At 37.6% G+C, this 144179-nt stretch overlaps 1 protein-coding gene across 2 annotated transcripts; it reads right to left on the bottom strand.

The window, feature by feature from the left end:
- Nucleotides 1–23290: 23290 nt before the first annotated feature.
- Nucleotides 23291–134439, bottom strand: lingo4b (leucine rich repeat and Ig domain containing 4b). 2 transcript variants are annotated; one of them, XM_039750897.1, is made up of 3 exons: nucleotides 134129–134439; nucleotides 55341–55439; nucleotides 23291–26365 (listed from the first exon to the last, which is right to left on the bottom strand). In XM_039750897.1, the coding sequence occupies exon 3, from the start codon at nucleotides 26351–26353 to the stop codon at nucleotides 24551–24553; it is 1803 nt and encodes a 600-aa protein (XP_039606831.1). In that variant the 5' UTR covers nucleotides 26354–26365; nucleotides 55341–55439; nucleotides 134129–134439; the 3' UTR covers nucleotides 23291–24550. The 2 variants fall into 2 exon arrangements, with proteins under 2 accessions (XP_039606831.1, XP_039606822.1); XM_039750888.1 differs by lacking the exons at nucleotides 55341–55439; nucleotides 134129–134439 and adding an exon at nucleotides 30500–30538.
- Between the last annotated feature and the right edge of the window lie 9740 nt (nucleotides 134440–144179).

Genomic DNA, 144179 nt, shown 5'->3' with positions numbered 1-144179 from the left:
GATTTACTGGTGTTTGAACATTGCTCTTAAACAGCATGAAACATGTGAGTATCTCCCATTTAGAGTATTATATACGGACTGAGTGAGGAGATAATAAATTGGAAGAATGATATTCTGAAATCCACTTTATCTATTTCCAGATTTTTCAGGGCTGAAGCATTGGAAACAAGACAGGATGAAGCCTCAACACACTCAAGCATACACCTATTCTCATTCAAACAGTGACTATTTAGAGTTTGATAATTAATAGCTTTTAACCATTTCCGAGAGCAGGTAACGCTTACCATTAACACATGTGCTAGATTACCTGGATTCACAGACACAGCTGGATTTCATATGCACTGTATGAGTCGTTATTGACAATCTGGTCCATTGGCACAGAGGATGGGCCATAGGTAGGCACTGAGAGAGAGTGCAACATTAAGAAAGTACATTATCTATGGACTCCTGCTGCATGACCACCAATGGTATGGATAATCAGCACCAGAACATCAGTCGGTGTCCGTAAAAACAGGAATTGTGACAGAGATGCAGTGTCCTTTGGCCAGAATCTGATATCCATAACAATAAACGTGTGATACCTTCTGTCTACCCTTTGATGTTATTTATCCATTTTGAACACTAAAGACCTCATTTTAACCTTCAGATCACATCTCTTTGTTTGTAAGCCAATCATGCAAAAAACAAAATTTTGCATGTAGGTTGCATGTCTGACGTAAATGACATTTCAAACATGACATCAGGGAGGGACGCTCTAATGAAAGGGGACCCAAAAATTGTATATTACTCCAAAATGGCTGAGTAACTCTTAATGAGATTTTCAGTGTTTAGTATAATAAAACTGAACCAACTAAAAACCCAGGCTATATAGTGTTTTAAAAAAAATAATCAGGAATTGTATTTGTTTTGGGTAGAGGTCTTTGGGATGTGGATAAAAAACATGCATCAGTCCAAAATGTCTGAGTTGAAGTCAAATCAAATTTTCATATACATTGCTGTTGATACAACTTCAAATCTAGGCTTTTACACGTTTTTAAAGTTGTAAGGGAGGGGGGCAAATCATAAACTGTGCTATCATACCAAAATGGTTCAGCTGATGGTAGGGAATTTGGTATATTTGTTAGGTTTAGCTTTACTTACAGTGACAGAGTATATTCCACACGAATGATTCAATGGAAACAATGGCGGCAGGGTGGTTGAGTGTGGTGTGAAAGGGGACCAACACAAAAATTGTCCATCACTCAAAAACAATGATGTCTGCTTTTAGGAAACTTTGTATTTATATTATTGTTCATCCAATTTAAACTATGGACTTCAAGAAGTTTAAAAAATTTGAGTGTGTAGTCATAATGGGAGGGACAACACCATAAAAAGAACTCATTACTCCAAAATATTTGAGTCATCTCCAAGAACTTTTGCCTGTATATTACACTCGACTCAACATAGCATACATACATGGAGCAGCACAAAACAACACAAAACCTAATCATTTAGCTCAGCTTACATCCCATATTCAGTGATTCAATTATTCAGTAAGGCTTTCATTTTATTAATGCGTCCTTAAACAGCTATTTGTGCAACCACAACAAACTATGAAATATAAAGAATTAGAAATTCATGGTTCCATCACAGCAAAGAGCTATCTCAATTACGGAATTCAATGTTGCACAAAACCAAAAAACAAATTCTCAACTCCTGTGAGCAGGGAAATTAATAGCTAACAAAAAAGTATTGTAGATAATAGATGGGACGCTTGCATTCCAGGCAGCGGTGATACACGGGTCAGCATTAAAAAAAAATGAATATTTGCTTTCTTACCTTAACCCACTATACAAATATAATCAGGCAATGCCAAGTACTTTGGCTAGCGTGTAATATAACTCTGGGAGTTTGCTTGGTGCACAGTGAATATCTTGCTGTTTTGATAAATGAACCCTACGTTTCCCGTCTGTGTGTTCTCCTTCCCCGCTTATTTCTTGTCTGTGTGACTGACTTAGAAAAGATGTGCCGTCTCTGACATGCTTTACACAAGAGGGGTGTGCCAGTAGATCAAGTGCAGTGCTGATTTTTGGAGAAAAAGCTGCATGCCTTCATTTCCACAGACTCCAGACTTGTTCCTCATTCCTCATGTTCATTGACAACACTGTTTATTCATTCATTTTCAGAACCAGCTTATAGCACTACATGTAAAGGAAAGATTGAACTTTTCATGGCAGCATTCTCTGCAAGGCATAAACCAACCCTGGATGGGACACCAGCAGCACATTGTAGATTATGTTCAGCCTTAAGCCACCTATCTTGCATATTTTTTGGGATGTGAGAAGAAAACATGAGTATCCTTATAAAAACATGCATAGTAATGGGGATACCATACAAACTTCACACAGACAAAGCCCAGGAAAGGTTTGGAACCAGAGCTGTGGGGCAGCAGCACTTAACAAAAGCACAACTGCAAAGTTTTTTAATCACAAGACTCTTGATTTCTTTCCACATTTTTGCACATACGTAATTCAATACAGATGCCTCTAAGTTATGAGTGTAAATCAAAAAGTACAAACTGATGCAGTACAACACATTTGCAATGACTTATGGGGAATTTGAACACCCACAGCACTGAGTTCTGCTGTTAGTCTAGTTGAAGCAAAAGCACCAAAGTGAAATTTGTTTGGACAGAGTGAGTGAAATCTGCTTAAATGCACTGAAGAATGTTACCTGAGTATGGAAGTGAAAACAGCATGACTCAACGAAAAGCTTATGAATGGGCAGAAAGGTTTAAAGCGGGAAGAACAAGTGCAACCTATGAAGTTAGATCTGGTCAACCATCAACATCATCCACACAAGCCCACATTGACACGGCAAATGCCTTTAACACCAATGGATTGCATCATTTGCTGTTTCTGTAGATTTGGATATCATCTATGGATGTTCACAAGCTCTAGTGCATAATGAGTTGGGGTACTGTAAACGTTGTGCATGATGGGTGCCCAAACAATTTACTAATCCTTTGGTGAATTTCAGCAGGTTTCCCTCCCTCTGCTCAAAGAAATCTCACAACGGCACGTTGCTCAACAATGGTGCAATCCTGCAGCAGAACGTATATGTTCATTTCACTTTAGCTTCAACTAGGCTAATGGCAAAATGATTTGTTGTGTGTGTAAAAATCTACCCATAGGCCATCATGAACATGTTGTCTTGCATCAGCTTATATCCTTTGTAGTTACTACCTTAAGGTTTTGATTTATCATTGTACTTCTAAGTCCATCCATCCATCCCGCCATTAACCAACCCGCTATATCCTAACTACAGGGTCATGGGGTGTACTTTTAAGTGAGTAAGTAAAAAAGGAATGGCTTTAGTAATACCGTGGTTTCCCACTGCCAGCTCCCAGTTCTTTTCCTGCCCCTTTCATTGTCATATTTAATAGTGAATGTCTAAGGTAATGGCAGAAAATGATAAAACACCACAATCTTAAGATATAAGGTCCAGAAAAGAAATGCATTCTACATTTGAAAATACCACGATGTTGTTAAATTTACTTGAAAAGTTGTTTGGCATTTCTGAACTACTACAGTAAATAAAGAAATATAAAATGGAAACAGCAACTAAAATAAATGTAATAAAGTGCAATACAATACAGAGTAAGAGCTTTAGAAATTCATACCATTCTCAAACACATCTAATCCAATCCAGGGTTGTGTGGGATGAAGCCTATCCCAACAGCACTGGGAGTAAAGCAGGAAACGGTTCTGGACAGGGCACCAGTCCATTGGAATCTCAGTGAAGAAAAGAAAAAATAATGACAACAGCAATAAGTAAGTGCAATTCATACAGAATTCCAAATATAGGTGATGAGTGAAGACTGTAAAAATGGTATCTAGTTTGATGAATCTTAATATCTACTATAACAGCCAAGTGTTAGGGTCCACATTTAGTACAAGTAACACAAATCAAAAAATCAAACTTTAGGCTTCTTAGTACCAACTGAGCATCCTTTGAGTGACACAGAGTATCTAAGCATGGTTCCTGACCATGTGCATTTCTTTATGGTAACATTATTTCCTTAAACAAATACCTCCAGCAAAGAATTCATAATCTCAAGCTGGTTCCATAAAAAAATGATAAGAACTTCACTCTACTACGCTGGCTTGCTTAGCCCCAGTTCTCAAACCAAGAGAGTACATGTGTGTTGAGGTGAAATGGGGGACTGGCAGCATGAATACGTGGATGAAAAATCTGCAGGAACTGTGTGGTGCTTGGAGTTCTAAAGAAACAAAACTCCTAAGGAATGTTTCTAATACCTTGAAGAACTCAGGCTGCTCTGGAGGTTAAATGGAGGCTTACTGGGTACTAGAGAGGTGGACCCAATGAGGTATACAGTATACTGAATATTGTTAATACTGTATATTGTATAATACATGTTCCAAGTCAATAACAAAAGTTAAGATAGCCCCGTGACTCTAACCTGGATTCAACAGTATTGGAAACTAGGGATTCTTCATTTTACCTCTTTTCATGGTAAGATTTATAGATGAAAATGTAAACCGCAATATTAGTTAACAGAAAGGTGTGATTTTACTTGCAAGGGTTTAAATCTCTAAGCAGAGTGAGCAAACTTATGAAATATACATGGCACTTTATTGAAGTGTTGCACACCCATTCATGTTTCTATTCCAGCATGCATGATAGTGCTGAATACACATATCATGTTTTAACATTCTTTTAAACAGTGTCTGTCATTTTAAATATTATCAGATGAGAACATATGAAGTTGTTTTTCGCCTTTTTCATAGTTCTAGCTGAACAGAGTACCCAAATTAAAAGTCTGCATTTAATAAAAAGTAAAACAAAAAGTGTATGCACTTAACTTCCACAAGTCTGTATACTCACTAGCCATGGCAACATGTTACATGTTGATTAGCACGTTCAGGTAAGAATGTCACTGTACCTTGTTCAAGTGACAGTAATGACTATACATCTGCTGAAGATGACTGGGAAATTAAAAAAGATGTTTGTAGTTGAAAAGCCACTAGATGGCAGCACATCCTCACTGTCGTCTCCATAAACGACTTTAAAAAATGGAACTCAAAACCTTATATGACAAAAGATTAGATTAAGCAATGTCATTTATGGCAATATTCCACATTACACTTTAAACAATCCCAAATAATAGTTTTTTAAACTTTTAGGAATAAGAATTCTATTTCAGTTCTCATGGAAAAAAATCAGGTGTTGCTTGAATATTTACTTATTAAGACAAAAAAGCAAAAAACTGTTAACAGAGGAAACAATAAATATGGCTCACAAATATTTTTGAGTAGTTTATATTTAAATTAAAGTGAACTGCTGACAATGTAATAGGCAAGTCATTTATATGTGAAGGAAACCCATATACATAACTTTGCAGTGTACAGCACACTAGGCATTTGCTTATACATGCATTTTTCAGTGCATTATCCATTATACAACTTTCATAGACCAACGACCTTCTTTCAAATATGGTAGATGCATTCATCCACTGATTAAGTGTGAGCTTGAGACTTCCTATGCTAGCTCCTGCTATGTCGCTATTGGCCCTTTTGGCTTTGGCTATCCCATAACCATGGTGCTTAATGAAGTCGTTGGAGCATCAGTTTCCCTAGCCACTTTCTCTGTGAAATTTGAATTTTTTTCCATGTCTACTTTTGTTTTCTCTGTATACTCTACTCTCAGGAGACCTAAAGATGTGATTTCATTTAATTTCTGTCTCTAAATTATTGTACTATTAGTGCATATGTCCTACTAAAAACTGGCATCTTGTCAAGTGCTGTTTGTTGATTTGCATCCGATTCTGAAAGGATCCATTCCAGCTTCCCACTACCCTCAATTGTTGTATGCAGTGTAGTAGCCGGCCCGGACTCAGACAGGTGGACACATTGACATCACCCAACACACGTTTATTAACAACGATATTTACAAGTGCACAACCCCAAAAGTCTCCAATGTCGTGGCAAACACAAAATGGCTCACTTTCTCTTCAGGCTGCCTCCTTGCCTCCTCCAAGACCTCATCTCCTTCTTCCACCCAACTCTAGCCCTTGTATGAAGGGAGGCGGCCCCTTTTATGCTCCCCCGGATGTGCTCCAGCAATCTTCCACTGACATGCCCCAGTGTGGCGGAAGTGCCGGCTGCATCCCCAGAAGCACTCCAGGTGTCCCTGCTCCTCTTCACCCCCGCTTCAAAGCTCTGTACCCGTGGCCCCAAAAGTACAAGGCCGGTCACCCCCACATGGTCTCCTCCGTTCCTCCTGGGCGTCCCGGCCGGGTTGCCACCACAGCCATTTCTGACAGCAGATTCAGACAATGATTATGTACTGTGCAACCTTTGAAGATAGTGTCACAGATGTGTTACGGAACAAGGTAAATGCCTGATCAGATCTAACAAAAATAGCAGTGCCCAAACTGGTGACTAAAGAACACTTCTAAAAACCATCCTGATTATTTATGGTTAGGTTTTAGGGTTAGGGGAACAACATGCTGGAGAGTGTGGCCTTGGTTCACTAACCCACAATTTAATTGTTAAATACATTTAAAGTTGGACATCTCTGATTAGTAATGAAAAAACTAATAATAATTCATAAATAATAAATAAAACCTACTTAACTAAGGTACACCACCAGGAAAAGTTATGAAAAAAAATCCCACAGGCAGGCAACCAAAAATTTAAAGTTTAAAAATTAAAATGAGAGTAACAACAAAGGATAATGATACTAATTTTTTTCTCCTGGCCCTAAAATATGAAAATTAATAAATAATAAAATATCTAAAAAGTTATATTTAATCCCAAAAGTACAATCTTAACATCATGGCCCAAAATTGTAAGGGTTAGGATGAGGGTAAGGGGAAGGATTAGGAATATCTATTAAAATCTTTTTAGGGTTAGGACGCCAGCATTAAAATTTAACCTCAGGGCCCCAACCCCATAGGGCTTAAGGTCAGGGTTAGCGCGAAGGGTAGGACTATACTAAATTTCAATTAAACTATTAACCTTAGGGCCTTGGGTTTGACTCTTAACATCAGGGAACTAAAATATATTTTAAATAATTAAAATTTAAAAATGAATCTTATTTTAAACTGTGAGCCAGAAAAAAACCCTACATATTGAGAGCCAAGTATTATGAGACACTTGCAAAATGGCCTTTATGGAATTTTGGAGAAGGGATTCATTCATTTTCTGTGTCTTCAGAAAATGTTTCATTTGATTCAGAGCTGAGGAACGGCAGAGCTGCACCTTTGCTTTTATACTCATCTTCTAACAAACAGTTTTCAGAGAGGGTACGATTTTTAGCATCTTTGGAGTTGGCCTCCATGACAACAGTAGTAAGCAACCACAAGGATATAAAATGAGCTTTCATTTTTGACCTTCAGTGGAAGGAATATTTACTTTGGAATGGAATTTGGACTGGTACCCCATCAACAGTTGCTGCTCCAAAAGCCTAAATTGGAATACGTGTGTTATAAAAATGATGATTAATTTCATGGCATAGATTAATATAACCACTAAAGCACTGGATAAATCTGGACTATAATTTTGAGTAACAATATGTGCAAGTAAAAGATTCAAGAAAGTATTATGTGACTAATTTTATATTTACATTTAAAAAAGTCTTGTTAGCTAAGATGTTCATGAAGAAGCAGGTTGGAAACATAGACCAGAATCAGAAAGCAGATTGAATGATTGTGTTGTAGTTGAGAGAGAGCAAAGATCAGAAGCATGAAATTTATGACTCCTAATTAAGAATTATTGAATATTTGCAAGTCTTTCCTTTATTTTGATTTAGAGTTCAGATTCTATATCTGTAAGCTCTTACCATTAAATATAATGGTGACTGCTATATTACAAATTGGCAAATGTTCAGCAGCATCTTTACAGAAGGAAAGTGTCCTTGGAAGCCAGCCCAGAGGAAACATAAATTATGTTATTAAGCATGAAAAAAAGAATGTGAAACATAAACAACAAATAATTTCAAGCAATCTAGCATAGAAACAATATTCCAAATGTACAAAGATGTTTTCTGTAGATCCTGACACTGCACCTACTGACCCACTCAATTCTATGGAGGCTTACTGTGCTTACTATCTATATATGTTCAGCAGGAAGATAACATATAAAAGAAGTTATGTATTGTGACAACTCTTCCCTTACAGCCTCATTTTCTTGTTGTCACTCAACATTCTCAAAAAGGTTACCTAGGAAATTCAACAGATGTGCTTTGTTTAAAGACCCTAAATGACATGGGGCCTGGAGAACTCCATATTCACTCATGGCTACATACATGGTCACATTGACTCCCCACTGCCCAGGAATGGCAAGCTGCCCAATAATGTTGCGGCTGCTTCTCCTTTATTTAGTAAAGTTAAATCCAGCCTCATCAACAAATATGAGTTCATGTGGTGTCTCCCTGGCATCAAGCTCAAAAATTCTCTACAATGAAAGGACAGAGATAAGTACACTTTACAATAAAATGTTTGAACTTTGTATGTGTACTAAATCTGTATTGTTCTTTTTACTATATCATGAGCTGGTATTACATACTGCATGAGGTTCAAATAGTTTTACCTCTACATATTGGCAGGCATTGGGTCTTGATTTGGTTTGAATTTCTTTCAAAAGGAACTTTTTACTCCTGCTTCATGTTCAGGTTGTTATTATGTAGTAAGTGTCAATAGTAGAAGTGCTGATTTGATTTATACTCTAGACTGTGCTGATCTTCTATGACTCTGCTCTGAATTTTCCTGTTAGCGAATAATACTGTTGGCCACAACCATATTCACTATTCTTTGTCTCCATTATGAGGTTGTCTTTCAGTTCTACACACACAAAAAACATACATACACAATGCATCTTTGGGAGCTGCACCCAATGTCCAGTACACACAAAACACAGTGCAAGATCTAAGTACAGTGTCATTTTTGTGTAGGATTCATCCAGTACTGGCAATATGAACATTTTTCTACCTCTCCAGAGAGACTGTCCCTGTAATTATTCAATGTAAGTCTGCTAAATGCCATAAAGGTAAAGTTCTTTACCGAATCTTACAGTAATTCTGAAGGTACAGACTATGGAAGTGACTTGTAGTGACTGCAATTTGGATGCCCGGCTTCTCTCGTTGTCTATGGACAAGCATGTGGTCAACCAAGGTATCATGATATTACAGTTCTTTGCTTTCCTCTTCCTTGTTCTTGTATGGCTCACTGTCTATTATCCATTGTATATTCATTGCAAAAACAACCACAGTAAAGACACACATAGCTTCATTTATAAGCAGTCAGACGTTTAGCATCAAGTGTGAAGCAATTTGACACACAGTGTTTTCAGCTGGAGAGCTGAGTGCTAATTGCATTTAAGTTTTGACACCTTGTGTTTGATTAGAAAGAGGAGTGTTTTAAGATTGGTTGTTTGGAGATAAGTGTGCTTTACCGATGGGAATTGTGTTTGAAGACCTGCTCAAATGGTACAATCAATCTGTGATATGATGCTAACAAAAGGAATACAGTTTGTAATTCTGGGAATATTGTGATCATTTTCAGGACCGAATAAAAACAAATGGTTATCTAGCTGACTGTTCAAGATATAGCATGTAAGCAATTGGGAAAAACTGTAATTTAAGTAGAGTTTTTAAAATATTTGCAAGTGGGCTGGTGCCCCAGTGACCCTTCATTACATCTCGCCACTGGTAAGGCCTATAAAAATAAAGTAAATGAAAGTGGAAAACATCTTGACAATGCACTAGCCTAGTACAAAAACTGTAGATATTATATAGTATGTAAAAACGCCAGGCTCCTAGAAATCATGGATTCTGGCACTTCAATCAATCAACCACATCGGTTATCTATTAGTGGCTAAGTGAGGTTCTCTCTCCTTGGAGGTTTCATTTTGTCGATGTGCTTGCCTCGCTTATGTATTAGCGGCTAAGTGAGTTTCTCTTTTGTCAGAGGTTTCATTTTGGCAACAGAGTCGATTTCTTTGAGCTTCATGCTATAGCCTCACACTTCTGGGCTGCCTCGCACTTCCAGGCCAGACAGACAGACATACAAACTCCCACGCGTAGACGTTTATATATAAGATGTTTACATGACCTATAGAATGAAGGAAAACTTGAATACTGTATAAGTTTCAAGCCAATATTTATACTTATTTCAATTTAATGGCCACTAATTCTCAGTTACCCAAGTCACAATTCCATTCAAGAAAAATATGCATGAGGATATATTTTTTTTATTTTATATTAGTAGAAGACTGGGAAAAACACATGTATGTGGATTTCACTAGACTCAATAAAATGTGATGAAGCATTCTCTGGATCCATGGTGAATCGGAGCGAGCGCAGGATATTTTAAAAAATAATGCAACTCAGATGTCATGAGTGTTGGCGAATGCAAGAACAGTAGATGATATCACATAATAAGATTTGGATATTTTTAGAGTCCTGGAGACCTCATCCATCAAGCTGCCTCCCCATTTGGCCATTCCACGGCTGAAATGTTGCTCAGCCAGCCAATCCGATGAAAGGACCCCTTTTCCCATGATTCCTGTGATCCTCCATCAGGGATGACTTTACTATCTATTACTATCTATTATTTTATTATATAATAAATGATATTATTATTATATACTATATATTTACTATCTATTATTTAACAAAACTTAAAAGAAGTGGTGAGGCGGCCTTCTGCTGCTATGCACCTAAAATCTGGAATAGCCTGCCAATAGGAATTCGCCAGGCTGATACAGTAGAGCACTTTAAAACACTGCTGAAAACACATTACTTTAACATGGCCTTTTTATAACTTCATTTTAATCGCAATTTAACTTAATCCTGATACTCTATATGTTCAATCTCCTCAAAATAACTATTCAGGGTGGCTCTAAAATCGGTACTGACCCCTACTCTCTTTTCTGTTTCTTTTTCCGGTTTCTTTGTGGTGGCGCAGGCCACCACCACCTACTCAAAGCTTCATGATGCTCCAACAATGATGGACGGATTAAAAGGCAGAAGTCTACGTGACCATCATCATCATCATCAAGCCCTTCCGTGAGAATCCTAAATCCAAAGAGGACTGTTTCATTTATATTAGGTAGAATGCCCAGAGGGGACTGGGCGGTCTCATGGTCTGGAATCCCTACAGATTTTATTTTTTTCTCCAGCCGTCTGGAGTTTTTTGTTTTTTCTGTCCCCCCTGGCCATTGAACCTTACTCTTATTCGATGTTAATGTTGATTCATTTTGTTTTATAATTGTGTCTTTCATTTTTCTATTCTTTAATATGTAAAGCACTTTGAGCTACTGTTTGTATGAAAATGTGCTATATAAATAAATGTTGTTGTTGTTGTTGTTTATAGGCAGACAAACAACTTGGCAGGTGGGCCATGGCACCAATTGCCACATTTGAGTACCGAGAACAGAAACAGAATAGGTGAGGGTTAGTATTCAATTATAGCTATCATGTTACTTACGTTTTAGTGCTAATGACTAACAACAGAGATGCAGTCTGTACAGTTAATCAGCAGCTCTAGTCAGGATATGCTAAACTGAAGTAGTGAGTCTTCAGCTGAGATTTAAAGGCTGGGACCGAAGGGACATCTCTTATAGAAGCAGGAAGACCATTCCACAGTTTAGGGGTCCTGTAACTAAAAGCTCGACCTCCCACTGTTATTTTATTAATCCTTGGAATCATAAGCAGACCGGCATCTTGAGATCTTAATGTGCGCTCAGGTTTGTAAGTCATGATAAGTTCAGACAAATATGCCAGACCTTGGCCATTTAATGCTTTATATGTTAAAAGGAGGATTTTGAAATCTGCCCTAAACTTAACTGGGAGCCAGTGTAAGGATTTAAGAACTGGAGTTATGTGTTCATATTTTCTTGTTCTTGTAATAATTCTTGCAGCCACATTTTGGATTAACTGGAGGCTGTATAAAGAACAGTTTGAACAGCCAGAGAACACCTTATTGCAGTAGTCAATTCTACTAGGGATAAATGCATGAATTAATTTCTCAGAATCCTGTTTATTTAGAAAGCGCCTTAATTTCCTAACATTTTTAAGATGGAAGAAACATGTTTTGGACAACTTTGTAATATGGGCTTTAAATGACATGCTAGAATCAAAGATAACTCCTAGATTGCGGGCTGATTCAGTAAAATTAATTGGGATTCCAACTGAGTTAAATGATGACAAAATATTGCTGTGATCAGCGTCATTCCCTCCAACAATTAACATCTCTGTTTTATTTGTATTTAAAGACAAGTAGTTCTCATTCATCCATTCCTTTAATTCACTAACACAACTAATTAAAGACAATATCGGAGAAACTTCATTTGATTTAAATGAAAGGTATAACTGGGTGTCATCTGCATACGAGTGAAAATTAACATTATGTTTCCTAATGAGAGATCCCAGTGGAAGCATGTAAAGTGAAAACAGTAAAGGTCCCAGTACTGAGCCCTGCGGGACACCATATTGAACTTCTGTGTATAATGATGGAGTACTGTCAGCACATTTCTGTACATATTGGAATCGATTTGATAAATAAGAACTAAATCAAGCAAGCATGGAAAAGAGTATAAGAGGTCTCAGTAGGAGAGAAAGAGGAAGAAGAGAAAAATCAAGGAGATTCAAGGAAAGAAGAATAGAATTGGGCAGCAGAAGCCAGCGCAGTTGTGAGGAGGTGAGCTAGTCTGGGATGCTTCACAATGGACTGAGGTGCTCCAGGGGTAGATCTATCCTGTTCAGCTGAGGTGCAGGTGCAGTCTGAATGCTCATGATCTCCTGTGGGTACCACCAGTGGTGGCAGGATGAGGGTTCCAGCAGGCAATAACGGAAGGTGGTTGGGATGGGAACCACTTTCAGGAATGAATTCACTGGTGTCTCAGCCTTGCTCAGCATGCATGTCAGGAGAGCACTGGAGAAAGCAATGAAAGGAATGATTCAGGCTGATTTTATCCTTCATTTGAACTATTTATTGCATTTATATATTAATTGATTTTAACTTCCTGTCCTGTACTGTTTTTAAGAATTATTTATTGAAGGCATTTTTACATCTCACTTTGTTTTGGACACTTTTGGTTTTTAATAAAAGTATCATGTACTTTTACACCTTACTTGTTGTTCTGTGCCCTCATTCTCCCGATAGATTAAGGCTAATATGAATATACCTTAACAGCAGACCATGGATGGAGTGGTGGACAAGTGAGATTGTTCATAGGAATGGTGAATTAAGTTGATAATGTTTCCCTTCATTTGTTTTCTATCACAAAGTCATTGAGAGATCTATTGAAAGACTTCAGTCAACGGACATGTGTACAACAAAAGAAAGCCTTTGAAGATGTTAAAAAATAGCTCAGGTCATCAGGAACCCTGGTTCAGGACATCCTCAAAAGAGAGACCGTCATTTCAGCAAATGTGTCCTTTTATGGCCTTGGGAAAATGCAGATACAGCAACACAGTGGTAGGCAAGGAATAGCCGTACAGTACATATCTTGGGGTCTAATATCCACACAAACAAAAACTGAAAAATACAGTATGCTCTTGCAGTGGCATGAGCCTGTGAAGCTTGTGCATATATGCTTGAGCACATCTACAGACCATAAATTGTTGATCTCATTGCTTCAGACAAACCCACCAATTGATGAAGGTCCCCCAAGCACTCTCAGATACAGACTGAGGTTCATTTACAAGATTGTACATGTTTCTGAAAAACAATTGGTGTTACTTAATACATTATCATGAGCAGCAATTGGACTTGAAGACAAGCAAGAAAATAAGACATTTTGTAACATATACAGGCAACAAAAACAAGAGTTTTGAAATGTAAGTCAGACTTGAAGACAAATAAGAACATACACAGATAAAGGCTGGCCTGAACACCAGAAATCAATTCCAGAGTATCCCCTGGTATAATAGTCTGAAAAATCTGACATCCACATAGTAAGTGGAATCCTCATTCCTGATCTCATGCACAAAACAACCCATCTGGTGGCTTGGGCTGTCGAGGGACATCAAGGAGTTGTTGGAGAGAAGTGACATCTGCTGTCAGTGGTCACATAAGAGTATATAACCTTTACTGACAAACCCAAGCCATGGCACAGAGTTGCAGCTGCTCTCTTTATCTATATTGTAATGCTAGACTATTACTCAAGATGCAGTTATAAATATGACAATACTGACAACTGGGGCCCTGGAAACATTCATGACTGATAATGGTCCACAGCTTGCTTAATCAGAGTCTGTTCAAGCATAAAAGTTCAGTTAAAGGGTGCAGTATGTGCAGTAAAGCAAATACAAGACAAAAATAAAGACAAGAGAGAAAGTAATTTTGTCCTACAGATTAACTCCTTTGGTTTACCTCCTGCAGAATTCCTGGGAGAAGAATAAGATTATTGATTCTGGTTTCTCCTACAACACATAGGCTGGTATGACCAGATCTTTAAAGTAAAAACAGAATTTTAAAGAAGGATGAGGACAGAAAGCATGGATCACTACAGAACAAAACATTAACAGTCCAAAACTGAGATTGAATATTGTGTACACTGAACAGAGAAGGTAAAAAACAAAACAAAACATAGCTTTTATGTTCTTCCAGATCAAGATTAAACAGAACAAGTGTGTGTTGACGACCATCTCCTGCTTCACTCCTTGCAAGAAAGCAAAATAGCTTGAATAAAATTAGCCACTTTTCCTTAAGCAGACTTAAAAGCTGCAGGTAAGCCCATTTTCCCAATTTAAACAAGATGATGATTTCAAAAATTGACAAATATTTTTAATGGGAGTTCTTCCAAAGTTCTAAAGGGTGCACAGTATGCTTTATCTGTGGTAGCTTGGAGGCATAACGTGAGCTACCACAGCTATGCTGATGACACACAACTGTATTTATTATTAGTACCTGATGACCCCGACTCTCTTGATTCACTGATACAATGTTTCACTTGTGTTTCTAAATGGATGAATAGTAGGTTTCTCAAACTAAATAAGGAGAAAACAGAAATTTTAGTGATTGGCAAAAATGGATAGAATGAGTTTATTAGAAATAACCCTGATGCATTAGGTTTAAAAGTCAAGACGGAGGTAAAGAATTTAGGGGTAACTATTGACTCTGACCTGAATTTTAAATCACATTATTAATCAGGTTACTAGGACAGCATTTTTTCACTTAAGAAATATGGCAAAAGTTAGACCTCTTATAACATTGCAAGATGCTGAGGAATTAGTTCAGGCTTTTGTTTTCAGTCGACTAGATTACTGTAACGCACTCCTCTCAGGGCTACCCAAAAAAGACATAAATCGATTGTAACGAGTGCAGAATGCAGCTACTAGAATCTTAACTAGGAAAAGAAAATCCGAACACATCTCCCCAGTTTTGATGTCACTATATTGGTTACCTGTGTCATTTAGAATTGACATTAAAATACTGCTTATGGTTTACAAAGCCTTAAATAATCTCGCTCCATCTTATATTTCGGAATGTCTTACACCTTACACTCCAAATCGTAACCTTAGATATTCAAATGCGTGTCTACTTAGAATTCCAAGAGATAAACTTAAACGAAGTGGTGAGGCGGCCTTCTGCTGTTATGCACCTAAAATCTGGAATAGCCTGCCAATAGGAATTCATCAAACTAATACAGTGGATCACTTTAAAACACTGCTGAAAACACATTACTTTAACATGGCTTTCTCATAGCTTCATCTTAGTTTAATCCTGATGCTCTGTATATTCAATTAGTCATTATTAGTCACTACACAGTGGCTCCGAAATCAGTACTAACCCCTACTTTCTCTTCTGTTCTTTTTCCGGTTTTCTGTGGTGGCGATCTACGCCACCACCAGCTGAACAACGCACCATGATGTCCCTACATTGACGGTTAAAGGCCAGAAGTCCACATGACCATCATCATCAAGTTATTCCATGAGAACCCTGAATACAATCAAGACTGATTGAGGTCATTCATGTTAGGTAGAATGCCTAGAGGGGGCTGGGAGTTCTTGTGGCCTCAGAACCCCTGCAGATTTTTTTTTTCTCCAGCCATCTTGAGTTTTTTTTTTTTTGTTTTTTTCTGTCATCTCTGGTCATCAGACCCTACTTGTATTCTATGTTAATTAGTGTTCCCTAATTCTATTTTCTTATTTATTTTGTCTTTTATCTTTATCATGTAAAGCACTTTGAGCTACATTATTTGTATGAAAATGTGTTATATAAATAAATGTTGTTGTTATTTGAGATACCTGAGAAAAAACTGGCCTATCCTGAGAAATTTCTGTACTACAGCAGACTATAATGAAATTGGTCCACTGAGAGTAAAGTTGCTGTATGTGGACAGACAGACATGACAACGTCAGGAGATACTTTTGCATTTTTTATGAACGCACATAAAAAGGATACAGGTGGCTGCTCTATATATTGTCACATAATCATTCCTGTGAGAGAACAAGGCTTGTCTCTCAGTAATTACATTCCAAATCGAGGGTTGGCACTGTCACCTTAAGCCTCTCCTTTCGTTTTCCCTCCAAGCCCAAAGAATGATGGGAAGAAGATCTGTGATGTCACTCTCAGTTCTGGAAATCTGAACTCATCACCTCTTCCGGACTTAAATAAGCCACCACCAAAAACTTAGGCAGTCTCGACAAAAACATGTGCTTCTGAAGACTTTTCTTCACAACAGCTGTCATTATAATGCAAAACTTTTTTTTTTCAAAAATCTTCAGTAATACAGGGACCACTATTGGCGACCCAACCCTCTTTTTATTACTAGTTAAGGTTCTGAAAACATTAACATTACAGAGGTGTAAAAATTAAGTGCTTGTCCTATGCATCAGGCAGCAAATGTTAAAGACATGGGTGGAATGTGATGAAGGTCTTATGCTGGCTCTATCATTGTCAAGGAGACATAATGTCCTCAGCTAACCCATTTATTTGTTTTATGAAAGTCTGATACTCCCTGGATAGTTCAACATACACTTTTCCCTGTGGAATCTGTTTTCTATTGTATTGTGTTCTACTTTTTCTATGACACGTTGTTCTTTAGTTAAGAACTTCTATTTCAGGTAAATCAGAACTATTTTAGCTCTGTGCTTCCATGTTCAAGTCAATCTCCATTCACTATTTGTAAGATGGCTTCATTTCCCATATACAGTACCCTTGTCCTAGTCAGCCCATATTAATCACTGAGCTTGCTTGGGGCTGATCTCATGTGATCTTTGTCTGCTGCTCTTTCACATTACTGATCAAGGTCAGGGCATCAGTCTAAGCCCTGTCTCCGACTTTTAGTGATTATAATTTAACACCTTGTTGGCAGATAAAATGATGAAATTCATTGAACAGCAGATTGCAGGCAATCCATGACTGCTTAATTCTGCAGTCAGACAGGTTGTGCTTTCCAGACAGAACATCTGCAGTTAACCTCATTATTTCCGAACAGGTTTACATCCCAAACATGCATCTCTATTCAGAGTAAAAATGAACAAGATATCTACAAAAGGTTTACCTAAGATTTATTTTGAATATATTATAGGGTAAAATGGACTTATTGCTGCTATTCATAATAAAAAGCAGGATGCGTACAGATGAGAGCGAGACCTATATTACCGCTTCAGACACAAAGCTAATCCAAATGCTTTTAAATCCCAAGCAAAGACATTCATTTTTTTTTCTAGGTTACTCTGGGCTGTATGATATTGTGTATTAGTCTACAATATCCCACAACAGAGACTGTCTACTCTAAATGAAGCTGATATTTCTCTCACGTTATCTATGTGTGGGTGTCTTTAATGTGAGTCAAGTGACATTTTACAGTAAAACTACTTCTTGGTTAGACTTAATTATTCAGAAAAAGCTTTTTTAAAAACAATTAAAAATGCAATTCTCACTTAGAGGATCTGTGCAGAACTTTTTTTAAAACCTGGCAGGATCTAATCAATAACATTTTAGATTAAGCTTTTAAAGCACTGAGGAAGCAGATTCTCTCCCCTTTTCTTTTTCTTCTCCATTTATCTTTATTCGCTTATTAATTCATCGATTTACTTATTTTTACTAGCTTTAAGTTTTACTCTGTTGGCAATGCTCTCTTTCTCAGGGGTAGGGGTTGATTTGTTTTCAATCCTATTTTTGTAAAAATGTATCTATTTGTATTGAATGTTACTGTATGTGATTACAATAAAATCAATACAATTAAGAAAATAAAAATGTATTAAATATTAAATATCAGCTATTAATGTTTGAGTCTCTAAACAATCATTTTTTGTAATTATCTTTGAAGCTAATAATAAATCTCAGTGGCAAATAATATTTTTTTTTAATTATCTTAAATGCAGCACCAGTCCATCCTCTGACCTGTCCAGTTTAGTGTTGTAGCATGCCAGTCTCAGCAGCTGGTGGTTACAAAGTGGTAATGAACACTGGATGGGGTGCCAGTCCATCACACTGCAACATATAATTCAAATGCCTCTAGAAACATTTCATCAAACATAATTTACTGAAGTCAATTGCATTGATTACTTGGGAAAGATCAATATAATATATAGGCCCTTATTTTTTTTTTTTCTGTTGGACTGTCGAAGATTTTGCTTATAAAATGTGAAGAAAGCCTTGTCTGTGAAAAATTGAAAGTTACCAAGAGAAACAAAAAAATAGACTTAACTTTTGAATTAAATGTTGATTTACATTAAAATGACTATTTCCAAATGCTAGATATGTCACATATATACAGGTTTTTATCAGTACCATGCATTGTTCAGCTTGCACCGTTACAGAAGTGTTTGAAGTGACCGTAAATGGCTTAATTTCCATCTTCTTTAAGAAGAATGGCAAATAGCGGACAGCAAAGGGAGAAATTGCCATAAAATAAAAAAAAAGTATGAATTAGCGTAAGCTGCTCTAATTTGGGGTGTTCATAAGAAAGGTAACGATTTACCTCATGATGTAGAAGTACATAATAAACAAGAATGGTTACATTGGGTGTGACGAGGATGGATAGGATTAGAAATGAGTACATTAGAGGGTCAGCTCAGGTTGGAGGGTTGGGAGACAAAGTCATAGAGGCAAGATTGCGTTGGTTTGGACATGTGCAGAGGAGAGATGCAGGGTAAATTGGGAAAGGGATGCTAAGGATAGAGCTGCCAGGGAAGAGGAAAAGAGGAAGGCCTAAGCGAAGGTTTATGGATGTGGTGAGAGAGGACATGCAGGTGATGGGTGTAACAGAACAAGATGCAGAGGACAGAAAGATATGGAAGAAGATGATCCGCTGTGGCGACCCCTAACTGGAGCAGCCAAAAGAAGAAGAAGAAGGAGATTATATCACATATTTGAAATATTAAAATGTGTTCTTCTATTTTAATGTTTAAAGTCAAAATATTTTCAATTGTAACAGAATGTTGTCATTTTCCACCCACTGGTAGAGGTCAGTTGTGGGCTAGATAGCTACTAAAGGATAACAAAATAACACATTTGTTAGTACTCACCTTGAATTTGTCTAAAATGATGCCCCACTCACTCATGCTTGAAATTTATCATTTTTAACTTTGTGACAGTTGCTCTCACAGGGTTAGTACGACCAGTAAAGAAACATAAATTTACAAAAATGTGTGATCTTCATGTTCAGCAAACTCAAAATAGCACAAAATAACACTCCACATTTCTATATTACCATTTTGTTTAAGTTTTGTGAAGAGGATTAACTTTGGATAGTCATTTTCATTAGGGAGTGAACCCCTGGGATCAGTTAGCGTGGAACGCACAACTCCAAGTCCTTCTGATCATTTTTGCTGTAGACACCTATTGGCTTACTCTGTGATTTCCTGCACAAAATATGGTCCAAAAATAGGATTTTTTAGGGTGTAGACCCAGGTAAAAATAAAATATACTTACTTGTACTAAAAATATGCTTTAATATCAGAAAGTGCATTTCTAACACATTATAGTTTTTGTGTGCTAAAAATAAGTGCAACGAAAATACAATACAAATGTACTAATTAAAAATACATTGAGTACTTCAGTGTACGTAATCTAAATATGCTAATTTGCACTAATACTTGTACTGAGACAAAGTGTACTACCCCTAAAATATATAAAAATGTGTTATTAGTGTATTACTTAATACTGTGCTATGCATGCTTTAAATAAAAGTTCAATTTTGGTGTACTTTCATACACTATTATTACGTTCATTTTAAGTATATTTTACTGCACTTCTGAGATATAATATACAAAAGCAATGCTATATTTGAGTTGTAAATACATTTGAAATGTATCACAAATATGTTTTCAATGTATTATCCTTGCATTTTGATTGAAATATAAATATATTTCCTATATATTATAAGTGTATTCACAAGTGGATTCAAATATACTTCAAGTAGAAACAAAGTTCATTTATGAAAGTACAGAAATAATAAAAAAGGCATATTTAAGCAAATCTTAATGGTGTCTCAAAATAGCACATTCAAGTACACTTAGTTGTATTTAAGTATATATTTAGTTAAACTAATGATATTACATTAGCACACTTAGTACAAAATTAGTGCTTGAAAATAGCACACTTTTAACACAATAAGTGCACTTTTTTTTTTATTAACCTGGGGAGGGCTAAAATTGGGCCAGACAAATAGCTTGAAGCCTTGCATAACTAGACATCAAGACATCTGCACATCTTGTGCAGGTTAGAAGGTGCCAGCCACTGAAGTGATTTCAAAGCATTCATATGCAGCAAAAGTGAGAGCTTGGCTGTGGAGCAAGAGATACGGCTAATTCGAATTAGGTTCACTTAGGTTAAAGTGCTAGATCTCTCCTAGCCTAACAAACAAAATGTCTGTCCTTTATTGGTTCAAGGCAGGAACATGCCAAGAAGGTTAGCTGCTTGCACTCTGTTGTTCACATGTGCCTTCATTTACGTATACGGCAGAGGGTCTCAGCACTTATTTTTAAAGGGTTCTTCCTTACACATATAAAATTAAGTGAACACTAGCCTGCTTTCTGCATAGGAAAAAGAAACCATCAAGACAAACTGTCCCTTGATGATGCACTCTTCTATCATGTGTAAGATATACTGCCCACATTTCTTATGCTGCCTCTTTTACTGACCTCCTTTATTTAGGGACGACAAATCACCTTACAATTTACTACTGATTAGTGATTAAGCCAGATACAAATACAGTAATGAAAAGAAGTGGCCTTTCCTGGCCTACCACAAACCATGACAGAGTAATTCTGCATGTCCTGCACCCCTTGTCTTGGTCCAACCTTTCTTTACTGTCCTATTTTGGACTTATGACTTTTCTCCTTGCGTTTTCACTATAAACACATCCTCTGAGCTCCAGTCAAATGGCAAAGGAAGATTATCCAATGACAGCAGTAAAACATGTCCAATTTTAAGATAATAATTAATAATAAAAAAAGCCAAGTTTGAATTGAGCTTTTTAATTAACACATATTTACATTTATTGTAGCAAAAACAAAATATGTTTAGTGAATGCATGAAAAATATTTTTGCCTTTTAATAAAAATCAAGCAAAATCTTTTGTTTATAAAAAAAACAATACAGTCATGAAGGAAGCCCAATGTTTAATGGTATAGAAAAATAAAAATGAAATAACTGATACTTCCTTAGGAGAAAAGAACAAAGCTTGGAATTTTGCCTTGAAACATCTTGACAGATGGTGAATAGGACCATTCAGTTTTATATGGTAAGTCTCTTGAAAGAATATTCATTCATCTGATTACTTTGAATCTCAGAAGAAGCACCAATACAAGTCTCTGTAGGAAATCAGTCATATCTCATTAGGTGACTGCAGAAGTTGCACTTCTGGTGAAGAACAACTTGAGTGCTCTCATGTCTACCTCCTCTGAAACCCTCTGTTGTGTGGAAACATAAGCACACTGACCTCAGGCAGGATGAGAAAGAAGGTGTGGTGTGATTCAGTCAGTCAGTCATTTTCCAACCCGCTATATCCTAACACAGGGTCACGGGGGTCTGCTGGAGCCAATCCCAGCCAGCACAGGGCACAAGGCAGGAACAAATCCCAGGCAGAGCGCCAGCCCACCGCAGGACACACACACCAAGCACACACTAGGGACAATTTAGGATCGCCAGTGCACCTAACCTGCATGTCTTTGGACTGTGGGAGGAAACCGGAGCAGCCAGAGGAAACCCACGCAGACACAGGGAGAACATACAAACTCCATGCAGGGGGGACCCGGGAAGCAAACACGTGCCGCCCCAGGTGTGATTCAGTGGTGTATAAAGATTCCTTTAGCCATTATCATCCTATTATCTAACTTGTTTAATTTCATCCAGTGCCATAGGAGCCTGAGACTACCTGGCACAAAGAACTCACTAAACCTGTGGGTACGTGGATCCATTTTATATTCTGAGCCAATCTAGATAAATAACATAGCAGACTTTGCTATGTCCTGGTGCTATATCTATCCATACTCTTTAAAAGCCACTGAATCTAAATTTTTGGCCTCAATGGTACAGGGCCTAACCCACCACCATTGGGTATAATTTAGAGTCACCAATAATCTGGGGAAAACCACCATGCACACAGAACATGCAGACTCCACACTGACAACGATCGGGCTGGGATTTGGAGCTCACACTCTTGGGCCAAGGCACACTGCCTCCCATGTATCACCTGGGATTCCTTCATAGTAGCTTCATTTCTCTTTATCATCTCACCCATTTCATGCCTTTTTATTTCTTGTTGAGAAGATTCTCCATATTCTCTTATCGTTCCTGTCTATTAACCTTTACTAGTCCTTGAAATCTTAACATTTCAAACCAGGTTAAAATTGTTTTAGGAACTGATGGAGTAACATGCTGCTGTAAATATGTTTGGTGTTATTATGTTTAAAAACAACCTAAATAACCATGACTTATTTTATACTAAAAAACTTTATTAGCCTTTTCAAATACCAAGTAAAAAATCTGCTGCTTTGTCAGATTTTCTAAATGCATGCTCATTTTACTAAACTTTCATATGTTGAATACATGAATGAGATTTGATAAATATTTCATCAGACATGCCCAATATATACTCAAATATTTCATACTATATAAAATACAGTTTTTATAATGTCCAAAAGTGTTTGATGTGAACATATTTTTTATGAAACATTCATGATATCTAGATTCTGTTTGTATACTTTGTCTTCATAACATCATGCTAGAAACATGAAAATTATGTCTTACACTTCATTCATTTTTATTTTACGTAAATTAATAAAGGACAAAAAAATGTTTTCTTTGTTTGACACACAGCTGGAATTAAAATCTAACTTTTAAAAAAATTAATCTTGCTCTGTAGATTATTTGTTGTTTTGGTCTTTGCTAGTACCTTACAAAATCAACCAGGCAGGAGATAAAATTAAAAAGATGTTCCTGTAGGAAAAACGAGATAAGGTCTCAACATAATTGCTTTTCTTTCACTTGGTCCTATAATGGATTTGTTGACATTTTCACGTCTAAAATGCCACATTTAAATTTGAATCTTGTGTAGTATAGCGGCACTAAACAAATCATGCAGGCTACGGTCTTGACCGGTTACCTCAGCTTCATACAGTCCAGATACCTATCCACTTTGTAAACTAATCTTTTTTGTTGCAGGTCTATTGCTTCAGCATGAATCAAAATGTAGGAATTAACTATGGAAAGGACATCAGCTAATTTTAATGCAGGTAAGCATTAAGCTCAAGGGAAGCTGCTGATTCACACTATTTTTTAAATAAACATTGTGATGATATCTTTACTAGTTCCAATATGAGCATATTCAATATATGTGAAGTTCAAATTTTTATGGGGCTCATTTAGAAACACCAAACAACCAGACACCTTTTGGATGTGGAAACCAACAAGAGAACTCAGAAAAAACGCAAACTGTCCCAAGGAGAATGTGGAAACTTACATAGCACTGATAGTGAAGGGGCTGGGAATCAAACCCAAATCCCTGGAGCTGTAAGGCTGCTGTTCTAACCATTTTACAACTTTGGCCTGAACATATGTTTTATATCTGATGCCACCCCACCAACTAATGAAAGGAGTTCATGCCATCTGAAATATTCATCCACAAGGTCACATTGTCAACATGTCGCACCTTATTTAATTCTAGAAGTTTCAAGTCATTCTTCAATATCTGTATTTCTGTGTATAAAATTTAAGCATATGAAGTATTTTGTAATTTTAAAATGTGCATGCTTCAACATTTTTAAATAAACAATATCAATATCCCTCTACAATTATTACTTAGATAAAAATATTAAAAAATGTAAATTGAGTGTTTGTAGCTGTTACAATATTTTCATTACTGTGTGACAGAAGAGGGCACTTTGAAACTGCATTTGCATTATTTTATGCATAGGTAGATATGGAGGTATTTATGTCTTTCCGAAATACCTTCATGAAAGAGTTATTAGAATTTTTTCATTGGATTTACTTTGGTAGATCCCAGTAACAATGCTTCATGAGATCTGTGTCACTTAAGCCCAACATAAAGCATCACGTTCTCCCATATTGTCTTTGTTTCATACTTCAGATCAGTTTCATGGTGAACTTCCCTCCTTCAGCCCCATCTCCACCACCTCCACCTCCTCCCCCACTCCCTCCTGAAATGTGGGGCACAAAGTCTATTGTGGCATTGTGTTTAATCTGGCCTTTGCCCCGACTCCAGAAAAACATGAAGACAAAGCAGATTGCCACTGAGCTGAGGAAGGAGAGGAAACCCATGGTCATGGCAATAATGAGAGTTTTGGCATCAAAAGGGAATGGACGTGAGGCTTGGGCAGAAGCATTGTGGTTTGGAAAACCAGGCTGAGGAATTGAAAACCCTTGTACTAGCAACAGGACCGAAAGGGTATCATTTCCAGCAGCATTGCTGGCCACACAAATGTAGTTTCCTCCATCTTGAACTTGGGCATATCGTACTTCTAGACTGCCATTAGATAGAACTCTGATTCTACCACTGCTAGAAAGACGTGCCCTTTGAGGTGATATCCAAGAAATATTTGGAATCGGATCCCCTTCGGCCTTGCAAGAAAAGACAACTGTACTTCCTTCCTCCACCGTGAACTCCTGGAGCTTTAAATCTACTATTTTAGCTTTTGTACAAGTGAAATATCCTGGAAGGACAACATCTGTAAAGTCCTTAAATTCCCGACCTTGGGCTGTCTCTGGAGAGGAACATGTGGGCTGATGATTATCAAAATTCAAACGGAGTCGCCTGCGAATGATCCAGAGAAGACGGCAGTCACAAGCTAAGGGATTTCCATCGAGACGAAGTGTCTCCAGGTTACCAACAGAGTGGAAAACATTCTCCTCAAGTGTAGGCAGGAGGTTAGTGGAAACATTGAGAAGTCTGAAATAAGAAAGGCCACGGAAAGCTCCAGGCTCAATATTCACCAGGCTCCCCCCTGAAAGATGTAATTCCTGAAGTCTAAGGAGATCGCTTAAAAGGCTTCCCTTGATGACTGAAATTGGATTATATGAGAGGTCAAGAAAACGAAGGTAGACTAAGTGCCGGAGAGCCATATATGGAACAGAACTCAGGTTGCAGCTTGTTATGGATAAAAAGGTCAAGTTAAGACCTATGAGGCTGTTGCGGCCAAAAGTATCCAAATATGGACATTGTGCAATCTCCAGAGTCCTCAAACGATGAAGCCTACGAAATGAATGGTTCAATACAATATTGAGTTGAATCCTCTTAAATCGCAGTATGGAAAGACTTGGCAAACGTGCAAGGGCTTCAGTTGGGACTGAAGTCAAATTGCACCTGTCCAGAGTTAGCTCTTGAAGGTTGTGCAATCCACTGAATGCCTGATGGGAAAGAAAAACCAAATCATTTTCCCCAGCTTCTAACTGCCTTAGGTTAGAAAGCTCTTTGAATGTGTAATCCAACAAAACAAGTATCTCATTCTCACTGATGTCCAGGAATCTAAGGTTTGTGAGGCCAGCAAAGACCCCAACTGGGAGAATCTTAAGCCGGTTATTCCTTAAATGTAGAGTCCTGAGGCTAAGTAAGTTCCTGAAGACCCCTGGTTCAATTGTGGAAATGTAATTTTCACTTAGATATAGATCTTTAAGTTGTGACAATTCTGAAAATTCATCCAGGCCCAGGGTTTTCAGTCGATTTTTGCTAAGGTCTAAGACCTCAGTGTTCATGGGGATCTTCATGGGTACTGTTGTCAGGCGTTTCCGTGCACACTGAACAGTCCTCTGTTCAGATACGCATTCACATCTTGAGGGACATGGCAGTGATGATTCAGCCAATGCCATTGCCAGACTTGCCAAGAACAGCAGGAAGCAGATCATTTTTCTGCAACCATCTCCAGAGATCATCTTGTTTTCTGCCTGTATGAGATATAAAGTTTTTTATTACTCAACATACAAAAAAACACATACATATATGTATTAACATTATCAGTAGGATATTCATTTATTTTGTTTAACCAATATTACAATGCAAATTGATTATATATGTTCCATTTATCCCAAATGAAATACTAAACAGAAAGGGTGAGCACTTCTGCATTTAAGGCTAGAAGAAAGGAGTTATCCTTTTCAGAACAAGTAGATGGAGCCAAACACCAAAGACAGAACAATTATAAATCATTCCAACCAAATTTTAAACAGCAGTATTGTACATCTCACAAATTTTGAATATGTGTTATTTAGGTTCAGACTTACATACTTCAGTGTACTAAAGCTAATGTGCACACCTCATGTCTGGCTTTCTCTTTTACAGACTCTGCTCAGTCATAGTCACCTAGACAATTCAACTGGTAAACATTGTGAGTAGTCACATTCTAAACATGGACTCCTTCTTCTATAAACCTAAAAGACATTAAGGTTATTGGTTCTAATACATTCAATGCAGTTTCTTTTTCTGATTTGATTAGGTAGCCATTCTTGATCTTGTACATAAATGTACTGCATGAGTTATGTAAGAGAGATGTAGTCAATCAAGTAGGATCCCTACTGAAGATTATTGTTATTATTATGGGGTGAAAAGGAGAGAGAGAGAGAGAGAGTCAGCACTGAGCATACTTGTTTCTAGAATAAGATTGTAGGGTGCCTGATATGTGGCCAAATGTACCAACCTGCAAACTACTTTTTAAAAAATTGGTTTAATAGTAAGTTACTGATCTTTAGTTAGAAAATATGTTGTTTCCATATACAGTACCTCTTCTATTTATAATATTTGTGAAAAATAAGTATGGCTTCATTCTAAAGGTAGAGTATCTAATAGTGAATACTCAGCATCCTGTTTATATCACTTCTTTGTATGAAGATCTCTTTGAACTGTTAAATGTTGTTTAACAAATACTGTAATATTTAATTCCTAGATGTTCATAAAACAGAATAAACAAAACATCTGACATCTGTGTTATTATTATATTACCAACACTCTGGAGTAAATGTTACCTAGCTGGAACTCTTCTAAGTCCAGGTTGTCAGCATAAATCCTCCTCCTTGACTTTTCTCCACCCTCAGTCAATCAATTACCGGTAATTAAGTTTTATTTTCATGTAGCGTTATGCATAGAATACCCATTCAAAAGTTGCTATGCACACAGATCAATTACAAATACTGTACAAATGAAACAACTTTTAATTGCAATTAAATATAGGGGTTGGTGATACAAGCTAAATTATACATCAAATATTTACATATTTTTCAAAGGTAGTGGTAAATATCACAGCATAGACCTAAAAGTCTAAAAATGTCTAAAAAAAGTCCTTCTGACTTAAGTTATATCAAAATGATTGTTTTTTTTAAACTTGATATCAAGCAATATTTATATTTATTGTATATGAACAGTCATTTAAACTCCAATTTAAAAAAATCAAACAGAGAACACATTTACCAAACAATAAATACCATTTAAAAATTAAACCTGTCTTTCAGCAGTTCAAAAGATCTCCTAAATAAAAAGTCCACAATGTGCCACCAGGCATGTAATGTTTGAGCACAACTTGGAATACAAAGTACGCCAGAATTAAAGTGTGTCACATGTCTGAGACCAGAAAAATTGTCAATTTATGAAGAATATCGTTGGCACCAGTTTGACATGGGAAAGGGAGAACACATAAGGTGCCATATTATGGATGGAATAAAATAAAGAGTACTGCATGTACAGAGCGCTGCACATGTCAGATTGATGATGGCTGCATACTTTTTAAAGGTTGCGACATTACAATGCTAAAGCACTGCATACCCAGCAAAGTCTGCAAAAGCAAGAATAAACAGTCTGCCTTTAAACTGTGTGTATTCAATACATGAGTGGGTGTGAATGTAATTCGATATGCACACCAGCATTTTGACAGTTCTCAAATCATATTTTCCTTTTTTAAAAGGCAGCTCATTTGTGGCTAAGTAGCATGCTACATCTGTCCTTCCATATTCACAAAGAAAGCCCACTATTTATTCTTGCATTTGCATACAATGTCAGGTCTGCAGAAGCATTGCGAGTGAGCCAATTCAGTGTTTTTTACATGCAGCTCACTCTGTCCATAATGTGCCACCTCGTGTGTTCTCCTTTCTCCATATCAAACTAATGCTGGTGTTATACTATGTATTCCTAATGTACGGAAACATTGCAATGCAGTTTCAAGTAAATATATATTTCTTTAGCTAATTGAAATAAAAGGAGCACCAACAGTTTCCAGAATATATCTCCAAATATATGATTATTGTAAGTATTTTTTTTTTTTGGTTAATGGAGAAGAGAACCAAATGCTAACATTTGGTTAGCAACATTCAATATGTGCAAGTGTGTGTATGTGATTCAGTACATGCGCCACATTTTCATATACAGTAGCTGTACTCAAATATTTTTTTTTGTGGACAAAGTTCCAAGTTTCTTTGGTCCTTCCATTTTCACAAAGAAGCCCACTATTCATTCTTTGGCTTATTATCAATCTGCACTGTTGTACCGACATGCCATATTATGTCAAAGGCAGCTTACTGATGTTATGAACCACGGTAGAAATTATATTTTAAAATTTCTTTGACAAATTTGTACTGATATCCCATTTCTTCCATGCAGCACTAACTCAAGATTAATGTATGCATAAGCAACACACAATGAATAGTAGACTGGAGCAGATGAAAAGCCTGCTAAAACATCGTGATGAGTCAGGATTGATGGAAGTGGGGATGGAAGAATACACTAAGAATACAGTTATTTTAAAGTAGATTTCATATTGGCAGTAAATAACAAGAAAATATCTGGAACAACAATTAGTTAAAAACAATTAAAACAATCAAAAACAAGAGCTACTGTGAAGTGGATTTAAATCTAATCTCCTTTTCTCTTCTGCCTGCCTGTGTTTAGCAACATAACATTTCAACTCAGACAAATCATATTCCATTTGGACATCACTACTGTGTGAAGGTAGGTGAATGTCCAGCACTGCAGAATGTTCCTTTAGATATAATATTACATGTAAGGTGATTATTTATCACCAAATAACACTGAAAGTTTAGATTATATTTGTAATTCCAGATAAAATGCAAGGATATTTCATTTACATTTTCAGAAAAAAAGAAGCACAATGCTTGTTGTTGAACTGAAAGTTCAACCTTTATTGCTGGAATGAATAGAAAAGCAAAACAGTACATCTTAAACAACAGGAAACAATCTGTGAATGTGAGCAGAAGCCTTCTTGCAGTCCTTCCATATTTTATATGTTATACTTGAAAAGACAGTGTTATGTGGGACCTAGAGTTTATATTTAGGCTAACTGTTCTGAAGTAATGATAACTAAAATTGTATTTCCAATAAGCAATCAAAGGTGTATTTACTTTCTGATATTATGTCTATTTGCTTAAAGCATACTTGAGTAGATAAATTAAATCAAATATCAAAACCTACAGCACAATTGTATTTCCATGCTCAAAATGTCAAATAATATTTCCAGTACCAAAACAGAAATGCATGATTTATATCTTTGTTTTCATTTTTTGAAGGTTTTGCTTGGCTGATCATGGATGTGAGAAAGCGCCCCTGTAACTTTGAGAATGTGTTTTTATCCTGCTACATGGACATTGTGCCAAAGTTAGACTGGCACTACCTTCCTGCGTACTTGCATACTTTACACCTGAAAAATTCAAGACTTTGTAAAAGGAAAATGTTGCTCCTACACTCAAAAAGCTTTTAGTTTAAGGACATTTATAAATCATTTGTATTATAACTTATTGCATCTTTGAAATAAGATGTGACAGAGGTTATCTCTTAAATCTTGTTTATTTCTAAAAGCAGAAACAAACTGAAAGCCAAACAAAGCCATCATTAATTCATGTGTTCTTTACACACAATTCAATTTATTGTCACTATATCTTACAGTTTTATTAATTATTTAAATTCAAAAGTAATAGATAATCATAAAACTTTCTACAGGTTATCTACTCCCTACATACTTGTGTGTGTATATACCTAACCTGATTGCTGAAATCACAGCACCAATCAATAGTTTCTCTTACCTCAAACATGTAGTGGTATTTATCCCTTTGGCCAGTAAGTTGTTTTTTCTTCTTTTAGACCCTAATATTAAACTTATTCCCGAAGTATTGAGGCCCAGGTGTACACTGCTTCAAGGGATGTCTTTCTCCTGTCCTCCCATATGCCATAAAGAGCAGATAAGGTTTGTACCTCCAAGTCAAGTACACCCTGTGCCTTTATTTCACTTCTCATTTTTTGCAGAGTGGTATAAAGTCTGTATCAGCAGTACTCTGCTTGTCAGACACTATTTAAATGTAGCCTCCCTTTGTTTTCTGTGCACCTGCGTCTAATAACATGAATAGTACTGCTTTACCATTGAAGGAGATATCCTGGGGTTTGTCTAAAAAGAGTAGACCTGTGAAATACCTGGGTCGATGCCTCTTTTTACTGTAAAGATAAAAAATATGAAGCAACGTTTCTGTTTTACTGCAGTGTCTCTTGCCACAATACACAGTCACATCCACATAAAACCACCTGACAGAGAGCTTTTAAAAATGAAGCGGAGCCTTTGTGCCAGTCACAATGTCAGACTTCAAACTAGAGATCTTCTTCCCCTGCTGTAATGACATATTCCTTCTGTCGCATCACTCTGTTGGGAACCCAGACCTCTTTCATGGATTAATGCCCATTAATCTTGCAGCAATGATTTTTTGGATTTTATTGTTAAATCCATGCTGAATCAATTGAACATAACAGTTAGACAAATTACAGCTTCACCACCCAGCCAGGATGGAAGGGCTGATTTTCTTGAGTGTGACTAATCCAAATTGAAGATGCACAGCTTTGTAAGTGTTACAACACATACAAAATCAAAAAAGGAGAAAATCTGGAAATGCAAGAGCTTTTTCATTTCAACACCTTTCAACAGCTTTCAAACAAAACAAGTCTGGGGATAAACTCTGTACTTTAAAAATGTAGCAGTGCAATGAAATGTAACTTATTGCAGTGTTTTCAAGTGACATGAAGTAATTTCTGAACAGCACAGAGTTGAACTTCCCTACACTTTACATAGCATTTTAAAATGGCTACTTGCTGCTTTTCATTATGATTTTTTTTTGCAAAAAACGCCTTAGAAATTGATTGTCAGAGAACCTGGTTTCATTTAAGAACATTATTATTTTAAAGCAGGGGCGATTTCATGATGGACATTATCTTTTTATTTTTATTTTTAATATTATTGTAATCACACAACATTCCATACAAATAGATACATTTTTAATCAAACAATGCTAGACATTATCTAATCTTCTCCCTGGAGACTTATGGTCAGAAATTTGGAGATGGGGGATTCTTCTGTTTCAAAAGTGTGATTCAGATGCAGAGTTTAAAAAATGCAAATTTTAAGGCTTTTTTTAACATATATAAATGATTTAGCTAGGAATATAAGTAACAAGAAGGTTAAGTTTGCAGATGATACAAAGATAGGTGGATTGGCAGATAACTTGGAATCCATTAAAACTTGTGACAGAAGGGCTTGGACAGCATAAAGGCTTGGGCAGATTTGTGGTAGATGAAATGCAGTCCGTAAATGTTAAGTATTAAACATGGGAAGTAAAAATGCTAGATTTGAATACACAATGAGAGGTCTGCAATTTGAGAGTACACCTTATGAGAAGGATTTAGGAGTCATAATGGACTTGACACTATCAACTTCCTGACAGTGTTCAGAAGGCTTTAAGAATGCAAACAGAATGTTTTTTTTGTTGTCCTTTATTTCTCTTCATACAATTTCTTGTATTAGGTTTTTGTTAGTTTTCACATACCCCATGGGGTCAGAGATTGTACAGCGCCCCTGGACCAATTGCAGATTAAGGGCCTTGCTCAAGGGGCCAGCAGAGTAGGACTTCTTTTGGCAGTGATGGGGATTCGAACCGGCAATCTTTGGGATACCAGCACAGATCCTTAGCCTCAGATCCACCACTCCGCCCTAAATGTTAGGTTATATAGCATGAGGTGTGGAGTACAAGTCACAGGAGGTTATGCTCAAGGTTTATAATGCACTACTGAGGCCTCATCTGGAGTATTGTGTGCAGTTTTGGTCTTCAGGCTACAAAAAGGACATAGCAGTGCTAGAAAAGGTCCAGAGAAGAGCGACTAGGCTGATTCCAGGTCTACAGGGGATGAATTACAAAGAATGATTTAAAGAACTGAGCCTTTTCAGTTTAAGCAAAAGAAAATTAAGAGGTGACATCATTGAAGTGTTTAAAATTATGAATGGAATTAGTAGAGTGAATTGAGACTGTTATTTTAAAATGAGTTCATCAGGAACGTGGGGACATAGTTGGAAACTTGTTAAAGGTAAATTTCGCACAAACATTAGGACTTTTTTCTTTACACTGAGAACCATAGAAAGTTGGAATAAGCCATTCCTCCCAACAAAGCTCGCCAGTCCTATCCACTTATTTCTTCAAAAAAAAAATCAAGTCGAGTTTTGAAAGTCACTAAAGTTTTACTGTCTACCACACTACTTGGTAGCTTACTCCAAGTGTCTATTCTGTTCTTGTCTAGATTGTTCCAATGTGCTAATGTTCTAGTAGACACATGGAATAAGTTTCCAAGCAATATTTCTCAGCTTCTCCTGCAGTATTTGACCTTACAAGACACACACTTTTAACAAGTGCATAAAGAGCACCAACAGAACAGACAGCATCTACAGTACTAGGCAACCAATAGTTAATGCATATGTGGAAAACCCTGTAGTTAACCACAGTACTACTGATCAATGTCCCATGGAGCATTCCAATAGACTACACCACATCATCTATTAACATTCAGTGTAATTTTGTTTTGAAAGAATTGTGCAGGATTAATTAGAAACTTGCCTTATCTTGGTTTTAATTGCCAACTAAACTATTACACAATTATTTCCTAAATTAAAGTAACAATTGCTTTTAGTGGGATGTTTAAATAGTTGCTCATATGAAAACAACATCTCATTTTCAAAGTTAATTGAAGTGACTTAATCTTTAATATTTAACCCTTATATACTCTTTATATTTCATGCCTTCACAGTAGGGTCTGGGTCAGTTTTGACCCAGACCAAGAATTCTCTCATAATAAGTGTCTATACCAAATTTTCAACTACCGATCTATTTAGAATGTATAAATAGCCTATCTAACATTAATAAATGGATGGTTAATCTTAAAGTGATGCTTCAGAGAGCAGGGAGAGTGTATTTTTAAGGTTTTACAACACTCATTTTTGGAGAAAAACACCTACTATCACACAATATCATATCCTGTTTTACCTAAGACATGAAGATGTAACAGCCATAGTGATTTAAAGATATTTTATTGAAAGTGAAAATGGCAAGAACATTCTGGAACAGTTTTGTGATTTATTATATAACCACGTATAACCATTACAACACTTAAACAGAGTCCTCACTGCTATATCATAAAAAAGCTAAACTTATCAATATTTATTCAGTATTAATTAACACGTAGATCACAAAACATAACAAATTGCTTATTGCAAACTAGTGTGTACATTCAAAGCAGTAGCAGAAAACCATTGTGTGTGGGATTTGCACATGTGTTTCCCACATTTGCAGCAGGTTTCCCCTGTTTTGTAGTCCTTTTTTGCAGAGCAGAAGTTGCATCTCCTTCTCTTCTGTCCCCTTGTGTTAGATTCTTCTTTGACTTGTTGATCAGGGCCAGAATATTGCTAGCAGGTAATGTTAGATGCATAAGAAGTAGTCAGTCTTCATTTGAATGACATTGTCTATTGCCATCCTGCCTGCAACTTGATGTAGAAATGAGGACCGACTGATATAATTTTTTTCTACATAAATGCCTCCCTTGTTGCCTCAAAGCATTCTTCATCAGAGTGGCTGTAAATCAGAGTTATTCTTCATGTTGTCTATCTGCTCTGAAGTATCATCCTCTAAATCACTATCTGCTTCCTTATCTTGGAAGATCAGATCAAGAGCTTCTTGCAAAATAAGTCTTGCTGCCATAACCTCAGTCACTAAAATGGCAGGTCAGGTGCGTTTATGATCTTATGACCTTTCCAACACCTCTTGTGATCTCAGTTAGGTCAGAATAAATTAATTCTAATGTCTTTATTTTTAAATTATTTTGTTACATTGCAGCTGCTTGTGCTTGCATATATGCAGTAGATCTTGTGTCTGTGTCAAGGCACCCTCTGACCTCTGTATGACCTCTGCTACTAATGTGTACTATATATGATCTCTCCGATGCTGTTTTACTATTTCAGTATTTCAAGATTCTCCCAAGACCCTTTAAAGACCAGCAGGTGCCTGTCTCTGTGGGAACCTGGGCAAATGTGGTGGGAACACAGACAGTTCTTGTGACAGTGTCTTCCTTGAACTCTGTCACCACTGTCCTATAAAAAATACGCACAAACATAGCACGTACTGTTTCACAGTTTCAAGATTCTCTGAAAACCACCATTTTCCTTGATTTGACCCACTCTGGTGGATCTAAAATCCATCTCAATAGGTATGGGTCAAATTTGACATGGAACAGCCTTAATATACAAAAGGTTTTAGCACCTGTACAACAGAGTATACAATTTTAAAATATATTCATTTTTGTGTGTTTTGGTCACTTTAGGAAAAGTCATCAAATTACAGGCTAAAGTAATGATGTTTAGGGTATTTTTATTGCTGTAAAATATCAAAATGGGTCAAATTTGGCCCAAACAGTATGTAAGGGTTAACATGAAACATGCAACCTAATCTGAGAAGAAAAATCTAGTAGAAAGTATAACTAACAAAAAACGTGATATATCTGCACATCCCTAATGGCTATTTAAAAGCAGACTATCAGACTAAGACTACACAAGTCTTTGAAATCTCAGCAGACATTTTTATTCTGTCACAGATTGACATGCAACTGTCATCACACCTTTCAGAAATGGAGAACCCAGATGATATTTGTTCATACTGTATATTTTTTAAGTTTTTGAACATCATCACATAACTATCTGTCCCATCTGGAATTGACATATAAGAGTTCTTTTTTCTGTCAAGGAGAGGTGGATTTCCATACTTTCCACTTTCAAGGCTCCCAATTGTCTTTACAGCAAAACCTCTTTTTGTAAAGACTGGCTGAACCACTGCTTATATGCTGGAGTGCATCCATTAATTTGACTTCATGTTACTTAAGAGTGAAAGGATGCAATAACTACTCGTTAGAATTTTATCTAAAAATAAAGGAAACACTCTCTTTCAAAACATATTAAAAAATTTTACTTGATTCAGAATTTAGGTTCCTGCCAGGGGTTTGTTTCCTGCCTTGCGCTGGCTGGGATTGGCTCCGGTAGACCCCCGTGACCCTGTAGTTAGGATATAGTGGTTTGGATGGATAGAGGTTCCTGGGTGGATTTAGGTTCCTCATTAAAGCACTCTCTTAACTATGATTCTTCCTGTGCCGATCTTAAGGTTTTTGTGTCTAGTTTGCACATCTAACCTTTCAGAAAAGTAAACCAGCAATATACATTTTTTATAATATTCAATATATCTTTAGTTAAAACATTCTTAATGGCTCAGTGGGTAGAAAACTTTGCAGACTTGGCAAAAGAATGTTGTAAATTTGCTAACCTAAGTTAATGATTTAACATCAAATGTACAGCAGCTGATAATGGAAAGAAGAATGGCAAGTGTTGATAGGGTGACAGTGTCAGTGCAAATATTTAATGAATCACAGATTCCCCATGCAGAGCCCTTCCTCATTAGATAGCAATAGTTAGAGGAGATTCTCAGTGTCAGTGTCATGTAATTTTCAACTTGCAGCTAAATACTTACAATACTGACACATCCATGACAGTTTTTATTGTCCCACTGCTTTTCCGGAATGTCTTTAGAATGGTCTACTATGACATTAGATAATAAACATCCTAGATGTGCTTGCTAACAAATGTTTTTGCATGAATTCAAGGCTGCATCTGATATGCCTGAAAGGAATGCTGAAGCCAAAGATTGATTAATAAACTTAAGTCAGGGCAACAAGACCTTTAGAAACTATATTATTCCTTTTATCAATGTCAGCAGACACTGCCTTGAATGACATGGCATCAACATTGAAATTGAAAGATGAATTTAGTCATGATGTTAGAGATTCACTTGAGTAAGTTATGAGCTTGGGCATTAAAGATAAGAACTTCCTTAACAGAAACTAAAAAAGTAAAAACACTAAAGTCTGGTATTTTACAAACTGAAGTCACTTTTTCCACAATCAGGATTTATATTAATTTGCTGCAGAATATTGTGTTCTTAGGTGCCAATTTTTTTCTGAATTTAAAAAAAAAATGTGCCTATTCTTATGGTTTAAAATAGCATTTATGATGCACTGGTACAAACAAAACTATTAAAATTTACCAGATATATCAATTTTGAAGCCAAGAATTTTCTCGAGTATTTTTTAGTATTGATCCATGTCTTGAGGTTATGTGCATATTTTGAGAAAAAGTATATTAACAAATTTCTGCCATTTTAAAAGAAGTCTGTCTGCAGTCTTCCCCTCATAGCCTGTTTCCTTCTATGACAACCTGTCACCTTCAGGGGTGTGGCTTTTTGTAGTTCAGATCATGAACTTACAGCTGCCATGCTCTTTGTGAATGATCTGACTGGTAGAACACTGCTCATGCAATGGGGTGTGGGGCAACCAGGTCACTCCATCTAGATATGTTTGCTCCAACACAATTTCTTAAAAAAACACATTTTAGATATGTATGTATGTTTTTAAAGCAAATGTTTTGTATAATAAAAATGAACTAAATTAAATTTACTAGTTGCTGAACAATTGTAAAATTTTGCAGTTTTCTTGGACAGCAATTTTGATCACATGAGTGCTGCAGCAATTGAGTTGCCAGACTTGACAAGTTCATCTTTCCTACTGGTGAGTTCAGTTGTTATACATCTGCTTTTATAATGTTGTGTTTTAATCTAGCAAAATCATGCATCAGCCTTGGTGCACTTTTAATTTATCTACAGTTTTGCAAACTACATTTTAGGCTGGCAGTACATCTATAGCATTATTTTAATAGTTGTGTTTCCTGATTGCAGTGTTAAGCTAATCTAAGAAGAAGTCATTCTTGAATTTGTATGAGTACAGTATGCTTATATTGTTTTTATTTCCCATTGCACTGAATGATATATTCAGTGCTGTGTGTTCAGTTTTCCATATGTATGAACCTCTGCACTTATGGATGCAACCTTGCACGTGTTTAACTGACACCACTTCTGTTTGGCTTTGGGCTTATTGATCCACAGTGCTAACCTACAGCATTACATTGTGGAGTTCTGTTTTTTCTAGTCTGTTCAGGTATATTTCTAGTAAACTGAAAATATTGTGTGTTTTTTTTTTGTTTTAAACTTGTATCACCTTCACCATGTAACAAAAGCAAATGCCCTGTTTCTAACTATGTTATGAAGCAGAACCTATACAGTATTTGGGCAACATTTTTCTCAGGATTTAAACAAATAAAGTTCCATTTTATGATCTCTGGTACACATTGACATTAACACTAACCCCACTCCCACTAACACTAATCTGGAATTCACCTAATCTCTTTATGGGATGAGAGTAAAGACCATGGATAGTCTTTAAACTCAATATGGACAATGACTGGGCACGAGGTTCAAAACTAGGACACTAGATCTGTGAAGCAGCAGTGCCACCATGCCACCCTTCATAAAAGCTACTCATCAATGGAGAATTCAGTTTGCCAGTAAATAACACTTGTGGAGGACTGCCGGCTTTCTGTTCCCGCCCTCACCCCCAGCCCGCCAGGAGGAGCTCTCCCGACAGCATGATCGTGCACCGAGTTCCAGCAGGGCCTCATGGACTATGTAGTTTTTTTTTTACACAGTCCTGCTGGATACCTTGGGTGCCACCGGGAGTCGCTGTAGGGGGGCTCGTGGGCTCTTGTGTGCCCTATAACCCGGGAGTACGTCATGGTCACGTGACAGGAAGGAACGACGTGCTCCCGGGTTGAAGAAAAGGACTGTTTACCCTGACCCAGAAGTAATAAGGAACTGTGGACTAATTGGGCAGGAACACCTCCGGGTCAGGGGCTATAATAGGACTACGGGCCAGTCCAGACACTGAGCTGAGCTGGGAGGTAGAGGGGCGAAGTATCTGGGCGAGGAGGAGAGAAAATAGTGTTGTTGTTAATTGAATATATGAGTAGTGTGGAGGGTGCTTTGTGCACGTTAGTGATAATTAATAAAGAGTATTGAACTTTTATCCAGTGTCCAGCATGGTACATGAGGGTTCAAGGGAGCACTAGCGCCCCCTACTGCCACACTGACATGGCCAACGGGGGAGTGTCGGAAACACCTGGAGCTCATTGGGGACATGTATAAAAGGGGCCGTCTCCCTTCATTCAGAGCGGAAGTCGGGTGGAAGAAGGACGGAGCTGGAGAGAGGACTGGAGGCGGCCAGAAAGCCACTTGTGACTGTAGGCCTGGACTTTGGGAGATCGGTGCTGGAGGCACTGGGTTTGTGCACTGAACTGTTTATTGTAAATAATTTGCAAATAAACGAGTGTGTTGGGTGAAATAACGATGTCTGGCTGTCTGTGTCCGGGCCAATTTCCACACACTTTATAACTAATACTAAGCAGTTCTATTTCTCACTGTGCTGAACAGATTCAGATGTGGTTTTGTGCTATTTTATTTCCTTATTTACATGAAAAGTCTTCCCATGATGCTCACTGTGACCAATCCTTACTTCAGAAAAAAATGGCAAGGAATGGTCCATACAATATGCCCATTCAAATTACACTACCATAAGAAATCACTCAAAGGAACATTTTTCAATACAATACAACTGATTGCACTGTTTAACCCATTTGGCCCAGTGTGTTTAGTTTCAAATTTGGAACTAAACACATTAGATCAAATGAAGTAAACAAGCTGCATAGATAGAACAAATTCTACAGTGATGTTTTAATGCCTCTGTCCATGTCCACCTTTACAGATCTACGTAAGTCTGCTTATATGTGTTCATTTCTCTTCATTACCAAGCATGTTTCCTGGAAGGGTAACTACCCGTTAGCTACCCGTTATGCAGTGTGCTTGTGTGTGTGCTTGATTGCACACGTGTGTGTGCATGTATATTTAATAAATTACCATCAAAAACTACTCATTCAAAACTTCTAGGCCTGGTCCAATGACTAAAAGGAGCAGTCTGCAATATTCCCAGTTAAATGAAACAGTTTTTATGTTAGTTATTGTTGGATATAGGTCAAACATTTTTTTGGGGATATTGGTAAGTACTTGATCAAACTGGGCAAGAAAACATTAGTTCTGCAGACTTAACAAGTGTGACGGATGGCTGGGACGCCCCTGAAGCATATGGGAAACACAATATTTCCCCCTGGACGCTAGATGGCAGCCTCCCTGGGTTGCAGCGGTGCCTTGGATTCCCCCAGGGGCTTCATTGGGGTTGGAGTGTTGTGTAGCCTTGTTGGGTTCAGCAGGTGCTGCCAGGGGGTGCTGCAGTTGGACCCTTTTGGGCACTGGTTTCGCCACACCCAGAAGTGCAGCCGGATATCGGCAATCAAGCACCTGGACCACTTCTGGGTGCTCAGTAAAAGTAGCCAGCAACCACCACTCAGGGGCCAGAGTCGGGTGGAGGAGGACAAGGTTGCCTGGGAAGAGTGGTGGTGCAAAGAAAGAGAGCTTTTGTATTGGTGTATTGTGCTTGGGACTGCGTTGTGCCTGTGGGGATTATGGGGAAGGCGTGCCCCACAGGTGAAGAAAATAAATAGTTTATTTATTTTATACATGTGTCTCCGTGTCCAATCTGTGTCGGATCGGGCACATAAATAGTACCTTTTTACACAAGATAAACACAATGCAATTTGTTTAAAGAAGACAGTCCAATTTTTTGGAAGTTATTACTCTATATTGGCTTCAGCGTTCAGGGTGGATATCTTGGATAGCACTAAATTGTTCTATCTTTGCTAGGATGTAATCAACCAAGAACATGCATCATTTTCCAACAACAATTGTTTTTCCAATGACACACACTCACATATAGACACCTTGCTAAAATCAGCCTTTCTTGACATTTGAAACATCATAGAATTAGTTTCTGAACTTAATTTGATAGCATATTTCTAACAACATAACCAAATATCCATTACATGGCATTAAAAAGATTCTGTAATAAAATGTACTACTTCAAAATTGGTTAGATTTTTATAAGCATATCACAGAATCATGGAACATATTTTTTGAAGTTGAAAACTTTTTACAGCTCAAAGAGAATGTATTCGGTATATTTTAAGATTTTGTTTTGAAAAAAATACTTCACCTAAGAACACAGTTTCTCGTAGCAAATGAATGTATAGCATGATTGTGAAAAAATATCACAGTTATCCTTTAGTTTGAGCAGTAGGTACTGTATGTACCTCCATCATTTAGCAAGGTTTTAGAGCCCCCCTATAGATGATCAAAACTGTACTGTTAGCCTTGCTGAAAATAAGAGCTATTTTAAGGAAGAGTGATATTTGTATTGATGTGGTTCAGAGCATTTTAAGCAGTCAATGAAGGAGACAGCCTCCAGTAAACCTCACATGTGAGAGCCAGGCAGAGACAATGCATTTCACAATGAATTAGACTACCAACATCAGTGATGATCAATTATCAGCCGAATAATGAAAATGAACATCTAACAACGTATTATTCTGACATAGAGTACAACCACTAAATGACAGTATTAAAGCATATTTCAACATCACGATCAAATACTTTACTTTTTACTTTACTGTAAAAAATTTTTTCAACAAACACAGTGCTTAATTGTATTGTACATACAGTAAGTAATTCATGACAATGACTACTATAAAATAGTGAGAAATTCTCATACCTTTTAAATTGAAAAAAAAAAACAGAACTGAAAAGTTTAGTTTGCACATGCATACACATGAGCTTACGAAATCTGCAGGCTCCAAGGGCCTGCCCAAGCAACCGGAGACAAAAAGGAAATATTGTTCAAGGTAAGAAATTACATTGAGCCTATCAAGGAGAAATGGAAAAATGTGATTGTACTGAGCACATTAAGCCTGTCATAAACATTTTAACAATACCTTAAATCAGTGGTACTTAACCTGTGGCTTGTGAGCTGCATGTGGCTCTTCAAAGGCCAGTTGCAGCTCTTTTAAGCCCTACTTAAGAAAAAAAAAGTCTTATAAAATTCTTTTAAAAACTTTGTCAACAGAATTCATTTAATTGTCACTCACGTATATCATTCTATTACTCCCCCACCCTTCAACCGCCTGAAAAACACAATCATGTTTTATCTCAGATCTCGTGCTAGAAAAACTAGCATGAACACTGGGAAACTAGCATTTAGCAAAAATGGCTAAAGAATGTAAGAGGCACAAATATTAAAAAGGAACACCGAGCATTTAAAGAGGACTGGAAACTCAAGTTTTCTTTTGTGTCAAGTGATGTGGGAAAATGTATCTGTCAGCTTGGTGATAATATCATTTTGTAGTTTAAGTGGTTCAATTTGCAGTGCTGTCATGAAGCTAAACACCCAAAGTTCAGTACTGAAGGGTGGCCAGCTATGGGGGAAAAAGATGGCGTGAATCGAACAGAACTGAACTGCTCAGAAAAACTTCTTCCACACAAATATTAGTGAAAGGGCGACAGAGGCATCCTACAAAATCACTCATGACTTGACGAAAAAGATGAAGCCATATACTGATGGAGAATTGATAAAGGATTGCATGCTGCTTGCCTGTTCAATGCTGTTTCCTGACAAAAAAGACCTGGAATGAGAGGCAAAAAAAAATTCAACTGCCGGATTATACTGTGACTAGGAGGGTATTGGATATTGTAAATATTCTCAAGAACAAACTGTCATCTGCAGAGTTTGTCATCCTTGCAATGAATGAAAGCCTGGATATTAATGATAAGCCACAGTAATAACTCATCTTCATCCGAGTAATCACCAGGGAGTTTGAGATTACAGAAAAACTGCTTGATATAATTCCACTTAAACAATGGGTGCAGAGATCAAAAATGCTGTACTGGAGATATTGGCAAAGTTTAACATTAGACCAGAAAAGAATCACAGCCTTCACAATGGATGGCACACCAGCAATGCTTGGTAAGTAAGAGAACAGGAGCTGATCCATGTCTCTGCCGAAACCCTTACTGAAAAATGAAGGAACTGCAGAGGGCATTTTCTTATACCACTGCATTATGCATCAGCAAGCCTTGTTGGCGAAGTTCAAGAATCTGAATGATGTGATGGAAAATATAATCGAAGTGGTTAATTACATCAGGGCCCGTGGAAGAAACTGCTTGAACTTTAAACTGCTATGTGAAGAGTTTGACACTCACTACAGGGATTTGGTATTGCACACTGAGAATAGATGGCTACCTAGAGGATGTATTCTAACAAATATTATGGACGTGCTTGAAGCACTGAAAGCCTTAATTGTCGGCCAGTGGGAGACGTCACGATTTTCCTTTTTGGATGGTAAAGAGTGGGTACTTTCTGTTGCTTTCCTGTGTGACGTTACACAGCACTTGAACAAACTTAATATCAACATGCAGGGAAGAAATAAGACTATGTATAAACTCTACAGAGCTGTCAGATAATTCTCTTGGACGTACTCAAACACAGTATCCGTGGTTCTGATTACCAGTTTGTCCCCACAGTTCAGAAAGTGATGGTAATGCATATGGATGCTGCCTTGTCCTGTCAGTCACAGTTCTGTGATGCCCTAACAGAGCACAAGTAAGCCTCAATGCAGCTTGAACTGGAGTTTGCAGAGTTAAAGTGCTCAGAAGAACTTTCAGATGAAAGATGTAGTGGACATTTGGAAATTGGCAGGGCATATTCCAAACATCTCCAGACTTGCAAGACACGCCATTTCGATGTTTACATTCACATACCAGTGTGAAACGCCTTTCTCTGTACTCTCAAAAATAAAATTCTGCAACCAAAACAGATTGACTCAGCTGCACACAACAGAGGCCCTTTGGATTGCCATTTCTAGTGCTGAAATCGACTAGAAATCCCTTGTGCAGCAGAATGACAGTAAGAAATTGAAGTAAGTACAATGTTGCTCTTCTGATAACCCCTTCTCGTCTAAAATACTAATGCAGGCTACAGGAGAACTGAAAGAATGTTTTCTTTTTCCTTCAGAAGGGGATAAAGGAGAAAGGGGAACATCAAAGAGAAACTGTGCATTCATCAACAGTGTACTGTATGTTACCTGCTGTTTTGGATTGTTTCTTACCTGTTCTTATGGACTGTGATGGTCAGTACTGCTGTTGGTTATGTTGTTATGGGCTGTGAAAAACAGCAATGTGCTGCCTGTTGCTGTTATGGACTTTGTGATCAGCACTTGGAAATATTTAATAATGATAACGTTGAAACGCGGCCAGTAATGTTAAAATTTGTGGTTGCGGTGATGATAAATTACAGTTATTAAATCATTCTTTTCATCCCTTAAAACATATATTATCCTTATTCTCAAATGCATAATGGTTTCAGAGAGGAAAGGGATGTTTGTGGATTGCAAAAAAAATCTTTTGTCAATGTGACTCCTGAGGAAGTCAAGGTTGAGAACTGCTGCCTTAAATTATTTAGGTGACTTTCTTTTTATGTAAGTTTTGCATAAAGGTATCATTTGTTGGGGGCTATGGGACAATGTGCCTATACCCTTAATACAGAAACGCTACTGCATTTTATATTGCTATGGATGGCACGACTGGGCTGGCATCCCTGCGAGGATAGGTCCCAGCCCATTACTTGTCTGGGAGGCCAGAAGTAAGAAAAGGCTGGAGACCTCCTGTCTTTGTCATGAAATTGGCAGAAGGAGCCAACCATATAACAGACATAGGACCATCACTGGGCCAGGAGTATAACATCATGGAGCAATGGAGGAGGACTCCATATTCTAGATGGCAACATCCTCGGGCCTCAGTACCCAAATGGACACCCGGAGGGTATGCTGGGAATTGTGGTAATGTGCAGTAGCCCTGTTGGGTTCCATGAGTGCCGCCAGGGGGTGCTGCGAAGATTTACACTCCTTACTTTCAGGGAGTTCCGCTTGATCTGGAAGTACTTCCAATAGGATATGCCCTAACCCTAGAATTACTTTCAGGTCTTGTATAAACCCAGGTGATGTGGAGTCAGGTGGATGATGGACAAAGCTCGCATGGGAGGAGTGGAGGAGGAAGGAAGAAGAGAAAATGATTACTAAAAAGAAACCTTTGTGAAGGTAATTTATTATAATAAACCTTTGAGCTGAACTCGGAACTTGAGTCTGTGCAGTTTTGTCTGGGGTTTGAGGTGCAGTAACACCCCCTAGTGGTCAGTATATGTTATAAAATATTTTTAAGATTACAATGGAAAATATATTCAGCTGTCAATTATTGTACCCTCTTTTACTCAATTACAGACAAACCTACACCAGTACTTCTGAGGTGCAAAGCAGAAACCACTTCTTGATGGGACCTTTTTGAATTTGGATCCCTCACTACCACACTCACTGCATTTCTAATATCTCACCTTTAATTGTTGATTCCCACATAATCCAAATGCTGCACATGTCAATGCTGCATCAGTAGTTATTAAATCTGGAGTCACCATTCACTTTTGTATTACATTCAATACTATAATGTGGTTTACTCAATCAAGTTTTATTTTGTAGAAGGCTTACTGTTAATTGAAAGTTAATGTATTTTTACATAGCAGTTATTTTGTTCCAGTGATCCATGTTACTTACAGTATTTGCTTCATGCTGTCTGAAGCCCTCCCCAAAGGAAATGAGTGTTTTCTAAAATAAATTAAATATGTGATTAGAATAGCTCATTGTTTCTGATGCGTCACTAGCAAATATACACAAGTGTAGCCCTATTTTTATCTTTTGGCACAAGGTATTACTGAGTTCTTCGCATGGTTGATCATCCAATTTATGATGGCATGTGACGCATTGAACAAAATGGAAAGGAATTTGAAATTAAAATGTTTAGGTTATTCCTGAATCATGCATAAGGCAGTATGGTGGTGCAGCAGTTAGCACTGCTGCCTCATAGATCTATGGACTCAGAGATATATAGATTGCTACTGTCTTTGTGGAGTTTAAATTTTGATGATCTTCCAAAGCTGGTTTTCTACAAGTTGAAGGGTTTCACAGATTTGACTTTAGCACCTTTACATTGCTTTACAGTTTTGTGCCAAGCAGATGCCATACTAGGCGTGTGTGCAGCTGGTGAGGATGAACTCCACTATACAGCCGTAGAAGTTAGTGAAAACAAATAGAGGAAGCAAAACTTTCCACAAGCAACAGAGAAAGTAAATGCACTGGTGAGTCTTATTGACCAAAACCAGAATGTATTGTACCCCTTTCAATTCATTAGTGATGGTCACTCCAAAGACTTTAAAGCTGCTAGCCCACTCAAATGAAAATAAGAGTGTAGTCTCCCTTCTGTTTCCTGAAGTCTGTGACCACTTTACCTATCTAGGGACAATACAATTGTTCAGGGATGCCTCTATCATTTTGTCTTGTACTTGATGGTATTGGCTCCAGCTTCCTCATGACCCTTCTCAGGATAAGCATGTTTGGAATTTGGATGAATAGTTGTATTGCTAGATTACTCCATTACTGTCCTTTAACCCATTTTACCTGGGAATTCTTTGTGTTTGTGTTTCTGGGTTTGGAGTAAGTTCAAACATTCCCTATAAGGTACATAATGTGTCCATGTGAACCTACTACATTATTTCTCCTCTTTTGTGAACCTGCAGTAAAATAGATGTTTGCAGAAGATATGGCAGCATACTGCATGTGGAATGTCTTTTTGGCCAACGTCAAATATGAACTTTACATATACATCCATCTATGTATTTTGTAAGCCATTTATCCAAGTCTATGTCACAAGAATCCAATGCCTGTACAGATGGTTCATTTTAATATAGATCTTATGAGTAATAAGTGTTTAACCACAAACTGACAAGTGGGCTTATCTTTATGAACAAATAAATTTTAAACTTTGGCCGGATTATGGCATGGCTGTAAAGCCTAAACTAGTAGTTCAATCAAGGCTTCTCATCCACTCTGTGACACTGAGCAAATCACCCTACTTCTAGTATAACAGTCAAAGAAAAACATATGAACTATTGTGATGCATCCTCTGTGATGGACTGTGGCCAAGCACAGGGTTGGATTTTGCCCTGTGCCAGATGCTGCTAGAATGGGCTCCAGCCCCCCCACAATCCTGAAATGGGGTTTAAGACAAATTATATTAATGTATTCCGATCCTGTCAGTCACCTTGGGTAAAGAAAAGTTAATGATAAAAGTGGGAAAATACGTGTCACTTCTTCCAGCTGATGTGCATATTCCTTGGGGATTCTTCATAGCAGGAGGTGAGGTGATTGAACACTGGATAAAAACTTCTTCTGCCTTTGCTTTAATAACATACAATGACTCTTTTTATAGATGTTATATGTTCAAACTATTCAGATCAGTGTATTACACTCCAAGTGCATTTTCTCTACCCAATCCCTTTGGCAAGGCAGGAACCACTTTCACATATTTTACATTACAAATGATGAAACTGTATGAACACATGTATGTGCTCATAATCCAGCAACAATAAGATATTTTATAATGTGGCCCAAGAGCTAATGCTCTCTAAATGGCTTGTGTGGAGTCTGCAAGTTCTCTCTAAAGCAAGATTCTCAAACTCTGGTTTTCATTCTAACCCTTTTCTTAAGTAGTGACCTGTTTTTGCTGCTAATTAACTTTGTTGAATTAATTTTAATTGACTTAGTTTTTAAGATTTGTTCCCTTCAATTTCTTCATCGTTCAACAGAAGACCAACTAAGTCAGGGCCTCAAATACCAACTAATTTCACTCTAACCAGTTGCATAATTAGGTGCTGATTCTTGTTGTTAATTAAACCCGCTCTCACTTTGCAATAGCAGACATTTCTGAAATTGTTGATTTTCTCTTTTCTAAGAGCACTGTTAAAATGTTGTGTGTACTTGAACAGATCAACCTTCCTGAGAGCTTCATCTTTCTTATTTTTCAGATACTGTATGATGGACACAGTTTGCTGGTTATGTTTTGGCTCATTTTGCATCTCACTATTGTTTGGCAGCTAATTGAAGAAAAAGAAACAATTGAGGGTTCTGAGTCTTCAAGAGCAAGTCAATTCAAATTAATTCAAAAGAAGTTAATTAGCAGCAAAAACAGGTCACTAATTAAGAAAAGGGTTAGAATGAAAACCTGCAGCCACTGCGGCCCTCCAGGAACAGAGTTTGAGAACCCTACTCTACAGTATGTCTGTTTATGTTTTTCTCAGATTCCCTCAATTGTTCCCATATGACTGTGTGAGTGTGTAGACAAGTGTGCCCTGTAATTCAATGTCCAGAGTTAAGTTCTGAAATGATAGGCACCCGCTTACAGTGACCTGAACTGGATGGATGGAAGAGAGGGTAGATGAGAAATCATTCAAAACCTGAATGAAATGACTGGAAAGTTTCAAGTTTTCTCATTTCATTTGCCATAAGTAAAAGGTGCAACTTTTATTTTTAGCAGTTTACTTCAATTTGGAATAGCAGCTTATCTCTCCTTCCTTCTTACACCTTTATTTGCATGTCACAAGGCACAGAGGTAAAATAAAAGGAGGAGTTCAGGCCTGTCTGGATGCAAACAAAGAATGATCCTCAGGATCTGTTTTCTCAATCAGATTTAGAAATGCATCAAGATTAGAGAATGATCAAATCCTAATTGCTACTGCTTAATGTTAAAGTCTTAACTTTCTTGAAAATAATAAGTAACATGAACTGGCTGTTTATTGTAACTGGGTCTTGGATTTTTACATAAAGATATTTATGTTTTATGTCCTGTTTAGTCAATGTATTTTAAGCTTTACATAAAGATTCTGATCTCAAAGGTGGCCTGGTTTCTGGTGTTAGTGTCTTACACTTGATTGCAGCTTTTTGTATAATGTTTCTCAGGAGGGCTTTCTGCTACTACAGATATCTTCTGAGTTTTTAAAGAGACTCCCTCACTGCTAGCTTAGGACTTCCCACAAGAGACCAATGATGGAGTTTATCAGGACACTTGAATAGTGGGGATGTTTCTATTTAACACCATTTATAAGCAGTTGGCACCCAGGCATCATGATTTTGCCTTCTGCTCTTCCCTTTGCAAACCAGTAAATACACCAGCAGCACCAAATTTGTCTTCATCTATGTGGTTGCTTTTCGTGCCTGGAGTTTTAAAAAGTCAGTGCCTGTTAAACATTGGATGTGTGTTCATTTATTAAGGCCTTTAGTAAATTGGTGTACTGGATGTCTGAACCAAACTGGACCTAACTGTTTAACGTAACTGCACACGATGTCTCTTTTGCTTAATTAAAATTGTTAATGTCCATCACAAATTACAAACTCATGTTCAAGGTATTTAAAATTTGTACTTCTACAGAAACATTTACTGAGCATATCCATTTTTATTCTGTTCCATTCCCTAACTGAAAGAAGAGATGCTAACAGAACTGTTGCTTATGCTCTACTAAACATTGCAATCTTTTATGCAGCATAACTTGCATTTGCAGTGCAGTGTAATTCTTTGTTGTTAGTTCAACAATGCCAAGAAAATCCATTCTCTATATGTATAGACTACTTCATGCATGTTGAGACAGTTAATACATTAGAAAGACTTTTGATAAGAACTATCCATTCAGCCCAACAAAGCTTGCCAATCCTATTCACATAATTCCTTTAAATTAACATCAAGTTGAGTTTTGAATGTCCATCGGTCCATCACACTACTTGTTAACATATTCCATGTGTCTGTAGTTCTCTGTGTGAAGACAGATGTCCTAACAGTTGTCCAAAAATACACTGATAAAGAGTATATCATTCATAAGGTAGTTGAATTTTTTGGTTAAAATGGATCAAACTCACAACTATGTTAAAATAAGAAGAAAGATGGAAGCACTTGATAAAGTATTTAAGTATAAGATGGGGAACATAATATAATATACTCAAAAACCTTTAATTGAGTTCAAAATGAATTAAAGCCCAAGTGTAAGGCAGAAACTGACCTGGGGCAAATTGCCACTGCATTGCAGGCCCCACTCATACACATGTCTATTTGTATCAATACAGAATCACCAATCAACCCAACTGCATGTGCTTGCAATGTAGAAGGAAACAAAAACAACCTTCAGATACTGCACATAAAAATCTAACAAACATGGGGTTCAAACCCAGAATCAGAAAGGCAGAAGCCCTAGACATTGTGCCACCATTTTCCCATAAAAAATGCAGCTAATTTTTATTTAACAAGTAAATGCTGAGCACTTCAAGACTAGCCATTTTTAAGCAGTCACTTTAGAAGCTGCAGTTGGCTGAGAGCTAAATGCAGATATACTGTAGACTCCAGTATGTTGGACATCATGGGGCTGTGATCGATGAGAATCTAGTCCTATTGGAAATGACTCAAATTGTTAATTGTGCTGCAGAGACCATGGACACACACAAAGCAGTGCTAATCTGAGAACAGCTGATGTTGTACTCCATAGTGTATTTCTTATCTGATGTTGTTATCTGACAGTTTTACACCATATAAAGACAGTCTTATTTTATCTATTTATTTCACATATTTAGTCATTTTTATTACTTTATTTCTACTCTACTTTATACCACACAGTGAATTACGAGTCTCTAGTCAGCTATTACGGGAAGCTACTTGTGGCAAATGTAAACCTGCCATAGAAAGTTTTGTGACAACTGCTTTTCTTCAGAATAAGGAATTGATCAGAGCAATTGGTGCTTAACATGCACAGGCACAGGAACAGGAATAACATATTATATTCAGATATAGGTTATGCAAATGTAGTCCCTGGCTGGGAGTTCTATGAAGAAAAACAGTGCCATCTTTGTGTTACCTTATCCATTAATTAGCAAACCTGATTACTCTAGTTAAGGGTTATAGGGGCTACAGCCTATTCTGACAGTGTCAGGGGCAAATCAGGTTCTAGCTCTGGTAGGGCACACTCACGCACACACTCACACAGAACAAATTTAGATTTGACCATTAACCTAATACGTATGTCTTTGGGAAGAAAACCAGGAATACCAAATAAAAACTCACAAAGACAAGTGGAGAATGTGAAGACCACACACACATTAACCATGCTGGGATTCAGACCTGTTGCACTGGAGCTGCCAGGCAGCAATTATAACCCGCTGATTCCCTGTGCCTCAATATTCAACCATGTCATAAACATGAAATGTGACATCACGGTGGCTTTATTGGGGTAAAGAAATAGTATCATTTATAGTTTGTTAAAGAAGGCTGATAATATGTATTTTGTGTGATGTTCATAAAGGAATGTAGGGTTTTTTACATAAGATGTGAAACAAGCACATAATGACGACTTATAGAATGAAAAAAGATAATACTTGGATGAATGGAAATAAGACTGAAAAATAATTGGAGATATGCAAATGGAAAACAAAATACTAAAAAGTGTTACAACTATTAGACTATATAAGTTTAAGCTCAGTTAAACTAACCAGTGAGTTTATGCTTGTATGAAGATCTACAGTATACTAATAAAAGGCAAAGCCCTCACTCACTCACTCACTCACTCACTCATCACTAATTCTCCAACTTCCCGTGTAGGTAGAAGGCTGAAATTTGGCAGGCTCATTCCTTACAGCTTACTTACAAAAGTTGGGCAGGTTTCATTTCGAAATTCTACGCCTAATGGTCATAACTGGAAGGTATTTTTCTCCATTAACTGTAATGGAGTTGAGCTGGAAGGGCGGAGTTTCGTGTGACATCATCACGCCTCCCACGTAATCACGTGAACTGATTGTCAACGCAGTGCGTAGAAAACCAGGAAGACCTGCAAAAAGCGCTTAAGAAAACATGCATTATATAATTGAGAACGCAGCGAAAAACAATAAGAAGCGAGCGAGTGACATATACTACCATATTCATGAGTGTTGCTGCCTCGAAAGAAAGCAAGGTGTAAACCTAAACTTTAAATTAAGTTCATAGACAGGCTACCGCTGGCGTTTCACATGCCCACAGGTAATGCGGGATACAAGTTTAATGAGAGGATGCAGGATATAAACGAGAGTTTTGATCACTTTATAACTAAGTTAAAATTGTAGGTGAAGGGGTGTGCTTATGCAAATTCCGAGAGACTGTGTTTGTGGGGGATTGACAGTTAAGGCGGGTGGGGGAGTCACGTCATCATCTCCCCTCCCATTCATCTAATTTCGGTCTGAGCTGAGCTCCGCGGCTAATGCCGTCTTCCGAAGCAACTTTGTCAGACTGCCACCAAATACTCACAGAAAAATCCACAAGTTAATACACACGCTGTCTCTATAGAGTTTCTCCACACTGAATCCTCCAGGCACTACTTACAAAAGGTCACATTGACAATCGTGTTACGTTATTTTTAAAATCTTTCCTTTTCTTAGCACAAGCACAGCTGAGAAGCTTCGATGCATGTGCTCCATAACGCGTTAAAAAATAATGCATTTAATCACACTTTGCATTACAAGCAAAGGGAGCTTTTGTCAATGCATGATTTCCTGGTACTGCACACCGATTACATTGATCAGCGCATCCCGATTCATTTTATCCTCGCACCACCTTAGTTTGAGAAGAAGTCTGAAAAAATATGAGGTTAACACAGAAAAACATCACCAATTCAAGCTTTATGAATAATCGATTCGCCATCAATAATTGTTTTGGTAAAGCCATCCTCCTTCCATTTTATAATTTTTCCGCCAATAGCCATGATTAAATGAACGGTAAATAAAGTAAGAGCAAAGCGAGGGTGACTTATTTAGGCAGGCATATATATGACAGCAACACTCATGACAATGTCAATCATGTTACGTTATTATTAAAATGTTTCCTTTTCTTTTTCATTACTTCTTTAACACACTACTTCTCCGCTGTGAGGCACGGGTATTTTGCTATATATATAATATATGAATGACCTCCAAAGAGCGCTGAGACTTTTGATATCATGAACGTGTCTGCAAAAACTGTGGTCTCCTGCCCAGCAAAAGTCGAGCAGCCAGCGCGCGCATAGCTGTGCCGGCCTTTGAGACGCTGACTGCGCTTCTGCTTTAAGTCAAAGTGAGCACTTTTAATTTTTTTCATCCTCCCCCTGCGCTATAGCCCAGACAAGTGCAAACACGGGACCCCTTTTCTACACCACGGCAAAATAATATTAAGGCGATTCACACTTTCTTTTGCACGTATACGATTATGAGGTCCTCACCTCGGATTATGAAACACGCACACGAGTGGAGGACTGACAGTGCCATCACAGCCGATTAATGGCGGGGACGTCTCACCAGTCTACACAAGGCGATCATAACGTCAGCGAACACATCTCTCTATACTATATAAAAGAAAAAGGCAACTTTCCTTTCTTTACACCTTTTTTCCTTTTATCCCAAACCAAAGCCTTTCTCTCTTAACACTGCAGAGGACACAAAACTAATTTTCTTTAAATGCCGGTAAGGCACATTACCAGAGGCACAAATTTGAACGTTCACATAGAAAATGTAATTTCTATACCACAGCCGTCGTGTAGCGCCTTTCAAAAGGGATCAACTACCGAGAGATGATCCATATACATTTTAGCTGCTGTTAGTTACTTACCTGTTGTGTTACACAGTCTTTAAAATGTAGTTTACCTGAAACCACTCCAGTAGTGCTCAATGTACCTGTACTTCTTAAAACGTTAATGTTTTACTGTTTAATAACTTATAGACTATATTTTATTATTTTTCCCTTGCACTCAGTGACCAAAGCTATACACCTAGATAGGTATGTATATATATATATATATATATATATATATATATATATATATATATATATATATATATATATATATATATATATATATATATATATATATATATATATATATGTATGTGTGTGTGTATATGTAGATATGTATATAGATATGTAGATATGAAGATATGTATGTGTATATATATGTATGTATGTGTGTGTGTGTGTGTGTGTGTGTGTGTGTGTGTGTATATATATATGACAGCAGCAATCCAAGCTGTGAGAAAACACTAAAAAGGAGGCATGTCAGACGTTGTGGTACATTTTCTGATGCAGCTAGGCGAAAAAACTTTGTGACGCTGCCAAATACACAAAACAATTACTTTGACAATCATGTTACATTATTTTTAAAATGTTTCCTTTTCTTTTCATAACTTCTTTAACACATGACATCGCTGCGAAGCTGGTATTTTGCTATATATATATATATATATCACAGCGACACTCATAACAGTGACAAAACAATTACATTGACAATCATGTTACGTTATTTTCAAAATGTTTCCTTTTCTTTCTCTTTCCTTCTTTAACACACTACTTCTCCGCTGCCAAGCTGGTATATATATATATATATATATATATATATATATATATATATATAGAGATAGATAGATAGATAGATAGAGATATATATATATAGATAGATATGAAAACAATATATATATATATATATATATATATAGATAGATAGATAGATAGATAGATAGATAGATAGATAGATATGAGAACAACACTCATATCAATGACAAAACAATTACATTAACACTCAAGTTACGTTGTTTTTCAAATTTTTCCTTTTCTTTTTCGTACCTTCTTTAACACACTACTTCTCCGCTGCGAAGCGCGGGTATTCTGCTAGTATGAAATAATTGCTTGGAACTTTACTTTCAACATTTTTATACTTAACTAAAAGTAGGTTTACTAACAAGTAACAAGAGCATTACAAATGATCAGTTATCTGATTTCAGCTGATGCAACTATTGCTAAATTTTGCATGATCAGCCACCAAGACACTCTATAAAGAAAGGGATTTGAAACGCATTGTCAGTGACATCACAACTGACAGACAGAGAGAGAGAGAGAGAGAGAGAGACATGACAAGGGGAGAAGAGAGTACAAGCATCATGTCTGGCTTAAGAAGACAAAGACTGTAGCAACCAAAAGCCAATCAGCCTCCTGACGTTAAGCTTGCTGTGTGACTCTGATTTGAATTGTTCTGGTTGTATGTTTTAATCTATTATTATAATAGATAGATTTGGGTGTACGCACAGTTTCTCTGTGCAATCATTTAGATTGAAATTAAGTTTTTGTATTAGCTTACTGAAACTGCCTTGTTGTTTGCTAACACTAGCAATCACTACTACTTATTCAAGTTCTATAAGATCATTACTCTTGTCATAAGTATTAAGAAGTTCAATAATATAATAAGCTGTTCTCATTCATGGACACCACAAACATTAAACAGCACCCAAACTTTTGTTCTAAAATAAAGTAATGACTTCCTAAAAATGAATTTACTAAACTCTCTTAAAACCTAATGAATGATCTAGTGACCTTCAGTGTTTTGGCTACATCAAATTCATTTCTGTAATGTTCCTAAATTCCACTGCCATACATCTATTAAATTAAATTTGGTCTGTCTGGGATTCAATGGGAAGTATACAAGAACTTTTGCTTTAGTGAATTAGAATATATAGTGAAATACAATGTGACCCCCTACCAGTGGTGACAAATCTTGAAAATTTGAATGTTTCATTAAATGACTGGATTTAACATTGCTGCTGACCTCAATACATTGCATAAATTTCTTTTAGTAAGTCCAGCTTGCCTTATTTTGGTACAAATTAGTTTAATTTAAAGAAGATAAGCCAAATCCTTGATTAATAACCTCTGCACAACTTTTATTTCTTTCATTTACAGAATAGGGTAATTTGAAATGGATATGAATACAAAGGAAAGGAAAGGAACTTACCTAAAGGTTCTGTATCTCTTGATACTCATAACCAGCAGACGTCAGGTTCAGATGTGTTCAGAATATTTAGATTATGTATGAGATGCTTCAGGAAGATCCCTATAAAATAAATATATATGAACTCATTCTATAATACTATGAGAAATAAGCTATTCATACAAACAAAAATTGCTGAAAACAAGCAAACAAAAACATTTTTTTAAATGGTTAATGTGGACCGGAGAAACAATGTACAAGACTGAACCACTAGGAGGGGCCAATAAACAACATATTGTAATTTCCAGACTATTTCCCTAAAGATGGTTGGGGCTAATTGGGTGTTTGGCAAGAAAATGTCACAGGTGTGCTGAGTTTTGCGTTCCAGGAACCCCTGGAATATTCTCAATGCACCTTACAAGCCTAAGTGCCTTCTGGGGCATTGTATAAATACAGCTTTGCAGATAGTAATGGGGAATCACAGAGAAGAGCATGACACGTAATCCTGGATGATGACTGGGGCACTGAAAGAGTGAAATAGAATAGAAACCCTTATTGTCACTGTAAAATAATTTGCAACAAAATTACGAGCTCCACTCCAACTGGGTACAAAAGCAAAAGCCACTACTTTTGTGAAAATAGTCCTGGCTAGTTAGGTAATTTTCATTTTTTATGAGGTATTTTCTGTGGCTTTAACAGCTGAAAGGTTATTCTGCTAGAAGTGTAACTGTGAATTATTTGTTGTTGTGTCTTGGTCTTCCCATCTTAAAATAATAATACATTTTATTTATTCATAGGTGCCTTTCTAAACACTCAAGGACACCAAACAATAGATAAAACACACATTATAAACAAAACTAAAATATCCATCCATCCATTATCCAACCCACTATATCCTAAGTACAGGGTCATGGGGGTCTGATGGAGCCAATCCCAGCCAACACAGGGCGCAAGGCAGGAAACAAACCCTGGGCAGGGCCAGCCACACCGCAGCAAAACTAAAATACAGAATTTAAAATCAGACAGAGTAATTGTAGTAAAAGAGAAAAAGCAGTCTTAAACAAATGAATTTTAAGTTTAGATTTGAAAAGTGAGAATCTATATATATAATTCACTAAGGCAAGACAACCATGGAAAGCACGCTGGAAGAGGCGTGGATTCACTAAGCTGCCGACAAGTGAGACACCTATGGCGCACGCAGGAAAGAGCCACGCCCACCAACTCCAAGACCACTGGATACAACAACAACTCCATTGGCCACGCCCACTAACTCGGACGCGACGACACAGAAAAAATGGCGTCATTTATATTCGTCTGTCATAGATGCCACATGCAGTGCAGGTCAGGTTAATGTCATGCACCTCCGAGCTACGTTGACTGTTCATAGAGGCATGTTTCTAGTGGAGGTGAATCGCCATATGCAGCGTGTGAAACGGTTTGCGAGGGGTATCCCATGGGATCCTTAAAACAATCCTTTACAACTGAGGTTGAAGAACAATGAAGTAACTAGTCTTTAAAAACCAACTTTTCGGTTACGACGCACGACCGCGTGCACCATAGCAAACTGTTTTACACGCTACATACAGCTATTCGCTTCCGCGACAAACATGTGTCTTCTTAGATGCTCCTGCAGGAACAAGGAAGACGTTTTCCTGCCCACCAACGCCACGCGCCGTTTGTTATGCCGCTGGTTCACTATTGTGTTGTATTTTGCTCTCTCCAGAGTTCCATCTTTTCATTCACTTACTGTTGTATTCTCACACCAACCCGTTTTAGACATCCGTGTCTTTCCAGGAGTGTTTAGCATTCAATAAATAATTATGCATGACATTGACCGTGTGTCTATCCAGCGCAGAGAGGCGTGGGTAAGCCTTTGAACCCCATTCGGGCTGCAAGCCGAGGAATTCCCACTAAATGTGACTCATACGCTCCCACTCATTACGTCCCTACACTTTGTGCACACCCCCCTCCTACCGTGGTCGGGTATCTTGGTGGATTGTATATAGAAAAGCAGCCAAAACCGAGGGGTATCCCATGGGGTCCTTAAAACATTCCTTTAAAACTGAGGTTAAAACACAATGAAGTAGGCAGTCTTTAAAAAAAAGTTTTCGGTTACGACGCATGCCTGCGTGCACCATAGCAAACTGTTTTACACGCTACATACAGCAATTCGCTTCAGCGACAAACATGCGTCTTCTTAGATCATATGTGTCAAACTCAAGGCCCGCGGGCCACATGTACATCTGTACTGTGTAAAGACGGCGACTCAAGTGACGAGTTGGATGTGGACAAATGAGCGGGCAATGCATACTGAACAAGAAATCAGCCGACTAGCATGACGGACGGAGCTGAATCGAATTCATTCTCCTTTCCTCCCATTCCACACTCCGCGCCGTGCACCCCCATCCCTCCGTCTGGCAGGAGAAGGCGCGAGGACGGTGCGCCAGTTTTCAGTCACTTCAGACGATTGTGTGTTGGTTCGTTCTGTGCATTGTTACAATGTTGCTTTTCTTGCTGATTTATTACATTACCGATTTTTCAAATGTTAATTTTCTCCCTCTGCTTAAAAATCATTAAAAAACCGGCCTGATTATGCAGCGTATGGTACGCCGCAGGTTGGCTAGTGATTCAATATTTCTAAGTTCAGATGGTAGTGAGTTCCAGAGCTGGGGAGCAGAGCATTCAGTTCTGCATAGCGGTAAGACGGACGAAGGGGACAGTCAAGTGCATGGAGGAAGAGGATCTAAGGGTACGGGAGGGAATGGCAACATGGAGGAGGTCAGACAGATATGGAGGGGCAAGGTTATGGATAGCCTTAAAAGTTAACAGAAGAATTTTGAATTGAATGCGGAACTTAACTGGAAGCCAGTGAAGCTGCGGCAAGACGGGAGTGATATGGTGAATAAAGGAGGTTCTAGTAATGATCTTGGTGCTTGTTACAATATTCTGGGACAAATATTTGAAAAATCTTGCAACTGATGTTATAGGCAAAGTGTAAGGATCCGATGCAAGGATGAATGGCATAAAATAGGATATGTACTGTATCTGGTTAGTCCATCCAACCATTTACTGAACCTTTTTAATCTAGTTTCAGGGTAATGGGTGGGACGAGCTTACCCTGGCAGGATCACATTCAATTCAGAAATCAGCTGATGACGAGGCATCAGTTCTTCTCATAAATACTGTTTATTTTAAAATGAATAATTGGTAATATCTTGTGTAATATTATGTTGTGGGCACATGATGTTATTTTAATATGAAATGTTAAGTAATGTCATGAATATCTGCAGCTGGTTTGGGAACTGAGGTCATACATTATTAGCTCAGAGTTCCCACAAAGGCAATGTTGAACCATAACACTAGTAACAGCTGTACAAAAGTGTGGCTTTTGCATTTCTGCTTTTTTTCTGGCTTTTGACTCTCATTTTTGTTACTTAAGTCTTTGATTTTCTACTTGATTGGATGCTTTAATTTGTGATTGCTAAAAAAATGTAATATTTTTGAAAGCCTTTCCTAATAAGCATCTATGAACTAAAACTCTGAAGTGTTGCAGCATGCATTCTGTGTGTAGTTATCTCGGTCTTCACATGGTCACTCCTGTTTCCTTTGTCTGAGTGATGTGTCTAAACTGTGCTCATGGTTATTTCATTCAACTTTTATATTCTGCATTATATTAAACTGCATACCATTACTAACCCATGTACAATGCATTCAGTACCAAAGGAAAAACTGGAAGTGTATCAGCAGTTAGTAAGATATGAAGTCATGACTTAAAAAAGCACTTGCACGTGGGTGGTGTAATAGTGTAATATTCATAAAACAAGCTGAAATGAAAGTAGTCTTGAAAAAATGGCATAAGAAATTAGGTTACCAATTCTTGTTCTGCAGCAGCAGTATTCCTGAATATTAAAAAAATAATACTTAGGGCTCCAAGGTGTCATTTAAGTAAATTCATAAATAGCTTTTTTCATCTATGAACAGAGTAACAAGATATTGCTCTTTAAACTGTGAGATGTTATTTCTTTTGGATACACAAATACGGATAAATTGGGACTGGAAATACAAACAAAGTCTTACATGTTAAAGATGAAAACCAAACCAACAACTCAAAGTACCTAACCAGAATGTTAACAAGACGTTGTGTTGTAAAATTGTCAGAAACCCATAACCCTAAAACTTAATCTGGTTATCTGGAACCTAACACACTGCAAATATTGATCTGGATTATCCACACACTTGGCTGAAGATACAAATGTCATTTGGCGCATCTTCCAAGATCAAACCCTGTGACAGAAAGCCATCACACTATGGCAGCGGACACCCACTGAAAAACAAAATGGTGTAGCAGTAAATTCAAAACAAAGCGCATGTAAAAAATAAAAGTGAAGCTAAGTTCTTCATTGTTCAAAACTCTCATGGAAAAATAAATAGTCCAAAGGACAAATTTATTTAAAAAATGGTTAAGGTTACTAACATCTTAAAAAAAACTCATTATGAAAGGAACAAACTGGATCTGGATGTTTTAATAAAGCATTTGAGAGCTTCGAATATAACATGTAACTTGTGTTTTAAAAATCTTTGTTGCTTTCTTTTTCAACTCAGAGCAATACAAATCTTTAATGAACTCTAAATCTTCTGTGTTATGCTGCAGCAGTAAAATATCATCACTTATTTAACAGTTCATAGTATATAACATTTAATTGAGTTCATAACAAAGCCACTGGCATTTTTAAACCCTGTAAAGATGACATACTTGACATGAAATTCACATTTACCAATTTGTACATTATGGATGAATTTCCCCATATCTTTAGCAGCCAGAGGATGTACGCCATCATGCTGTAAGATAAGGAGCCCAAGGCAATACATTTGGGCAGGTTAATTTTTTTTTCATGTTTTATGCTTAAAACCATTAAACACTATGTTATTCATAATATTTCTCATCCCTTAAATAAATCAAAACGTCTCCCCAAACATGAACAATTCACACCCAAGGATTGGAAGAAAATGATAAGGAAAATGCAATGAGAAATTATTAAACCGAGTATCAAAACCAGAGCATAAACACAAAACTCATGTTCAAAATGAACTTTGCAAAAACCCAAACAATAACTATAAACTCCAACAATCACTGGAAAAAAAAACAACACTAGGATAACAAGCTACTGCAGGACACCATCTTATATGGGCAGAGCGTGATGACACCGCATTTTATGTAAAGCAATGATAAAACACATGGCCACATCTTTCAAAGATTACCACACCACAAAATAAGTATGAATGTACAAAAATATGTAATCAATAAAATACATTAAAAATATGTTGAAATAAACACTGCAGACATTAAAAAATTATTCTCGGGAAACCACTGTCTTTTCCCTTGGCTGCCCTGCAATACAGCCCAGATTTTCCACAGCTCCTTCCATCAGGCTCCATGTGCTCTCATATGCTTGATGCATTGTTTTCCTACACATTTACACAGCCTGGTCTGTTTTTCTCTTGTGTGGTCAGAGGTAACATCATCTACTTTCCCTAGGCTGATCCAATCTGGGATCTTCCTGTAGGCTCATTGCCATCAACATACCCAGGGCCAATCATGCAGGTTCACCATCCTATACACCAGAATAAGCTGTGCATTGCTTTCTGCACATGGAGAAATAGTTTACAGACGAGATGAAAAGTTTATATACTAACAGCAAAAACTTTGCGAATAAGATTTGTTTACGAATTTTTGGTGAAGTGAGACTAAGTTTTTGTCTATCACTACTTGTAATTGATTAAGTAATTAGCAAAAAGGAAAAAAAAGGTTTCACTTAAAAAGTTCACAGTAATCCCTCCTAGATCGCGGGGGTTGCGTTCCAGAACCCCCGCGATAGGTGAAAATCCGCAAAGTAGAGACCATATGTTTGTATGGTTATTTTTATATATTTTAAGCTCTTAGAAACTCTCCCACACTGTTTATAAATATTCTCCGCACAGTTATACAGTAAACTCTCATTTATAGCGGTTGATCCGCTCCAGACAGATAAATGGATTTCCAAGAAGTAGGATTCTTTATTTATAAATCTAATATTTTCGCAGTTAGAGCATTGAAAACTTGTTTACGACATTCTAAATACGTTTTCTAACATTATTAGAGCCCTCTAGACATGAAATAACACCCTTTAGTCAAAAGTTTAAACTGTGCTCCATGACAAGACAGAGATGACCGTTCTTTCTCACAATTAAAAGAATGCAAACAGATCTTCCTCTTCAAGGTGCGCGTCAGGAGCGGAGAATGTCAGAGAGAGAGTAAAGTAAACAATGAAAAATCAATAGGGCTGTTTCGCTTTTAAGTATGCAAGCACCGGGATAAAGCGGCGCAATGAAGGGATCAATGTGAAGGTAGCCCTTCAGCATTTTTTTACAGGCGCGTCTGTATCTTCTAAGCAAACAGCCACTGTGCAAACAGCCCCTCTGCTCACACCCACTCCGTCAGGAGCAGATAATGGGGCTAAACATACGCCTCCATGATGGTATTGCATGATGAATAAGTATCTGCCTGTATTTCTCAGAGAGAGTGAGACACAGAGAAAAGCAAACAATGAAAAATCAATACGGGCTGTTAGAGCTTTTAAGTGTGCGAAGCACCATGCGGGAAGCATATCTTATATCATTGAGGAGTTTTATTTAATATGTAATACGTGCTCTGATTGGGTAGCTTCTCAGCCATCCGCCAATAGCGTCCCTTGTATGAAATCAACTGAGCAAACAAACTGAGGAAGCATGTACCATAAATTAAAAGACCCATTGTCCGCAGAAATCCGCGAACCAGTGAAAAATCCGTGATATATATTTAGATATGCTTACATTTAAAATCCGCGATGGAGTGAAGCCGTGAAAGTCGAAGCGCGATATAGCGAGGGATTACTGTACTTTATTACTTACCGTGTCCCAGAAGTTCAGGACAAAATATCTTATATCTTTATGATTAGTTTAGTTTTTAACAACAAAAAATACAATACGCCTCAGTCATTTCTCTGGATCATTCTGCATCGTATTCTCTTAATTGACAAGGTACATTATTTTGGTTGGTGAGTGATGGGAAGGTAAATAAACTGGTCTATGTTTTTTTTTTACCTTTCTCTTCTAAACAAAAGCCCAGAATTACCACAGTACCAGTGACATTGCCCTGTTTACTGCCAAGAACTTCAGATACCATTCTTGGCAGTACATACATACAAAAAAAAAATCAGAAATATTTCTATTAGTATTACTAATATGATAAAGTAAGTACATGACATTGTCAATTCTTCAGTCTAAAAATAACATGGCATCATAGCTTATGTTTGCAAATGTGCGTCTGAACAAAGTACAAGACTTCCAGAATAATGTGCTTTGAATCGACAATTCCATAGTGGACCTTTCTGCTTATTATTCACAATTCTATATTTAGTGAAAAGCCTAATAATAATATATCGCCATCAGAACCTCAGACCAGTTTTCAAGCATGTGGTGAAGAAGTGATGATTTTTTTTGTTTTACAGTCATAGGACTAGGACCCCTCAAAATTACTAAAATCCACAATGAATTTTTCTTGATACTATGGAACTCAAAAGGAAAACATGAGTTCATATACTTGAAAGCTAATGCTTGCCCAAAATTGAGTCTAGCATCCCAGTGAATCTAGAACTAGATGGATGAAAAAGAAGCAACTAAAGATCTGGAACGGCCCATGTCTAAGTCTCACCCCAACTGTGATGCAATAAAGGAACCTTAAGAGATTTGTGCATAAATGAAAGCCCTAAAACATCCATGAATAACAAGGAGGAATGGACCAAAATGACTCCAAAATGATAAAAATCATTGTGACCCCAATAAAAAAAACGTTATTTCTGATAAAATTGGTTCCTATTTTTTGCTGAATCAATAATGGCAAAGTAAAATGCTTGTGCTGTCTGTCACCTAACATTTATCTAAACTTAGACATGATGAAGAGTAGATGTTATTTGGAGGGGTGTAGATGATTGTACTGATATATAAAACTACTGAATAAAAAGAGGGTGTACTTGCTCTTCCACGTCACTGTACACTATAATATTTTAGTATGTCATCATTGCTTATCACCACTTTTAATTACAAAGTATACTTTAAATTGCGTAATTGAACAGAAAACATTTCTCATTTTACATCTAGAAATTAAGGACAGTTAATGGCAAAGTTGTTTTCCTCCTAGGTCACTTTATGTGAATTTTGAATGTTGTATCCAGATTCACATAAATTTCCCCTAACAGATAAACATACAAACATACATACAAACTAAAGCCTAAACCAACAATTTCCAAATTGTTGGTCCTTTGTGAACTTTACGCTTTCAATGTGATAACCAACTACCTTCCATACACTTTTCTGTGCACCAGAAACATAGGTAGCAAATTGGGGGCCCATGTGAAAGCTTTTATGGTGTCCCCCATATAATATTAAAGAAAAGAAACATAAAGACATCAAGAACAAAGTTTTAAAAAAATGTAGATATATTTATTGGAATACAGAGTTTCTTTCAAATACGTTTTTGTATGTTAAATTTTAAATTTTTCTGTAAGAGAATGACACTGCAAATACATTATTTCAGAATCATGAATAAGTCACTTGAAAGCATGTGCCAACGAGCTGGCTGATGTTCTCTGCTCCATCTTCAACCTTTCCCTCAGTCAGCACATCGTTCCGTCCTGCTTTAAGACTACGATCATCGTCCTCCTTGCTAAAAAAAGTCCATTCCTGAATGATTACAGGCTGGTAGCTGGTATGCTCTTTGTTGACTACAGCTCCACCTTTAACATGGTTATCCCCCATAAACGCACCCATAAACTGTCTGCACTTGGCCTGCACCCCTGCAGAGAGTGGTAAAGACTGCTGAGAAGATCACCAGGACCCCACTGCCCTCTCTGCAGAGCATCTACAACTGCAGAGGAAAACTGCCTCGATCCTCAGGGACCCCAGTTTATAACCATGGTTCACCTCATTCTATCTACCTCACACAACTACTGTATATTTGACGTGTCCATCACACACCTACCTGCACATTACACTTTATATTTCTATTCTGTTTTTATACTTTATGCTGCCTCTGTTACTAGTTATATTTATTTGCTACTTATTATTTATGTTTATCTTTATATGTTGGTTTTGTCATTTGGTGTGGACAGGAAAGAAAGAATTTCATTGTACAGGGAAACATGTTTCCTTACTGTGCACATGACAATAAACTTTGAACTTGAACTTGAGATATTTGCAGGTTATTTATTTGATTGAAATGTGAAGTTATTTAAAACTACTGCAGCATTGATTTTTTTAAAATGAGTAGGCACCTCAGGAGAAGTGGACAATTTACTGTTTCATATGTTTTTTCATTAATTTGTCTGGTAATATTAATGAGAGAAAGCACGCATTGAATTGTGTTATATCAGGTCAATTGTTTTTTTCTAAGTTTAACAAATTATGTTTTACAATTCATACAAATGTTACTGTAAAACACACAAATAAACCAGAAAATCCCTGTTAATCATATTCTCATATTAATGGTTTGATCACAATGAAAACTAGAAAATTATTCTTGTAAATGCTAGTTATATAGGAAAACTAATTATACTAATAACAGATACTTTTTTCCTTCTAGATTTCTTTTGGGCAAATTCCTTGACAAAACTTAGCGTGTTTCTTTTTTTATCTCTTTTCTTTGTTAGAGAGAAATGACATAGTCTCATATAGTTTTTTAATACAAGCTTTCTGTTGATGCATAAAATATTACATTTGTTTATTTTTTACAAAGATACATAGCCTAATCACGTTCCTTACGAGCAGCCATGGGCAGCAACTGCTCGACTGTAAAAGTGTCTCAGCGGGTAGAGCCTACTTTGTATTATGTATTGTATGTATTAAACATTATGTTACTGCACTGCTGACAGCCCTTTTTAATTACAAAAACAGTAAATAATTCTGTACGATTAAAAGTAAAAATAGTAGAGCTGACTGGTGCAAATACAAGAATTTGGTGTACCTTACTTATACAGTCTCAATTACTAGAAGTAATACATACTGTGATCCACGGCCGGGGCTGGAGCCCGGCTGGGACGCCCAGGAGGACCAGAGGAGGGCTTGTGCCTCCTCCAGACTGTGAGGGTGCGTCCGTCCTGGTTATGTTGGGGGCCTCGGGTACAGGGCTTAGAAGCCCAGCCCTGTAGGGACCCGTGGCCACCGCCAGGCGGCGCCCCGTTACCGGAATATCCCTTGTGGTCCCCGGCAGGGGCTGGAGCCCGGCCGGGACGCCCAGTACAACCAGGGCGATCGCCCCCTTGCAGTCTGGAGGAGGCACAAGCCCTCCTCTGGTCCCCTGGGTGTCCCGTATGGAATTTTAGGATATGTGTTAAAAACCCATAGTGAGCAATTAGCTGGTGTTTTCACTGACATCTTTAATATCTTACTGGCATAATCTGTGGTCTCCAACCATTTGAAAAGGACAGCTATTATCCATTCACCACAGAGAACAAATGCAAATTATCTGAATAATTCTAGACTGATAGCACTCATTTCCACCAGGATAGAAAACTTTAAGAGATCTCTAGTTTGCATTTCATTACAACCAGTACTCATAGGATGGCATGTCTTTCATTTCATGCCATTCCTGCACATCTGGATGATACAAACTGCTATTACAGAGTGAAAGACTACAGTTAAGCATTTCCAATAGCTGTAATATCAAAACTGACCACCGCATTCCTTAACTTGGGACTTGTCACCCTTAACAACAGGATTTTGGAAATTGGCAAACCTCAACTTGTGCAGGCTGGAAGCATCAGTTCCTCTACATTAGTCTTCAAAGCAGAAATCCTACAGGGACCATTTCAGTGCTCCTTGTTCAACTATAAATATATGGTCAGACACAGCTCCAACTCCATCATTAAATTTGCAGATGATACCACCATCACAGGTTTGACCATCAACAATAATGAGACGGTTTACTGAGATAAGGTTTACCTATGGTCACAGTGGATATAGAATACTGATCTCACCTTTAGTGTTAGCGAAGCCAAGGAGCTGGTCATAGACTTTAGGGAGCAGAATGCAATACACATCTGCATCAAAGAGAAGCTGTTAGTGCTGGGAGATATACCGGTTCATACCGAAAGCCATTTTTATTTTTGTTATGATATGGATTTTTCTTATACCGCAACACCGGTTTAAATTGCCTAAACAACGTTTGTAACATGGCACAGCGTGAAGCTGTTCAAAGGGGGACCTTTTTCACTGCTACACTGCTAATCACATATAACGTATTACATGCGCTAGTGGAAGTGTTGCGCGGGAGTTCTTTTTCACTGCTACACTGCTAAATAGGCATGCAACGGAGTACATGCGGTAGTGTAGGTTTTGCGCGGTGAAAATGGACAGAGAACATTCCGAAACTGAAGCTGTAGCAGACGATAATGTTGAAAAAAAGGAGTCACATCCGTTGCCTGGAGATACTTTGGCTTTAAAAGGTCGGATGTGAACCATTATGTTCAATTGTGTGAATACTGTTTCTATACTACTGGATAATACTGCAAGCCAAGTTGTACTTGTTTTATTTTTTTTTAATACAGTGTAATGTACCTGGGTACTGTGTAATGGTGTGACGACATGTTGACTTTATTCTCGACATTTCCACTTTAATCTTGACGCTTAGGACGAGAATAAAGTCAACATGTTGACTATATTCTCGACATTTCTACTTTATTCTCAATGTTTATCTTAAGATTAAAGTCGACATGTTGACTTTATTCTCGTGATTTGTCATTAAAGTAGAACATCGTTACTAAACTTCATCGTTAAATGAATATTTAAATTACTAGATTTTCTCAAACCCCGTCATAAGTTATATAGCACATTAAATGCTTTGTGTTAAGTGTTCTCCGAGCCATGTTAAATCGGTACGTGCTTCTTTAACTGACTTCCTCTTGTTCTGAGGAGGCGCCGGCAGCGATCACCGCACAGAATACATTCACTTCATGATATTCCTGCTCCCTGAACATTTGGAATGCTAAGATAAATACTTGATATAATTTTCATGATGAAATACATGTACATTAAAGCACAGTGTTCTCACCAGAAATTTTTTCCAGCCGGGCTTGACACTTGTGCCAGAATACTTTTATTAAATTTAAGAAGTATCCAATTCAGGATCCTTCAACCCTAACAAAAATTTTAAATAACAATTGTTATGACAATCCAAGAGGCACAAGTATTATCGCTGTCAGGAAGACAAGTGAAAACAATAAAAAAAGTATGGGAAACCTAATGAAAAATTTTTTTTAAATATTCTTCAAAGCCAACTTGCATATGCAGAAGGTGTTTTCAGTTAAATATTTATTCTTCTTTTCTTCCTAGAGGCCTAGTTGTCTGCAGCTTTTCCATAATCAAAGTCTCCAGGATCTGTGCCCTCCAAGGAGATCAGCATGAGATTATTTAGCGTGCTTTGTTTCATGCAATTTCTCAAACATGTCTTATCATTTTAAGGGCAGTAAACCCCCTTTAACATTCAGCTGTACTTACTGGGATCACTAGCCAATATGAGGTAGTCTGGCAAAATTTGGAAACGACTCTTTGGGCTCTGATGTCGTTGCCATATTTAGTAAAATCTGTTTTGGACTGAAGTCTTTGTATGAATGATTTCTGATCATTTTTGACGCAACTGTCCATTCTTGCCTGCTACTTTCATATTTTAAAATTGGAGGATTACAATTTTTGGAATAATGATCGAAAAGAATTTTAGCAGACTTGCTTGAATTGTGAGTTTCTACACTGAAAACTTTTGAAAAGCTGGAAATAATTGGCATGTCAGGGAATCTTGCATTTAGGTGCTTGACAACTGTCTCTAGGTATTTATCATATATTGCAGTTTTGAATGACAATTACATCACTCTGTGTATAAACAATGTGGAGATATGACCATTCTTCTGCCAGACAATGATAAAGGCTTTGAAAATATCTCCCAGGAGTGTCTTTCAACTCCATGATGGACAATTATGTGGCGAGCAAAATTGGCTCAATTTCGGTAAGATTGACATCTTGCCTTTTCCAAGCCTTAGATAAGTTGGACAACAAAGGTAATACGTCTGAAAGCATCATCAAAGAGGAAACAAAATTGTACGTTTTAATACATCTGCTTAATCCTTTAGCTGTGATGTCATTTTGTTCAGTGGTCTCTCTTTCCAGTGCAGCTATGACACTCATCATACACTGTCGTAGTGACTGTACTGCAAAGTCATGAGACAGCCATCTAGTGTCACTGGCCATTTTCAGCTTAATTTGGAGAATGTTCAGAATATTTTGAATTTCCGTTAAACCATCCATCCTAACAGAAGAGTTTTGGAAGAAATAGAACAGCTGCCTTAATATGTCATTCAGTTTTGTTAAATAAGGTACAGCAGCTGCTGCTTGGGCACTTGCAAGGGCCAATCGGTGGTTTACACAGTGCCAGTTGACCAAGAGTCCAGATGTTTTATCTTTAAGCAGTTGTGCCACACCTTTCTGTTTCCCAATCACAACAGCCACTCCATCTGACCCTAGTCCAACCAGATTAGCAGTTTTCAAGCCTAGAGTGTCCATTGTCTCACTCAGTTTTGTTGGTTATAGTCTCCGCTTTGCCATCAATCATATTTTAGGTTGATACAAAACTAATTCTGACCTCTTTAGTGACCTGGCTAACATATTTAATGTAAATAATTAATTGTTTTACAACTGAGATGTCTGTGGTTTCATCACACAGAATACTGAAAAAATTTTCAGCGTGTATATTTTTCAGTATGTTAGATTTTATTTCTGATGCTAAGACATCCAGCAGCTCTTGCATTATTCTTTCAGAGGGGTAATGTGCATTTTTACCAACATTGAGATGTTGGATAAAGGAACAACCCATTTCTTTACATTGTCCCAACAGCTTTACAAACAATGTTGTATGTGGCAACTCATTTTTTGCCTTCTTTTCGAATTCTTGTGCATGGCACGTTTAACCAAGGTAACTCCCTCCTTGGGAGATGTTTGTTTGAATATTTTATGCACAATGAGCACCACATATCATTTTCATTGACCATTAGCCAGTCAAAATCTTTAAACCATTGTTTGTTTATGCCGGATAAGCGGCGCTTAGATTTATCGAGTGGCAGAGTGTGTGCTGAAGACATTTCCCCAGAAGGACCAGCTTCTGCAATGTCTTTGTCTGAAATTGACACATGAGGAGTTGACGCTGCACCTTCATTAGTTTTTGGCGTCTCTTTCCTGAAATAACTGAGCAGTGTTGTTTTCTGAGCACTTTTTTTGCTCATGTTGGTAAAACGTTTGGAAAAAATTAAAAGTACCTATGAATAAGACTTTTGAGTGGGAAAGTGAGAGTCTGTTGGATATTCAGTGCACACTTGCACTACGGCAGGGCAAGATATGAACAAAAAGGAATGGCAAATGGGCCACTTTAACAAAACTACCGAAGCGTATTAGGGCCACAGTGAAGAAAAAAAAAAATCCAGGGACAGTTACGAAAAAAAACTATATGTCGAGAATAAAGTCGACATGTTGGCTTTATTCTCGACATTTCCACTTTAATCTCATAGTTTATTTGTCATTAAAGTAGAATGTCGTAAACTAAACTTGATCTTAAAACCAATGTTTAATTTACTAGATTTTCTCAAACCCCGTCATAAGGTAATGTAGTACATTAAATGCTGTGTTAAGTGTACCCCGACCGAGTTGTGAATTAATACGCACGTCATAAACGGACTTCCTCTTGCACTGAGGAGGCACTGGGAGGGATCACCGCACAGAATGCATTCACTTGATGATATTCCTGCTCTCTGAACATTTACAATGCTAAGATAAATACTTGATATCATTTTCATGATGAAATGCATTAAAGCATGTATTAAACATGCATGGTAGTGTGGCAGTAGTGCTGCTCCCTTGCAATAACGGGTCCCCAGGTGTATGTTCAGTGTAGAGAACTTTATGGCAGGTGTGACGAGGCTCCAAAAACTGAATGTATGAATGGGTATCGCACAGGTTTAACTTAAATATGGTGTAAATGTTGGGTTTGTGATCTGGTGGTCGGAAACATGAACACAGGATTAAATGGATGTTCTTCTGAGCGGGCTTTCTTTATTGCATGCGTGCTGTCTGTAGTGTAGTTGGTTTACAAAAAAGATTTACTATTTATTCCTTTTCTAACATATGTTCAGTGCAATAGAACTTTTGAGAAGCACCTCTGGATATTTTACTAAGTCTAAATGCCTTTTTGGATGGTTGAAAATATGTTTTCAAAATTATAGTTTAAGTTGTTTGCAAAATTTGTTCAATAAAAAGGTTCTATATTTTGACTGCATCTGCCATGCAATGTGATTCCTTCTCTTCTTTAGTGCCACCCCCTTGAAAACTATCACTTTATGGAGCCATGCAAACCTGTATTCATACTTGTGTGCACATTAAAATGTTTTTTGTACAATGTACACTTCTCATGAGAGTGGAATAGGTTATTCTTAGCCAGTCTACTGCAGTAATTGCAGTGTAAAATGTGGTTAACATCCACTCATGCATGGGGAAAAAAATACCGTAGAATACCGTGAAACCGGGATAATTTACAAAAATACCGTGATAAAGAATTTTGGTAATACTGCTCAGCACTAGAAGCTGTTAAGAAGTTTCAGCAGATTTAAATTTCTCAGAGTGACCATTACAGTCAACCTGAAGTGAGCAATAACCAAGAAGGCTCACTAATGTATTTAGTTCCTCACATTTGAATAAACTAGGATGTTTCCATCTGTGCTCACCAATGTTGTATTCAGTCTTTTTTTTCTGTGTTGTTGGTACTGTACAACTGTCACTAGTCCGAGAGACACAAGCAAGTAAGAATTTTACTCAGTTTACATAACAATAAACCTGAAATAGAAAAGAAGATGGCATCACCAATTGGCAAATGTTTGAGAATGTGTTTCTCCATTGCAATAGACTGGTTTCTTGCCCATAGCAGAATATATTTGGTTTTCAAAACCTCTAAAATAGATTAGGTACTTTGGAAGATGAATGGTATATATATATATATATAATATCTTGAAAATTTGTTTTTCTACAATATTTTGTCACATATTCTATGGTAACTGTCCATTCAGTGATAAGCACCAAAGTTTTCCAAGAGAGAAATGTTCAAGAGAATATTTTTCCATCTCATTTTTGCTTCCATTTCCACTATTACAGCTTTGCTATTCACTGCAGGTGGCACAGTAGTGCATTGGTTAGTGAGGCATCCTCAATGACACAGTCCTGAGTTCAAATCCATATGGGCTGTGCAATTTTAAATCCCCCCCTCTGTTTACCCAAGAACCTGAATTGGATTCAGCAGGTTTGGAAATATTATACCTTGTTATGTTCTAATTAAATTAAAACCCAAAAACCCTAAGCCTAACTCTCACTCCCATTTTTGCAATTATTCTTATCTTCCATTCGGCATACCATTAATAGTAAATGTCTGATATCCAAAGCATACCCTATAACATCAAGATACAGACATCCTTAAAATTATAAGGATGAGAAAAACTTTCAAAGATGCAAACTCTTTTGTTAAAGGACTCCAATAAAAATGGAACGGAACAAGTAATAATTGAACCTTGCATAATCAACAATTTAATTAAAGATGAAAGCTTTAACTTAAGACAACAAGTACGGAACAATCCAATAAAATTCTTTAAATAAGTGATATCACATTCCACAGGCCACTTACGGGATTTTCTGGTTTTACTTCACCCTAATTTCTCAAATAACTTTAACTAAGCTAATTAGCAGGTCAAACGGAATCACATAATACTTTGTAGTACGTCATGTAAAAACTAAGGGCTACCTTTTACAAAGAGCAATAGGACACAGTGCAAATTGTGAATGATGTCAAATGAATCAATTCAAGTTCAAGTCCAGTTTTATTAGCACATACACAGAGCAGTGAAATCAATTAAGTAATTGAGAGCTCAGGTTGCATGAAAATCAGGAAATGAAGCTCTCCTGGGAGTCGAGTTCAACTCCCTTCATTAGTAGGCCATGAGCCTGTTTCTATAATGAATATGATAATTCTTCAGTAGCCGGTTAATTGTTTTACTTTAGTCTGAAAATCAATCAGCCTAAAGAGCTTTTTGATATTCGCAAAGGACACAAAAAATAATTAGTCCACTAACAGGATTTGATTTCTTAAGGGTGATGATCCCATTGTGTAGAGTTTTCTTTCAGTGTGGATTCGCAGATCCAAGCCTGAAGGACAAAAACAACTGTAGGTTGTTTTTCAAGCTATGTTATGACTTCTTTCCTATTAGTTATTTATATAATTTCTCTTACCCATTTAAGCCCTTTTCAGGGACTGCTGCATAATATTTTTAATTTTTACTGAAGAAGACTTCCATTTTCAGAATATACTCTTTTTAAAAAGAATACCGGGCATATGTAGCCTATCCTGGCAGCATCAGGTACAAGTCAGGAATCAACGCTGGATGAGATGATAGTCCCTGACAAGGCACAATTAAGCTCACACAGCACAGACATATCCATCTCCGTGTGAGTCATGTGGCATCTCTCTTATCTAAGGCTACGTCCATGCTACTACATTTTCATTTAAAAATGCAGACATTAGACTATGCTTTTGCTTTTTATCCACACTATCCTAGTGTTTTTAACTTCCAAAAATGAAGACTTATGTTAATGCTCTGCAGAGCTGTATAGTTCTAAAAATGGAGGCTAATTTCTGCAGTGTGGATGGGTGAAAAACTGCCAGCTTTGAAAATACAGACTCAAGCTGCACTCTGATTGGTTCATATTTACTGTATTATGTGGCCCTTCCCTGACTGTGTCCTGTTCATTACATTTTGTCAGTTGCTTTGCCTGCTTCATACTCACCTTATACGCTAAAAGAAGTGGGAGTTCAGGGTGTTGTTTGTAGATGGGTGCAAAACTGGCTTAGACACAGAAAGCACAGGGTTATAGTGCGAGGAACCCTATCAGTATTAGACATTAACAGTGGTGTTCCACTGGGGTCAGTGCAAAGGCTGCTGCTTTTTTTTTTTTTTTTACTATATATAAATGATTTGGATAAGAATATAAGTAACAGCTGGTTAAGTCTGCAGATGATACCAAGCTAGGTGGATAACTAGAATTCATTGAATCATTACAGAGGGTCTTGAACAGCATACAGGCTTGGGAAGATTTATGGCAGATGAAATTTAATGTAAGTAAATGTAAAGTATTACATATAGAAAGTACAAATGTTAGGTTTGGACACACAATGGGAGATTAGAATATTGAAAGTACACCATATGAGAAGGATTTAGGAGTGGTAGTGGACTCTAGACTATGAATTGCCAGACAGTGTTTAGAAGCCATTAAGACGCCTAACAGAATGCCTTAGCTAAAGACAAAAAAAATTCAACTTTTCACCAAGCATTAATTACCATCTTCTCTAAGAAAAACAATGTACATCATACAGACCAATCGCTCTTCTGAATAACGATGTTTAAATACTCTCCAAAGCTCTAGCCAGAAGGATTTAGAGAGTGTCTCCTTCTGTAACATGACAAGACCAAACTGGATTTATTAAGGGCAGACACTTCTAACCTTTGACATTTGTTTAATATAATTTATTAACCCATTATATCTGACATCCCAGAGATCTTATTATCTTCAGATTCAGATAGGGCATTTGACATGGCTGAATGGGACTACCTATACACCACATTGCACAAATTTGGGTTTGCCCCAAACATATGTGCGTGGATAAAACTACTCCATACTAGTCCAGAAGCCTCATTTCTTTTTAACAACATAATTTCAGACAACTTCAAACTAGAACGTGGTACTTGACAAGGATGCCCCTTATCACCCCAAATATTTGCAATCTCCATTGAACCTTTGGCAGTATACTTCGCAATGCATCAGAGATACAGGGGATTGTCAGAGAAGGACTTGAACAGGAAATATTATTATATTTCCAGTAACAGCGTACTGCACGATAACGTGCAGTGAATATACTTGGCTTGAGCATTTATAGTTTTCATACTCTTTCTCTGTATGTTTAGCATTCATCCCTCATAGATGCACTTGCTGCTTCCTGAGCAGCTCTTGTGCGTATGCACAGAAAAATCCAGATTCAGGAATCTGTGTGTACGCAAACTTCCACGTTCTTCCGCTACATAAATCCCGATCAGCGTGAAAAGTAACGCACGTGCACGCACCTGCTGTCCCATCCCATCTCCTCCCAGAATTACGGCTCTTTGAATATGTAAATCAATATAAATTGCCCTTAAGCTCAGAGTTCTGTGAAAAGACAATGGCAAAACCACAAGGAAAAATAGAACAATTTCAGCGAATACCGTGGAGGCAAAGAAAAACATACTATTTGTTGGTTTAAACAGTGGTATAAACAAGAAAAGGAAGCTGATCGAGCGACATAGCGTGTTGGAGAAACTTGAAAGCTCAAGTTCACAAAGTCGTACAGTGCCCGAAATAAAAAAGAAGTTGCATATCAAAGTCGCCATGAAGAGGCAAGTTGTAGCCCACCGTCTCAGTGTCATATGAAAGCTTATTAGGTTACAGAGAAAAGAAAAAGGCACACAGTGGGAAAAAAGAACGAAATGTCAACTTTAATCTCGAAATTTCACTTTAATCACGTAGTTTATTTTGTCATTAAAATAGAACATCATAAACTTCATCTTAAAATCGTTTAATTTACTAGTTTCTCAAATCCCATCGTAACTAAAGTAGTATGTTAAACGCTTTGTTTTGTATTTGATCTTGTATGTGCTCTATGTGTTTGTGAATCACTACATGCTTCTTAAACTGGCTTTCTCTACCTCCGACAGGACACAGAATTCATTACATTCATGATATTACAGCTCTCTGAATAATTAAAATACTGAGAAGTATACGTGATATAATTTTCATGATTATAGGAGTTAAAGCATGTTATTAAACATGGGAACACGGTGGCGCAGTGATTGTGCGAGACCTTCGATAAAATAATCTATTGCAGCAGTACTGTCTCTTTCAAACGTACTAACCTCCAATTCCTGTCCTTCCTTTTCTTTCTCCAAATACCCAATCGCCACACAATCAGCTCTGTAATAGACGTTAAGCCATCTGAAACTTTTAAGGAACAATGAAATATCTTCGTAGTACATGTTTAATTATTCTATCCTTCACGCCAGTCCCAGTGAAGCATACAGTGCGAGGCAGAAACAATCCGTGAATAGGGCGCCATATCCTTGCTAGTATAGCGACACCGTGTCCTTTAATTATTAACAATATAGATTATTTAAATAAGTTAAAGTTTTATCTGTATAATATAATAAACATATTTTGCTACATGTCATCTTAAAAATTATATCGTTATCATATGTAAATACGCTCTTTATAAAGTGGCTCAGGTTGTGCAATATTATAACTGTATCGCAAGGCTACAGTGAGGTAATTGTACCTATAAGTACAAACAGTTCTACAAGGAGCAGTTGATGGAGTGATTAATTGCGCTTAGAGCTCTTGGGATTAAATTGTTTCTGAACCGTGAGGTCCATACAGTAAAGGTTTTGAAGCATTTGTTGTGTGAGTAGCAGTTCAAATAGGAAGCATGGCTGAGGCAGCGAGTGCTTGATGCTGTATACCGATAATTCTCTTTCCTATTAGCTGCTCCGAGTGGTGTGGTGAGAGTAATATGGAAAAAGATGATCCACTGCGGCAACCCCTAATGGGAGCAGCTGAAAGAAGAAGAAGAAGGTGCAGTGAGAGTAACAATGCTAAAGCAGCTATGGTATTTAGAATAGTTTGGCCATTCGGTGGACCATTATATTATTACAGGTTAATTACAGGTTAATTACAATCAGATGCATTAAACTAATAAACAATATGCGGTTAATTTCAGTGTATTTATAAAGCCGCGTCAGGAATGTGGATCTGAAAAAAAAGATAAACCACGCAGGAACAGTAGCACCACTCTGACGCTGGGTGCCATCAGTCTGCAAAACCGAGCAGAGAACTTGCGTACGATAGAGTATGAGGTACCGTGGAAATGTGCGTGGCTTTACACCAAGTTTAGTTTTTATACATCGCGATTTGAACGTGGAAACGTTCATACGCAACATTTCTGTACGTACGTGAAGAATATACACAAACCTGGTCTGCAATAGAATTTAAATTTTCAGTACTTTTTTATATTCCCATCTCTGTGCCCCAGTTAATACAAGCTACCATCATTACACCAATAATCCAGATGCCCTGAATCCAGTTGCCCATTCTCTCAGACTATGGAACCAATGTAGTAAGCACTTAAGGACAGAGAAGCTTTTATCTATTGCACCTATACATGAGAACCACCTTTTTCCAACCTCTCAGACATACATAGTATTTAATATCTGAAAATGTCTGGGATCAGAACACTTAGAGACATGTACATGGATAATGTCTTTGCATCCTACAAACAATTACACTTCAATAACAACTTCTCATAAACATAATTCTTCCATTACTTAAAAGCTAGAAACTTTGCTAAACAGAATCTGCCCAGTGTTCATCACCTTCCACCTTGTTCTATTCCAGATTAATTATTGATAAATCTTGAAGACTCAGGTAGCATCTCTACAATTTATAAAAGCTTTGCGGGTCTGAATGGCCTGTACTCATCTAGATTATTCTAATGTTATAATGTTCTAATGTTACTCTAAATAACAATTCCACCTCATCTTCAGTCAAAAGAAAAAAGCTGTTTTTTAAAATGCACGCTATTAATGAAAGTCTGGAACGGAGGACATTTTCTCTTCCTGTTTCTGATGATGCACACGTGCTCAATGTAGGAAAATGGCTATGCCATATGTATTTCCTGGCATTTTAGCGTAGGCTAAGATTCTTCTGTAAAGGATGTAAACATGCTAGTGAGGATGGATGTGTGGATATGGCATTCAAAAAAGTTCTTTACCCTCTGCCTTGGAAGACAAGACATCAGATGTGATGTTGATGAAGTGCTGTGGCCAAACAGAGAAGACAGGCTGGATGCTGAGATGGCTTGAAATGATAATTGCATTGTATTTACCATACAGGACATCACTGTATTTTTTGTAATGTTTCTTTCCTATTGTAAAAAATTGATTTTCATACCATCATTATATTTGACTGTATACTGGATTTTTGTTGCATAGATCTATGTATATTTTACATTGACAACAAAATGAATGGTGTGCCTAGTTTTGGTTCAAGTACATAGCATTTCTGGGAGTTTACCTATGCATTGGTTGAGTGTGCTTTCTTTATGGGGACAATATTTTACTGATGTTTTTGTACATGTGTTCAATGTTATGGGCATTTTTGGGTCTTTTGCATTTGTAATAACTGCCTTTACAGACTTGGGAAATGCACTTAGAGTTTTGAGACAGAGGTTAACATTTTGGATAATGCATCTTAGCAATTGAGAAAAACTGTAAAGAAGTCTACACAGGCTTGAGAATGTAGTTGTCCTATGAGGCACACATCTTAGTTGGCTTATTTCACAATTATTACATTTTTTCTGAATTGCTAAAACCCTGAACCCCTTTCTCAGAACAAAGCTGTCAATTGCCAAAACTTATTTGTTGAATCAATCGCACTTTTGTCAAAAGCTTAAACAATGTTCACTTACTTAGAAACAATTTGCAGATCTAATTCACCCTTTTTGCAAAGCTCTAAACACGTTCTCATTTACTAAAGCAATTTTGCACTGTGATGCACTTGTGATGCAAAATGGTAAACACAGACAGCAGAAGTTAAACAATTACAGCACAGATGTCATCATTTACACACTTACAACTCAAACTGTTCACACTTGTTTCTAATGAATAGAATATAGAGCAGAGTGCACAGGTGGTACTGATGAGTAGAATGTTGATACCAACAATGGACGAAAACAATCTGAGAGTCACAGGAAGAAGAATGAATGAAAGATGTGGTGGTTGAGAAGGTAGAGGAGGAGGATGAGTATGATCAAGACCAAGAACAGTAATTTCAGATGAAATTCGAGAAACTGTGTTATGTGGCCCTTCCTGTGACCATGTTCTTATTACAGTTTTTCTGAATTGCTAAAACACATTTCCTAAAATCTCATCTCTTTGTCTCAAAACACTAAACACAAACTCTAAAATTCAAGCTACACTCACAAAACCTTCGACTTGTCTTGCAAAACCAAACATTTGACCCAAAACTATTTTAACTTTACTCAAATCAAGCACTACTGTCAAAAACCACACAAAACCAGCCAAGGTGCAAACACAACTTAGCAACGATTACACACTACATAAATAAATACAAAACACTGTGGGATAGTGGGAAAATAATATTTATTTATTCATTCATTTATTCTTGCACTCACATTTTAACAAAAAATGAACTGCAGCAAAAAAGTTATATATATATATATATATATAAAATATATATATATTTTTACAGCATATTCAGATAATTTATTCTGCCTCAGCATCACGCCTCTGTGCTGGGTCAGGCCACAGGATTTCATCCACATCACATGCTATGGTCTCCCTTGCAAGGCAACAAGGAAAGAATCTTTTAGCATGCCGAATCCAGCCCTGGCAAGATTCCACTCCTATCTCACCAAATGCTCCATTCATTGCTTGAAGTATATTTTCCTGTGTGTAAGGGTTTCGGTTGTATACTTTCCATCTCCATGCCGAGAAAAACTCCTCAATAGGGTTCAAAAAGGGAGAGTATAGTGGAAGAAACACATTCATAAAATGCTGCTCATTGTGAAACCAATCGCATATTCTTGGATCACGGTGAAAGCTCACATTGTCCCAAATGATAACATACATGGGATGCTCTGCCTGCTTGCGATCTCTCTGCTTAAGCAAAGCACCCCGTAGACCATCCAGGAATGTTACTAGAAGTTCGGTGTTGTATGGCCCAACAGTAACGTGTCTGTGGAGAACCCCATACCTGCTGATGGCAGCTCAGATAGTTACATTTCCACCACGCTGGCCAAGCAGTTCAATAATGGCACATTGACCTATGACGTTGTGACCTCTTCTTCTCCTTTTTGCTAGATTGAATCCAGCTTCATCTACGAAGATGTATTCATGAGGCCTAACCACTGAGTCAAGATCAAAGATTCTCTGTACACAGTGACAACAAACTACATTTAGTTCTGTAAATGACACAGTATGATGTATACATGTGCTGCATCCCAGACAATACAGTATACATTCTAGTACTGAGTTTACTGTAAAAGTTTACTTACTTCCACATATTGACATTGTTGCTCTTTCACTCTCTCACAGTTACGCTCAAATGGTACCCAATGAACTTGTTTCATCCTTATCTTGTTGCGTTGCAAGGCACGGTCAATTGTTGACAGACTATATTATTCAGACTATTTATTCCCTCAAAATGTATGTTGTCTTCTATAATCCGCTGCTGTATTTCACACAGTCGAATTGCATTATTTTGACAGACCATATCCACAATAAGTGTCTCCTGGTGTTGTGAGCACATGCGTGTTCTTCCACCCTCATGTGGCCGTCTTTCAATTCTAAACAAAATACCATTTAGTTATAAGTATACTTTATATATATATATCTATCTCTGTCTATCTATCTATCTATCTATCTATCTATCTATCTATCTATCTATCTATCTATCTATCTATCTATCTATCTATCTATATATATATATATATATATATATATATATATATATATATATATATATATATACACATCTATGTTTTCAGTAAATGTTTTCAAACACAGTACCATGGAGAAATTATTTTTCATTGTCCCCTTACTGAGGCAAGTATAGTTTTTACCTGTTTTCTTCTCTGTCGGTCCAGATTATAGTAGCCACTGAGAACCTGCTTAGGTTTGGTTGCACACATTGCCCTGCCTCCCTCATAGTCATGCCATCACCAGAACATGATCCATGACAGTTGCTCGAATGTCATTTGAAATTACAGACCTTCTTCTTGGTCTTAGTCCTTGTCCACCACCTCTGACACGGACTCCTCTTCCTCTTCTATTGTAATGCTCCATTGTTGGATCCACTCATGCCATTTGCATTTCACTAGGCTTATATACTGTTTACTAATTGGGTTCACTGATTGGACACATGTGTTTTCAGTTTTGAGTGGTAAAGTGTACATGATGAAAACAGTATGTTAGATGTGTTTAACTTCTGTAGCCTGTGTGCACCATTCTGGGTACAAGTGCACCACACTGCTAAATGTGTTTTTTTGTTTGAGAATGTGTTTAGAGTTTTGGTAAATGGGAGATTCAGGTTTGCAAATTGTGTCCTAACCAGATGAATAGTGTTTAAGATTTTGACAACTGTGGGATTGATTTGATGAAAGAGTTTTGGTAGTTGACATTTTAGTTTTTACAATGGGATTTAGTGTTCTAGCAATTCAGAAAAACTGTAATGGAATGACAATAAAGGAAGCAGGACTAAGAATACAACTCAATTGTAGCATATTCTTTGTGGCCGCCATAAGCAGAAGATTCAGAGATGAAAACAATTGTGTGTTGTAGTCATTGAAAGTTCACAGTATACAGATGTTTCAATTCATTACTGAGCCAACAGAAAGAGAACCAGAGGAAAAATTTAAAGACTAATGCTGTTTTTACTGCATGTACATTTTTGTAATTATATCATCCCTTTATGCAGAATTGCAAACCTGCCACGTGAAGGCTGAAGGACTCCTGTGCTCTACCAACATGAAGAGGCTCTGACTGTTGACACGATCCACCAAAACAATGTCATTAGACATACAGCACCAAGTTGTTGAAGGTGATGTAAACTTCGAAGGAATCAGCAGCGTCAGCCGTCCTATCATTGACCGCGTCTTCCATCACAACAGGTTATGTACGATGCAAGTGAACAGATTACTCCTTCAGCGCAGCTCAGAAATGCTCAACAATCAACAATTTCAGTATGTTCAAGTACGTCTACATTCACAATGACATTTTCATTGCTGATGCTTACAGTATAATACTATACAACATATTACTATCAACTTACATTACAGTTTTTCTGAATTGCTAAAACACTAAACCTCATTTTAAAAACTAAACTGTTAACTCCAAAAAAACATCTTCATCAAATCAATCCCACAGTTGGCAAAACCTTAAACACCGTTCATCTGGTTAGATACAATTTGCAAATTTGTATCTCACATTTAGCAAAACTCATTCTCATTCACAAAACACAGTTGATGCAGTTGATGTTACTTAAACTCAGAATGTTACACACAGACTCCAAAAGTTACAAACAACTAACACCCTGTTTTCATTATTAACACACAACCACTCAAAATTGAGCCCACATTTGTCCAATCTGTGGGGGTTAGAACCCAATCAATACGCATGATATAGCAGGTCAAATGTACCTGACATGAATGAGTTCTAAAAAAATTCAACAATGGAGTGATACAACAGAGTAATGTGTCAGAGGTGGTGGACAAGGAGGAAGACCAGGAAGAAGAGCTCTAATTTCAAATTAAATTAGAGCAACTATTATAGATTATGTTGTGGTTCATGGCATGACTATAAGGGAAGCAGGGCAGGTTCTCATTGGCCTCCATAGTCAGGACTTTCAGAGAAGAAAACAGCTGAAATTTATTTTTGTCTCTGGAAGTTGCAGTATGATTTCAATCTCAGTAAATCATTCCACTAAACTCCAGAAAGGGGACAGGGAAAAATAATTTTCTTATGGTATTATATCTGTTTTGTACAGTAGAAAAAATTTACAATATTGCATGTATAACTCTAACAAAATTATCTTTTTGTAGAATTGAAAAATGGACACATGAGGGTGGAAGAACACGTATGTTCTCACAACAGCAGGAGACACTTATTGTTAAGGTGGTCCATTCAAAATAATGCAATTCAGCTGTGTGAAATACAATAGAGGATTATTGAAGATAACGTGCATTTTGAGGGAAAAACAATGTCTGTCAATGATTGACCGTGTCCTGCCGTGCAACCAGGTAAAATGAAACAAGCCTATGGAGTAACATTTGAGCAAAACTCTGAAAAAAGTGAAAGAGCAATGATATCAATATGTGCAAGTAAGTAAAATTATATAGTAAATTCTGCATGAAAGACATTTAATACATCATACTGTGTCATTTACAGAACTGAGTGTACTCTTTTTTCCCCACTGTCTGTAGAGAATTTCTGACCATGAAATCAATGGAGAGGCCTTATGAATATACTGTATCTTCATGGATGAAGATCTATTGAATCAAGCAAAAAGGAGAAGAGGTTGCAACATAATTGGCCAATGTTCCATCACAGAAGTGCCTGGCCAGTGTGGTGGAAATGAGACCATATGTGCTGCCATCAGCAGCTATAGGGTTGTCCACCGTCATGTTACTGTTGGGTCATACAACACTGAACTGCTATTAACATTAGATGGTCTATGGAATCCTTTGCATAGACACGAACAGAGAGATCACGAGCAACATAGCATTCCATTTATGTTATCATTTGGGACAATGTGAGCTTTCACTGTGATCCAACAATTTGTAATGGGTTTAACAAAAACCAGCATTTTATGAATGTATGTCTTGCACCATACTCTCCCTTTTTAACACTAGAATTACCAGACCCTACGAAAAAACTCGTAGATCCGTCCCACCTTAAGTTACTTCTTAAAATTGTTCACAGCTCTCCACCAGCGTCTTTTGTCATCTAAATGTGCTGATAAAATCAGGCTGCAAGCAGCCGGCTATTCCATTCCCCCACCGACTTAGAACGTGCACAAACTTCTTCCTTGATTGATTTTCTGGGAGTGAAGCGGAGTTTTAGAGTGGAAATAATAGATCCTTATTCGGAACACACGCATTTCATGTGTGTTCCGTTTCTACAGTAATCTGTGTAAACACATTTTTAAAACAGAAACGTTTTTCATATTCTAGTAGTAAATGACAAAATGTAGACATAAACTATATAATGTATAAAGCGTGAAGTCCAAATATCCAAGAAACACTTTCACAAAAGGTACAAATCTAACACAACAATTGCGGTTTTATTCAAAAATATAACTGCAGAAACAAAAAGCCGCCTTAACATGCGACATTGACACCCATTTATTATGACTGCCTCCGTGGTGTAATAGAATCAGCTGCCTGGGAATCAAAAGGTTGCGAGTTCGATCCTGCACCACTCTGTTTTTGAGAAGTAAACTGCTCTTAGTCTTACTATTTTAGAATAAAAACATACATTTGATTTCAGTCTGTAACAGCCGGTGTAATTTATGATACTTGTAAAGGTTGGCTTTGTTTTTTAGTCAGTTTTATTATCTCAGCTGCGTTCACGAGCCCAAACACACCCCACCCCCGCATCTGACACTGCTGTTTTCACATAGACGCGCTGTAACAGAGGTAAACTCAGCTCCCTTCTACATCGGAGCAAGAATGCACATACCATTGCTTACATACTAAAGTGTCAGCAGGCACTTTTTGTGGCATTACACACATTTTTGAGCATGCCCTCTGCACACTACTTGTGACTTTAGGCTTTAGGAAGTAAGTAAATAAAGTAAGGTAAATCGTGTCATAAAATGATTTGATTTGAGACAACTCATAAATCAGCCTACACATAAAGCAGGCATACGTTAGACTTAGTGATTACTAAAGGACTGAAAGTTGATATAAAACAGATCATTGATATTGGTGTATCAGACCATTTTCTTCTGCTTTTTAATATAGAAATAATGATAAAAACACTCATGAGAAGCATATTGTTAAAAAACGCTTCTTTGATTCTGCAGCAGCTTTAAAACTTACAAACATTTTAAGCAATCAGTCCGTTTATAGTGCCAGCTATAATAGCGAGGACAATGTAAATAGTAAGGTGGAAAGATTTAATTCTAAAGTGAGAGCTGCTGTTGACATAGTTGCACCTGAAAAGACAGTGAAAAAATCTTCTAGCATTGTTATACCATGGAAGACCCAAAGAGTGTCTGATTTAAAGAGAACATGCCGTAGAGCTGAGCGTCAATGGAGGAAGAGTAAACTTACTATCCACCACGAAATATTAAAAGTCAAAATAACAGAATACAATAACACTGTCCGTCTTGAGAGACGCTGCTATTTCTCCAAGATTATAAATAACAATGCTAGTAATCCCAGAGTCTTATTTTCAACAATTGATCGCCTACTAAACCCAGGTAGCTCAAAGGAATGCCTCCTAAGTGCTTCCAGTGAAACCTGTGAGGCTGTCTCTGTATTTTCAATCAAAAATTAATGATATTAGAAATAACATAGTATATCTCCCCAACACTAAGGATCCTCCTAAACCCCAGCATCCTGTTATAAACAAATTAAACTCTCTCACTAGGATAGATTTACCTGATTTAAAAAAATAATCTCTCAATTAAAACCCTCCACCTGCGTCCTTGACCCGATACCAACAAGGTTTTTCAAAGAAGTATCAGGCGTGCTAATTGATAATGTTCTGGACATAGTAAATTCGTCACTAGATACTGGGGTCTTCCCAGACTGTCTTAAGACTGCTGTAGTTAAACCCCTACTTAAGAAACATAATCTTGACCCCTCAGCTCTTGAAAATTTTAGACCCATCTCTAACCTGCCTTTCTTAAGTAAAGTTCTGGAGAAGGCAGTCATTATGCAGTTAAATGACCACCTAAATAAACATGCTATTCTTGATAAATTTCAGTCGGGTTTTAGAACAAATCACAGCACAGAAACTGCACTCGTTAAAGTAGTAAATGACTTGCGGGTAAATGCAGACAGAGGCCATTTATCTGTTCTCATCCTCTTAGATCTGAGTGCTGCATTTGACACCATTGATCACAACATTCTTAGAAATCGCCTTAGTCAATGGGTGGGCCTCTCTGGCAGTCTTAAATTGGTTTGAATCCTACCTGCAGGGAGAAAATTTTTGTTAGTTGTGGGAATTACAACTCAAGACACATGATATCCATATGGTGTTCCACAAGGCTCTATCCTGGGTCCGCTGTTATTCTCAATCTACATGCTTCCGTTAGGTCAGATTATCTCAGGGCACAACGTGAGCTACCACAGCTATGCTGATGACACACAGCTGTACTTATCAATAGCACCTGATGACCCTGATTCTATTGATTCACTAACAGAATGTCTGACTAGTATCTCAGAATGGATGAATAGTAATTTTCTCAAGTTAAATAAAGAGAAAACTGAAATTTTAGTGATCAGCAATAATGGATACAATGAGGCTATTAGAAATAAACTGGATACATTAGGATTAAAAGTCAAGACGGAGGTAAAAAGCTTAGGGGTGATTGTTGACTGTAATCTGAATTTTAAATCACATATTAATCAGATCATTAGGACAGCATTTTTCACTTAAGAAACATAAGTAAAGTTAGACCTCTTATATCACTGAAAGATGCTGAGAAATTAGTTCACACGTTTGTTTTCAGTCGACTAGATTACTGTAATGCACTCCTCTCAGGACTACCCAAAAAAGATATAAATCGTTTGCAACTAGTGCAGAATGCAGCTGCTAGAATCCTAACTAGGAAAAGAAAATCGAACACATTTCTCCAGTTTTAATGTCACTACACTGGTTACCTGTGTCATTCAGGATTGACTTTAAAATTCTGCTTATGGTTTATAAAGCCTTAAATAATCTCGCCCCATCTTATATATGGAATGTCTGACACCTTATATTCCAAATCGTAACCTCAGATCCTCAAATGAGTGTCTCCTTAGAATTCCAAGAACAAAACTTAAAAGAAGTGGTGAGGCGGCCTTCTGCTGCTATGCACCTAAAATCTGGAATAGCCTGCCAATAGGAATTCGCCAGGCTGATACAGTAGAGCACTTTAAAACACTGCTGAAAACACATTACTTTAACATGGCCTTTTATAACTTCATTTTAATCGTAATTTAACTTAATCCTGATACTCTATATGTTCAATTCCTCATAATAACTATTCATGGTGGCTCTAAAATCGGTACTGACCCCTACTCTCTTTTCTGTTTCTTTTTCCGGTTTCTTTGTGGTGGTGGCCTGCGCCACCTCCACCTACTCAAAGCTTCATGATGCTCAAACAATGATGGACGGATTAAAAGGCAGAAGTCTACGTGACCATCATCATCAAGCCCTTCCGTGAGAACCCTAAATCCAAAGAGGACTGTTTCATTTATGTTAGGTAGAATGCCCAGAGGGACTGGCGGTCTCATGGTCTGGAATCCCTACAGATTTTATTTTTTTCCAGCCGTCTGGATTTTTTTTTTTTTTTGGTTTTTCTGTCCCCCCTGGCCATTGAACCTTACTCTTATTCGATGTTAATGTTGATTTATTTTGCTTTATAATTGTGTCTTTCATTTTTCTAATCTTTAATATGTAAAACACTTTGAGCTACTGTTTGTATGAAAATGTGCTATATAAATAAATGTTGTTGTTGTTGATGATTTCTTCAAAACGTCACATATATTTGTCTCCTTCTTTTTATTCCGCTGCTGCGCTGACATCGTGCACCAGAAGGCGTGAGCTTATTCAGTGTGGCAGGAGCACCCAGGTGGCCGGTTGCTTGTACTATCACAAGCTTTTTTTAAAATGTGCGTTGATCACCGCCAACATGTTGTATGTAGCACACAGCAACTGGCCACCTGCATGTTCTTGCGCGCACTGAATAAGCTCCTGATCTGACTCTAAGTAATAGCGCCTTCATAAATTCAAACCCGATCTAACACTATTAGTTTTCAAATAATATTGCATTTGTGCGATGATGTTTTCACATATATTGTCTCTTTCTTTCAGGTGTTTAATAGAAACCACAGCATAGAGAGAAGTGTGTACAACGCTTCTTACAGGAAAAGGTGATGGGAAAAGAAAAGATGATGCAGCATCAACAAGCTTCAGTTCTTTATTTACCTTTAGTTACCTTTATTTACTGACTTCCTACAGTGTAAATGCACGTGTAAAATGCAGAGCTTCCCATATACATATACAAAGTACAGCGATGGAAAAATGCGATGTGCATTCTTGCTACGACGCTAGATCTGCAGTGTATCACGATACATTCTCTTACCAATGGTAGCAAAATGAAGTGTCTGCATGCACTTTTTGTGGCATTACACATGTATTTTTTGAGCATGTCCGTGCCAAATAAATAACATTCAAGCTGTAGTGCGTCTCCAAATAAATAACATTCGAGCTATAGCGCGTCTCCAAATAAATAACATTTTAGCTGTAGCGCATCTTTATGTGATCCAATTTTTCATATAAAGACGCTCTGTAACTCAAATGTTATTTATTTGGATCACATAAAGATGCGCTATAGCTCGAATGTTACTTATTTGGCACAGACATGCTCAAAAAATGCACGTGTAATGCCACAAAAAGTGCACACAGACACTTCATTTCGCTAGCATTGATAAGAGAATGCATCGTGATACACTGCAGAGCTATAGAGCGTCTTTATGTGAAAACAGCAGTGTCAGATTTGGGGCTTAGGGAAGGATCCTGAACGCAACTGAGAGAATGAAAAGTGAATAAAAAAACCCAAAGCTGCAGTTACACTTTAGAATAAAAGCGCATTTGTTCTATTATATTTGTACCTTTTGTGAAAGAGTTTCTTGGATATTTGGACTTCAGGATTCATATGTTATGTCTACATTTTGTCATTTACTACTAGAATATGAAAAACGTTTCTGTTTTAAAAATGTGTTTACACAGATTACTGTAGAAACGGAACACACATGAAATGCGTGTGTTCCAAATAAGGATCTATTATTTCCACTCTAAAACTCCACTTCACTCCCAGAAAATCAATCAAGGCATGAGCTGGGAGAAGTTTGTGCACGCTGGGGGGATGGAATAGCCGGCTGCTTGCAGCCTGATTTTATCAGCACATTTAGATGACAAAAGACGCTGGTGGAGAGCTGTGAACGATTTTAAGAAGCGAATTAAGGTGGGACAGATCTACAAGTTTTTTCGTAGGCTCTGGTAATTCTAGTGTTAAACCCTATTGAAGAATTTTTCTCAGCATGGTGGTAGAACGTATATGACCGAAACCCCTACACACAGGAAAATCTAATCTAAGCAATGGATGCAGCATGTAATGATGTAGGAGTGGAATCTTGCCAAGGCTGGATTTGGCACGCCAAAGGATTTTTTCCACGTTGCCTTGCAAGAGGGAACATTGCATGTGATATAGATGAAGTCCTGTGGCCTGACCCGGTGCAGAGGCATGATGCTGAGGCGTAATGAATGATTCATTTTGCTATAAAAATATATAATCATATCGTGAAATTTTGTTCTTGCTGCATTTTTTTTGTTTAAATATAAATAAGCTTTCATAAGTACATGAATATTGTTAATAAAGATTATTCTTTTATCCCAGAGTGGTTTTAATTTGTTTTAGGTAGTATGCAATATCTGCTGAACTGTGTTTATACATTGGCTAATTTGTACTCCCTCATTCCTGTCTGCAGTTAGACAAGTTAATTTTCATCTTCTGTTTTTACTTTATGTTTCTTATGTCGCCAGTAATTCCAAATTACAGTATTAACTTTCATCAACATGCTGATAAGACTCATTTAAATCAGATAATATTCTTCGATTTATATGTATGTATTCAATCATTTATTGAATGAATGACAATTGTGTTTAAAATCAGAATCAAAGTTCTTTGGGTGCTTGATAACTGTGTGAGTAGTAGTTAGCTGAATTCAACTGAAATGCAAACATGTTTTTGATGCAAAGGTCACGTTCACCTGAGATATTTCCAGGCTTTCTAAAAACCTGCTTTCTCTGAATATTACAAAATTTAGATACATGATCTCAAGCAAACTTGACTAATTAATGTTTATAATTATGCTGTTTGATTCATTCTCTTGCTCATTTACAGTATAAAACTAAGAAGTGTGGCATATACCTGCAGTTCTTAAATGCTTTTACTGGCTTCTAGTAATGAATGATGATGAATGGTGACTTAACCTGATACTGTACCTATCCATTGCAACCATTCAGAATACAGGCAAGAAAACTATGATAAACAGCATAACCACAAGGTACAGCATGGTAAAGAAAAGCTGTTATTTCCATAAACATTCAAGACTTACCTAATGCAGAATTTCAGCAGCCAGTATAAAACAGGTGAAAAAATTATTGCTCAGAATTATTTTTTTGATAAGCAGTCTCATACATTTCATGCCCAATTGATAAACATATGCTTTGTCTTCAAGGTCAACTTATTTCAAGGCCTTCAAAAGCTAAACAAAAAAGTGCTGCTAATATTCAAAGCCTGTGATACAGCTTGTGCTGTAAAATTAGGTTTCAAATCTCAAGTGAGACAAATTCTCTGGTGGTCCTCTGTCTCTTGCTTGCTGGTTGTCAAATTGGAGAAGAACAGTGCCGCACACTAAATTACTGTTAATCTCCTGCCATTTGGGCTGCAGTGAGCTCACTGCCACATTCCAAAACAATATTTACTTTGAACTTATTAAAGTTGCGCGCTCTCTAAATTAGAGTTGGGTCCTTTTATTAAACATAGACAATTACATTTTGACTTTGGACAGGATGAGACTCAACAGGTGGAGGGGGCTGATACAGCCAACTTTAAAAATGCACTTACTGGCTGATCCCTGGAGGAAAAGCAAGAGTGCAAATTATTTTAATCAAGCTAGCCTCAACAAGCGTGGGCGGCAGAGTAGGGGGGTGAAGTGCTAGTGATGAGACAAAAAAAGTTATATTAAAAGTAACAAGCTGAATGCAATGGATTCTGCTGTAATGAATTCAGGAATCTAAAGTGCAAAATGTGAGAAATGAAAATTCTCTTTCAAATTTCATATATGCCCTCAAGTTACAACAGTGGAGTCACAGATTATTTACCATATGTCAGCTTGGGACTAAAGCTGTTATGTTTGTAACTCTTTGCATCTGTCTTATTGTTTTCATTGAACACACAATGGGAAGCAGGCTTTTCAGGGCTAGAGGGCTACCTCTTCTATAGGTACCCACCATTCAAATATCTATCAGTACAATGGGGTAAACCCAACAATTAACAATACTAGGAGCATCAAGGGTTAAGTATCACTTCACCACAAAAGTACACGATGTTGCTTTATCATCACTTATTTCATTCTTTTCCAAAAATCCAAAAATAGATACTGTATTGTGTATAACTGCTTTTTAAAGTAGGCACAATGACAGTGTGTCACAAAAGCATTAAGAAATACATTTTGTAAAGGACCTGCATTTTTATGTTAGCACAATGCTCTATGAATGAATTGCAAAGACGCAATTCAAAAGAGCTGATAATAATTTCAAAACCAATTTTAAACTATCACACTGTTGTCATAACAATTGTTAAATATAAACTGGTTTTGGGTTCTTCTCCATGTTATGAAAAGATGCTGAAGCTTATGTAGAAGTCAAACTGGTTCTAACTGGGAACTGAATCCTTCTGTGCCAGACTAAGGGAATGTGGTCTCATCATTCAAGCAAAGGTAAAAAAGTGCAAAGTATCTGGAAAAGTTAATTCTACCTGCTTAACCGTAGGGCACATATGTAGGTGGACTAGTTTCTGAAATAGTGGGACTTCTCTGTGACCATGTGGGTTCCGCTCCATGCTCCCGTCTTGCTTCCGGGAGCTCTGAACTCAACACCGTCAGTAATGTTACAGATGAGCTGGACAGTGAAGCACAACAATGAAGCAAGGGGATGGTGCAAAAAGTGCATTTATTTAAAACAGCAACAACAAAACAGTGTTCAGATAAATAAGTGCAGTGCTTTAAAAATCTTCAAATAAATAATCCATAAAAAGCTGTGAATTGTGGAGGTTACAAACGCACTAGAAAAAAATTCTTTAAAAACAAATAGGTTAAAACAATGGCTGGAAGCAGTCTTATACAACAAATTCCGGTGCCTTTCTACTGGTGACTCCCCTGCTTCTCCCGTCCAGGCTATGCAACAGGGGAGCAACCCTACCTGCAGCTGACCTTCTTTCTGCCTTTTCCTGCTGGTCTGTTCGCCTTTCTGATCCCTGGCTCCGGTAGGCTTCACCAGACCGTGACTTGGGCTCCCCAGCGGCCAGGGCGCTCACGCTGGGGCTTTCATGTCCCAAGTCCCAACTCCAGCTGTCTTCCCAGCCTTATGTGGCGAGCCATCCTTCTTCTGGACACTCCCGCTCCTCAATAATGCTCAGCAGGAGCAACCACTACCACCTGCTCCTGGGGTGCCAGCCAAACACCCAGGCTCACTGTTTAGGTGCAGGTGTTCTCTACTACAAGCACCTTCGCTCATTCATGCACCGGATTTCTCCTCCCTGCTTCCTGCCTTCTCTCCTTCTCAACCTCTGTCCATTTTTTTCCCCCCTTAGCCGCCCCGCCCTTCTATTTATTAGGGAACGTGGATCAGATGTGGCAATCAGCAGCTCCCAGCGCCAATTACGGATGCGGACGACTCCTCACCTGTGTACTTAAGTGAGGACCGTCTGCATCAAAAATCACACGGGAACCGCTCCAGCCACACATACCACACCCCCTCTCTAAGCTGCGAGTGTCGTGATTATTGAAAAAGTGGCCTTTTTGACGTGAGGTGTGGACCTGCTACACCACATACTCCTGTCAATGACCTGGGTTCAGGTCTTGGAGTATGCACATTCTTCCTGTGTTTTGGTAGGTTCTACCAGAATACTTCCCAAAGAAATCTATGCTAGGTTGACTGGCAATTCTAATTTTGCCCTGGGTTTGTGAGTGTGCCCTATGATGTACAGAAAATGTGGCTGGTGCCTATCTTACACCTAATGTGACTGTGATCAGGTACATTATTGCAAAATAGTGTTATTAAAATAAGTGAATGATTAGTAAATCCATCTCTGAATTTACCCAGTGTGCGGCAAAGATGGAACCCAAAAGTAATAGGGTTAGGGAGAGTCCAAAACAGGCTTCCCAGAAAGAGGGAAGGGCACATGCCGGCAGTCAGAACACATCTTAATAAGCCAGTGAGGACTACCAGTAGCTGCAAAATTAGAGTAAACCACATTAAATTCTCAAAGGCCTCCAAAACAAGAGGAAGGGGGACTGGCAGGCCAATACAGAGAAATGTTTGTTTTGATGTGGAGTAACACCACGGTTGCATATTGTGACTCTAAATTAAAAAGGCCTCAGAAACCCTCAATTAAAATAACTCCATTTTCTTCAAGTAGAGTGCTTTCTGGTGACATCAGCTGAGCTCTCACTCACTCTCTCTCTATCTCCACCCCACCTTTTCCATGCAGCACCATCACTGCACTCCATCTGCCCACAATACAAGTTTTGATAACTATATTCAAGTATAACATTGTGGAACCATATCACAATCCATACCAGCTTGCATATTTTGGACTCTGGTAAGTACTGGTGACTAGCACCAAACCCATGATGTCTGGATTACAAAGGCAATGAAGAGCAGTTTCTCTACGGTGAAATCAGTAAGAGAACCTCTAATCTCAGGCATGCAGACAAGCTGCCTACAAGTACTGCAAATGGAGTGCTTTCTGGTGATGTCAGCTAAGCGCACTCACTCAACCTCCACCTGTTCTGTGCAGCAGCGCCAATACAAACCCAGAATTTTATTTACAGTACGTGGCTTGGCCATTTAAATATCACTTGGGGTAGATACCAAGAATAACAAGGTAGGAATTAATGAAATTCTTCAGTTAGCCATTCATCGTTACATCAGCTAATCTGCTTATCCTGGTTCTGGTTGCTGTCTATCCCAGCATCTTAAGGCTCAAATTGCAAGAAGACATGGATTTGAAAAGGTGATTACAACTAAAAACAAAGAAATGCAGCACTGGCCAATTCCAGATGGAATATGAATATATAACTAGCTTGACATCCATCTTGCAATGCACAATATCTAGCCAGCATTAGATGGACATCAAAGAGAAATGAGTTACTCCAGTCAAGGGACCTTTGAGGGCCAGTGAGTGGTTCTTGCCTGCAGGCATTGCTGCCACTCTGATTTCTGCTATTTTTAGGCTGACAGGAATACCAAACACCACACCTAAATCTGTAATTAAAACATTTATATATAAACTGCTATCTGGAACACATATTGTGGAGTTTGTGAAAATGTAAGTGGAATTATTCACAGTTGATAGAAACACAGCAAGTATTACTCAGAGGTGCTACTGCTAGTGTATGCTGCATTCGACTTCTTTCCCTGTGAATTATTTATTCTGAATAATTAGCTCCAATGGAAGGATTTCCATGCACATTGTACAAGGAATGGTAGGAAACAGAACTGGATGAGATGTGATATATTCGTTGAAATTGCAATCTTGCTGTAATGGCCTAGCACTCCATTGACTTTTACCTTGCCTCCAGTGTCTCCACAATATTCTTCCTATGTTTTAATAAATTATTTTGGTAAATCCACCCACCATTCTATTATTTATAGCTACTTTGACCAATCTAGAGTTGTAGGGGATGGTTCCCTAAGCGAATCACTTGACCTTCAGGTGCTCCAACAGCATAAAAAAGAAATTCAGTCAGTCTTGTTAGTAGACTTGGGTAAAGGCATATACCAAACATATAATAATAATGATAAAAATGTGTGCAGCTGCAACAATAACTTCTTTTGAGTTCTTCAGATAGACTGTATTTATCTCATTTCTCCCACATGCAGTTTTGCTGTCAAGGATAAACAGTCAATGAAATAAACAAATAACAGTGATCTCCACTTACATTTGCTGATCAGCTTATATTTTATTATAATGTGCGGTACATTTTCTATCCATCTAACATTAAAGCTTCTTGGAGCTGTGAGGCAGCTCTAAGCACTGCACTGACTTTTTTTTAAATTACCCCTGTTAAATTTCTTTATTGGTGTTAGAGGCCAATGCTTATTCTTGCCTGTCATAAAATGTATTTTAAGCATGATCTTATCAGAAACACATCTACTACAACTGGCTCCTCACCAAGATATTTGGATGTCCATAACTCTGAAATGGAAAGGCAGGTTAGAAAATAGATTAATGGCTGGGCATCCACCATATTAAGCAGGGTGTCACCTATAATATTTTTAAATTACTAAGATTCTTGCCAAATGTTCTTTGTTATGCATATGTTGCCACAATTGAAATAACATACAGAATGTGATTATTCGAAAGAGAATGTCACTAACTCAACAAAAATGCTAAGGAACCAATTTTGATATTTAACGCGTAATAATAGATTACTGCTCCTTTTTAGGGTGGCACTGCCTTACAGCTGCAGTCTGCTGAGATGACTTCCTAGCCTTGCTCACTGGCTAAGTGGAGTCTGCTCATTTGCTTTGTAGGAGTTAGGCTAATTGGTCTGTGTGAAACTAGCACAGAAAAGTGTCCAAATACCACCCACCATTGTATAACCTATTTCTACTTCTGGATTCCCTGTGCTAGTTTTTTTTTACAAAAATGGCAACTCCAACTTTATCATTTTTTAATTAAATTTGCTGATGACACCACCATCATAGGCCTAATTACCTACATTGACATTACAGAGATGTTGTTTACCTGCTGACTCAGTGGTGTCAGGGCAACAATATCACCCTTAATTTCAGTAAAACCAAGGAGTTAGACTTCAGGTAACAGAAAGCATATCACACTGACATCTACACTGAAGAGGGTGCTGTTGAAACAGCAAGCAGCTTTAAATTTCTTGGAGTGACCACAACTGCTGAACTGAAGGGAACACAACACATTTTGGCTTTCATCAAAAAGTCTCACTAGTACCTCTACTTCCTCAGATATCTAAGGGCAGCTCACATTTCTCCATCTGATCTCAGGAACTTCTACAGGTACACAGTGGAGTCCATCCTTACTGGCTGTAAAACATTCTTGGACCCCATCTGCTCAGCTCAAAATCATAAAGTACTTCAGGAGGTGGTGGAGGTGTGGAACAGAATATTACCAGCACCTTCTCTACATGCCATATACAACACTCACAGCCATAGAAAGGCAATCAGTATTATTAAAGACCCCAGCCATCCTGCACAATCGCTCTTCTTACTCCTCCCTTTTTGCAAACAGTTCGGAGCCATTTGATTCAAGGACAGTTTATACTCACTATTTGTACATTTGCCTGACAGTCAATCATAAGAACAAAGGCAACCACTTCTAAATACATATTGTATATATACATACTACTATGCACTTTCTATTGATAGATATTTTTCTTGACAACTGTTATAAGTACATTTTTCTTTGTACTAAGTACACTTGACAGTAAACCTCGACTTGACTTGGTTGTAGATTACTTATGATAAAATATTTCCTGCATTTCGTGTTGCCCCTTACCCTAAAAAACATCATCATTTCTATTCCTCAGAAGTGTTCATTTCTCCATTACTGTACACTGGTATGCACTGCTATAGATAATTAATGGCCTGCTGAAGCCATTGCAGGAATGTCTACATTTTGAGTAAAGAATATGTCTAAATATTAATGTAATATAGCTCTGGTGTTTAGCACACTGTGGCCTTTGGTAAATTTTAATATTAACCTTTCCACTAATCAATTTGAAACTAACTATTTATACTCGAAGGCATTTTAATTATTCATATTGAATGCTCTGATATGCTCTGCTAATGCTAAATACATTCTTCTGATTTGTTCTTTTTTCCTAAAGTACCAATCACCAACTTTAATGACTCCGTGCTCAGTCCTTGTGTCCAGTGTTGCTGGGATGTGTACTGCCTCCCCATGAACCAGAATACAAAACTGCAGAAAATTAGATATTTGGACCTATAAGAAACTTCATTTCTCTTTGCCCAAAGTAGTACAATGTTTCTTTTAATGGTATTGTAGTAGTTAGTACTGCTGCCTCACAGCTCCAGCAGATTGGGTTCAAATCTGTCTGGCTACTTTCTGTAAGGACTTTCTTGTATGTTCCATTGTGCCTTTTTTCCCAGGTGCTCCATCTTAGTCCAACACCCAAACAATGTAGCAGGCTAAGTGAATGAACTGGTACCTGAACTGGGATGGACTGGCCTGATGTTGGTAAGACAGGCTCCTGTAATGTTCTATTAGAATGAGTGGGCAAAATTATTTTAAATATATTTGCTGTTTTGCTTGCTTAAATAGTTGAATACATTTCACCTGCTATCTCAGTAATAAAAAACAAAACTTTGTATGTTCTGGTTTCCATAAAATATTCTTCTTATTATCCTGCGGTGGCGTTTGGTGGCCATTGGCAAAACTAATATACTCCTGCTTATAAAAAGCTATACCAGAGATGTCAGGAGGTTTGAGAGTCAAGAATAAACTAATATAATCAGTTTCTCACAGCACCGCATGGCACTTACTTCTGACACTGAAGAATGCTCCGGAGTAGTAGGGGTGGGTGTCCATTGGTTTAGGTCTGTTTCTCAACCACTGGGTCTGCTGCCAGTGCGTTGTCAGTTGCTATTGTTTATAGTGGTAGTATGCCACACTGTTTTACAAATAGAGTCCAATCAATTCAGCAAAGTGAACCCACTCCCTTGCTTTGAAAATGGTGCTCGTCCACCAACTACAAACTGCTATGACAGTTCTCTTGGATTCTAATAAAAAAACATTTACATTGGAAAAAAAGTGGGTCATAAGACTCAGAAATCTGACAAACACTGGTCTAGTTCAAGTGAATTGTGACTTTGTCTGTTAAAACCAATTGCAGGCCCTTGGAGGTTAATTTTCTCCCCAAAGTTTGTTGACAGTACCATTTATTTTCCTTTCTTTCATTGTAATTATCTAGCCATATCTAAATTATGTCATATTCACGATATATGCTAATTAATAGGATGTGTCATTTGACTAGGACATGAATTTTACTTTGGGTCTGATCTAAATTCATCATTAAAAAAGTAGGCAGAGCTCAGAATTAATAAGACAAAAAGATTGTGCATCAAAACAAATGGGGCTGAGTAAAGTTGAAGTCGTTGTTCAAAGTTTTCAATGTTTTCCATATTTATGCTTATCCACCTCTTTATTTTTGCTTGCTTAATTTAAAAAAGATTCCATTCATTTTATCTTTAACTTTCATAAGTCTTATTCAACAAGCTCTTATTCAAAAGGTCTACAAACTGTTCTCTGAACCTTCTCCATTACTGTAATATATTTTGGCAATATGAAAATCAAAACTGCACACAATATTTCACATGAGTCCTCCCAGATACACTGCACTGTTTAAGCATAACCTCCATGCTATATCACATCTTGTTAGCCTTCTTAATGTCTTCGGTACACTTTCTGAATATGCAAAAGTTTGAGTCCATTATGAATCCTTAAACCTAAATGTGTAAAAGTTTACATTCATGTATACTAAACTTCATCCGTTGTATACCTGCCCAAGTCTGAAGTCTGTTCAACTCCATTTCTTATGAATCTACTATATTTCAAGTCCTCCAAGGTTAGTAAACTTATCTAATATGTTAGTTATTTTGTTTTCTAGATCATTGATATAAATATAAAAGGGCAGTGATTCTAGCACTGGTCTCTGAGGGACACCATTTTTAATATTTAATATGGTAAGTGTTTCTCTCACCATAACAGCTTGGATTCCCACTTCTTTCAGTTTGGTCACTACCCTCTCAGATTGTACTTTGAAATTTGAGATAACTAATGATTTTGAATAGAATTGTACCATATTTATGAAACACTCTTCTCCTATTTGTACACTTCTACTGGGTATGTGTTGCTTGATTTTTACTTTAATAATTACATTACTGCATTTAGTAGTGATGCTCATTAAGCCTATTAGCCTACAGGTTCTGGGTTTGGCCAATTCATCATTTCATATAAAGTTTCAGTGCCTGCCAGGTTCCAGCCATTAGGCATTTTCTCTATGTTCAGTTGTTCTGGATAAAAAGCGCAATAAGTGTTCAAATATATTATTGCTTATTCATTCTTGGAACAATATTACCTAGTCAGGGTAATTTATTTAATTTTATCCTTTTCGATTCCAATTCTTACTCTCTTTAATTTCACATTTTACCTCCTTAATAGTTCCTGTAGCTGCCAGAAGTTATTGACTTCTTCACAAATGAATATATTAGAGAAATAAGAATTGAAACCATTAGTTTTTTTCTTCTCTCTGTATTTTATTGTTCCATAACTCTTCTAAATACACTACACCCTCCTTCTTGACAGTTCTTTTACTAATTAATATTAAAATATGTATTGTAGCGTGTGGCTGAGGCTCTTGCCCAACTGGGACGCCTCCACGCTGAGAAGACCGGGGGATCAAGTGTGGCCAGAGCGTTACCTCCCCAAGGACGCTAGATGGCAAACCCCCTGGGTTGCAGCAGGGCCTCAGACTCCCGCAGGGCTGCATGGGAGTTGGAGTGTGCTGCAGCCCTGTTGGGATCCGCAGGCACCGCCAGGGGGTACTGCAGCAGGAGCTGCTGAGCCCTTATGGGCAATTCTTCCACCACACCCGGAAGTGCTGCCGGAAACAAGTAATCAAGCACCTGGAGCATTTCTGGGTGCATTATAAAAGGAGCCAGCAGCCACTACTCTGGGAGCCAGAGTCGGGAGGAGGAGCGATGAAGCTTGACATGAGGACTGAAGGAGGAGAGAAGGAAATGAGTAAAGTTATTTGTGCTGTACTTGGACTGTGTCATGCTTGTGGGGAATGGGGAAGGCATTTCCCACACGGGAAAAAAAGAAAATAAACCTAGTGTGCATTGCACTTGTGTCCCACACGTGTCGGGTTCAGCTGCCGGTCCCAGCCTGGTGGATCACAGTATTTATATATATTTATAAATATTATATTAATAAATATTTATACATCTCTCTATTATAAAAAAAAAATCTTGGGAGGGAGACTAGGGAGATGAGATGTGATTTTCTCGGAAGTCAATTTGATGATCCACGAGAGACACTTTAACATCACGCGAGACAAGGCAGTGTGACAACATTTAAAACAAGTTCATGGACATCTAACCTAGCAGTTATTGGAATGCTTTTGGCAGACACACTTCATGTGCTCCCAGCTCTTAAAATGACAAGCAACAAACAAAACACACAGCTTGCCAGCAGCAGCAAGCCAGCAGATGATCCGAATGCTTTCCTTAACATGTGTTCAGCCAAACGCTGAAACGAAAGAGATTTAACCACGCCCGGGGCCGGAAATAAAGGACAAGTACAGTATTGTTTTTACAAAAGTTTTAAAGTAAAAGTGAAAATAATGCATATGTAACAATTTCCATGAAAATAACAATCTCTTTATATTGTATATCCGGTAAACCAAACCCAGGGGTGGACGAGCGAAGTGAGCAGGGGGCAGAGCCCCCTAGTATTATATAATATTAAAAAATACTTCTTTACACCAAATTGTGCACAATACTTTCAGTTAGCTACCATTTGGTGTTTTATTATCCTTTTCAATCATTTTTCCACTGTTGCTTTGGGGGTATTTTTTGTTTACCATTTTACACAGCTTCTTCTCTTTTGTAATTTTTTCTTAGTTCCTCGTTCACAAACTGTGGACTAAATATGTTTCTAAATATTGACCTAAACCTGTCCTATATTGTATTTAGCATACTTTTAATTCTACAGACCCCTTCACCATAGTTAAAATTTTGTTTCAGTTTGTCTTTTTGACCTCAGCAGCTCAAGATTTTTATTGTTAAAATTAAGTTTACTATTAGTTTTGAAATATACTCTGGCACAGCAGAATGAAGTCCTGGTAGCACTAGGTATAAGGCAGGAAACTACACAGGACACAATATCATTCTACTGCATTGTCCACTTTTTCTCACACACATATACTCAGCCATTCATACACACACACACACACACACACACACACACACACACACACACACACGCACACACACACACACACACACACACACACACACACACTCAGCCATACAGGGAGAAAACATAATACCTTCAGAAAAAAAGAAAATACAAATGGAGAGAACATGCAGACTCAACATGGGCAGTGACCAAGCATGGGTTTCGAGCCTTAAAAAATGGATCTGCAATGTAGCACCACCATGCCATTTACATTTAAACAGGTTACTCCTCACGCTGGTGTTTTCACACACCACGTTAACAGACAGTAATCATATCTATGAATACTTCTTTATGTGCTCCACTAACAGCAAAATTAATATTTGGACAATTGAAGTTCATCATTACTATAATTCCCTCTCCAAATATGATTTTTTACTATTATTAAAAAGTTGTGTATTGGTCTGCACAAATGTTAATGGAAATTACTTTTATACTGTAGTTTGAGAATATAATGGTAGTAATGGGGACAACACACCAACAAACACAGTAAAATGAATGTTTTTATGATCACTAAGATTCTAATGGTTAAGATGCCTCTATTCCCTGAATTTCGGCATTACAAAACATTCTGAAACCCAGTTAGTGAAATTCAGGGCCATGCCTATCCTGGCAACATTCGGTGTAAGGCAGAAACTGCCCTTCACAGAACAACAGTCTTGTAGAAATAAAAAGCAGGACACTAAAATTGTGTCAAAATGACAGTAGAAATCTAGAGTTGAAATGAAGATTATAAATATAGAAATCTTAGGGCATCATAAATTATTAGAAAGAAGTAACACCATGGGGCTCTTTGGATCCATTATGCCACCTGTGGTCATTAAAAGACCCCAGTCCTTTTCTTCATATGACTGGTTCAGTTGTCCGGTGTTATTATTTTGGCCTTCTTTTGCACACGTTTCCACATTCTTACTGGTATTTCATGTTCTCACTCTCATTCATTTATACTCTTTGATGTTTCATCTTTCAGACTGTCCCACAACTTTTCCTTTGGGCACCATGGAGGCCAAATCAATACAAGAACTGGGATGGAAAACATGTAAATGTTTGCACTTGGAAACTGGTTTCCCATATTTTAATTTTTCTTGAACAGTCTGCCTCTTGTATAAATAAAGCCTCATTCCTGACTCTGGACATGTGGGAGAGCAGATGGCAAACAAACTCAAAGTGTTCTTTTCTTATCACTGTTGAGGTATTCACTCAGGAAGCACATGGAAATAGCAAAATGGGCATGTTATACAGTATATCTGTTATATATGGATATGTCCTGGCACATCCTCAATGGGCTAAGCCCCTCTTCTTTTTATTTTCTCTCTGCAGTAGCTATTGGGTTAGGGGACAGAGTTCATCATTTTTGCAATAATTATGGTACTTTTGTAGCAAATATATGCAGGTAGGTAGGTGTGTAGGAGGTGGGTATGTATTGCTTTGGAATTTCCTTCCATTTATGTAATAGACAATGGATTTTACAGCATATATTAAATAGATAAAAAAATCATCACAAAAGAAGAAAGAAAGAAATGACACCAACTGTCACAAACAATCTGCAATCAAAGATTTAATGGATCTGGCAATTAAACTCTAAGAATATCCGAGTTGACAATGTTGTATGAAGATAATGGCATAAATAAGTTAGATTAAGGGAACAACAAGACAGACATTTATAACTATAATGTAGCATGTAGATGCTCCAACGGAGCTTTGCAGTGATTCATTTCCCGTTCTCATGCATTTGTCAATCCATCGTGGACAGCAATGTCCTGTTAAATAGAGTGCTAATCTGGGGAATGATAGGAAGAGAGAGACAGATGTATTTCTGCTTTGGTCAACTGTTTCTTCTTGTGATTATATCATTTTAAAAACACAACAATATCTTTTTTGATAATCCTGCCTGTCTGCTGTCTTAAAGAATGAAGAAACTATTTAACGTTTATCAGCAAAGACACAGAATACTGTGGGATTTGGATTTGCGCTGCAGTAATACTAACTACAATACAACTTCCCTGCACTAAGGTAGGAATGCCAACTTCTTTTAATAAAGTATTGTTGTTAAATTCCATAAATATTTATGACAATGGGCACTGCTACATCATCTTATTGATCCTAAAACCCACTTACCATTGTCATGGCAACAGGGTCTCTGCTGGAAAGAACTTACCTAAGAAGCTGCAAGGTTCCTTCAGGACATAGTTCAGGAAAAGCTTCAGACCATGATGACCATGTAAATGCCTGGCAGCCAAATAGGTTATGTCATCCTAGTTACACAAACAGTTTAAGCACTGTGCAGTAGAGCTTACTCTATGCATGAAAGCCAGTGGACCTATAGGTGTCAGTAGTCCCCATAATGTATAGGTCTAGGGGTACTTCACTTTGACTATGCCACCCATATCTGCCATCTTTTAGAGAAATGTTTGTGGAGAAGTGGAATGGTTTGATGGATGAATCAGTTAAACAATTACCAGATCCGACTCCCAATTTATTTTACTTACTTTTTCCTGCACATGTTAGTGTAGATGTATGTGTGGCTGTCATTATATACATTACACGCAGAAGAGATGTTGGTGCTTAGTGATCCTATATTAGAATCATATGCCTTTGGAAATGGTATGAGATTACTAGACAATCAAAAAACCTCCCACAGTGGGTGAACCATGCATAGTGTACAGGGAAAAGAGTTAAGGGCAGACCCAGGACAAGCTGGGGAGATGATATCTTTTGCTTGACCAGGGAATGTCAGGGAACTTCCCAGAAGGATTGCTGATGAATAATGTTTGTCGAGCTCAATATGTTATCATGAAGACCCTTGGTAACACTGAAATGATACCCAAAGTAAAAGAAAGTGCATTTTTACACACACACACACATAATATGTGATGCTTCCTCATTTTGAGTGAAAGAACAAGAGGAAGTGGTTTATGCAGATCCAGGACTGTGTTCAATTCATCTTTAATCTTCCAATAAAATGGTGGTGAATAGTTTCTGATAGGAATTGTTCCTTCCATCTGCTAGTTTCAAGCAGACCAACCACACACTGAAACCAAAAAGCTTTCCTTTTGTACTGTAGAAGGTCCTGGTGGTAAAGTGGTTAATGCTGCATTCAACGCAGCTACAAAGCATTCAGACTCTAGTCATATTGCTGTTTCTGTGGCATTTGCATAATCTACCTCCTATCACGGATTTTCTGTTGTTGCTCTGGATTTCCTCTCCAATCCCCCAAAAAAGTGTATGACTGCAAATTGGCCCCATATGTGTGAGAATGTATGTGAGAACAAGTGTTCCCTGAAATGGGGTGGTAGCTGGACCATGGTTGGTTACTGAATTGTGAATTGTGCAGTAATAGACTCCAATGTCTTTTAACTCTAAAACTGAATTAAGGTAACAGATGGAAGATTCACCATATTGGCTTCAAGGTTTCATGAAGAGGTTTCAAAGACATATATACTATACAAGTTGAAAAAGTGAATTTATAACGGTTTGGTATGAATGAGTACATGGATTTTTGTGCAAATAAGCCTTTCGGTACAAAAGTCTGGCTTCCCATCAAGGTCAAGCTCCCATGTAAATATAAATTCCAGTTCTCTGAGACAATTTCATGGAACACTGGTATGTGTCTAAAAACTATTTAGGGCATTTATCTTTCTTACAGATGCTGTTAGCAGGGCAAGAAGATGATTTAGGATGCTACATGATACAAGAGTAGCGATCTTGACTGTTTTCTGTTGAATAATGTTACTTTACTGTAAAAACAGTTTCAACTGTGTGCATAGGGGTGCCTCCTGAAAATGTTTCACTCATTAAGTTTTTATTGATAACACATATTAAAGCATATGCAAAAGAAAAGAGATCACACTGGTTATGGTTTCTCCTCAACAATACTCTCTCCATGACTATGGTGGGATTGCAATTCCTTGCCTTGACTGCTTCCTACTCTCTGAGGTTCTATGCAGAGTACACAGTGGTGCTAACAGCAAGAAGAAGAAAAAAGTGGTAGAATATTGGTTACCCTTCAACAATTTTGCAGGAAAAGTTACATGCAAATGATATAATGTGATATATACACATGATGTGTATAAATCTTTATTTTCTCATAAAAAAAAGTTGTAGGACTAACAGCCAGCTATTGTTCTCAACTACCTGCCCACAAAGAGATCATCAGCCTCAGTAGCCTGTTTCACAGCTATGGACCATGGGTACACTGAATGGGTACAATCAACTGATTCCACAGTGTTACTTGGAGGTTGCAACACACTTGGAGGATGGAAAGACGTGATTGGGAGAAATGGTTTGACTAAACTGAACCCGTGTGATTAATTGTGATTAGAATTTTGCAGTAGTTAAGGGGTATATAGAATAAAAGTGTTTGGACACAACATTACACAAACATTTACCAAGATGGCATCCAAAATGCAGCCTTGCATTATGTACACTAAGGTAAAGACAGTCAATTATCCATCAGATCATTTTCATTTGGTAGTGACTTAACTAAAACTGGAGCTTCACTTAGCCTCAAATTAATAAGGAGTTTATCATAGGGAAAACCTTGAAAAAACCTTTATATAAGATAAATGTCTTACTTCAAGTAAAAACACACGCATATTCCACCAGAGCAGCAATGAAAGCATTGAAATTGATTAATATATGGTATGATTTTAACAGTAGAGTGAGTTTCAGCTTGTCCCGTTAGTATTTCCTCTAGTTTTACCTATTTAATCAAACTGATTGAAGGTTCATGTCTCTATTTTGTCAAAATTGAAACTAGGTCATAAGTATAACTTTCAACATTAAAAATTAATTTCAGTTGATGCATACTGAAATCTCCACTATCATTAATTTATTGAAGCACAGGAATTCCCAAGGACTTCTATCACATTATGTAGCAGGTTTTTATTTTTTTTTTGTTCACTACATCACTTTAATATATGTACCGGTATGTAAAAATCACACCAATAGAGATAAGTCTAGCTGTGCTGACACAGATGGCCTTTTGTTAACTTAATCTTTTAAGAGTTCTTAAAAAAAAAAAACAAAAGTCAAACTAAATTCTGAATTATCCAGGGTAAAATTTTTCTACCTTGCAGAAAAATGAATAACAGCTTAAAGTTCAACTTCTAAATAGAAACGTGCTTAAAAAAGGAGAACAAAAACCTGGTTAGACCGTGATATGGGAGAGGTTTTCAGCACTGCAGATTAATTATGGAACAGCTTCTACAAAAGTTGAACTGGTATTTATCGAATCAGACTTGAGTAAGCAAATTATTCTTTATATGGAAATGAAGGGTATGATTTAATTTTGTAGAAAGGATGGAATAATGGATGTGTTATACCCTTTCCTGGGCTTTGATTGAAAGTAACTTCTACTATAATTGCTTAGAAAGAAGAAAAATAAACACAAAAGATTGGGGTCATTGATAACAAAGAAACTCCACTAATAAAGTGATGAGCCTGTGAACTCTTGTGCTATTGAGTTGTGTATAAGCATAAGCACTGGAATTACTTTGGGCTAGTGTAAACTGCAAGACCAATCTAAAATAACAGAAACATTTCAGCAGGACGCTTCCTTCCAGTTTATGCTGTAGTCTGCTGCAATTTATTGGGAATATAGAAACAAATGCACTGACCATACAATTGAAAAAAAAAATCTCTAATACAAGGCCGTCCAAACAAATTGCCTCTTCTAGAAGTTACCTACTGATTTCTTATTGAATTGGCAGCTCGGTTTTAGAAATTAAGGTTTACACTACTATTACAGTTTCACTTGTTGGAGAATAATATGTGATACTATCTAGCTCATAAATTAGCTACCTGGCTGTACATGCTGATGCTCCCCTAATGGTATTTTGTCATTTATAGATAGTGTAACTATTATGATAGCATGCCTTTGAACCATTTAAATGTATCTGAAATTGCAACAAAAAAACAGCCTGACCAGAACAAATAAACATCTTTGTGGATTCCAAACTCTGTCTAAATGGGTATTTGGTGTAAACCTGAAAATAAGTAAGCATAATTCAAGACACACATCTTTTTAGTCTGTGTGTACCAATTAACAGTGTATCTGAAAATTCTTTATTGTTAAAAAGGATATGCAAACTGCCCTGAGAGAAGAACTCAGTAAACTGTTTTTTTGTCATTTATAACACTGTTTAGTACTCCAATGTGTCATTCTACATTTGAGATATAGCTGGAGGCATATCTGCTATGTCCATAAAAAACTCTTGGATGGATGTCTAAGGTTTCAAATTCCAATAAGATCATTGTGTAAAACAAGGTTTGGAAGTCTTCATTTTGTTTCCTCTTAAGAGATGAATTATCACAAAATATCACGTTAGACTGATCTCATTTCTATTTTTACATTAAGAGATATGTTAAATATGACATAAGACATTTTACAAATGAATGGAAACCATACAATCCAACAGCCTTGTTTAGATACTTGTTACCTAAATTATCTCAAAATCTCAACCAGATTCCAAGGAACACTTGAGATGTGACAACCTATACTAGATCCCTATAATGGTTACTCTGCTCAAGGCAAAAGAGGCTCAGAGTAGGACAGGTATGTCAGTCAAGGGATGTAGCTGGCTGCTCTTTTCAACAGTTTCTACTCTGCTGCTATGCTATGTGTTGCTTTGTAATTTGGTGTTCAGAACCACACACAGTGGTTTCACTGGCACATTGAACAGTTTAAGCATGTAGTTACTCGATTTATATTGAACAGATTAATGACATAACCTAATGCTTTAAACCATAACAGTGTTCTCAAACCTACTTATTAAACTCAGAGTCATGGTGGGCAGGAGCCAACAGTACCTCAGCAGCACTTGAAGAAAGACAGAAGTCGGCCCTGGATGGAGCCCTGATACACACACACCAAACATTTGATACATCTTTTTAATTTCTTATGGAGGATGCATCAACTTAAGCCCCAATTCCCTTCTGTGTATTTGGCCCCCTTTATAATTAATGTTCCTTATGCCTATGTCATGATTCCGGCATGCTTAACTTAATTTTGGTTATGCTAGTTAATTATATTCTCATTTATCATCTCGTTCATATTTTTTACTATTTTAATGTCACATACAGTACTTCCAGGTTTGTGGTGGTTGCTGTTTACGCCACTGTTGATGAAAAGTGTTACCCTGTCATCCTATATCTCGGTTATTGCTTGTTTGTATTTTGCCAAAGGAATGTACTTGTGACAAAATATATTAGAGTGAAACCCAAGTCAACCAAGTTGATCATTTTTAATTTCTTTCTAAATGTGCTTAATAACAACTTGCCTGATCTGGTAACACTTTTTGTTTTGCTCTTTCTTCTTCTTTTTTGGTGTTTATTCCTTGAATGTTGAAATACCATAATGTTTCCCTATTGGTTCAGGCTACTCAACCCATATGCCAGTGTTACTTGAGTAGAGTAACACACCTTGGCTATGTTATTCCAAGAGGGGACTGGGCCGTCTAATGGTCTGGAATCCCTACAGATTTTATTTTTCTCTCCAGCCGTCTGGAGTTTTCTTTTTGTTTTTTCTGTCCACCCTGGCCATTGGACCTTACTCTTATTCGATGTTAATTAATGTTGATTTATTTTGTTTTCTTATTGTGTCTTTTATTTTTTTATTCTTCATTATGTAAAGCACTTTGAGCTACTGTTTGTATGAAAATGTGCTATATAAATAAATGTTGTTGTTGTTGTTATTCCAGAAAAATACATACTTTTTCATGATTACAAAACTTATATTAATTTTTGCCATGCTGAAGGCCTTTTTGCTGTATATTAACAAAATAGAAGGTTTAACCTTCATGACCCCAATTTCACCAAATTTAACCAAAATTAACATTTTTATCTCTCACATCAAGATAGGTGATAATGTAATAAGACAATTTTAAAATGTAACCATAGTAAGTGTAAAATCCTGACAACATAAATAAAAGCTGTAACATGTAATTTTAACAGTTGTGACAGATAGGGGGCACTATCGCTCCCTTGAACCCCTGTCCACGACTCCAGACACCAGGTAAAAGTCCAATTGTTGACTTTACTAAATTGCCACAGTGCACAAAGCACCCTCTCCTCCACTATACTCATACAAACACAATAATAACTACAATAATACAATCCTCCAACTCCCAGACGCATTGCCCTCCTACCACCCAGCTCAGCTCGCCATCTGGGAGCTCTCATAGTCCTTTTATATATCCTGACCCGGAAGTGTTCCAATCCCCAGTCTATGTGACTCTCAATCACTTCCGGGTCAGATAAAAAGTCCTTTTTTCACCACGGAAGCATGTCAATCTTCCTCTGACGCACTTCCGGGTTATAGGGCACAAAGGAGTCTTTGTTCCTCCCTGCAGCTCCCTCTTGCGGCCTCTGTGGTATCCAGCAGGGTCTTGTATAAAAACAACATATCCCATGACTCCCTGCTGGTCTTCGGGGCACCTCCATACTGCAGGGAGGGCTCCATCTGGCGGCCTGGGGGTATTGGCCGGGATGATAAGCCAGCCAAAGAGCACACAGTGTATAAGTGTTCAACGATTCACCAATCAGATTTTCAGGCTTGTTACTTGTTAGTTACACTCTGTGACTCGATTGTGACCACGCATCCGCACTTGATCTAGCTTTTGTAAAACATGCTAAAAAAGATTCATACCTGTTTATAGCTGATATATTGTTAAGTGGTGCAAAATTGCCAAAGTTAACATTTCATCAGGCACACCCAGCAATTTAAATAGAAATACTGAAATATATACTTAATAAAATACTCAAGAGAATTACAACAATGGTTATTAAATAATCCCGTTCTTATCCTTCTATTATGCCAACAATTATTTAGCTTACTTAGTATTACTTTTGACTAAAAATATTATTGCTAATAATATTGCTGTGATGTTAAAGTAGCCCTAAGAGCATGCCAATTAAAATTACATCTCAATGTTTACTTGACTGGGATGCTTCTCCATCGGCCTGGGTTGTCTCAAGAATGTCCGCTCTGCTTCTTCCCACTCTTCTCAGGAAGCAATTACAAGCGTTTATTCAGTTAAATGCTGGAACTCGAAGCCATTGCAATAAATTGAGAATTACGCAGTTACTGTAACTCTCTGATTATATACTGAAGGCAAAACATTCAGTCTATCTCCATCTTGTTCTTCACTACTATAGTTTCTGATGAAACCAGAAGACATTCTACATCTTTGTTTCTTTAAACATTATTTTATATGTGTAACACCTTTACAGATTTGCCCATACAGAAGCACCCTCAAAGCAACATACAATGAAATTAAACATCTTTGAGTACACCTCTAGCAGCAACCTGCAGTATCAGTCACTTTTCATCCATCATTATTCAACTGAGACGCAAGATGATAATGCTAATCAGATATTTTGGAGAGACAACGATGTGTGAAATATCATTCCAGCCTCAAAAATCTGTTCTGGCAATCCTCACATAGGTCATAATCTATGAATCAGAATAATATGAGGATCTCAGTTTTGATTTAGTGTTTGCCGTTAATTCAGTTCAGTTTATTTTTGTATAAAGCTCAGTGGCATCAGGAGGGAGGGGCTTTTGAGACTTAAGCCCCTGATATATTGTGCCAAGACACTGATCTATTCGTTCATTTTTATTTACCCTCCACCTCCACTGTTATTATGAGTCCGAGAGTTCCCAAGTATACAAGTCTCACACAATCCCAAACATACTCACTATAGGTGGAGGAATCCTGATAAACACCCCGACTAGTAACATACTGTACAGTAAAACATAGAATCTTTATAAATAAAAGATTTATTTTTCAAAAAAAGGCTGTGTTAAACAGTAAAGCTCCAAAGTGCACTCAAGGCACAGCAGGGAATACCAGCAAAGACAATCCAAGGCAAATGAGTCCCAAATACAAATCTAGTGCACAAAGTCAAAAAACAGTACAGGACAAAAAATCCACAAAATAATCAAAAGCACAGAAAATCCTAAAAGTAAATTCAACAACTCAAAAGTGAATTCAAATGAACCGCAAGGGACTGTGGGTTGCCCCTGCCTTTATAGGGTTGACAGCATTCCCTCACAATGATTGACAGATGACCCAGCCTTTTTGGAAACCACCCACAAAACACAAGTGACAAAAGATGCATAAACATAAAGAAACTAAACAATCAACAATGTAAACATAAACAATGAACAAAAACGGCATAAAATGGCATTTGAATCCTATCCAGGGGAGGAATCCTGGCTGACACATAACACCCGCAGCAATACAGGTACAGTATATCAGTAATCTTGAAACACTTCCCCTTGATATTATATATCAACACACTCAAAAGGCTAAAGGGACACCCGCCATTGAGTCTACATAGACACCCATAAACAGAGCTAAGGATCAGTACAATCATATCTTAGATATGTCCCTGATAAAACTCCTCACTGAGTGTAGGCACAGAACTCCTACAAAAATTTACAAATGTAATGCACTAATAAATAATGTGACAGTGTCTTCATCAAGATCATTTACTGTAAGTTCTGTCTTGGTGGAGCACCATAGCTGCAAGTTCCTGTTCCAACTTAATTCTAAACCAGAAGCCATTTTTTGGTGCTAAGGCAATTATTGAGCAAACAAAATTTTGTGCTTCATGTTAGCTAACTCACTTATTAAGATCCCTTAATTGTTTCTTTTAATCTTCAACATCGGCAGGCTCTGTTTTTAAATGCTTCTTGTTTTTTTAATAAGCTGGCAATTAGCAGGGACATGCAAATGACAAAGGAACCAGTGGCTCACCAGCTAATCTGGTTCTATTTACTCCTGTGTGTGTACATCATGAAGTAGCTTATTTAATAAAACAGGCATGTTATGCCATTTATTAACCTGCTTAATCTAGACCAGGGTTGCAGTGGAGTCTATCCCAGCTAGTACTGGGTGGAAGGCAAGAACAATCCCTGGACAGGATGCTAGTCCATCTTAAGCCAAATACATACACACATCCAAACACAAAACACACACTAGGGCCTGTTTAGTGTTTCCAATTCACCTAATGTATTTGGACAGTGGGAGGAAACTGGAGCAAATCCATGCAGATATGAGGAAAACATGAAAACCCCATGCAAGGAGGACCCAGGATGTGAACTTTGCTCTCCTTACAGCAAGGCAATAGTGATACCACTGCGCCACCCTGATTTAATAAAAGATTTGGAAAGATACAGAAGAGAAAAACGTGAGGAACTGAGATTTACTAATTGACTGCAAAGAACAATTCATTTGAGTGATATCCTCGTAAAGCAAAAATCTAAAATATAACAATGAAGTGACGTGGCAGAATGAAAACACTAACAAGCCATAAACTAAAGCTTGTTCTGTTATTGGCAAAGATTGACTTGTAATTAATTAAGGAGGTGCAAAACCCTGCAGCCTATGCAGCCTCCTGTGGCTGAACATAAACACCATATCTCTATGTTTATAAACACATCAATAAAGGTAAACCTATAATACAATCTCTGGTTTCCATGGGTCCTTTTACTGGTTTCACAGAAAAGAGCAGCATGTGCTCAATATACCAAAAATAAAAACTGGGGCAGTTCAAACTGTGTAAACATATCCTTAGTGTTTGTGAAAATCTTCTAAAATATTCAGGTCCCTGTTGCAACAATAATACTTTTCTATAGCTGTGCTTGGCCTTCATGCTGAGTTAAAAAGATTTGCAGATAATCTTTCCAATGCAGAAGTTGAGTGCCTCTGATCCCTGGAGTTTTAACTTGATTTGCCCAGTTAATGTCCAGACCACTTAGCTCTATTGGTGCAAAAGTCAGAAAACTGGCTCTGCTTTCAGCTTTTCAAAGGTTACGTAGAATATTTGGCTCTGTAGTTTTAAATATCTTGGGTTATCACAAAAACAAAACACAAACTGCAGAAGAAACCTTCGCTACTTAAATACAGTAGACTTGAAACACTGAACATCTGCCTTCAGTTCCTCATTTTTTCCAACTGTAATAAATAATAAAAACATTTGCGAATTAGTTTTTAGTTGTATCATTTTTAATAACCCGATGTGCTAAAATGTAACAAATCCATTTGTTTTGGCTAATTATACTGTACTATAGTAACAAAACTGATGAGCGTTGTCAAGTATTAACAATGCTTTCATAAATGTTCATACACAAGCAAACGGCACTTTATGATTCATTAATAAAAAGCAGAAATGTATGTCAATCCACTGCAAAACTGTAATCTTAAATACTTCATTTTAAAGATTTGTTAGGCTAATACTCTGAAGCAAAAAAAAAATGCTAAAGCCCATATTTTAAATGTGTTTTATCGTAGCTATATTTTAGTTGTACTCTTAATAGAATATATACTATAGGCGTAGAATTATCATACTATTGAAGGATTTGCAATCTTTACTAATCTCTACTTTTTTCTGATTTCCTTCCTGATACTTCTGTGGTGATGTCTTGCACCACCACCACCTACTCGAGGAACTGTGCAGCCACCTGTCATGCTCAGATAAAGGCGGGTGCCTCAGCTGTCCACGAGACCCACTGCATCGAATCCTCTGGGACGAAGTTTCAAAACAATGCAGAATGACTTAAGGACATGTACCACATTGTACGTTAGGTAGACTGCCCAGTGGAGGCCTTTTGTATTTTTATGCAGCTTAACTGGAGGGTTTTTTTTCAGTTCTCTTGGCCACCGGACTCCTCTTTAGAGACTTGCATTATGATATTGTTTGAGGATGCTACACTTCTATTAGTTATATATCTACTAGTAACGGCGCACTACAAGATAACATGCAGTGAATACACTTGACCAAGAGCGTTCTAGCTATTTTCACGCAATCAGCGTCTCTTTGTCGTCGCAGCATGGCATTTTGTTCTGTCTCATTTGTCTTTGCAATTCTGGCACGTTTGACCACTGATTGCCGACGTTGATTAGCCTCTTCCTCAGTCTCATTTGCTCTTGAGATTCTCTTTCACTCAGTGTTGGCCTATCTTCTTTGTCTGGTCTGCTCTTTGCTCTCAGTTGCTCGAGCAATTCTCTTTCACTCTGTATCAGCCTGTTGTAAATGATGAGTGTACTCTTCACAGTTTTCATACTCTTTCTCTGTACGTTTAGCATTCATTTGCTCAGAGGTTGATGCGCTTGCTGCTTTCTGAGCAGCTCTTCTTTTCTCCACCCTAGCGACCCACTTCTTCTCTTCTTTCGTCAGAATCTTTTCGCGCTAAAACTGATTAAGTTTTGTGGGGACACAGAGGAATGATCCAAATGTAACACAGACACTCTAATGTTGTCCTCTTCCACCCCACAGCTTTGAAGACCATGACTCAGAAGAGGTGTAATGATGTCATTTGCACCTCTGCCCCTTTTCTAGCCTTGTCTTGTCCTATGGCTTATAAGCTCCCAAGGAGACAATAATGGCTTTCAGTTATAGCCCGACCTCAGAGGGAAGCATTTCACTGTTGCAACCTCTGCAATTTTTTCCCACTCCATTATTAGCCAATCCAATAGCTAATAAATGGGATCTCATACTTTTTTATGTGTTTTTGACTGCATCTTTTACTCCATGTACTGTATGTTCATCTGCTACATCTATTGTCTATACCCATTTCATCCAATTATACGCGCAATAGGAGCCACAGCCTCTACTGGCAGCACTACATAAAAGGCAGAAAGCAACCTTGAATGGTGTGTCAGTAGAAAAATAAAAAAGAAATCCATTCATTAGTTTTTTTTTATCCATTCTGAGTTGTAGCAGACAGCATAAAACACAAACGAGCATAAAGCAGCATAAAACACGAACCAGGAAGCTACTCTTAAGGGAGGACCAATAACAAAAAATGGAGGAGACTAACACATGAATCTGACAAACTAATGCTATTATTTTATCAGCAAAATGCTGTAGCTCAATATTGTATTAGATCTGTTGAGTAAAATTAAAGAATCATTTCTTTGTGTTGCAGTTTTGACAAAAAGATGCATAAAAATGCAAAATTATTATCTCTGCTGGAAAGATTTTTCTTAAAAGAAGTGGACATCTAGAATTCTAAAGTGCTAATGACCGTGCCAAGTTTCAGATGGAGTGATTGATTCTTTTTTTTAAATTATTTTGTTCACATACTTACAGACAGGCATGCAGAGAAACATCAATCTGAAATCGTGAAATCATATTTTGGGATGCTTAAAATGCTAAAATCATGATTCTGTGATGTGTTAAGGCCATCAAAGGAAAACTTTTTTTATGCTTCCAGTCTCAATTTTTATTTCAAAATAAAAAAATAGGAAAGGCTGGGGAAATCTTTAATACACACTCACATGACAATCTTGGCAGGTTCTTTACTACAAAGAGCACTCTCGTCAGGAAGCCAGGGCTCAGTTCAGACTGAGGGATTCCTGACGCTGGCCTTCAGCCACTGTTATTAGCAATGTTTATGAAGCACAACGATAATATCCTGAAAGACAGAAGCATGGCAAGATGAGTCCTACTCCTTGTGAAAGTAAACAAATGGGACAAGCCAAAATATGACTGAGAATCTCTTCAAGCTTTATTTTATTGTGAGAGCCTGGAGGTCACTCTGTCACTTTGTTTTCAGTCATAATGTTTACCAGAGGATCAGGCCCATATGATGATGGGTGCTGCAGGACTAAGATGGCAGCAGTCATATAACTACTGGAGTCACATCATGTAACATCATTCAAGTCCGATATTAGATGGCTGCTCACCATATCCTGTCTCCTGACTTTTGGATTCTGTTTACATTCACACAAAAAATGACTTCTTGGTTAAGAACCTTTGGCTACATAAGTCTTTGGGTCGTTATTTTTGGACTTCAATCTGCTCTTCATGATACTAGCTTGTCACCAGTCTGTACCAAAATGCACCTATTACTTTGACAGTGCACTTGCCTGATCCTTTTCCTGGTCACTTTATAGTAATACAAGGTGAAACATCTTAAAAATGTTTAACTAAAGTATTATCAGAAGCACTGGAGTGTCTATTGAGGCAGCTTGGGCTAGACAAGTTAAGCCTTTTAAGATTAACTAGGGAAATTGTATGGGTGCTACAACCCTGTCCCCATACCTCATAACACCAAAAATGAATTTACTGAAGAAGATGGATGGATGCTACTACAAGGAAATGCAAACTTATTTTGTATTCTGCGGGCATGAAATTATGTATAATAACCCCCCTTCACCTAAAATTAGGCACAAGATTAGAAATATCATGTGACTGCTCCAATTTAACTAACAAAAACAAAACGCTTTCTTAAATTTTTTATTTTAATTTGGAGTTGTGGGGAGCCAGACACTAAATTACTGAAGTATGAGTGGGGGTGTTTGCATGATCCTACCATCAACGCAAGGACAGATGTTAAGAGTGCATCAGGCAAACACAGGGGTGTCCCAAGGATCAGTGCTGGGTCCTCTCCTCTCCTCTTCTCTCTGTACATCACCTCTTTTCATCCAGTCTCACAGTTTCTCACATCAGAGACACTGCTCTACCTATCGTTCCCTCCAGTACTACACAGTATCAGTTAGAATCTTGGCATATCTCATTGATCTCTTGAGATGGACGAAGAACCACCATCTCAAACTCAAATTGGAAAAGACAGACCCCCTTGTTATCCTAGCACCTGCATATTCAACACCACATCTCTGTTCAGCTCAGGTCATTATGGCAAACACCCGCCCAGTCAGTATGAAAACTTTGGGTGGTGATTAATGACCAGATATCTTTCATTGACCACACTGCAACTGCCTCCCACTTTTGCAGACTCATTTACTATAAACTCTGCAAGCTCACACCGTTTCTGATAGAGTATACAGTACAACTACTGCTCCAGGCTTTGGTCTTGTCACATATGGACTACTGTAACTGTCTGTTGCCAGGAGTATGTGCATGAACTACCAAAGCAATTGTAGATGATTCACAATGCAGTGGCACATTTTGTGTTCCTCCAGCTGATACAGTCACTTGTCACTCCTCTTTTCAGGTTGCCGCACATACTCCCTGTATCAACACACATTAAGATCAAATCCTTAATGCTTGCCTACAGAGTAGTCAGTGGGTCAGCACCTATGCATATGGAGACAACCATGAGATCCAATACTCCATCTCATACACTCAGGTCTGCTAGCGAACAGAGTCTGGAAATGCCACCTATGCATGACATCAAATCTCAATCCAGACTCTTTTCATGTGTAGCTCCAGACTGGTGGAACGAGCTGCCCAACTCCATCCAAATTACTGACTTCCTTAATACGTTTAAGAAGCCTTTAAAGACTCTCTTGTTCTGTGAATATCTGATTAATTGATAATCGCATTGAAAAGTTCTTGTAACCATGGAAAGATAAACTAGCTTTGTGTTTTGTTCGGTTTACAGCTCTTCACTTGTGATGATTACATTTGTACTCTTGTCCTGTAATACTTGTTGCCAAACAGTCCCCCGGACTGTTGTTTACTCTATTATGTTGATCTCATTTGTACGTCGCTTTGGATAAAAGTGTCTGCTAAGCACATAAATGGAAACGTAAATACAGGAGTACAACCATTAGTGGGCTGCCAGCTCATCCTGGTACTTTAGAACTAATACTGTTGCTGCAGTATGTGAATCAACCCTGGATGGGATTCCAGTTCACCAAAGGACATGATTACTCCCACAATGACTCATTCATACTGGAAAAATGTCACATTACTAGTTTTGAGGATGTTGGAAGAAACTAACTCTACATAAAAATTGACTGGACCAGTGTTTAACACGGGTCCTTGAAGCAACAAGGACACAGCAGTACCCACTGTGTCATGATGCTACCAAATTATTAAGAGTTACATTTTGTATAATTAAATGCTGTCTGGGGATTTTTTCACTTTTCCCTGTGTAGAGTTTTACATGTTAGAGACAAGTAAAGACAAAGTGATGAACAGGGGTCATTAGGGAAATGTACTTGATTACTTACGCAAACTTATTTTATCACAATTCTAGGATGACTGGTGTCAGGAATGAATCAATCCTCTAAAAGATACCAGCCCATCAGGGTGAAAGTTCATAGTCACCCAAAGAGGCTAAACAGAATGGACAAATTACTACATGCTTTCATCTTTGTATGTGGTAGCTAAAAAGAATACTCAAAGAAAATCCATGAGGACACTGGGATAACATGCAAACGCATCACTCACAGCAGCTTAGCTAGGATTTGAAAGCAGCCTCCAGGATTTGTGAGACAACAGAACTAAAACAATACCACTGCTTCACTCAAACTAAAAACACTTAATTTTCAGCACAAAGTATTATAAAAAGATGGTGATGATGTCAGTTTTCCTTACTGATTAAGTTTTCATGAACATATACTGTAAGAAAGCCTGTTGCAGCATTTCTTGAAAGTCTCCTAATTAGTTTGTGTTAAACAACAACGAGCAGGATCCATTCTTAATACTTTACAGCATTTCAGCCTGACACATGAATGCTGTTCCGTGTTGCCAGTAAATGCTAGATGTTGATGTACTTCGATGTTATTATGTTACATTTAAATTTAAAGCTAGAGGAACCTGAAGCCTGATACACCTTTGATTTTAAGTTGTTAACAATGTTTATACATGGTTGTGGACATAAATAAATAATACATATGTGGTATCCAAAGTCATATCTACAGGATCCAGGCAGTCATCTGTCACTCTTAGAGAATGTGGGACATAGGGGACAAAAATCACAAAAGTGGCAGATGGTGGAATTTATTGTGGGCACCTGCTCTCTGAAATTACCTGCATAATCCTTCTACAGGAAAATATATCTGAAAGTCATCAGTGAAATACTAAGCACTTGAACAGTACAGAAAAATAACAATAATAAATAAATAATGATAATAAAATTTAGCCTAATGTCAAATGCTTATTTAACTTTAGAAACCTAAGGCACCAGAATGCAGCACATCATCAAAATAAGAGTCTTTGGTTCAAAAACAGAAACATGGAACAGATTTATTGTCAGTCTATTTAACTATGTTCAGTTGACCAGGAGCAGAGAAAAGGTTCAAAGACTGTGTGGCAAAGCTAGCTAGTAAAGATTTATCAATCCATTGCGGGTGACAGCTTGTGGAGTATGGTAGCTGTTCTTTTTATGTTCCTATTCAAATGTTACTTACAGAATAAGTCCAGTCCAGTTGGAGTCCTAGAATCGGCCTAATCACTCTCCTCTGGGCTTTACTTAATGCTGCTATGTCTTTTTTTGTAATATGGAGACCAGAACTGCACATGATGTACTTACACTATTATAAACTTACACTGCAATAAAAACTAATCTACTGATCTCCTACTTTACTTGTTTTCCAGCAGTTTCTCTTTCTGATTTTTTCACTAATTCCCGTATACTGTCTGATTCCAAGCAAAAGGCTTTTCTCTGTGTATATACAGTAAATGCAAGTTAAATGTTTATGAGGTAGCAAATATAGTAAAATCGAAGATATATGTCTAAAAGCATTTAAAGCACAGATCAAAGTGATATTTTGATTACTGATTCTTCATTATTTTTACTGCTTACTGCAGAACATCCTGGAAGAGTACACTCCTCATAGGCAGCTTCAGCTAGAAACTGTTGCTAGAAGATAAGCCACAGTACTGTTAGGTGTAAGCCATGGAAAGATCTGTCATAACTGGCCTTTCCTAAGCACCAACTGTGGGTAGATAACCCCTTTTAGATACCCCAAAGCAGGAGGTGTTGTCTTGCACCAGAAAGTAATTTCATCCATCACTTTCAGGCATGTTTTCTTTGGTCTTTATTCTTTATTATTAAATAAATTATTATTTATTATTATTATTATTATGGCATCTACCAGCATACTTCCACTGCCTATTGCAATTCCATGGAATTATGCCTGACAGGAAGACTCCCACTCTTTGCTGGAGGACAGATCTTGGGTTTACCTCTGCCCCATTCCATCCTGGTGGTGTCCTCACTCTTGTCTGCATCTAGTTATTTTGTATACTATTTCTGTATTTGAGTGTTCTAGCATTATTTTGCTCTTATGTTACCTGTTAAAGCTGTTAAAGGACATTGTCATCATCACCTCTTATGCATTCCTGCCTTCTGGGCTAAATCTTGCAACTCTTTTTAGAATTTTATTTTAAGTTTCCAATGTGGACCAGACTGAAACAATCTGTATGGTTCTTTTACACATTCACAACCAATCTATGCCAGGCTGCACCATCTAGTCAACACAGCAGCAGCTAAACTTTATCCACTGTAAATGGTGAATATTCACTGATGATACGCAACTGTACCTCAAAGTTAGTTCTGACATCACTTCGTCTGTAAAAAAAACTGTTGTAATACTTTGAGGATATTAAATATTGGATTACACAAAATTTCTTGCAATTAAACGAAAATAAAACAGAAATGATTATTTTTGGTCCTACCACATCTGCAGTTGAAATCGGCATGCAGTTGGGACCTTTGGCAGCAATGATTCATAATGATGTCAAAAACCTAGGTATCATCTTTGAGTCATCACTAAGTTTTGAAAAACAAATCTCCATGGTAGTAAAGTCCAGTTTTTACCAACTGAGGCAAATTTCTAAACTAAAATCCTTTCTATCATAGAAGGACTTGGAAACAGTCATTCATGCCTTTATTTCATCTCACCTAGATTATTGTAATTCCTTATATGTGAGTCTGCCAAAATCTGCTCTGTTGCGCCTTCAGCTGGTTCAGAACACTGCAGCTAGATTTTTGATTGGGTTGAGAAAAATGGATCATATTTATAATAATAATTCTTTTTATAATAATATCCATCCATCCATTTTCTAACCCGCTGAATCCGAATACAGGGTCACGGGGGTCTGCTGGAGCCAATCCCAGCCAACACAGGGCACAAGGCAGGAACCAATCCTGGGCAAGGTGCCAACCCACCGCAGGACACACACAAACACACCCACACACCAGGCACACACTAGGGCCAATTTAGAATCGCCAATCCACCTAACCTGCATGTCTTTGGATTGTGGGAGGAAACCGGAACGCCCGGAGGAAACCCACGCAGACACGGGGAGAACATGCAAACTCCACGCATGGAGGACCTGGAAAGCGAACCCGGGTCTCCTAACTAATTCTTTGTATTTATATAGCGCTTTCTCACTACTCAAAGCGCTCAGCAATTGCAGGTTAAGGACCTTGCTCAAGTGCCCAACAGAGCAGAGTCCCTGTTGGCATTTACAGGATTTGAACCGGCAACCTTCCGATTGCACATCTCCCCCATTTTAGCCTCTCTCCACTGGCTACCGGTGAGGGTTTGCATTGATTTTAAAATCTTGTTTTTTGTTTTTAAAGCCTTGCATGGTCTCGCTCCAAAATATATCTGTGACCTCCTTCACCCCTATGTGCCAGCAAGAGCACTGAGGTCATCTGGACGACTGCTCCTTGTAGTGCCAAGATCTCGGCTGAAGTCAAGGGGAGACTGAACTTTCTCAGTTGGTGTTCCTGAGCTTTGAAATGACTTGCCTCTTCACATCAGGTTTTCATCCTCTATCAAGGTTTTTAAAATGTCGGCATAAGACCTACTTATTTTCTTCTGCCTTTCACTGTGTATAATGGGATTGTGGTGAATGTTATAATTGGTTGTTTTATTTATCTGTTTTTGCATGATTGTTTGTATTGTGTTTATTTTAATGCTTATTTGTCCAGCACTTTGGCGTAACCTCTGTTGTTTTACATGTGCTTTTATCAATAATCTAATCTAATCTTCTTTCCAACTGAGAAAACTAAACTTGGATGCATGGTGACAGAAGGCTGTGATGTGACCAGATAAAGCTCAGTACAGAGAAGGTATCAAGGGATGATCAGAAATAAATAAAGACTCTGTACTATAGGGAAATCTGAAAAAAAGAACATCTTGGCTTGAATAGCTCAGCCCCTTAAGTCGTTCTTATTTTGGATCTTGAAAATATTGTATTGTTGCAGTTTTTAATTCAATTGCTTCTGTCTTTTACACCTTATTTACTAAGCGTTTGTGCTAGATTAGACTAAAATGAGGAACTGAAATTTTGTTGGGGTAAATTAACATCTTTTTTTTTTTTAATTTATAGGGTAAAACTGTCACTCTAGACTGCTGTCCGTTGATTTTTCCCATGCCATCACATCATAAATGTGTATGTGTGGGAAGACAAAATAAAGTCATTTTTAAATCATGAAGCTCTGTTATATTCTACCTGAAAAAGACAATGCTCACATAAAAGACATTCACATTTACTCAGCTCTGTAGTTAAAGTGTCAATCAAAAGGCACTGTGCAGCATGCAAAAAGCAGAATATTTTTAGACAGATTGATGGATAAATGATAGCATATGCCAACTGAGCTTGGCACGAGCAGAATTGTAGAAGTGAAAATACTTATTTAAGAGTGATTAGGCTCTAAATCTCTTTTTTTGTTGTTGCCAACCTTAATGGATACAGTTGACATCGAAATGTGGGTATTATTTTGAACCACATAGTGGACAACCAGAAGCTCGTACCTTGATAGGCTGTGAAAAATTCTTCATATTTCTGCAGACTCCTGGAAATCCCTGTGCTTGAACTGCTTTACCATCAAACTGGATCCTCTTTAGCATCCCAGGGAAGCATGGCATATTTTCACCTGTCCCTTCATTCTATCTCTCTTTTTAGCATTTGTGTCTGTACCTATTTCACCCTTGAGCCATTATACCTGATCAAGTCTGCCACCCCACAGTGTCTCCTGATATATACTGTGGCACGCGGCTGGGGGTGGTACCCAGCCGGGACACCCAGGAGGACCGGAGGAGGGCTTGTGCCTTCTCCAGACCATGAGGGGGCAACTGCCCTGGTGGCTTTGGGGACCACGGGTACAGAGTGTTGAAGCTCAGCCTTGTAGGGGCCCGTGGTTATCGCCAGGGGGCGCCCCGATGCCTACAGAGCCCTCCACCAGGTGTGGTGGAAGTGCTGGGGGGAAGAGGATCAGGGACACCTGGAGTGCTTCCGGGTGCAGAGCAGGTACATCCGCCACACTGAGGAGTGCTGGTGGAAGATTGTCAGGAGGCACCTGTTATTATAAAAGGGGCCGCCTCCCTCCGTTTGATGGCTGGAGTTGGGTAGAAGAAGGACGGAGCTCGGAGGAGAGGAGTGGAGTCAGAAGAAGAAAGGCATTGTGAAAAGAGGCCTGGACGTTAGGGTGTTTGGTGCTGTGGCACTGGGTTGTCCGTGTTCACCACTGTACGTATTTATAAAATAAACATGTGTTGGGTGATACAACGATGTCTGCCTGTCTGTGTCCAGCCTGCTTACCACAGTACGTACATAACCTATCCTATTGCCAATGTGAGGTCAAAAGAAGGTATTTCATCGTGAAGGGGAAAAAAGATCCTTTTAGACTCAGGTCTCCCAGCTTCAACACAAACCCCAAGATATCACTGCAGGCTATATTACATATTATTACATATTACGATTTTAGAAATGTTAATAGATTAAAAAGGTTCTCACATGCATGGATTCATACATTTGGGGTAATAATAGTTTGAAAGTGGTTATTGAATGCACCGCTCAATCAAGGTAAGTGTTAATGTCAGCTGACCCAGTTAAATAAGCTGCAAAAATAGTGAAACCTGACTTTTTTGAGGATAAAACTAAAAAGATTAGTTGTTTCTGTCCATCTGCCTTTTTGTTTATTGAACCTACTTAATCCTGTTCTGTTTCAACTGAAGCTGGAGATTATATTATACTATTGGTCAGTTTCCTGGAGTTGAAAATCTTCAATTTGTCAAACCACAGACTGCTTATATTAAGTTTTAATTATTTTGTTCAAATGAACCAGGATGAACCGAATTTATGGGACTTTAATTACAGGCACTGAAAGTATCCTTTCTTGTACATTCTTCTTGTATTGTACTTGTAAATTATAACCTTAGTGCATCTGTGTTAATTGGTTTACAATTTAATGGTGGAGAGAAAAGAAGTACACGCCACAAAGTCACTGAAGCTGTTTAAATTAATTTATAATCTGGGAATGGGTGGACACTGCAGGACTAGAAATACAGAATTAGTTTATAGTTTGAGAAAGAAAGAAATCATAACGACAATTTAACCAATCAAATGTGCATAATGTCACATGTCCTCAAACCTCATGTGTACATTTTAAAATAAATATGGCTCCTCCAAGGGAACAAAGAAATGACAGCAGAAGGGCAATGACAGAGAGACATCATAGATCAAGATGTGCGTTACCATTTCATCTGGATATCGAGGAATGTAATCTGTGAATAACACCAATCAGTAAATCAAAATCTGCTCAGGACAACATCCACTTCTTGACATTTCTGATTTTCAGCAAGCTTTTGTGAGACTGTTTATATTCAGACTTAGCTATCTGTTTCTCTATTCTAATTTCTTCTGTTTGGTATTGTTATGCATTAATAAATAGCATGTTGCTTTTATATTTTCTTTACTTTGTCTTTATCTAGAGTGACTGAAACAAGAAAAGGGTGTTGAAGTGTGAGAAAAAGCTGTCTTCTTGCCCACAAGGTTTATCAAGGCTTTTGAGGTTGCGCCTCAATAATTAGAAAAACTACGGTAAAAATAAGACATTTGTTGATAAATGACATATAACAACTTGTGTGTTGCAATGGCACCTGAATGTTTGTTACTGCTAGTGAGAGTGAGTCCCTATATAAAGAATCTTTTGTGGAATATTGTGGAGAGACTGACAAACGACACGTTGTCTTGCTAAGATCTCTTTGCATGTGTGTTTAGAGAATTCTATGTGGAATATTGTAGAGTGACTGGCAATGGGCACCACTGGAGACTTTGTCTGGATTGGATCTCTGTGTATGTATGTGTGTTAGTCTTCCAGGACAGGAGTAGATACATCTTTTGAATGTACCTGGTAACTCTCACAAACTTTAAAATAATGCAGTCAGTACCCCAGAATGCCAGGACAGTTTATCACAGGGCACACTTACATAACTGAAAATACTTTAGAATCACCAATTAATATAACTTGCATGTCTGCGGGGTGTGGGAGGAAAAACTGAAGTACTTATAAAAAAATAACAGTGAAACATAAAGAGAAAAACCTGCACAAGGATTTTAACCCCTAACTCTGGAGTTAATCAACAGTAGTACATCACCATGCCACTATACAACTTGGAGTCCCCAACCTCAAATGAATGTCTTTTCAGACGATGGATGAAAACTTGGAAAAAATGAACTAAATTGATCATTTAGACTCCACAAACTTCAGGAATGAGACAAGATCCAAACCCAGACTGCTGGAACTGTGAGGCAGCCCAGATGACCACCCTCATCTGGCAACCCTGTTTTTTTTGTTTAGATCATATTTCAACTTGTGATAAGTGTATATGAAAATAATTGAAACTTGAAATTTGTGTTCAACAGCTTTTTAATTTCATTAATTACTTGCAGGGTTGCAATGTTCAGCATAACTAAGTAAGTCATCAGTATAGTTTCTAATCATGCAAAAATGTTCTTTCATGTCAGTGATGGTGTCACTTGATTCCAATTTAAGTTCTGCTTTCCCTCACACTGTTCCACTTCATCTTAACTAGTGTGGTGCTGAGGTGTCACCCATTGCATGGCTGCACTCGGGTCTGGGATCCTGGGTTGGTTTGTCGTGTGGTGGGTGTGTCGATGCGCTGTATCAGTAAGTGCTCCTAACCTCTCTCCTCTCTCTTTCCCTACTTCCCAATAGAAAAGTAAACCTGGAGGACATAAATGCTGTTTTTCCTTTGAGTTCTTTCTTCCATGGGTTAACAGGTGTGCCCTGTCTTTAAAATCTCATTGAGGAGGTTGTTCATCTCTACTATTTAAATGGTCATTTTGATTTGTAGCAGTAAGAAATGGATGACACTGAGTAACATTCGCCTTCTTAGAAATCTGAATCAACAAAAACGTAAAAAGTATCAAGCAAATTCTAAACAATTTCAGTGGAAATCAACATAGACTTCAATCACCCTCTCTCCTTCGTATATTAATATCAAGCCCCTTGAACCCACCTGTCCTCTAGAGTCTCTTTTGCAAAATGGATGATAGTAATTTTACTGTAAGCAGGAAAAGAACTAGAAAAAATCTGGATTTTTCCAGCACATGCATTCCCCTAAATAAAGCTTTGATTTTTAAATTTAACCCTGCTTACTACACTTTCACTATATATAAACCTGCCATATAAGTAATTTTTTATTGAGGATTTTTAAAGCAACTTTGCTAAAAAAAATCAATAGACTTGTAGAGATTTTTGGTGCTAACAACTGTGCCAGGTTCCAAATCATTTGAGTGATTTGTTTGTAGTGATTGCTTTAGCAGGCTGACATCCTGAAAAACAGACAGTGGATTCATCATCTTCAGGAATGTCTATGTAAATCCATTGAATTGCAAGACGTTTTCCCTCTCAATAAATAGCTATGCATTTGGAAGTCAAAATTCTATAACTTTAAAATTATTAAGTAGAAAATTTAAAGACTAAAGTTAATGACCTTTTGGAAACAATTACAAGAAATTGTATAGCTCAAAGTAAACATGTTTAATGAAAGGGAGAATGCAGAGGTTATTCAAAGTGGATTGTAACTGATTACCATAATGAAAGGACAATTCTGATAAATTGCTTTTGACCATTATGCGTGTTATTTTTTTTATGTGAAATACAGGGAGTGAGCAATTTTCAATAAGCCTCCATCACAAATTTACCACATGACTTAAATACACCCATCTGAAAATAAATATGACCTGAGGTGCTGGCTAGGATGGATCTGATCATTGCAAGGAGACAAATCAAAGACAACTGAACTAGTCGGTAACCATATTAAGCAATCACACAAGAGGCAAGCAAAATTATTGTCAAAGAGTTTGCTGAAACAGCCTAGAATATTATGCATTATTGTTAGCAAGTTTTAAGATCTATCCAAAGTCAACAACTATGTATCAACAAGAAAAACCAATAATCATTTGCCACAATGATCTTGTAAGAAGTTTTGTGATTTTATTGGATTAGAATGTTAATAGAAATATCAATGTGTAATCATCTTATGCAAGACCAGCAAGACAAAGGGTGCAATGCGAGCTATTGGAAATCTGCCTCCACAATCCTCACCCAGAAAAGAGGTTTCAAATGATATTTGAGATAGTTGAGATAAGAATATTAATGGAAGCAAATGTGAAAAAAAATATTATTAACTCTATTTGAAATCTTTAAATTATTTAAAAATGGCAACTTGTAAAAATTAAACCAGAATGTTCCTGGAAGTTATGATTTGAAGTAAAGCTGAACATAAAGTTTTGAAATGTTCATAAACATTGTGGAAACTGTGGAAACTCTGTACTCAGTGTACAACACAAACATGCATATTCACTGAAAAAATAAACTCTAATACAAAATACACAGTAAACTGTGCAAAACTTAAACAAGATGATATAGATAATCAGGTTTCTCACACTAAGGAATAATCATGGCAGACTATAACATCTTATGAAGTATGAAAATTATTCAATTAGTAAAGTTCTCCATGGCCCCAAATATTTACAGTGTCTTATAGGACAGCTTAGGCTGAACTACAAAGCACACCAACACACTCCCCTACATCGATTTTCTCTTCTTTTGTGAGACAACAATCTCATGTGGATCTGTAATTTCTACATTCAGTGTCATTTTAAAGCTCTAATGAATGATTAAAAGGGGCTGTACGTACATTCAGCTGTTTCACTAATCCAAGTGGTGAGCAAAACACAATTTGGCATCCATTCATTTTTATGGGTCATGGGAGAAAAAGTCTTAGCAGTGAGGACCAAATATTCTTCTCCCCAGCCACATTTGCCAATTCATACTGTGGGATCCCAAGGTGTTCCCAGGCCTTGGGTGATATAATCTTTTAAGCAAGCCTTATGTTTTCCCCCGAGTCTATTCCTAGCTGGTCAAGCCTGTAAAACCTCCACGGGGAGACATCCAGGAGGCATCCCTATCAGATACCCAAACCACCTCAGTTGGCTCCTCTCGATGAGGAGAGTAGGTGGCTCTACTCTGAGCCTCTCCTGGATATCTGCACTTCTCATCCTGTCTGTAAGGGAGGGCCCAGCCACTCTGTAGAGAAAGCTCATTTCAGCTTCTTGTACCAGTGATCTCATTCTTTTGTCATTATCCAAAGCTCATGACCATAGGTGATGGTAGGGACGTATATCGGCTGGTATATCAATAGCTTCTCCTTTTGTCTCAGCTCCTTTTTCCCCACTACAGGTCGGTATAGTGACCACATAATTGCACTCGCCACCACAATCCATCTGTAAATCTCATCATCCCTTTTCCCCTCACTCTTGAACAAGATTCCAAGGTGTTTAATCTCTTCCACTCGAGGCAGTAACTCGTCTCCCAATCGGTGAGGAAAGTTCACCTTTTTCCTACTGAGAACCATGACCCCAGATTTGGAGGTACTGATCCTCATACTTGCCACTTCACACTTGATCACAAACCATCCCAATGCATGCTGGAGTTTGCAGCCCAATGAAACCAACAGGACCATGTCATCTGCAAAAAGCAGATTCTAAGGTCACCAAACTGGACCCCCTACCCATCTTTGCCTTTATAGCCCATCCAGGAAAACTACGAAACAGGATAGGAGACAAAGCATAGTCCTGGCAGAGACCCACACCCACTGGAAACGGTGCTGATGTTTTTCAGAGTATGCGGACACAGCTTTCACTGTGATTATACAGGGACTGAATAGCCCTTATTAGGGGCACTGGAATCCTGTACTATCCCAGCACCCCCACAGCATCACTCAAGGAGCCTGGTCATACTCCTTGTCTAAGCCCCCAAAACACATATTCAGTTTGACACTGAATTTCCTCTAATGCTTTTTTTAAAAGCAGAAATAGGTGAGACTGTTTATGGTCTGATGCACAAGTAAGACCTCATCTGAAGTATTATGTGCACTTCTGGTAACCATGGTACAAGAAAGACATAGCAGCACTTGAAGCTGTACAGAGGGGACCAAATCCTAGGATGTAAAATCCTCAAAGGCATTGATGAAGTTGATCCAGCAACACCTGTTCAGCTTAAGGGTGAATCACATACTCAAAGACATCAGTGGAAATTAAGGGGAAGAGCATTTACAACGGAAGCTAGGAAGCACTTCATTATACAGATAGCTATGGGACTCTGAAACAAACTAGTGAGACATGTAGCTGAAGCAGAAACCTTGATAACATTTAAGAAGAATCTGAATGAGATACTGTGACAGCTTAGCTATTGGCAAAACAAACTGGCTTGATGGACTAGATGATCTCCTCTTGTTTGTCAGATTTCTTAGGCTTATTGTTTCAAACACGGGAAGTGACATTAAACTTGTAAACTTGTGTGCAATTTTTTGACTAAAAATGCAATATTCAAAATTTCTCAATATGTTCTCAAAACAACTTAAAGATTGAAGATCAGCAGCATATAAACATGCGTAAACACATTTTCGATACAGAGTCTAAATCCTGGTATATTATCTCACAACAACAATATACTGTAAATATAAACAAAGGAAACAGATTTTTACTTTTGAAAAATAAACAATTTCATTGAAATCTGTGACTCAAAGAAATTTATTTTTTCTAACCATTTATTATTTTATATCTTCTCTACTTAAGCTTCAATTGAATGTACTACCTGCCTTGCTGGCATCTGTGCCTGTTCTCTCTCTTTTTTACTATTTTATATAAGGGAAGACAAAGCTTTTAATTCATTACTATGCTAATCACTGATCATGATACATGTACATGTGTATATTATACATATGTTGTTTTATGATTTACATCATTTGTAACGGTTCCAAATTATGTATTTGCATATACATGCTTCTTCTTGCCTGTAACAGTCATATAATGCTTTTGGGTATTTATTTTATAATGTTCACCAGCATACAGTAAGTATTGCCTTTGCAGCCAGTCATCTCAAATATTGTATCCAATGTTCTTATAAGCTTCTTGAATCCTCATTTCTCAACAGTATACATAGGTACTTTACACTGCCAGACACAGGTTAGAATTCATAAGGGGTAACTGAAATTCTCAGTAAGGAAGGAGGTGTTCCTTTGAACACAGAGCAGTTTCAGCTACAGCAAACAATGCCTTTACTTTCACTTTCAATCTGAATAAACATTAAAGTAACATCTCCCTATTAAAATCTAGCATTATGAAACCACACAGATTTTAATCTCATTAACATATATTTTATTATAACACTACTGCTCACAAAGTAATATGATTGCATATTTGACTTTCAATAACCTTAAAAGAAAACCAATTCGCTAAACATAGAATATCCATTAGTATAATTAGGAAGCTCAACTCTAAAGTTAAATGCTAAACAAATTCAAATAAAATGGCTAGCAATACCCCATATATAAGGACTGAATAATTAACACAAAAGAAAAGTATGAAGGCTGCTGTTTTTAATCCTGCTTGGAGCATTTCAGTATGTAATAAGTGTGGAGAGCTATAAAAGAGATGGATCAGGGCTTACATGATTTGCGGACATCTCACTTCTGGTATAATGTGAAGTACCAGTTAGTGCAGTTAGTTGACCTCTAACAGAGTACAAGTGTTTTAGGGCAAAACTGTGTTTTGGTAAGTTACTGAAGCCTATCTCTATCTACCAACAGCTCATCCACTCATACTTTAAACAACAGAACAGCAAGAACTTAATGGAACTTCATTCAGTAAAGACCCCTTCTCACAGGTAGGAGGGATGGCAAATTGCATATATATTCCATATATGCCTAGATGGCTTCTTCATATACTGTAATGTGTTCTGTCTCTGCATGCACTGTCATCCTAGGCAACCAAACCATTTGCAAACAGCAAAACTATCCGTACCTGTTCTAAACTCTTCCTCTTCTGATACTCACTCCATTTTGTTCACATGCATTACTGCCAGGGAACATGGGTGGAGTCAACATAAGCAGAAGAAAAAACACTGGATGTTTTCCAGATTTTATTTAATGTTCAAAAGAAGTGTGGATAATCAAGTAAAGGTGTTGAAAATCATGATGTTGGTATTGGCATGTTGAATTTTATTAAATATTGAATCAAACTGAAAAATTAATATATTGCCCAGCCCTAATTCAAGAAAGTCAGAAAACTCTCAAAACAGCCAGAGGCCTACACAGTCAAAAAGGCCTCAGATTTAAAATATCCAAAAGGAAAGAGGAACTATCAATCGCTGATCTAAAATAAGCAAAACAGTGATTCTTTGGTTTTCATAAATTGGCATTAAATGACCAACATCAATTTAATAAAAAACAGTTCAAATAATTTGCAGAAAAAACAAAATTCCAAAACAAAATATTAAAAGAGATTCAAAGAATGTCCAAAACAGACTAAGCACTCAATATAAAATCAGCAGCAACAAAAGGTATCCAAATTACCAAACCAAAGAAAAATAAAAGAAGCCAAAGAAAAACCAAAAGCAAGCCAAAAAAGAGTAAATCAAAAATAATTTAAATGTCAACAAAATTAAAAAAAAACAAAACACGACGATAAAGAAACACCAAATGGGAGCAAAAACAACACAATTAAGGGTTAACAAGCTAATGCCACAGCAACAAGCTCGGTGCCTGCTAAACCTTTAAATAGGTGGTCTAATTTCCCCTTGGGATTAATGAAGTATCTATCTATCTATCTATCTATCTATCTATCTATCTATCTATCTATCTATCTATCTATCTATCTATCTATCTATCTATCTATCTATCTATCTATCTATCTAACAGCAACCCCCATTAGCTGGACAGCTACATTCACAGGAGATCCCATCCTCCTGGACTCAATATAAAAAAGAAAAGGAAAAAGATAAGCTAAAAAACATTTACAAAAGCAAGGAAGATTCCTATAAAATATACAGAAACTAGAGAGAACCTAATGAGAAGCAATTGCATACATAAAGAAGATAATTAGTAAGCATATATTCACTGACAAGATCATCAAAACAATTTTCTTAAAAAGAGAATAAACAAATTACAGAATTAAAAAATCAGAAATAGAGTCTAAGCAAAACCATAAAAAAACTCACGTGTGTATAAATGAGCTTTAGATATTACAGAATAAAAGGTGAAGTTCAGAAAATATTGCGTGTGTTGTTCTTATAATTGTGTGCATTCACTTCTGACATGTTGTAAACTGCAAAGATGAACTAGTGTTTACTAACAGTGTGCCTGATACGTATTTATTAAAATAATCATGGTGCATACAAAATAAGCTTGTAACATACAACTGTGAGCCAGTGGGAGTGTGTCTCTTGTCACATATTTGTGAATTAATCATTTCAAAATGTTAATAGTAAATGAATAAATATATATTTTCGAAGATTTAAAAATCCATTTCATAGCACATGCTTGGTAAATAAAACAATAATGATGACTATGAAAAAATGGAAAACCACTGTTTTATTCATAAAACACTTTTAAAACATTATTTCTTTAGAAAATGGTTGCACAGTGGTTAGCATTCCTGCGTCATAGTTTCAGGGATCAGAATTCAATTTGTTGTCCCGTCACTCTCTGCGTTACATCTCCATGTCTGTAGCTGAGTTTTTTTCAGGTAACACAGGAGCCAATGATAGTATGTACTGACATCATTAGGCAAAGTGCACGTCACATTTAGAACCTTACTAGACCCTCCTGCTTCCCTCTCTTGAATTCTGAATTCAAGCACCAGATTAAGCCATCCATCCATTTTCTACTTTGCTTTTTAAATACAGGGCTTATCTTGGTGGCAAAGGGCTCAAAATGGAAACTTTTCCTGGATAGAATGTCAATACCAGGTTAAGATCACTTTGGGAAAGGAGCAATTAAATTGGTACATCCAGCAATTCAAACAAAACTACAGTATTAAATTTGGAATGCCATCTGGCAATTCTGGGAACTACTGTTCATTTTACAGATCACATGCCCCTTTAATTTGCCAGTTCATAACTTGCCATAATAATTATGAATCCTCAGTGTTCAGTTAAAATTAAGCTATGCAGTATGGCACAATCTAATTTTCTAGTAACAAAAAATCCTCTCCAATTACCCTGACATCAAACAGTGCTTAAAGACCCTAAGGAGAACCTCATCTGCTGTTTTTAGAAATCTCTGTCTTCAAGTCAGCATTGTTATTATCATGACCAAAAAATAACCAGGTCTGGTTTTGGTAATATCTTCACCTATTGAGGGTTTCTATTGTTCATAAGGCAAAGTTCTCCTGTCTAATGGACAACAGCCAACTCAACAAAATGAAGAGTTTCAGTTTGGAGTGCAACTCCTACAGTAAGCTGCCTTGATGAATCAGTGAAAGAAAAACCTTTTTTATTTGCATGCAATCATGCAGTAAGCAACCAAGCCTATAAGATAAAGTACACCACTTGAAAAGAGTGCAAGATAAATTAAATGAACGCGTTGACTAAATAACTGAGGTCAACAAAAAACTATTGAATATATAGAACCAAAAATAGTGTTGAATAATAAAAGAGCATATCTCATCTATAAACTTTACTTTGGCTTTGAAACATGCAGATTTTTATACAACTTTAATTACATGAACAAAGTAATTATGATACAAAAATATCTTTAAAAAAATGATTGAAAGATAGACAGCCATGAAACGCATTATACTTACAGACAGACAGACAGACAGATAGATAGATAGATAGATAGATAGATAGATAGATAGATAGATAGATAGATACCATAAAAAATATTAAACTATTAATTTGAACACATCCCCATCATCGTGTCACTGCTCTGTAAATATTTATGCATAAAGACTACATTATGCTAACTTTTCAGTTAGCCTTCTCAATAAATGAAATTATTGACAGTTATAAATCAACGTCTCTAAGTACTTATAGTAAATTAATAAACAAATGCACCTATTATAAGGTTAACATTGGTCATATCCTCATTATGATACTAAGTCACGTTTCTAAATTAAAGATGGTGATCAAGCCCGAGTAAAATAATGGATAATTAATGAATGAACGTATAATAAGCAGCGTGCACGGTCCAGTTTTATTTACTGTATGTTTATCCCTCATTGTTAACAGTCTACCGTTTTATTAAATTAACCAACAAAACTTAATAAACCAGCTATTCATTATCTGAACCTACGTTACTGGATCATGAGTCTTCGAGTGCACATCAGGTGCAAGGCAGGTGGCAGCCTTGGACTGGGTACCATTCGCTTCAGTACATACGTATGCAAAAAAAAAACAAAATCACGTTAACGTCAAGGCAGTTTTGGAACATCAAATAACATAATTGCACAGGGGGATGACGTGGTGGTTTATGTGTGTGTGTGTTGTGTGACCCATAAAAAAAGGACGACTTACAAACTTGCAGATAATAACCTCTAACATGCCCATGCACTGAAACTGCTGAAACTAGAACACTCGGTATTATTATTATTATTATTATTATTATTATACTGGAGGTGAAAAACACCTCGCGAAACACAAAACAATTGTGTAGTTGCGAACGCAACTGGTATTTTCTAACAAGCTTGATGCAGCGCTCACAAAGAATGGCATCAAAGTGAAGTGTCCCCTGACAAGAAGGTAAGAGCCTAGTTGTCGAAAAACATTACTAGCTAAACACATAAGTTTACCTTCTTCGTCTTGGTTTTATCCATTAGCGCCTTGTTTCAACGGTTTATCTGTTTCTTCTGTGACAGCAGACTGCGCTGACCGGTTTTTCAAATCCACCTCGGACTCCAGTTTTCCTTTGCTAAGAATCGTAAAGCGGCCGGCGTAAAAACTCGGCTGTCACAAAATGAGTCTTTCTCTAAATGTTGATTGAATGCTCTTTGTGAAGAGATATTTTTTTAGCATATTTAAACACAATTCCTAATAGCTAAAATCCCATCACGCTGGCGCATATCTGTCATTTACAGGGTAATGAACTTTCCACCGTTGTCACAGACCTCAAAGCAAACAATCCAACATGCGATAACTACAGTGACTTGAGCTGAAAAGACCAAATAAAGCACCATACCTGGAGCGGTTTTTGCCAGAAGCCAAACGTGAAGAGTAATGAGAGCACCACCCCAGGCTGGCAGACTTGACTCTCGCCATGTCCTCTGCAGAGCGACAAGAGACACCGACTGAGCCTCCTGAGCTGGCGGGGCAACTGGGCTTTGAGTGCACTGGGGGGAGCAATACCTAAACTCCAGACGGGGAATTAAATAAATAAATAATGGCTTCTGTCCTCTCTCGACGGTGGCTTTCGTTGCATGCAATTACTCATGAATGCTATTAAAATGAACTGTGTGGAATTAATTTAGTGCGATTCTCTCTTCCTCGCTCTCTCTCTCTCTTTCTTTCTCCTTGTCTTTATTACATGGTCTCTCTCTCTCTCTCTCTCTCTCTCTCTCTCTCTCTCGGCCCGGGTGTCTCGACCATTCGCCATCTCGGAATGAGACGCGCTGACTGCGAGTACCGCTTTGCCCGTGCCAGCTCTCCCATCTCATTATTGACCAGCCTCGGAGTTTAAAACAAAATGATTCATGAAGTCATTTATATTCATTAGAAATATACGAACCGTCTGGCGCACTGCCGATTCCCAAGGCGTTGTGCAGGCTTAAAAAAGTATAGATGGGGCAAGTAGAGCACGCATAGATCTGAAACAGACAATTTAGCTTTTTCTTTCTGTAATCAAACAAGAAGGAAACAACGAGCTGCAAGCTGAATAAATAAAAATCCTGCGCTGATGACATTTTATAGGAGAGTGTCGCGCATAAGGGAAGATGGGTCTGCCAAATAGAAGGATTTAGAGTCAGCAGCTGGCCGTCGGCGAGATAGGTGGACGTTTAAAGTTACAAGCTCGTTTTGAAACCGTTTTACCTTTACCCTGTCGCTGTTATTACTTTATTTTTTTAAGTTAATAATTTAAAATGTGTAATAAATTATTTCTGATGAAAATTAAGAGTCCAGAGTTCAAGTTCCAAGACAGAAATGAGGTGGGCACGTCGACAAGGGGCACGGCCACACCCAGTGGCAGCGCATTGTGACACAGCGGTCTGAAAGTGTGGCAGGCGTCCTAACATATTCATTTGCCGATGTAAACACTTGTGAATATGGCCTAGTTTCTGCTTAATTCGCAGTCGTGGAAATGAATCGCGCCTCCACCCCTATTAATATCACTGGACCAGAGTATACAAGCGGAAAAGTAATCTCCGCCTTGTGATTGAAAATGCCAGTGCCGGGGTTTCATTGGAATTCATATCCGCTAAGAGCGTGCTTTATAGGCTACCTTATTTAATTACCTGTGTTGTTTTATACCTTGCACTATAATTCATTACACGAGAACCCTGCGATGTACGCTTAGATGTGAATGGTGGACTGTGGAATGGAGGGACAAAATCATATACCAACAAACACGTTTAATTCAGTTCGCTTTATTCTTACAAAGCACACCCCCGAAGACAGGCGCACATTACTCGCACAGCTTTTCGAATATAAAATAGTAGGAGGAAAGCAGGTGCATAAAAGAAATGCAGCTTTGCATGTGTAAATCAACAGGAAGACATGTCTATAAACTTAGTGATATGCAATAGAAATGATGGTAATAGTTCACAATGCAAGAGATGAAACATAAGCCTTAGATTAGAGTCTAGAGAAAATGAAGATGAGGCCGATTCCATGATCGTTTGTTGTGAGTGAAGTTCAAGTCTCTTTCATTTAGACTAAATACCGTAAATCCGTCTAGTGTTCATCCCAAATATGATATACTGTACAGAACAGGCTGGACTGGATGGTGCAGTGAGTAAGTCTTCATGCCTTCCACATCCAGATCCTGGCCCAGGGTCCCTAATTGTGTAAGTTGTTTTCTGTATGTCATGCAGATTTTCTTTCTGCTATTCTGGTTTTCCTCCTACAACTTAAAACATTCATGTTAGGTCATGTGACTACTTTACACTGACCATGTAAACAGATGGATGACTGTTGCCAGTGATGGTGGACCATTCACATTTGGAAAATGGGCTCTGACCCTTATAATTCAGAACTGGTTGAAGCAACTTTGAGGCCAGTTGAAGTATTATCATCTTGCTGAAGAGTCAATAATTGTAGTTGATTAAGTTGATCTGGTATGTTCTCTGTTTTCTCACTGCTGTTCTAAGAATGGTTGAGAACTTCTCATTCCATGATCAGGAGTATCAGTCAGGTAACTCATTTTGAGCTACATTCTTTTTATGAAAATGTACTATAGAAATAAATGTTGTAAAGAAAAACTTGCCACCAGCTTTCAGATGTATACCAAGAGGATAAAAGAGAATAATTTAAGGGCAGTAAAAGCTCATAATGATGCCTACAATCCTTTATTTGGGGAAATGTGAGCCAGTCTGTCACATAATCCAAGTAGTTTCATTGGTAGCACATTTACAGTATGCAGCATGGTCCACATTTACAAATAACAAACAACTTAATGGATTATCTGACAGAAGTAAACATGGTATAAACAACATTGATATGGATGTGCATGGAGCAAATGGGAGTACTTAACCTTCTTTCTTTGCAAATGGATTTGTCCAGAAATTGCAATTGCAAAACTGTTGATTTTGTTGTAATTTACAAATGTTAAAAAGTTTGCATATTCATACACCTGTTGCATTGCTGGCTTTTACTACTTAGGCTGCAACACACCATAAAACATTGAGTTGGAGAGCATGTAGGTTGCTGAATTTTATTGCTTCTGAGAATGTCTGTCAGTGTTATAAACTAGGAATTACAGGTAATGATAACGTACACTACTTTCTAATGACTTTTATCACAAGAATGGAGTCATCAGCCAGAAGTTCTCATCATAGTAGTGTGTCACAGCATCCTCTCTTCCTTGCCATCTATATCAGCATCCTGTAGCTCCATACCATGGAGTTCTCAACATCTCTTTATTTTCCTAAATGTGGGAAAGTCTAAGATCTCAGATCTGTGGAACAGCGTTCTAAATTATAGAGGTACAAAGGTTTCTGCAAACAATTTATTCTGACGGAGATGAAAAATACATTTTTAGTTTGTAGCAACTGTGTCCCCCTTGTCTGCTAAACCCATCACATGTGCATGTTATGCTCGCTGCCTTGCTTTCTCTATGTGTTTGTTGCTTATTGTAAATAAAATGTGAATTTTATAATTAGGAAATTTGATGTTATTTGGGGTTTCATTTCTGTTATTGCCATGTTATTTCAATCAGATACACTTTTAATAGTGCTATTGTCTCTATCAATGTCCGACTACTTTTGTGGTTTACAGAAAATTCTGCTCCCCTACTGTAAAATTTCTTCATCATTGAGTATAGGATGGAAATCAAAGTGTTTTGCTCTGGTGATTAGATGATTTCTTTTAATTTATCAAAAACAGTTTAAAATGTATTTATTTTAAACCAATGCTTCAGATGTTTTAGTTTCCAACAAATTTTATTTGAAACATGCTTTGAATGAACTTTATTGAGCTAATCTTAATATTCTATGAATTTTATTTATAAAGTAAAGTAAACCAGGACATTCCTGTAAGCCAGTTTTGTTTAAATGTAATTGTCTTCTCGCATCTCAGGATCATATTAAGAGGTTCAGAATAGACTGTGATTGCTAGATCTCTTTTTGACTTATGAGTGCTCCCTTGCCACTTAGCATCCATAAATGGAGCGATAAGCACATATGGACATAACACCAGAAATGTTCAATAATACTGTAACTATAAAACGCCATTGAAAGCTTAACGTTAAAGTTTTGAGCCCATTGCAATATTTTCCCCAGTACTATGAATGAAGAAAATTAAAGTAACAGACACTTTTGTGGTATTAACGGCCATATGAGGAGCTTCTAAAGGGTATATATGCTAACAAAATGGGGGGCACAGAGCCAAGCGCTGCTGTCGCACAGAATCAGCATCATGAGTTTGAATCCCATGATTGGTCGTTAACTGTGAAGAGTTTGCCTGTTCACCCCATGTCTGCATTGGTTTCTCTCCCACATACTTAAAACACACTTGTACAGCTACACTGGAAGTACAGCAAGTAAAATGGAAATAATTAAAGGATCAGGAGATGAAATTGTAAATAAGGAATTGGCTAAAGGTAGATTAAAAAATCATTTGATCATCACCAAATCACTAAACTAGAATTAAAGTAAAAAAATGGCAGGCAAAAAAGTCTGAACACCAGAAAATCACCTCAATAACACACAACAGATAGTGGTTTGAAGGTTTTGTCCAAAATGCCTTATGAAGTTCTGCATGAACATTTGGCTTATTATAGCATGTGACTTTTGAGAACTTGGTCCAAGCATCTAGCTAGTGCATCTTTGACAGTAGATCCACAAAATGGTAGCGACCCCAAAACACCAAATGGTACCACAAAATAAACAAATAATAACGTAAATAAATATTAACATCAGTCAAAACCAATAATATGCATACAATAAGATACGGTCTGACATGAATTAATATCTCAGAACTTAGAAACAAAAATAAAGCAGAAACATTTTCCAAAATTATTTTCAGCACAAAAAAGTATGCCACGTCATAACAACATTCATATTATTTTAATTATACATTCCAAACTGGTTTTGTGTGTGTGCGTATTAGTTGGCATTGCAATTGATGCCTTCTCCAGTGTGGCTTTCTGCTTTACCCAAGTGCTGCCAGCATTACCTGTGCCCCACGCAACCTAGAATGGGATCATGGGGTTATGATTCCTCATAGTAGAATATTTTTAAGCCTCCATTTTCTGCTTACACTGATAGGAGTTGGGAGTACCCTGGCAATATTTTATTGGGTGGAACATCAGTAAATTTGTTAGGTAAGTGTAAGTAAGGCCAGTCGTGAATGCTCAAAGCAGCTCGGCTAGACTGCAGCACAGACTTGCTCTGCTATGTCTTGTTGTGTAATTGCATATGTAACCTTTGCCTTTGGCCACCAGTCTTTGTCCATTTCAATCCAAAAATATATTGTGGAGAAATGAAAATGGCAAATAACACTCTATGATAATAGTCCTTTAATAACATAAAATAATGTTAATGTTAATAAACATTGTGATCTCTTTTGGTCAATGTGCTTCCCAGTTGCAAAGTTCCCTTTAGTTTACCTACATTAGATATACTGGTGCTTGACTTTGGCTAAGGATCTCCTTCTATTTGACTCATAAGTCTTCCTTCCTGATGATGACAGTGACAATGACATTGTTACCTTGATTTTTCATTCATTTGTAGGATAATCACAATTCTCTGTTTGGCATTGTGTCTTCTCAAAAAGATCATTGCAGAACAATATGCACAGTAAATTAATAAATTAAAAGATTGGAAAACAGAGACAGAGTCCGGCCTTTAGTTTTATTTGCAGGCTGTAATACATAATATTGTTTAGCAGTGAGCTACTGTTCTGCATGTCTTATAATATCCATTCATCCATCCATTTTCCAACCCGCTGAATCCGAACACAGGGTCACGGGGGTCTGCTGGAGCCAATCCCAGCCAACACAGGGCACAAGGCAGGAACCAATCCTGGGCAGGGTGCCAACCCACTGCAGGACACACACAAACACACCCACACACCAAGCGCACACTAGGGCCAATTTAGAATCGCCAATCCACCTAACCTGCATGTCTTTGAACTGTGGGAGGAAACTGGAGCGCCCAGAGGAAACCCACGCAGACACGGGGAGAACATGCAAACTCCACGCAGGGAGGACCCGGGAAGCAAACCTGGGTCTCCTAACTGCGAGGCAGCAGCGCCACCACTGCGCCAGCGTGCCGCCCCGATGTCTTATAACAGATACACTTTACTAAATAGTGTATTCGACTGCTAAATTATTTGATTTTGTAATGTATTATGCCTTTGTTTTATACAGAGATACTTTGTTACTTAAGAGTGTGCTCTTCCATTTTAAACAATGTTATCAAGACCATCCATTCACCCATTTACTGTACCTGCTTAATGCAGTTGTAAAGTCATGAGGACCTGCAGCCTGTCCTGACAGTGATTATAAGGCACAACGGTGGTATTATGGTTAGCTCTTCCGCCTCACATGCCCTGATACGTCTCTTGTTTAAACTTTTCACATACTCCCCAAGTCTGTGTGGATTTTTTCAATTTTACTCTGATCTCCTCCCAAAAACCAAAGATGTTCAGATTAAAAATTTCAGTGTGTGTGACACCGTAATAAAATAAACAGATTACCAGGAAGGAATGATATAGAATATTACCCACCACAAGTGTCAACGAATTCTAATGAGGTTTCCACGTTCTTCTTCCAGATTTGATACATATGACCTCATCAAGCTATTTTGGCAGCAGTAGACTAGAAAGCCCAGACAGAAAGAGAGTCTAAGATAAGCAATAAGTACAGTATTTGTTTTTATTAAAGACCTTTTAATTTAGAATCAAGCTTTGTTTTATAAATTATGAGAAGCAAAAAACTTCTCTCTTTACTGTTCTGGAATATTTTCATATCCGCAACAAGATCTGATTAACCTGAAATTTAAAAAATACTGTTTGTTGGATGGATGTCTCACTTGATACTACAGGACCCCTCATCTTCTCTCACTATCATCTAAGAGACTCCCTACACTGTTATAAATGACAATTCTTCAATAGCGTTTCATTGGGGTTTGTACTACAAGGTGGAGCCATTGCTTGGGAAATAATTTCTTACTGGGAAGGGTTATTAGCATATAACATTGATTCTATAGGTTTTGGAAAGGTTCCTATGTGGAAAAAAAGCTTGAAATGTTTATTGTACAGTAGGGTACGTAGCAGGATACTGATGATCAAGAAACCACAACTTTGTTTGTGTAACTGTATACAGTGAGAGGCCTTTTAAAATCACAAACCCACTGGTATTTCACAAATCTGTTATTGTCAATTCTAGATTTTTTATGGAACATGTTAGGGATCTAAATAAATGGTTCTTTCTGAAGCTTTCTGTGGATAATTCTTTAAGGAACCAAAAATGGCTCACCTTTGGCATTGCTCTGAAGAACTGGTTTGGCACCTTTATTTTTCAGAGCATGCAGTTAATGTCTTTCTTCTCCAAGCTTCATCTTTGACTACTCTTGACTCTTTCCACTATATACCAGCAGTATGCTGTGTCGGTCTACGTTAACTGTGGCCCTTAACTGACTCACCTACTTTTATATTTGCTGGCCAGGCAGGAGGTGGCATATAGCGGCTAAAGAGCCGGACTCCAACCCTTAAGGCTGCTGGTATGATTTCCACCTAATCTAATTTTGAAACCCTGAACAAGTTACATAATCTACCTCTACTCCATCTGTAAAGATATATGCATATAAATACATACAAGTCAGAGAAATTTTCAGGATTTGGCGTACCAGCTTGGTAACCCCATATAAATGTCACAAAATGAAGAAACAAAAGAATAACTGGCCTCTGCCAGAAATAACAGGCAGTAATTCTTAAATGAGTATGGAAATGATCCTGTCCTATTCACCCTCACTTGTCTTAGGTCAAATAAGAGAAATTAACTTCTGTTGAGATGGGGCTATATATGTCTCAGTGACTGAAAGGAGCATGGGTTGTGAGGTCTGCAGGGGCATGGTCAGGTGTTGTGAGCAACAGTGCCCCCTTTCATCATAGGATAGTAGCGTTCACTTTATGAGAGCATGCGTGACAATGGTGACAGTTGTACTATGTACTTTGAAAGTGCTTTGGGATGGTGTTCTTTATAATTCAGACTTTATTGCCAGCAGTATAGCTGCTGCCATAGGAATTTCTCTTGGTGTTACATCCATACACATACAAGGTACATAGAATTAAACAACACCATAAACAATACATAACAGCCATATGCCGTACAACGCCATGTTGGCCAGGAGCTGCGGATCCGGCAAATTTTATAAGAATGGTGTTTTGCTATACGTAAGGCATGCCTGCGACAGGAATTGACAAACACTAAGCTTACCAAGATTTCTACCTTTCTCAAAACTGAGCAAGGGCCAGCGGTGGTAACTGAGAATGCTGATGCTGGTGAATCGTCGCAACGGCCATAAGCAGTTTATGCAGACAGTGCAGTGAGTAAAGTGGTTGCAACTGCCGAATCTAGAAGTAGCGATACAACGGCTTCAGATCAGGTGCTATCTGCTGAAACCTCTAAAAATGGAGAAACTACTGAAGACAAACAAGAAATATATATGACCAAGCAATTTCCTTCCGACAAGGCAAATTTCTTGGAACCATTGACACCTGACTTTATGATGTTCATTTTCTCAGAACTTGTGTAAAAAAGGTTGATTGTGCAGTAGTATCCTGTCAGCCAGTATTATTGTTTTAATTTGTTACAAATTGAAATTGTGTCATTTTATAGCACAGAACAGTTTCTGCTTTCTAGCTTACGTTACATTTTAATCATCTTCCTTCACAAAGTTGTCTTGGAAAAGTAAGTGGGTCCACATCTTAAATATATTTTTTTGTACTACTTCTACTACCCACACCTCCCACATTCCTCCATTCCCACAATTTATTTTATTTTTGTTAATTTACAGCTGCTGTAATAAGGTGATTTAACAAATCCCATTTAGAGAGCTGGTTTGTTTGTCACCACCTGGCCCCTAGGATCTAGTTGCAAATAAATTACTAACATTTATGCTAGACAGGAGGGACCCACTTCTGGTCACTGTACAGGGGCCTTCTGCAAGATAGCTACGCCACTGGTGAAGTGGGCAACACCTTTTTATGCAGCAACTTGGAAAGAATTGCTGCAGGTGCTGTAACAAACAATTGCTTCCATATCAATGTAATGAGTCAGTTCTAGAGGATGGACTAGCAGCCTTTTAGTTTATAGCCCAGCACACTAACCTTCTTGACACACTTCCCAGTGCTTAATATGGTATCCACTTTCCAAGCTGTCTGCAGAATGGCCAGAATAAGCAGAGTACAAGTGCCATCTTAATCTGGGCTTGCTAGGTTTTAGTACACCAGAGGTCTGTTCTCATTTCTTGTTTTCAGGATAGCTGCTAGTGTGTGATAATATCATCACACAAGCTGTTCAGTAGCTTCATCTTTCTTGTTTCTCCTTATGCACCTGCCTATCCTTTATTATTGATTCAGAATGAAATAATGTGTACTGCATTTCACAATCACTTTCTTTATATTTCTGGTGTCAAATCAAATATTTTCAGCCATTGACTGTCTTCTACAACTAGCTCAGTCAATAAAAAGCCCCATAGAAACCTGTAGCGAAACTTGTGAGTCTTTTGCCACATTTTTAAACACAAACTAAATTAGATGTAAAATAATACATCCCTCCAAAGTTAATATTGTTGAAACTCAGCATGCTCTTTTTAACAAATTAAATTCCTTCACTAAAATGGGTTTATCTGATCTCTGTAGAATAATTTCTTAGTTTAAGCCCTTCACTTGCATCCTTGACCCAGTCTTAAAAGGCTTTTCAAAGAATGCTAATTGATGGGGTACTTGACATAATCAACTCGTCACTAGATACGGGTTCTAATAACTGCAGTAATTTAAACCCTGATTAAGAAAAATAATCGATTCCTTTGTCTTTGACAACATTAGACCTATTTCTAACCTAAATTTTTAAGCACAATTCTAGGAAAATCAGTTTTTCAACAATTAAATTAGTATAAAATAAACATTTCATTCATTATAAGTTTCAATTAGGTTTTAGAACAACTTATAGTATAGAAACTGCACTAGTGAAAGTATTAACAGTAACAGTTCTATAAGCAGCACACAACAGTAATACACAGTCATTCTTTCTTCCCTTTCTCCTCCTTGTTCTGCCTCCACTCCTCCTCTGAAAAGCTTTGTCCTCTTCAGCCCAACTCTGGCTGCCCAAGTGAAATGGCTCCTTTTACCCTGCTCCTGGGAGTACTCCAGGTGGCTTGTTAACTGGATCTGGAATCACTCCGAAGTGTGGTGAAAGCTCAAGGTAGTAGGGCTCTGAAACCTCCACAGCTCCCTCTGGTGGCATCCACAGAACCCACCATGGTTGCAGCAAACTCCCATGAAGCCCTGCTGGAATGCGAAGTACCGCTGCAAGCCAGAGGGGCTGCCATCTAACACTCAGGGGAGGCAGT

Source organism: Polypterus senegalus, chromosome 1 (genome assembly GCF_016835505.1).
Source record: "Polypterus senegalus isolate Bchr_013 chromosome 1, ASM1683550v1, whole genome shotgun sequence".
Classification (NCBI taxonomy): Eukaryota; Metazoa; Chordata; class Cladistia; order Polypteriformes; family Polypteridae; genus Polypterus; species Polypterus senegalus.
Note: the sequence above shows the minus strand (reverse complement) of the source record. Positions and strands in the feature narration are given on the sequence as shown.